The sequence below is a fragment of the Camellia sinensis genome, chromosome 4, assembly GCF_055761805.1.
Source record: "Camellia sinensis isolate YWXY chromosome 4, ASM5576180v1, whole genome shotgun sequence".
Taxonomy (NCBI): Eukaryota; Viridiplantae; Streptophyta; class Magnoliopsida; order Ericales; family Theaceae; genus Camellia; species Camellia sinensis.
The window spans coordinates 220117484-220261662 of record NC_138964.1 but is presented as its reverse complement, the minus strand read 5'-3'; the positions used below and the strand labels follow the sequence as shown (position 1 = coordinate 220261662).

Genomic DNA, 144179 nt, shown 5'->3' with positions numbered 1-144179 from the left:
TTTCCACACTAGGTGTTTTGTGCCTTACTATTGCACACAAACACCTAGTGTTTCACCTTCCTCTTGGAGCTGAGGTTCTAAAGAGTGTGTTTTGAAGTTTTTGTCTTGGATTCAAGCTCAAGGAGGCCATTGGAGCATCTTTGTTGAAGAAGGCATCAAGGGTGAGAAACTAGTCCTTTTTTCCCCCTTTTTTGCATTGATTTTCTACTAGTCTTAGAGCTGTTTTTGTGATTATTGTATAACATAAAAAAGTTCTATTTTTAAGTCCTCTTTATTGTTTATTAAGAGTGTTTTGTTGTTTGAGGGTTGTTGACCACCCTTAGGCCTCAAAAGGCCTCATTTTGAGCCATTTTGTGTTAGCTCCGGGATTTTGGTGTTGAGGTCTCTTCACCACTGAAATCTTGAGGGATTTCAGTGGTGAAGATGATGCTTTGAAGTCCCAAGAAGGAGAGGGCCACCCCCTCTCCTTGTTGTCCTTGAAAAGGACACATTTTGGCCTCCTAAGGAAGCCTATGCTTGAGTGTGTGTTGAGCATATTTGGTTTGTTTTTCATGCTTATATATCCATGATATAACATGATTTCAAGTTAGTTTTGGAACTTCATGCATGTTTAGCATAGTTGCCATGTAATGCCCTATTTGTGTCTTAATGTGCCTTAGGTTGTTAGCCTTAGTTGGAGCATGTTTTAGGCTTGTATTTGTGAAGTTTATGTGCTTATTTTGACATGTTTTAGCTCTGTCCATAGTCATTTGGGTTGATCTTTGCATGCATTATATAGCTCCTTTGTATTTGGGCTTGTTGGCCTTGAGTATGTGCATGTGTAGCATGCCATCTTTGCATTGTTTTGATGATTTGGAATCATCCTACATGCTATTTCAGTCCCATTTCCATGCTTGTTGGATTGCCTTGCATGTCTCTTTAATGCTTTGAAAACATGTGTTGCAATGCTCCATGTTTTGGCCATGGTGCATGCCTTTGTATTTGGGCCATTTAGATGCCATCTAAGTAGTCCTTTAGCTTTGTTTTAACATGCTAAACCTCTGATTTTGGTCCTTCTATGCATGCCATGTTTGGTCATGTTAAGTGTAGTTCAATGCCTTATTGATTTGCTTTGAACACTTGGACTATTCGTTGCATGTTTTGGCTTGATTTTGTTGCTTGGTTTGGCACCATCCTAACATGATTTCAATACTCATGTTGCATGCTAACTTGTCCATGTTTCCTTCTTTCAAGTGTGCTTGAATATTGCTCGTTTTGTGCTTAAGTGTTGGCCCTTATGTGTATGTGTGTGTGCGTGCCATTTAGCCTTCATTTTATAGCACTTTTGGCTACTGTTTTAGGCCTATTTTAAAGCTGCCTAATTCATGTTTAAGTCCATCTTTGCACTTATTTGTATTGCCATATGCATGCTTGTATGCTTGCATGAGTTAATTGCCATGCCATGTTGCATTCCTAGCTTGTATGCCTAGGTTGCATTGCATTTTGTATGCATGCCTTGTTCCTTGAATTGGTGATAGGAATTGAGCCTAATTTGTTTGATTGGTTTGCATGCATTTGAAACCAAAGTTGCATGCTTGGTTCCTTGGACCATCATGCATGGAAATGCGTGATTGGTGGTCCGAGAACCGAGGCACATGTCCCTTTGAGTCATTACAATGATAAGAGACATGGTTGGTGCATACATGCCTTGAATTGTGCTGCCATGCCTTGTTTTGCCCTCTGTTGCTGTGAGTTGCAGGTTCTGCAGGAATACTCTGCCGACCGGCAGTGTAATGTGCCGACCGGCACCATTTTCTCTGCCGACAGCTTCAACTTTGTGCCGATGGCCATACAACACTGCCGGTGGAAATTTCATCTAGCCGGTGGTGATCCCCTCTGTCCAAGGATGTAGTCCTGAGGTTTTGACAACCTCCAGAGGAGGAAAGGGAGGAAAACAGAGGCAGCTTGCGCATGGTGGCACGCTTCCCGAGGCGTTTTCCTGCTTTAATTAATTTATTTAATTTGTTAATTAAATTAGTTAATTTGTAATATTAATTAGCTTGCGTAGTTAATTAATTTGTAATATTTATTCGGTCCCTCCGAGCGAGGGTAAATTTGTAATAAGTGTGGGTGTGTGTGTGCATGTCTTCCAACCCCCACTTCTTTCTCCCTTTTATTTACCTGCTTATGATGGTAGATTAGGGCACGTTTAAATTAGCATACCTTATGCTATGCATGCGTGCATCCATACATTTGTACTGCATGCATTAGGCTCGGTGCATCACGCTAACTGCATTCGTACTTCAATTCAAAAATTGACTATGTGATAGTTGATCGCATTTCATATGCCATGTTTAGGATAGCCGAGCCTATTCTAGTAACATTTTGTATGCGATGCATTAGGCACTTCACATGGACTTGGATCATGCATGTTTGCTAACAAGTTCTTTGTTTTGGCATGGAGTACTATGTAAGTATTTCCGCTTTAGCATATCGCATGAGTGTGAATGTTGCCATGACAGCATGCTTAACATGTGGCTAGATGCTTATGTGTTAAACTGTTTTGAATGCCTGTGGGTGAAGGTTGGGTTGTTTGAGTTGGAAAAACTCGTTGAAATCCGTATTTTAGCCTACTTGCGAGTAGCAAATTCCAAAGCATTTTCAAACCAAACGGATATGCAATGTTTATTTCCAAATTAGGCAATCTAGTCTATACTTGTTTGCTGTGCGCATAACATAGTAATTCTAGGCTAATAAATGGAATAAGAACACGTAAAGTTTTCAAAAACGGATATCACGGTTAGTAGAGGCCGGTCTTCGGACCGGGCGAAAGGGGGTGCTCATAGCTGACCTTCCCCGATCGTACCCAAGCTCCCGAGCCGAGACAACTCCGGTGATGACGGACATGTGGCCTTCGGCACCGAGTCAGGGTTTCCTAAATTCTCCCATTTTAAAATATTTAGGTGGCGACTCTGTATCTGGCAAAGCAGTCCATGTTTGGCACTACTTTTTCAAAAATCTGTTTCTCAAAACGATTTGCCAGATTTGGACTCTTTGGTTCAGATTAAGAACCGTGACACAAATCGAGTCCGAACTGTAGCATCGAGGCCTCCCACGCGGGCGCTGTTACAGTTTCTGGCGACTCCGCTGGGGATATTTAGAGAGTTTGACTCGAACTCGTGATATCCTGTTTTGACTTCATTTATATGTTTCTTTGCATTGCATGTGCATTGGTGCGCCTAGGAACACAGTGTTTGCCATCTGCCATTCCTGAACGGTTTGCCGGAGGCTTGCCTTGTCAAGGCATGTCCATAAGGCTGACCGGCTATGGGCTCTGACAGTATGGGAACACAAACCCCGGTTTTACCAGGGCACCCCTTTTTGACCATTCGACCTAGTTCATATTCGGATCCATAGTGACCATTCCAAATTAGGACAGGCTGCTTACCCGATGTTAGGTTGTTTGAAACCGCTGTGTGCGTAGTGAAACCCTAGCTCCTGACAAAATAGGACAGGGAAACCCTACCCCAACATAGGGGTGTTTTGTTCTCTTTACTTGCTATGTGCTTTTAGAGTGTATCTCTACAGGAACGCATATACCAGTTTACGAGTTTGAGTATCGGGCCTGAAGGCGCCAGAATCAGTATTGTTGAGAATCAGTTATCAGGAATCAGTTATCCGCGGGTATCAGATTCAGTATTTTGGGAACAGAAATTTGGGAACAGTGATCAGCAGTAGGGTACAGTTGTGTGGCTACACCCGTGTTTGATCAGTTTGGGCTGAAATGCTGTCTGTTTTTCCTTTCAGTTCAGAGAATGGCAGAGTTGATACAGAACAACCAGTGTCTCCCCTTTGCTGAGGCAGGATTTATGGCGGCACAAAGTTCAGAAGAAATTGTGGTTATGGCAGCTGTATCGGAGCAGGGAACCACTCCGCAGAATGAGGCCAGCATCAGTATGTCATATCCGCCCAGGTTGCCCGTTGTGCACCCGGTCTGGGCTCCCCAGTTATACCAGGCTCGTGAGCCCACCACCTTCGAATTGATGGGGATGATAGGCGATCTCCAAAGGTCTGTGGCAGACCTCGCCTATGGAATGTCGGCTTCACCGCCAGCGGCGCCGTATGCCGGGAATTTTGTACCACAGGAGCCCCCGCTACTGGGGCGGATTGTGATAGAGCTCAGCCAGCCAGAAGTGGCTTCCGGCTATAGCCACGACACGCCAGTATCAACCCCGACCCTTGATCAGGCTGAGGCCAAAGGAAAAGACAAGGCGAAGGTAGACGCCGACCCTATTGAACAACTGCTGTGGGCAGTCGAGGCTCTGAAAGTCAGAGGGATGAACAAGCAACAAACGTCTGCAATAGTGACCAAAGCTGTGGATGATGCTTTCCCCACTCCGATCAAAGGCAATTCAAGCCAGACAGAAAACCGGGATGGGCCCCGTCATGCCCAGACAATTCCAGTAGTTCCCAACCCTGCACCGGGGAAGGTTCAAAAGGCCAAGGCAGCGCCAGCTGATCCTTTCGCCAGCGCGTCTGGCAAGAATCCTCAAAATACAAAGTACCTGCCCCGAGGGCGCAGGGTCTTTCACGACCTCCACATGCCTTTGTCTAGGGCATTGCTGATATTGGCAAAGAATGGGCATCTTAAGCCTTTGGAGTCCCGGCCACTCCCGAAGAATCTCCCCGCCACTCATGATGCTACCTTGTACTGCGCGTACCATCAACAGTCCGGTCACAGTACCGATGGATGTTCCCGCCTTCGTCATGAAGTGCAGGATTTGATTGACAACAAGGTTATCCTACCACCCACCTCAGGCAAGCCCGTCACCACTCAGTTGCTGGATTTCGAGGGCTTAGATACTGCGAGTATGTAAAGTGAACCGCCTGCGGGCAACATTTGGTACATTTTGGATAAAGCGTCTGGCACGCATTTTTGAGCATCGGTGAAACCGAGTTTTGTAAATCTTGGCTTAGATGTCGAGTCAGTCTTTTGTTTTGAGTCTGTCTCTTTGTCTTGAGTCAGTCTTTTTTTGCTTAAGGGTCTGTCTTGTTGTATCGAGTCAGTCCCCGTTGTATATAATACCAGGTGATTCTGGGGTTGTTGTCCCGAACACCGTCTTGTTTTGTAATTACTATCTGTTTTTGTCTTGAGTCTGTTTCTGCCGAGGGGCCAGTTGCACCAACAGAGCCGATTGAAACAACTGTTGCTATCTCAACCTTCATGCTTGCTTTCAGCATAAGGACTAGAGAATTTGAGTGGGTTGACAGTACATCTCGCCTGCTCTCCTGTGTGCCCAAACTCATTGCATTAACCTAAGTTTTTCAAAAAACAAACTTTTGAACACTGCGGTGATGAAAACAAAGAGGAAGGAATTCCTCGGGTTTTGCAAAATTTTGATTATTTCGAGAGAAAGAGAGGCGTGCTAAGCCTTTTTATGAATGAAATCATGCTTGTCGGCGTGAGTACTGAGAAGGACCCTGGCCTGATCCAGATTGGTTCCACACTGTCTTCGGCGCGAGCGATTCGTCGCCTTCTTAAAAACTTTCAAAAGCAAATGTTTTACGCGGCCCTGCGAAGACCTGTGTAGAATCGCTCTTGAGATTGCGCAGCCTAGGATCGCTCTCAGTCTCAAGATTTAACCTATTTGTTTTCCGAGTTTGAACCCGTTCAGAATGTTCAGAAAGTTCAACGGACAAACGCCATGGAGGCCCGTGTGGCCAGTTTCGAAACAGCCCTCGAGCAAGAGGCACCAAAAGCCAAATCAGAAGGAGTAGATCTCGTCGGAAGAAGCTCGTAGAGCAACCGGGATGGATTCTCCGTAAATCAGTGCAACAGCCGTACTCCTAGATACAGAGAGGCCTCAATTTCAAAAAAAACCATTTGGCATGGACTTGCTACACTTTTACCTTTTGAGAGGCTCGCTGGGCCGAAAACCCGGAAGGGCGACCCAGACAAAAGTTAGAGCAAGAGAAAAATACAAAAAAAAAGAAGAAAAGAAAAAAAAAAGAAAAGCAAAAAAAAAGAAAAAGGAACAAAGAAAGAGAAAAGAAGAAATAGAAAATGAAAAGAAGCTCGCAAGGTCGAAAACCCGCATTGGGCGCCTTGGCAAAAGTGAGAGCCTAAAAAAGTGAAGGTTAAAATACCCGAGTGGACCTTAACCGGAACTACGTAAGGCTTGATTCCCATGTTTGGGATACGTAGGCAACTTCATCATGAAGTCCAGCCCCCAACGCTTTCATAAGCGTCTCAGTCCATGCAATGGTTTCGATTTCATCTCAAAGTCCAGTGGCCAACACCCTTCAAGGTGATTGTGTCCATATATGTGTTGTGACCGTCTTCGTCATCTCTGTGTCTAAGAGCTCGACCACCGCCAATGAAGACTGTCTGCGGATTGCTGCGGCACCATCCCAAACAAGGGGCAACTTTCCGTTGCCACAAGCCGTCGTGAGACGCCATTCAAACTAGGGGCAACTTTCCGTTGCCTCCCACCCCCTTTAAACCAGGGGCAATTTTCCATTGCCTCCGATCCGAGGTTGCGCATCTCAAAGGGTAAGTTCTATGCTTGTTGAGCATCAGCTGTTTGAAAAGTAGTTTTTGAAAATTTTTACTGAGGTTGACTATTTTCTCGAAAACTGTTTTATTTTCCAAAAACCGGACCATTGTTTTGGACCCAAAAAAGGAAAATTTTTAGTGCTTGCTGCCTGACTTGCATGCTTTTCAAATCAAAAATTGAACAAGTACGTTAATCTGACTCTCATTTTGATCAAAACCGTTTTGGTAGAAAGCAAAAACGAAAGAATGGTTAAAATGATGAACTAGGGGCACAGTTGAGCCAGACGTTCTGTCTTTCCCCCGTCATCGACGTACTTGCCAGAAGAGCACGCTGCCCACCAGAAGAAATAGCTGTAAGCTAACGGCATCGGGCATGAACCCACACCTTTCTATTTATCCATCAATCACCCCGGGGAGGGATGAAAAATGAGAGATTGAAGAATAGAGAGGTGTAAGTTGAGAGAAAAGTGAGGAAAAGGGTTTTTGAGAAAAAAATCCGAGCTCGAGGGCCGAGTGATGTGAGAATCACAAATCAGAAAGGGTGGGAAATAATACCCAGAGAAACTGGCTCCTCGTGATCTGAGGTCCCCCATCTTCGTTTACGCGTCTGTATGTCGTGTCTTTGGTTTTGTTTACCTCAACCTTTGTCCTTGGTCTTTTCCGAGCGTGTCTCGTTGTGTTTAGGTCGTGTACCTCTTTGTTTGAGTCCTCCCCGCTGTGTTCAGTTGTAGGCTCGACATCCCGGTCTGAAAAACCCTTATTCGATTTCAAAAATCGCTTATGCTCAGAATGCTGTGCCATTCTCTACATTTGAACGTGTTTTAACTCCAACCGGTTCCATCTTTGAGGTTCGTCCTGTCAGATTGGGCCGTTTGTTCAGAATTTGCCGTGTGCAGAATGAATCGAATGCTGTGTTATGGGTTGTGTGCAGATTAATCCCCAGTAAAGCAAGGGCTGTGTGTCCAGAATCAGGCAGTGGGTTGCTTGGGTTATTTTGCTGTTGGCTGTTTAAGTTATCTGATTATTACAGTGCAAGTGTTCAATTTTCGGACAACCAATCAATTTCATTTACATTGAGGTGTAACATGATGAGATGCGATGCAATGCATGAAATGTGTAAATGTAAACACTTTTTCAGATAAAAAGTCCATTTCATTCCATTGTCTTTTCGAATGTACAAGTTTTGGAAACAAAAATCTGCCTGCGGCAGTACAAGGTAATCTATCTACCAACCAAAAAGAAAAGTACAAAGAAAGAAAGAAAAGATAGCAAAAATCTGCATCTGTGTCGATCACTCCAAGGGCCGTCAGTCCGTCCTGGTCCTCTTCCTGGACGAAGGTCCAGGGGCATCATCAGCGTCGTCGTCAGAGCCCGAGCTAGAATCGCCTCCGGTCTCCTCCTCCGATGACCCTGCCTCCGCCTCTGACTCCTCGTCGTCGTCATCGTCCGGGACTGGAGCTCGCGAGCTACTCCCAACGTGAGTACGCCCTCCCCTGGTACGGGGAAATATCCTACCCTCCTCATCTCTCCCCCGAGCAGGGACAGCAGGTCTAGCTGGAGCACCTCCCGCCATGGGAATCTGAAAAGGAGGCTGAAAAGTACACGAAAGGGAAATGCATCAGTATGCCGTGAGCAGTTTATCAGTGCAGAATGCAGTGTGTGAGTACAGTGTATGAATGCCGTGAGCTGTTTGTCAGTACAGAGTTTAGTGCAGAATGCAGTGTATGCAGTGTTCAGATACTGTGAGATCAGTGTATCGGGTGTTGTGCCGTGCATCAGATTATGTAAAGCAGTGAATGAATGGTTTGAGGCCAGTGTCAGAAGGACATACCGGTATGCTGTAGACGGCTAGAAGGTCAAATGTCCGCTGGAGCATCCCCATCATCGAGGCATTCATCGCCAACGACTGACGGGTGTACTCAGAAGAAGCCTGCAAAGGTATCAGATGCATTAGTATTCTGTGGAATATCAAGTAAACTGAAATGAAATAACTGTACGAAGTGCAGTGATACATACCGGCGGAAGGTCGGGGATGTCAATGAACTCATGCCCAGCCGGTGGAGGGGCGAAGGGGATCTGATAGGTCGACCCACCCTGCCCCTGGAAAGTCAGTACAGCAGGCAGGGCAGGCCAGCCAGCTCCTCGTCCTCCCCGCACTCCGCCCCTACCACGGACCCGGGCCCTCCTCGAAGACCCAGCCCCTGCTCCTGCTCCGGCCCCAGCCGCCGATGCCACAGGCCTGACCCCCTCTGCTCGACGGCCGCTCAAAGGTCGCATCAGGTACGTCCGCACGTACTCCTGATAGTCGCCGGTGCCTCGGAAGCCGGCCTCCTCCCAGCCGATGGAGTAATCATCCAGCTGCTCAGGGGTCAGCCCCTCGGTCTCCCTCATCTCTGCAGGAGGGTGAGCCGGGACTATCTGCTCAGGTAACCCGCGGGTCTGGCGTAGAAAACGCTCCCCCAGGTAGGGGTGTACACGGTCCGGATTGGTTCGGTTTTGAGAAAATCCAAGAACCGAACCGATCCTAACGGTTCTGTGATTTTGAGAACCAGACCAGACCGTTACACTTGTAAAACCGGACCAGAACCAAACCGAAAAAACGGTTCGGTTTCGGTTTGGTTTACGGTTCCAAAAATTTCTATTTACAAAAAATAAATTATTAATATTAACAAAATAATTACTCAAACTAATTACATTTAACTTATGATAAAAATTAATAATATTAAGGCATTACTTAATATTACATATCTATATCATCCTAATATCATTAAAATTATAAAAAACCAATTAATAAAAATAAAACACTTGATATTATATATATATTTATATATATGTTTTAAAATTCGGTTCGGTTCGGTTTGAACCGCGGTTTTTTCATAAAATCCATTAACCGAACCGTTTTTACGGTTCTCATATTTCTTAATCCGAAACCGAACCAATTCTTAATAGAACCGAACCAAACCGTATGATTCGGTCTGGTTCGGTCCGGATTACCGGATCGAGCGGATTTTTGAACAGCCCTACCCCCAGGTACCAAGCCCGACAGACCGGGCCCTCTAGCAAGATCCGGAAACGCGAGGTCTCCTCAGCACCAGGGAACCGACCCCGCATCGCCGACGGCAAGGAAGCCCATGGCCGCCATGTGATCTGAAAGTAACAGACAGTTTGTTATCTACTGTTATTGAAACATGCAGTGGGAAAGCGAAGCTAAACGAACTGAAAGTAAAGCATACCTCTGTGGGGGTGATGGTGTCGAAATATCGGCGGAAGAAGCCGAATGTCTCCCGTGGTCGCCGGGTGCATCTCCCGTCGAAGCGACTCGAGAACGGGACAGCCGGAGGAGGCTCCGCGACTGGTACGGGTGCAAGCCTAGGGAAGTAGGCGTAAACCCACAGCTGCAAAACAGATGTCAGTATGACCATCAGATAAAGCAGGATATACAGAATAAAGCAGAAATGGCAGAGCCGTGTGTTGTGCAGTGTATTGTGTACAGAGTGTACAGTGTGAGCAGTGTACAGTCAGTGTAAAGCAGAACGTATGTGTGTGCCGTGTGTACAGTATACAGTGAGTGTAAAGCAGACCGCAGTGTGCGCAGTGTACAGAGTACAGAGAATATCGGACAGAAATGAAAAGCGGAGAAGAAATGTACCTCCCAAGCCCGCCAGTAACCTCCGAGCAGCTGGCCGCTGCCGCGAGAAGCCGAGCTCATATAGCCGTACAGGGTGGCCAGAGCAGCGTCGCCCCAGTTGTAGTGCAAGATGTCTCGGACGTCCACCAGTGCGCTGAGAAGGCAGAGAGGCACGGTGTTCGCCCGGTCGGCGAAGATAGTAGTCCCGAACAGGAACATGAGGAAGCCGCGGGCATACCTCTCCACGTCCTCCTCGGTCATCTGAGTCTCCTCCCCCAATGCGGGCTGGACCCTGAACTGTGCCTCGAACCAGGAGTATCGGACGAAGCCTGGACGAGCTAGCGGTGGCGCCTCCCCCAGTAGATGGACCTGAGCGGCGGTCCACTCATCCATGTCAGTGTCGAAGGGGATCGGATCACCCCCTACCCCGATGCCTGTGAGCATCGAGAAGTCATAAGGGGTCATCGTCATATCCCCCGCAGCAGAAAAATGGAAAGAATCGGTGGTGTCCCACCATCTCTCCGCCAGAGCGGCAAGGAGAGGCCTGCATGTGGAGAGCCTAGAGAGCCCTCGGCAGAAGGTGCCGAAGCCCGCTCGGTCCACGATGCGCTGGACTGCATCAGGGAGCTCGTCATACCACTCCCGCGCACCAGTATTCCCATACCCGCGAATGGTATGGGAACCCTCCTGCAAACAGAAAATGACAATGGCAAGACAACATTCAAAATGCAGTTTTGAAAAGACAGATATGGCATGTATGCAAGTTTGTCAGATTCAGGCAAATACCGGGTGCCGGTGTGCTTACAGTAAAATACGTGTGCTGTGTCAGCGTGTTTGGGTGTTTCAGAACAGATGTAGCGTGTGTGCAAATCTAACGGATTCAGATAAATACTGGGTACCAGTGTGTGTGCAGTAGAATACAGTGTGTGCCGTGTGTTTGGGTGATTCAGGACTAGTGCAGTGTGTGTGCATGTGTCAGTCTCAAACAGATATCAGTTGTATGTATGTTTACAGTCAACTACGGTCTACGGCATATCAGATTTCAGCAATTAAAGAATACAGCTAACTATGGCAGTTTTGTATCCTACATTGCAGAAAGTAAAGCAGAAGATGAAGAGTTACCTCGGGAGTGCCGAATGAAAGGTGGGAGGTAGGCTCGCGTAGTAGTAGCTCAGGCGCCGCGTACCTCTCAAAGCTCCGGAACTGACGCAGGCCGTCTGGGGGCAGAACGTGGATCGCCGGCCGGTAGGTCGCCGGGTCGAACGGGCGCTCGCTCAGTGGTAGGAGCTCGACCCCGGAATCCATCTCGTGGTCCGGGGGAGTCCCGCCACGTGGAATGTCGTCCGCCATGTAGAGAGTGGTGTGAAAATGGCCGGAAAAGGGAAAACCGAGCCGGAATATGAAGAGTCAACTGAAAAGTCAACTCCCGAGAGGGTCAAAAATGGCCGGGAAGGTCGGAATGTGAAGAGGCACGGAAATGAAGAGGAAAGTGAGGGGAACAAACCCCGAGAAGGCGAGAACGCCGAACGAGGCACCGAAACGAGAATGTGATCGGTGGAAAATGTCCGAAACGCGAAGAGGATCGCGAATTCGACGACGAAACGGGCGTAGAACGCGAAGAAACGGGCGAAAAATGAGAGAGAAATACCCTAGAGAGAGAAAGGAAGGGATTTCGGCGGTGGAGAAGTGAAGGAATAGGGCTTGAAGCCCTATTTTATAACACCCAAGGTGAAAAGACAAAACTGCCCCGCACCAGCAACTGTTTGCCGGTCGGCACTTTTTTGTGCCGGTCGGCACTTTTTTGTGCCGATGGAATTGTTTTTGTGCCGACGGCCAGCCGGTGGCCTCATCTTTCGGCCGGTGGGGTTCCCACAGCCTTGTTTAGGCCATTTGAGAAGTTTGTGGTCTTCATAGCTCAAGAAAGTGCAAGAAAGTGCATCTCCAACGCTCAACCGACCTCCGTTTTGACCGCAGGCCGTGTCTCCAGTGCGTGGCACTCGAATTCATGCAAGGTGTATCCTTTTTGTATCCTTTTGAATTCAAAAGTTGCCCCATGTGTGTTGCACAAGTTCATCACACTACTTCGGTGCATTACATCGCACTGTTGTGCGCCGCACATTTGCATTGTTATGCACGTGTTACATGCGTTGCAACACGCACCCCTTTGCATTGTCGTGCACATTTCTCATGCATCATTGCATTTCCATTCCATGCATTGTCATGCATTCCGGAATACGTGCGTTGTTGCGCATTTAAGCCCATTTACACTCCGTGTGACATGCACGTCACACTTGGTATCGCACTGTTTTGTGCATTTCAAAATTGTTCGCGCTGTTTTGCGCATCGCACTGTTTTGTGCATTGTATTGTTCGCGCTGTTTTGCGCATCGCACTGTTTTGTGCATTGTATTGTTCGCGCTGTTCTGCGCATTGCACTGTTTTGTGCATTTCAAAATTGTTCGCGCTGTTCTGCGCATTGCACTGTTTTGTGCATTTCAAAATTGTTCGCGCTGTTTTGCGCATCTCATTGCATTTTGCATGCATTCCATCGCACTGTCCTGTGCACTCGCGCATAGCGCTGTCTTGCGCATCATACCATCGTGCAATACACGGTCTGGCGAGACCTTAAACACACACGGTCTAGGAGACCTTAAATCCTTTGGAGGTGCGAAACCTTCAGCGCATTGTCACGCGTCTTGTAAATACCCCCGTGGTCTGGCGAGACCTTAAACACGCATGGTCTGGCGAGACCTTAAACACGTACGGTCTAGGAGACCTTAAATCCTTGGAAGGTGTAAGACCTTTAGTGTTCGCATTGTCGTACACTTCGAAAGCCGCGTGTTGTCGCGCATCTCATGCAACATGCATTTCATACATCATTTGCATCTCAAAAACAAAAAAACAAACAAAAACATGCATTGTCATGCATACATTTTGCATTCCGGTCTAGGAGACCTTAAATCCTCTGAAGGTGCAATTCCTTCGGTGTTTGTCGTGCCCGAACGACTTTTCGGTGGTCTGGTAAAGCCACCAGTCTGTGCTTGCGATGAGTTCCTAGAAGACCAACTGGGACGGTGGAAACTAGAGTTCGAACGGCTTATGCCTAGAACGCAAAGGTTCGGGAGTTCCGAGACTAAAGTCTGGTTTAAATACCCAGAGGTTTACCCTCGGCTTGAAATCTGTATGGAAGCCCCATAGGTTGAGACGGCATGTCTACGCCTCAGTTCTGGATACTGAACCAACCTAGTATATCACCCTGTTGGTAAGATAGGGAAAGTTGCAATCATAGTCATTGCATCATAGTGCATTGTCATGCACTTGCATTGTAGTTTGCATGCATTCATTGCATCGCCTTCCATCTATGGCTTGCGCCTTTCCAGGTTGAGCTTGGTCTGGTATGTGTCCTTACTTTTCATGTTAAAACACAGTTCTGTATGTGTATCGCGCCGATTCCACGTTGATATGTTGGTTGAGGGTTGCGGCACCTTTTCTGTGTTACACATGGCTCGTACGTGTGCATGCCTTTCCTAGGAAAGATTTGGTTTGGCTTGCGTGCCATATCCATTGTATCCATATCCATTCCATTGCATATTTGTAGATATTGCATTGTAGATTGCATGCATTCATTGCATCACCTTCCGCCTATGGCTTGCGCCTTTCCAGGTTAAGCTTGGTCCGGTATGTGCCCTTACTTTTCATGTTAAAACACAGTTCTGTATGTGTATCGCGCCGATTCCACGTTGATATGTTGGTTGAGGGTTGCGGCACCTTTTCTGTGTTACACATGGCTTGTATGTATGCATGCCTTTCCTAGGCAAGATTTGGTTTGGCCTGCGTGCCATATCTATCCATTACATTGTAGTGTAATTTTTGCATCCGGCATTAGGATCGTAGTCCTTTCTCCAGCGGGATGTCTCCCCACTTATGTCAATTCCACCCAATACTTGTTCTTGCGTCTGTCTACAATGCTCACAGTTCAGTTGACCGTTCTGTGGTAGACAGACTTGTTACCTCCATCAATCTATTTGACATAGGTGTGGTTTCGAACCGCTCATGATTGGATCATGATTCAAATGCTTTGCATGTAGTTTGTATTATTTCAATTACATTGCATCTTCATTTGCATTGCTTATACATTGTTTTGTATATATTGCATTTCGTTTTGCATCCATTTGCATTGTCATGCGTGTTGCTAACCATATTGTACCTGTTAAGTTTGTTTTCTTTGCAGGCACGATATTGTATGTACGGTTCATTTGAAGCTAGTGTAACCAAACGAGCCGCACAGGTATTGTATCTCCCGAGTGAGACGTATTGAGAATTCCATAATTCTCTTACATCCTTTCTGCATTGTAGTGTAGTTTGGTATGCTAGCTTAAAATTGTCGCATGTTTGCTTCATTACAGCTTTCTTTGCATGATCATAAGTTATGCTCGGCTTCGTGCATTGTCTTGCATTTTGCCCCTGCCTTCGGGCGCATATCTTATTTGTCTTGTATGTTTGTCTAAGTCTTCGGCCTTGTCAAAAATGGGTCGTCTCTGGGCTTTGACATTCACTCCCGTCATTGTTATGACTTTCGAGTTCTGTCAAAGAGGGGCAACTGTAGACACCCCATTTTTGACCGTCCTCAAGACTTGGACGTCACTGTTTGAACACACGGTGATCTTCCATGTTTGTGTTCGTTTGGAGTTCCCGGAGGTCTCGGCTCACGCGCCTTGCCTCAGGATCCCCGAACTCGACCGTTTAGTGTCTGGTTTTGTGCCTTACTATTGCACACAAACACCTAGTGTTTCACCTTCCTCTTGGAGCTGAGGTTCTAAAGAGTGTGTTTTGAATTTTTTGTCTTGGATTCAAGCTCAAGGAGGCCATTGGAGCATCTTTGTTGAAGAAGGCATCAAGGGTGAGAAACTAGTCCTTTTTTCCCCCTTTTTTGCATTGATTTTCTACTAGTCTTAGAGCTGTTTTTGTGATTATTGTATAACATAAAAAAGTTCTATTTTTAAGCCCTCTTTATTGTTTATTAAGAGTGTTTTGTTATTTGAGGGTTGTTGACCACCCTTAGGCCTCAAAAGGCCTCATTTTGAGCCATTTTGTGTTAGCTCCGGGATTTTGGTGTTGAGGTCTCTTCACCACTGAAATCTTGAGGGATTTCAGTGGTGAAGATGATACTTTGAAGTCCCAAGAAGGAGAGAGCCACCCCCTCTCCTTGTTGTCCTTGAAAAGGACACATTTTGGCCTCCTAAGGAAGCCTATGCTTGAGTGTGTGTTGAGCATATTTGGTTTGTTTTTCATGCTTATATATCCATGATATAACATGATTTCAAGTTGGTTTTGGAACTTCATGCATGTTTAGCATAGTTGCCATGTAATGCCCTATTTGTGTCTTAATGTGCCTTAGGTTGTTAGCCTTAGTTGGAGCATGTTTTAGGCTTGTATTTGTGAAGTTTATGTGCTTATTTTGACATGTTTTAGCTCTGTCCATAGTCGTTTGGGTTGATCTTTGCATGCATTATATAGCTCCTTTGTATTTGGGCTTGTTGGCCTTGAGTATGTGCATGTGTAGCATGCCATCTTTGCATTGTTTTGATGATTTGGAATCATCCTACATGCTATTTCAGTCCCATTTCCATGCTTGTTGGATTGCCTTGCATGTCTCTTTAATGCTTTGAAAGCATGTGTTGCAATGCTCCATGTTTTGGCCATGGTGCATGCCTTTGTATTTGGGCCATTTAGATGCCATCTAAGTAGTCCTTTAGCTTTGTTTTAACATGCTAAACCTCTGATTTTGGTCCTTCTATGCATGCCATGTTTGGTCATGTTAAGTGTAGTTCAATGCCTTATTGATTTGCTTTGAACACTTGGACTATTCGTTGCATGTTTTGGCTTGATTTTGTTGCTTGGTTTGGCACCATCCTAACATGATTTCAATACTCATGTTGCATGCTAACTTGTCCATGTTTCCTTCTTTCAAGTGTGCTTGAATATTGCTCGTTTTGTGCTTAAGTGTTGGCCCTTATGTGTATGTGTGTGTGCGTGCCATTTAGCCTTCATTTTATAGCACTTTTGGCTACTGTTTTAGGCCTATTTTAGAGCTGCCTAATTCATGTTTAAGTCCATCTTTGCACTTATTTGTATTGCCATATGCATGCTTGTATGCTTGCATGAGTTAATTGCCATGCCATGTTGCATTCCTAGCTTGTATGCCTAGGTTGCATTGCATTTTGTATGCATGCCTTGTTCCTTGAATTGGTGATAGGAATTGAGCCTAATTTGTTTGATTGGTTTGCATGCATTTGAAACCAAAGTTGCATGCTTGGTTCCTTGGACCATCATGCATGGAAATGCGTGATTGGTGGTCCGAGAACCGAGGCACATGTCCCTTTGAGTCATTACAATGATAAGAGACATGGTTGGTGCATACATGCCTTGAATTGTGCTGCCATGCCTTGTTTTGCCCTCTGTTGCTGTGAGTTGCAGGTTCTGCAGGAATACTCTGCCGACCGGCAGTGTAATGTGCCGACCGGCACCATTTTCTCTGCCGACAGCTTCAACTTTGTGCCGATGGCCATACAACACTGCCGGTGGAAATTTCATCTAGCCGGTGGTGATCCCCTCTGTCCAAGGATGTAGTCCTGAGGTTTTGACAACCTCCAGAGGAGGAAAGGGAGGAAAACAGAGGCAGCTTGCGCATGGTGGCACGCTTCCCGAGGCGTTTTCCTGCTTTAATTAATTTATTTAATTTGTTAATTAAATTAGTTAATTTGTAATATTAATTAGCTTGCGTAGTTAATTAATTTGTAATATTTATTCGGTCCCTCCGAGCGAGGGTAAATTTGTAATAAGTGTGGGTGTGTGTGTGCATGTCTTCCAACCCCCACTTCTTTCTCCCTTTTATTTACCTGCTTATGATGGTAGATTAGGGCACGTTTAAATTAGCATACCTTATGCTATGCATGCGTGCATCCATACATTTGTACTGCATGCATTAGGCTCGGTGCATCACGCTAACTGCATTCGTACTTCAATTCAAAAATTGACTATGTGATAGTTGATCGCATTTCATATGCCATGTTTAGGATAGCCGAGCCTATTCTAGTAACATTTTGTATGCGATGCATTAGGCACTTCACATGGACTTGGATCATGCATGTTTGCTAACAAGTTCTTTGTTTTGGCATGGAGTACTATGTAAGTATTTCCGCTTTAGCATATCGCATGAGTGTGAATGTTGCCATGACAGCATGCTTAACATGTGGCTAGATGCTTATGTGTTAAACTGTTTTGAATGCCTGTGGGTGAAGGTTGGGTTGTTTGAGTTGGAAAAACTCGTTGAAATCCGTATTTTAGCCTACTTGCGAGTAGCAAATTCCAAAGCATTTTCAAACCAAACGGATATGCAATGTTTATTTCCAAATTAGGCAATCTAGTCTATACTTGTTTGCTGTGCGCATAACATAGTAATTCTAGGCTAATAAATGGAATAAGAACACGTAAAGTTTTCAAAAACGGATATCACGGTTAGTAGAGGCCGGTCTTCGGACCGGGCGAAAGGGGGTGCTCATAGCTGACCTTCCCCGATCGTACCCAAGCTCCCGAGCCGAGACAACTCCGGTGATGACGGACATGTGGCCTTCGGCACCGAGTCAGGGTTTCCTAAATTCTCCCATTTTAAAATATTTAGGTGGCGACTCTGTATCTGGCAAAGCAGTCCATGTTTGGCACTACTTTTTCAAAAATCTGTTTCTCAAAACGATTTGCCAGATTTGGACTCTTTGGTTCAGATTAAGAACCGTGACACAAATCGAGTCCGAACTGTAGCATCGAGGCCTCCCACGCGGGCGCTGTTACAGGTTGTTGATGATTCCAACAAAGGCAGTGCAAGGTGAGTATTATTCTCCTTTAAAACAGATTTTGCAACATTGGAGTTTCATGGACACTTGTACAAACATTCATGTATTTGATTGGTTGCAAAAATGATGAATGCAATGTGATAGATTATTGGTTTAATTTAAAATTTATGGAATGTTAAACAATGAAGAACCGAAGAAGAAACAATTGATTAGTGATTCCTTGCTATAAGGAAAAATGTAAAACCAGTCATGGCATCATTGGTTAATATTATGGGATTAGAATTTGACAAATTTTCCAAAACGTCCAACTTGCAGTTTGAAACTTGACCAAAAATCTGATCGAAAGTCCCAAGAAGGACAAAGAAGGCCACATCTTTTTAGGGTAAATGCTATAAGAAGCAAAACAGATCAATTACAAAATGTTTCATAGTGGTGTAAAATTGTTTGTGTCATTCTCTTGAACTTCCTTCCTTTGTTGCTAAAAGAATGTTGGGAAAATGAAGGATGAATCTTGAATTTAAATCTTTTCATTGTTTGGGGACCTGAGAAAGTATAAACCCTGCAAACCCTAGTGAGACTTTACTTGTATTTAACTTGGTTAATTATTTCTTGGAAGCCAAATATGCTGTCATGTGAGTTTCATAAAATATTGGATGTTTTGATAAGAGAATCATATAGACGACGCTTTGGAGGCCTTCAAACCCTCTCAGAAAAATATTTGTATAAATAGAAGGTAAGCTAGATGCTTGGTGTTGATATTTCATTTCCTTTTATGAATAGAATCTAATGTGGCAGATTTCAATCCAATCACTTTAAACTAAAAAAAATCATCAGGTTGGTTTGTAAAGTCCGAATTGCCAATGGCATATTATTTCAAATTGGAGTTCTATATATAAAAGTTCACTACAAGAAAAAGCAGATTTCGTGACTAAAAATGGATTTTTCGTCGTTGAAAGTAGCAGAATTGACGACTAAAATGAAATTAGTCGCCAAAAGTAAAACAGTTTAGTAGCCAAATGTAGGGGTTTTAGTGACTAAAAGTCAGTTTAGTCGCCGAATATAGGGGTTTTAGTGGTTAAAAAAATTTTAGTAGCCAAAAGAGAAGGTTTTTGGCGACTAAAAACATTTAGTAGCCAAAAGTATAGGTTTTGGCGACTAAAAAATAGCTTGGTCGCCGATTGTACGTGTTTTACCGACAAAAATCAATTTCGTAGCCAAAGTGAAGCTTTTTGGCTACTAAAAAAAATTTAGTAGCTAAAAGTCAAGAATTGCCTACTAAAATGCAGTTTAGTCGCCCAAAGTAGAGGTTTTGGCGACTAAATTTCAGTTTAGTCGCCAAAAGTGGAGGTTTTTCGGCAGGAATGAATTTTTTTAGCGACTAAAATATAATCAGTAGCCAAAACTATACAATTGGCGACTAAAAAATAGATTTAGTCACCAAAAGTGATCTAATTTTTTTTTAGTAAATAATTTATTTTTTACATAAATTATATTGAATAAAAATAATTATTTTTATATATATAGCTAGATATTAATACGGGTCAATATAGTATATAAATAATATATGTTGCATATATATTTATGTGGTGTTGTAATGGCATAGTGGAGAGAGTGTGTGGCTAAAGGTTTCGAATGTGGGAGAGGTTGGCAGTTCGAATCTCAGAAAAAGCAAAAAAGTTGGGTTTTTTTTTTCTTCACAGAAGCACCTTTGGCGACTAAAATTTAAGTTGCCAAAAGTGTTTATTTTGGGCGACTAAACGGTTTAGTCGGCGATTCATGGACTATTGGCGACTAAAAGATTAGTCACTAAATGTGTGATTTTAAAAAGTGTAAATCACTATTGGCGACTAAATCGTTGGTCGCTAAAGAGCTATTTTTTGCCGACTAAAAAAATTTTAGTCGCTAATACCTCCGGTAACCATATATACGCGACAAAACGGGCGACTAAAAAAATTAGTCGTTGAAAGAAAAAACTCGACTTTCGGCGACTAAAAATAGACTTTTTAAGGTGCTTTTTCTTGTAGTGGTTTCGTCTGTTCAGAGTTTTTTATTAACCTAGAATTTGTGTTTACAAAGTCTATACTATGAAATTTGTACAAATAACTTGTTTCTAATGGCAGGTATTTTGATTATCTCTTTTACATCGACTTTGAAGCTTCTATGGTAGAACCCCATGCTCAATACGCTCTGGGACATCTACAGGTTAGAAATAAGCTTAAAAAATTTAATTATTGGGAAGCAGGGTGAATGAATGCTTTCAAGAATTATGACTTCAATTTCTCTCCTCTCCTCTCACTTTCCTTTCTTCTGTACTTTCTCTTGAGCTTTGTTTTCCCTTGTCCTAATATTGCAGGATGTTTACATGTACTTCCGTGGCAGTGGCAAAGCAGCAGAGATGAAGCGTGAGGCTGCAAAACGGACAATGATGGCTGCGGTGCCATCATTCACAAAGATTCTTTGGTTTGATAATGCTGAGAAAAATCGAAACCATTCACTATTTTTTTGCACTTGTGCCTAGTCTAGTATTTATTTTGTTCATATAATTTTCTTAAAATATGTATGTAAAAGACAGATTCTGACAAACAAGTTTAAGTTAGGACAGGTCAGTTTTGACGTTGGATTAGACTTGGTTCGTATGGAATTTGTATTATATATAGAATTGGACGTTTATTTTTAATGTTTTGGATGGTTGGAACTAGAATGTGTGCACGTTGTTGAATGCTTGAATGGTTGATAATATATTTAGCGTTGATGGGTTATATTGGGTTATATGGGTTATATTGAATCCTGTATTATGTACGTACAGGTTGTATTAAACATGGATGTAGGTTGTTTAGAATTTTTTCGGAAAAAAAAAAAGAGAAAATATTTGGTAGCCAAATACGTAGTTGGTATTTTTTGGCGACCAATAATTTAGTAGCAAAAACAATTGGCGACTAAAACATTTGGTAGCAAAAAGTAATTAATAGCTGGTTAAAATTTCCATTTACAACTTTTAGTGACTAAAACATTAGTGGCCGAAATGTCACGATTGCCGATTAACTACGGATTCGTAGCCAAATGTTAAGTTTCGGTGACTAATTCTTTCGTAGCAAAAAGTCACACCTTCCCCGACCACACGAATGTTAGTAGCCAAAAGTCACATTCGGCGACTAATGGTTTTAGTGCCCGAAAGCTAACATTTGCCGACTAAAATAAATTTAGTAGGCAAATGTTACATTTTCGGCGACCAAATAAATTTTAGTCGCCAATACTATCGCCGACAGGGTATAGGCGACGAACGCAAAATTGTTTCACCGACCAAATTTTGGACTTTTGGCGACCAATATTTTGGTCGCCAAAAGTGACATTTCTTGTAGTGAGTTACTACACCACTGATTATATCCAATGCTTCTCCTCTTTCTCAAGAGAAGGAAAAATTGCAAAAAAATATGATAAGTAGATTAATTGTAAAAATTGTGGAGTATCAAAAATAATTAGAAATTTTAAAATTTTCATTTTTTGCTCTCACTTTTATCATATCTTTTATTTTCCTCTTATTCTTCCCTTCCCACCCTTCATTTGTCCATCCCTAATTTCCCACCTAGCCCTCCACCAACCCCTTTTGCCTTGCCCCATCTTCCCTCATCCATCGTGACACCTCAACCTCCCTTTTGGAACCTTAGATCATTAGTCTCTCTCTCATTGTGATCTCCCTCAAGTGGTGGTGATTGGATGAAAGGCTAGGGATAGCAAAGGGTTTTAGGAGAAAGTTAGGGGTGGTGACATGGAAATGGATTGGAGGTAGGCAAAGAGGGTCAGGAACGTAAGGGAGCGGTGGTTGATGACTGAAAAGGGTGAGAGAGGTGTAATTGGTGGCTGGAGAGGGTGGTGCAAAAGGAAGAGAGAGGAGAGGAAGAGAAAAGAAAGGTTCATAAGTGAGAAGGGCAAAAAAGTAATTTTGTCACTTTGTTATTGTTTTTAACTAATCATCTATATTGCAATTATTTATAATTCTCTCAAAATTTTGCATTTGTTTTAACTTTTTTCCATTTTTCTACAATTTTTTTTCAAAATTGAAATATAATAGAGCTAGAAAATATTGTTATAACCAAAATTTCATCAATTATTGAAGGGTAAATTGCAAATACATTCCCTGAAATTTGATTAAAATCCGAATCGTCCATGTGATTCTAGAAATTACATTCCACCTCCTAAGATTTCTAATTTCATAACAAATCGCCAATTTTATTAATAAATCATCAAATAAATTAACAGTTTTTAATGATGTTAAAAACATTTTTTAATTAATAATTTAAGTAATTTTATTTTGTATAAGAGAGCAGTTATGAATTTCATTTTTTTAAATAAAAAATTGTGACAATGGGACATTTACAAATTTTCAAATCACAGGGGACAATCTATACTTTAAGCAAATTTCAAGAGGTGTATTTGTAATTTATCCATTATTGAAAACAAAAGGATAGTAGGAAAAAAAGAGCAAAATATATAAGACAATTTTTTCAAAATTGAAATATAATAGAGACCTAGAAAATATTATTATAACCAAATTTTCATCAATTATTGGAAAACAGAAGGAAAGTATGAAAAAAAAAGAGCAAAATATATAACTCATCCAAAGCAATAGAAAGAAAAGATGGTAATGCTGTGTTTAAATTTTGAATTTTTAAATAAATTTGTAAAAAAATAAGATGAAAAATTTGTATAAAGAAAAGCTTTTGCTTCCCATTTTATTTTCCTTTCGTCAAATCTATAATCAAATACTAAGGAATTTATTGTCAAATTGATGAGTTATCAAAGTTTAAAGGCCATGTTGGACCCCATATGACTCTGCAAAATTGGCATTTTTACAAGGAGGATTTGACAATTGAGAGATGCATGTGGCTTGGAGTCCCATTGATTTAAGCCAAAAGGTGATGGAGCTTTCCACTTTCAATTCCTCCTCAAACATCATCACATATTACTATTACAAAACAACCAAACAAAATAAAGTCATGGGGCGGCTAAGGAGGAGAATGGATTTTAAATTTGTTGTGATTTGCTACTTTTTCCATTATATGTATGCATATACTTTAATAATACATGGTCACATATAGAAGAATACAAGAGTGTAAGCCCACTCCATGCGTGTGCTATGAATCTCTAGAAACATCTATTTTTTATTTTATAAAAAACTTCTTGTTTGGATATAATAACAATAATTGAAGCAGGTGAAGAATTAAAAATTGAAATGTAGTCAATAAAAAAATGAAGCATTTGAAAGATGTCGGAAATAAAAAACTCAAACTAGTTTCTTAACACCGTATTTGGATCATGAATTTAGATAGGAATTTAAAAATAGAATAGAGAAAAAATTTAACTTGTATTTCATATATATGAATTTCACTTTTTATCTTTTTCTTTCTAAATTTCTATCCAAATTCATGATTCAAACACAGTTTAAGAAAATTTTATAATTAGAAAATGATGAAATATGTGTTCAGTGTCACTTAAAAATTCAAATGAATGGTTCAAATCATAAGATAAATTTTTATAACAAATGATGTGTCATCACTTTGATTCACAATTTTACCTTTCCATTCACAGATAACCAAACTTTAATACTAAATGATGTATTATCACTGTATTGATGCAAAACATCCTTTCTTTCATGCATGAATGCATATAAACTTAATAAAAAAAATTAATCAAAATAATGATATATAAATAGAAAAATTATATACATGCTCTTCCTGCATTGATAATTTTAATCATTGTTACATTACGTTTATCAAAAAATTCTCTACAAAAAATATGTAAGAATATTTTCAATTCTTAATTCATAAAGTAAATGTTCAAGCTTTATAACTAGTATATTAGTGGAGATAGAGATAGTTGATAGATGATAAATGAACAAAATCAATTTCAAGTGGCCCTTTGAAGAACATTATTGATTTGTATTCCTCCTCCTAAATTAATATTGACAATGGTACGGATTTGTATCACCACGTAGACAGCTGACGTGGCCATCAATATTGTCCAATAACAGCTAACGTACGCCATTTGCAACCTTCTTCCACGTCAGCCTCATAGTTCCTGCAAGAATCTTCAATCCTCTTAACCGAAACACATCTTTGCCGCCTTAGAATTAAAATAATAATAAAGAAAGAACGAGATTTTAATGCCTATTATTTCACTAATAAGTTTGGAATATATAAAGGGATGTGATTGAGACCCCTCCAATCACCATCCCCACCACTCCACACACACGTGGCGGGTGGTGATTGAAGGAGAAGGAAAAAAAAAAAAAAAAAAAAAAACTAACTGACTAATCAGAAAGAGAGGAGGTCAAAGGAGGTGGAGGAGAAACGGGGTTCGGATCATTTTTCATATATAAAATCTACATGAACGATAAATATTTTTAAAGGTGGGTCCCATCAACATATTTTTAAAAATTTTTATTTATTTATGCCTATGTTATGTTCTTTTTTTTTATATTTAATTATTATATTCATAGCAAAAACTGTTATTTTAGACATACTCTTTATGTAATTCCAAAATTAAAAAAAAGATTTAGAGCGAGGCTATTGTAAGAGGCAATTCTATGAAGTCATGCTACTCAGTCGAGCTAATTGGGCAGTAGTTGAGCAGGACATGTAGCGTAATATCTAATTAGCTCAAATATCAAACATGCTTAGAGTTTACACTTATAATCTACTGATTTAACTTAAGTACGAAGTGTCCCCAGCTGAATATTTCAACCGACTGTCTATAATTGTTATTTCCAAAAAATGAGAGAGTTTGAGATGAGGCATTGATTTCATTCATCGTCACTACCACCTGTGTGCCACATTTTTTCCCATACAGCTAATAATTAAAAGACAATGTCCACTAGTTGCTAATCAAATGAAAGTTATGGAGCAAATAAATAACAGTTCTATAACAAAGATTCCATATATAAAATATATCAAAAATATTTTGGAATTCTAATTTGTGACCTCTAATAATTTTAATAGGGGTAGTAGGCCTTACTATGATATGATGTTTTGGCCTTAAATTTTTTTTTTTCCTGCCAGCTCAGTGAAACTCTATTTAGAACTCTACTTTTAGAGCTACCAATCACTACTGAAAATATATATATTTTTTTTCCTGCCAGCTCAGTGAAACTCTATTTAGAACTCTACTTTTAGAGCTACCAATCACTACTGAAAATATATATATATATATATATATATTCAGTGAGAAAAATATCTGGTACACCAAAAAGTGGGGGCCACGGTGGCCAATTCTGACCCTATAATGGTTATTTTATTTTATTTTAAGAAAGAAATTTATAATAATGAGATTCCCTTACAATTTATGAACCGTATAGATGTGTATTAGCTTAAAAAGTAAACAAATATCATTATAATTATCGTTGAAGAATAGAATTTTTGGACTCTAATTGAAAAACCAACCAATTACACCAATCTTAATCTGGGTTTTTTTCTTCGCACAATTCATTGTTTTTAGAACATCAAAACTGACGCCTTGAATTGATATCTTCCACTAAACATAACTCGAGAGGACACAAATGCCCATGTACCAGAAAAGCTTTAGTAAACAAACAATCCATACGAAAAGTGATACATTATCATCGCTATATTTTTTTAGCTATAATAAAACCATAACACACTATTTATTTTTATTTTTTTTTACCAGTAATACTAAGAATATACAATTACAACACAAATTGAGTCACCTCCATAACTGAATGTGGACCTTTCCATAACTAAATTTAATCTTAGGGTTGGTTTAGGAATAAGTTATTTTAATAATTTATTAATTTTAACTTAGGAATAAGTTATTTTAATAATTTATTAATTTTAACTAAAATATGAGGTGAAAAAAATTAATATGTTTAGAATAATTTTTTTAATTTTTTTTTAGGACAAAAGTGCAAAAAATAGAAAGTAAAAGTAATCTTTGATCTTTTTGTATAATTCTTTAGCTTTTTAGCAACTCTTTTACTACTATTTGATATTGCCAAACTCATCCTTAGTTTTCCATTGCATTTTTTGTGAATCATTCTGTGATTCATTCTATGTTCTAGCATTGTTGTTTTTGTGTGGTCATATTTTAAGCCTTATTAACTAGATATTGTTTTGAGTATTAAGGGTATGAAATGTTCTGTTCTCAAATCTCTTTATTGATCTGTCTTAAAACACTCACAATCATTAGATCATGTCTCAATATTCTCGCATTTCAAAATTCTCATATGATGATTGTAAGTGTTTTTAGATCGGAGAAAAAGAAAAAAAAAGAAAAAAGAAAAGGGAATTGGCCGGATCAGAGAGCTTATTCTAAATTTTAATCCAATTTTACAAAAGAGTTTATAAAAGTTAGTAATGCTAATTAACACAATTTTAGTGAAGATGATCATTTGTGTTTAGACACAAACATGTAGGCATAAGATAAAGTGGTAATTTACTAATTTTATAGTTGTTGGTCCAGCTTCTATGACGAGGACAGTTACGTTGAAATTTTACCATCTTATGAAGTAAACACAATGAAGATGAAATTCTGAAGCAAAATTTTCTATGACATAAAGGCCTCGTTTGACAAAATTTATTGGCACCTTAAAAATAAAAAAAAATCCCAAATCCACCTTCAAAAAAGTAACCCGTGAGTTGAAAAGGCAAATAAAGCTAGAACACCGAAAAGTATTATCAAAACAACACACATTTTCAAGAGAATGGCTTCTGTCCGGTCCTTAATCGGACTGGACGGGGCTGTTGGGTCCATGGAGGCCCACCACGGGTTTCGTTTTGATAATCTGAACCGTTCAATGTGTAGAACTCGTCGAGTACTATATTCCTGTAAAAAATCACGTTGATCGGATATCGATAGGTATGTGATCAAAACAGATTTTTGTCAACCGTTAATTTATTCACTGTCTATTTTTTTTTATACAAAACTGATTTGATCACATAGCTATCGATATCCGATTAACGTGATTTTTTATAGGCATATAGTACTCGACGAGTTCTACACATTGAACGATTCAGATTATCAAAACGGGACCCGTGATGAGCCCCCACGGGTTCAACAGCACAGTCTAGTCTGATTAAGGACTGAAAAATTTACCAATAAGTTTTACCATTACCTAACGAGGCCTTTGCATTCCCTTTCCAAAGTCGCATTAAGCACCTGTCAAGGTATGTTTCCCGGTGACAAAACAGCCAATAAAAAAAAAAGATTACACACTAAGCTAAGAAAATAATCATATGAAAGAATACACCCTAAGCTAAGATAATAATCACCAACAGTTTATGTAGCTCCTGACAAAATGTAAAAACTAAGGTAATGTTTGATTCTACGATGGTAAATAATGATTTCATTTGCAATGCATTTTTCATTGGTTTTTCAGTGAATCAAATGTGAGAACTGATATATGACAGAACGATGATTCAATTTCTTTTTCATTTTCATTTCGATGAACCAAACACTACCTAAGGACATTCTGTCTTTTTTTTTTTTGTCTCCGTCAGTTGGAAATATCTGTACTATTAGATGAGTAATTTTACTAAAGTTGGTAAATTAGCCAGTGAGGGCATGTGGATGTCATTCAGTAGGACCATTATAGATCTTGCCAACTCACCAAAACAACATCACACAAGTGGAAATTTGTCAGTTCCTGACTCTACTTTAGCCACATGCTTATCAACCCAACATTACACATATCTGAACTGCATTATTCATAATTTCGTAAGTAACATGTACACCTTACTTCAGCAGTTTGGAGAGAGAATTTTCAGAAGACAATCAAGCTGAGAAATGGCTACAGAGGCTGCTGATATTCCAGATCCCATATCTCTAACAGTAAGCAACACTTCCTCTTCATCTTGCATCATAAGTGTTAGTGTATAATTAGCTTTAGCATGATTATGTCTGTTAGTATATAGCTAGTGTATGATTATGTCTGTTAGTGTATAGCTTTAGCTTTATATTTTATAATGTACAATGCATCACACTTTCGGTGGGCATCCAATGCTCAAATTCTCTCTATAAAAGAGAATGCATTCCCCTTGTAAGAAATATTCAATGCAACATTCAATACATCAATATATACATAATATCTTACATGGTATCAGAGCTAAGTTAACAACCTAATCATTGTGCTTCACCGGCGGGCGGCAGCCTCGCCTTGGCCGCCCGCCGGACCTCTACACATACCTTCACTCCGCTGCCACAAATTATTCTTCTTGATCTTGATCTTCTTCTTGTTGCTACTGCTGCAGTAGTTTCTAACAAATTCCATCTTGGTCACCTCCACTCCACTCTTCTTCACCACCTCGCCGGAGCAAATCCAAAATCCCTCTGAATCTTCAAGGTGATTACCTGGCGATCACTGGAAATGTTGCGACCTCCATACATGTTATTGGAGAAAGAAATTTCAGAGCAAAGTTGGGAGAGAGAGTCTCTGGGCAATGGATTTTGGAGCACTGGCGTGAGTCAAATGAGAGGAATTCCAGCATTTATCCAAAAAAAAAAAAAAAAACAAAAAAAAAAAAAAAAAAAAAAGGCACACTATCTGCAAGCAAATTGCGACTTTCAACATCACGGGGCAAGACGGGTCGTACCTGACCGAATTCCTGCTGAAGAAAGGGTACGAGATCCACGGCCTGATCCGAAGGTCGTCGAACTTCAACACCCAGCGAATCAACCACATCTACATCGACCCACACAACTCCCACAAGGCCCTCATGAAGCTCCACTACGCCGACCTCTCCGACGCCTCCTCTCTCCGCCGCTGGCTCGACACCATCCTCCCCGACGAGGTCTACACCCTCGCCGCCCAGTCCCACGTCGCCGTCACCAGAGGGTGGTTTCAATTGTGGAAGCATTGCTGTTAGCCAGAGGAGAGTCATTCCCAGAAGACTAGAGATGGAGCCGAGAACGATGACCGGAAACCGACCCAAGTAAGAATCAGCGAGAAAAGCTCCGAAAATGGCCAAAGTGTTGGACATGGCTGACCACAGAGAGAGGAGGATTGAGGCAGTGGCTGCTTCCATGGAGTAGCTTTCCATCAAGTAGAATATCATGTTTGGCATTAGACCAAAGCTTGCCACTTTCTCAAATGATTCATTCACTAGGATGAAGGGTATGGTTCTGAGACCTCCCTTTCTTGGTCTTGGTGGGTGATTAAGGAACTTTTCTTGATCATCTGAGTATGAACCTATTTTACCTTCTTCCATTTCCTCTTTTTTGAGGCAGTGGCTACTTTTTTGTTTAAACAATATTTTTGCACCAACAAACCATGTGCTGGTTTTACCGAAACCCGTGGCCTCATTATCACTTTATTTTCTTTTATTTTATCTTCTTTTTTTTTTTTTCATTTAAAACAAAAAAAAAAAAAAAAAAAACACTCATCTCTTTTCTCTCTCGAGATTTCCTTATTTTACCACTCCATTGGTGAGCTTTTCCAGATTCCTATTCCCACTACCTTCTTTTATTTTATTTTCTTTTTTCTATTTTTTTTTTTTTCATCAATATTTCATTATTATCCATCTCAGTTGGTGAGCATCATCCCTTTTTCCTTTATTTTCTTATTATTATTATTTTTTCCACCAAAAAAAAAAAAAAAAAAAAAAAAAAAAAAACAAATACAAACATACAACAATATTTTGCTCCACTTTCTCAATCCCTTTGTTTCAACCTCAAATAGGTTTCTATCTTCACACCTATTTGAGTTTGAGGGGGGTTATACATATATCATTATGAGCATGGTTACACACCATGCGAACCACTCAAGCTGATGAGCATGGTTATACACCATGGGAACCACTCAAGCCACCCCATGGTGCACTCCCTAAGTCCTCCTTAGTGCACCACCACAAGCTTTTACAACGGTCCGGCATGACCCCGTAAACTGTCCCGACATTGATTCCGGTCAGCTTTTACATCGGTCCGACATGACCCCGTAAACTGTCCCGACATTTATTCCGGTTCGCTTCTACAACAACGGTCTGACACGACCACACAGTGTCTGCTACATCGGTCTGGCATGACCTCGTAAACTGTCCTGCTACAACGGTCCGACACGACCATACCGTGTCTTCAACAACGATTTGATACAACCATACTGTGTCTCCTATCCTATTTTATTTTATTTATCAGTTTACTTTCCTGTTTTGTTACTGTCTCCAAACTCAAGTTGGCTAGTACCTATCCTCCTTGAGTTTGAGGGGGGCTGTTAGTGTATAATTAGCTTTAGCATGATTATGTCTGTTAGTATATAGCTAGTGTATGATTATGTCTGTTAGTGTATAGCTTTAGCTTTATATTTTATAATGTACAATGCATCACACTTTCGGTGGGCATCCAATGCTCAAATTCTCTCTATAAAAGAGAATGCATTCCCCTTGTAAGAAATATTCAATGCAACATTCAATACATCAATATATACATAATATCTTACAATAAGGATCAATTTGAGTTTTTATCTAAAATTTGACATATATGCTATATTGTGATGATCTTGTTCTTGCATAGAATGAAAAGTTGGTTTTTGGAGTTAAAAACTTCACAGTTTGCGTTTATAAGAATTGTCTGACGTGATCGTGTGATTCCTGTGAGAAATATCCACAACCAACACCATAGATTTGCAGTATCAATTATCAAGAAGTCAGTACACCAAACTCTGCCTTGCATATAACCAAAATTCTTTGAAGTATAGTTCTAGAATCCATGAGGTTATCATACTTACAACAACAGTGCTAGAATAAAAACAGACTTTCAGCATAAAATTTCACTAATAATTCAAAATAGAATGATTTATGTTTGATTGTGTCACAATGTTGTTCTCTACCAGTAAACTCAGCTGACTAGAGCCTTAATTTGCACTCTGCTAAATCCAGACTAGGTGGCTTGTCTACATGAATTTATTTTTGTGATTTGATTCTATCTAGATGCACAAAAGCTTAACTAAACCACCCAAATGAATTTAAACATGATGGAAAATTCATGTTGATGAACTGAATATTAATAAAACAAGCCATTCAACAGTCTTAGTAATTACATAAGCCAACAGTGCCAGAAAGCAATTTATGTAAGAAATAAAAATATTGTACGTTATATGCATAGCATAAAAACATCACAGAAAGTGCATAATTTAAATCAATGTCTATGTCAACAGAAAATATTAAAATTGCAAATACCATATATACCTAGAAACCACAATAAGATTGTCATTCACCTTCATGCAGATAATCAGCAGTTTCCGGCCCTAATGGTATCATCTACCTTAAAAAATTAAAACAAAATAAAATAAAAATAAATTGTTGTATGTGAACTCAGTTTGTTTGAAGTAAAATCAAAATTGGAGCCAATAAATCACTCATTATTAGTTTTTTTTGTATTCTGCATTAGTAGTTGAAAACGAGAAAGGAAAGGTTGCTAATACTTTAATTTCATACTCGGATTAAAATCCAGAGGGACAAGTGTCCTCTCTTCCAATATCACTCTATATGTCAGATTCTAGTTTCCAAAAGCTTCCTCGAAACACTAATTCTTACTGTTCTGCCTCCTTACTTTTCGCTAACTGTTTTCTTGGACAACCCTCTTTACTCCATGAAATTCACTTTCTTTTTGTTTTTCAAACTGACAGCAGAAAAGAGATGGGGTGGAAGACAAAGAGTTGACAAGTGAACTTTCGTACACAATTGTCAATGAAGTTCCCATGGAAGAAGAAAAGAACAGCGTTGAATCCTCGGTTAACCAACCTCCTGAAACCATTGAAATCTTGGAAAAAACAGAACACATGCAAGTAGTCAATGGTAAGGAGGTTCCAAATGTGAATGTTGTTGATGAAGGCAATGTTGGAAACATTGAGGGTGAGATTTTTTTAAAATCATCCTCAGTTTCAGATGAAAAGCCGATGAGGAATACTGAAGAAAACCAATCAATTACCAAAGAAGAATTGAGTGACTTGCAGGATGAGAAAGGATGCATTACAGACAAAAACATCATAGTGGAGGGAAGCTATGCAAAGGCAGGACCAGATGTAGGCCATAATCTTGAAGAGAAAACCAGTATGGCATACGAGGACAGAAGCCAAGAAATTGTTGAATTAAGCGAGAAGATGAAAGATGTGACCACAATTGACGTTGAAGTTCAAAACAAGAACTTTGAATCTTCTTTTGTCGAAAAACTTGAAAATATAAGCTTCCTGAAAGTAGACAACCTTGAGACATCCAAAGAAGAATCCGCAGCTGGGATGAAGTATATTGTCAAGGAGAGCCCAGATGAAGCAGATGACCAAAATGAAATCCTTCGAAACATTGCTACAACTGATAGAAATCTAAGTACTACAGGTAAGGTTGATGAAAACCCAGAACCAAAAGCTGAGGAAAGTATGAGAGAAAGTGAGGACCTCACTCCACCAGAAGCTTTGACAATGGAATGCAAGCATGAAAGGCTTATGGTTCTAGCAAGTGAAGACAATGCTGAAGATAAAGAGAAGGAAAAAACTGAAACATCAAAGCATGAGGAACACTCAGTGCAGAGCTTTGTTCAAAAAAATGAACCAGCAAAGGCAAACCTGGGAAGCCCCTTGGATGTAACATCTGAGGAGATTGAAACACCTTCCCCCAGTGAGTATGCTGAAACGATGACCAACATTGAGGAGCAAAGACCTGTTGGAATCCCTCAAGAAATCCTTGGGGAAACAAGACAGGATGAAACAATAATTGCTGATGATATAAACAAGAATGAAAATCCTGAGGCGAAGGTTAGAATAATAGCAATTTTAAACTTTTGATTGTTCACAACTAGTTTCTTTTTATCAGTGAAGTGAACAGTTATCTTCCAGTAAAGATTTCAAGATTTTATCTGATATTGTATTCCTGATGCAGAATGTCTCAACAGTTGACTTGGATGAGAAGACTAGAAGTATGGAAGTTGAGATCTCAAGCAAGAATGGTAATGAATTATATGTCACCCATCCACCCATAGAAGAAACAGTCAAAGGGGAAGGTGAACAGCAGGATGAAGTTTCCATGTCAGAATCGGGGGGTAGACTTCATGAAGTATTTGAAATTCCCATGGAAGAAGCAAAGCGTGTTAATGAAACATTTGAAGCAAGCAAAAGTCCAGAGGGTATCATTTTAGAGCATACATCCACTGAAGGGGCACTAAACATGAAAGTGACCTTAGCAACAAGTGAGCTGAACATTAATCCTGAAAAGGGTTGTGAACTGAACTCTGAAAAGGAAATAAAGGAGATCAATGCTGAGGAGAACATCAAAGAAGAGACAGAACAGAAAGAAAAAGCTTTTGATACAGAGATTCAAATAGCAACAAAAAGTGAGCAGTTCCAAAACTTTTAACATATATTTCCCCACAGGATGCTACCACCTTTTAATTAGTATACAGTGATATATCTTTGTTCTTCATAGACTGTCAACAAAAACACTACAATAAACCATGCTTGTTGCTTTTTAAGAAGTCAAAAATCCGTTCACTGACCTGCTCTTCCTTCGGTAATAAAAGCAAAACCTGTCTAAGTCATATCATCTTTACAAGAAGGTTCACTGCCTCATCAGCACTTATGGCAGAATGGCCACAAAACACCAGAAAAAAGCTCACCCTATATCAATGTTTAAATATAAGACTGCAGACAGGTAACTTTGTTGCAAAAGATTTGCCATCTCTTCAGCGTTCACTACTTTCAGTGATGTTAATAGAGAAGTACAGGAAGATTTCTTGCCTTTACTTTTTTTCCTTTTTTTTTCTGCAATCAACTCTTATATTAGATGATTGTATCGTCATGTTTTCAAGTTCTTAAATCTCTAAGAATGGACGGACCCACAAACGAACCAAATTAGGGACTCGATACATGTATGTTCTTACAATTGGAGTTAACACTTCATAATAATCAGTGCCCAAGATTCATGCAGACATGCATGAAATGAAGTAATTGCACACTCAAGCACGTGTGCATGTGCGCGCGCACACACACACACAAGGGGAACTTTACAGACCTGTATTATCTGATGCAGGTGATGACAATGAGAAAAGTACAACAGAGGAAGTTGTTCCTGTCAAGAACACTACCTTGTGCACTGGAGAAGAAGAATATCATCATGATCAGCAGGATAAAAACGAGACACTCAGTTCTAAGGAAGCATCACCTAAATTGGATACTGGAGATCAGGGTTGCAGAACATCTAATGAGACAAAAAATATCAATGACCAAATCATAAATGAAGAGGTATCTTTGAAGTCATGAATAACTTTACCTGATGTCCTCGAGTTTTTTTTTTCTACTTCTAAATATGATCGCTTATTAAGATCCACTGTGATAGGCCATTCAGGTGTACGAGGATGTTAAGATAGCTGACAGGGGTGAAAACAAAGAAAAAGAGATGGAAAATGAAGAACACACTGTTATGGATCGCTCACCAGAATCCAATGGAAAACACACAACAAAGTGCTCTCAAGAAAATGAAATGGATGCAGAGAAGCAAAAAGCTAAGGTCAGCAAGATAGCCGATTCTACAATTTAATTTTGAGTAATGCTAGGGATCATGAAAAAAATATCAGGATGATGATCATGAAAGATTCTTCACCGTTAGATTACACATACAATAAAACATCACACACTAATTAAATGATGAAAAATCTTCATGAAGTATTTCTTGATATTTTTTTCATGATCCCTAATATTGTTCTTTAATTTTAGCCTGTCTCACAGATAAACAGAATGCTTTACTCACACTCTTTCATGTGTATATATATTCCTGTTACTGTTACTAAAATGCAGATATTAAGAAGAATTTTGTTAAGAAAAAAAGAAGTACAAAGTGAGGTGTATATCTCCTTAAAAGTAAAAATCAAACACGCTATCTAGGCAAATTATGTCATTTTCTAGCACTGGTATTGCTCTTGGCATAAAAATTGGCATCCAAATTGACAGTTTCAGGAAGTCAGAAGAAAGAATTATTGCTACCTAATTACATAAGTCAATCCCCCAGGATTTAGGAGACTATTAGAGATCAAATTCACAATGTTAGAGAAAATTTTCTCTTCATACTCTTTGATTTATTCATTTTTATCTCGTAAACAGATTGGAGAAGAACTTGAGACTACCAATAAAAGTGAGGTCATTGAAAAACAAATTCTAGCAGAGGAAAACAGAGTTCAGGATGGGTTAACAGTGTCCGCTGGAGAAGAATTTGGTACTGAGAGCTCTAAAGAAGATGACATGACAACAAAGATGTCCAAAGAAGAGGTAAACTAGACTATGGAACGTCTTTTCATTATATCATGGATTGTTAGTTAGACCTCCTTTTCTCAGATTTAAGTTTTCATTCTGCTATGTTAATCCAAGGGCCCATTCCTTCAATAGGTTCTTGAGACACTTCAAACAGCTGATGGAAGTGCAAAGATTGGAATACAAACCAAAAAGGAAGATGGTACGTCAAAGGACAAATTTGTAGCACGTGACGGAGAAGAAACTAAAAATGAATGCTCTTATGGCAACGATGAGGAAAAAGAGTCTGATATAGAGATTAGTTTGATGAATGAGGACTTGAATGCTCAGAGTATAACACGATCATCAGAAGAAGAAACAGCTCAAAAAGAAAGCAATTTGGATATTGTTGAAAACTCCTCTTCAGTGCCTGAGATATCCGAGAAAGGGATTAAAGAGGAGAAAGAAGACTCACAGATTACAATGGTAGCAGAGGAAACAAGCTTAACTGAAGTTGAAGAAAAATACAAGATGCCAGTAGATAGTTCTGACATGGTTTCTGTAGAGATGGGTCTGTTAACAACTGAAACAAGTGAGATGGAGTCAAATGACATAGATAACACTGAAAAACCTACAGAAACATTGAACTTGGATGAGAATGAGGCCATGGAGATCCTAACTGCAAGTAAACATGGAGCAGATGAAACAGCAGAAAAGACAGAGCCTGAAGGGAAGAATGAAAGCTGTGATGCAATATCAAAAACTCAGAATCAAAGAGAAATTGCCACTGCTGAGACATTCTTGGATGAGATATCAGATCAAAACCTTCAGGCATCTTCCACACTGACAGTAGAAGAACACAACATCATGACGCCTGTGAGTGAGGCAACAAGTGAGGCTCCAGAGAATGACAAAACCTTGTATGGAAAAGAAGAAACTCCCATAGTTGGAGAGACAACAGAGGAAGATAAAATGGAAGAGGATGAGTCAACAAATCCAAAAAATGACACCAAAATGGAGCCTATAGAAATAGAAAAGGAGAGTGCAAATGATGATGCTCAAAATGAGGATCCAGAGTTGTATACACCCCCTGAGGTGAACAATGAAAAAAGTATATCTGAATCAGATGTGGAACTTTTAAACAGGGTAAACACCAGCGAAGTAACCAAATGTGGTGAGATGGGAAAATTGGAGACTTCAGAAGATAAAATGCCATCAGATACAGGAATAGAAAAAGACAAATCTGAATATAAAACTGAAGTCAACGAAGCCACAAAGGGTGTTGAAGCGGATGGTGGATGTACAGATACTGACAAGGATATACTGGAACATGAGGATTCTGCTAAAGACTTTGAAGGCAGCTCAAAGAATAGCATTGAAATAGAGAAAGCACCAGATGAATTTGAAATTGAAGGTCATAGTCATGGAAGTGAGGCTTCTGAAACTAAAAGTATCAGCACTCTTACAGAAAAGGTAAGAACAACTAATGCATTTTCCTTTTTTTATTAAATCAGATGGTTGATATATTATTCTCTATCATCATGTGTTTATGCCAATGACGCTGTCTGTCCACTATGTTATGTATTCAAAAGCTATCTACGAGAGCATTCATAAGAAATCATTAAAAATCCATGGAGCATCTAAACTCCACCTAAAGTCTCTCTTTTCTATTTTAGAATTTAGATCACATTATGGCTTTACTAAAGACTATCCATCATTTTGGAACAGACTATCGAAACAGTTGAACATGGTGAAAATCACAGATCTGCCCCAGATTCAATGGTTGAAGATGAGAGTAACAGAAGAATGCCTGAAACCAATCAGGCCAACATTCCAGAAGAGAGCCATGATGATGAGAATCATACTACTGATTCCACTAAAGAACAAATTAGTGGCCAAGATATTGAAGAAGAAAGCACAAAGATGAATGAGGAGATCGAACCCAAATTAGAGAGCCAAAAAGAAATCAACAAAACTCAGGATACAATTTTGAATGAAAAGGTCAGTTCGGATACATCACGGACTTCTGCATAAAATTTTTCCCCATCATTTATTTCTGAGCTTCTATTTGCTATGTTGAACTCAAACCTGTCAAACAGGTGCCCAGTGAAATTCAGAGAGCAGTGGAAACTGAAATCATCGAAGAACAGACCATGCAGGAAGAAAGTTGCACTAAGGAACTTCATATGATACCTGAAGCAGATGAAACAGTAAATGAGGTCAGCTTAACATTAATACAAAGCAAATTATTTTGTACATTTCCAACAAGACGCTTTATTTTCTTCTTTTTTTTATGATAATTAATTTGCAACTTTATCTATCAAATAGGTGAGAGAACTGGATCTCACGTCCATTGGGAGTCTTGAGACAACATCTTCCAATAATAACACAGAAATGGTAAAATCAAAGGTTGAAGAAGATCTCAACCAGGAATCAAAAGCAATGAATGAAGATATTAATGAGCCAATTGAGAAGCCTGTGAATGTCTTAAGCTCGGTATCTGAAGTGTCGGCAGAAAAGATTGAGGAAGAGAACATAGAAGACACAGAAAATTGTGATGACAATGCTGATACGGCACCAACAGTGGTTACAGACGTAACAAGCTTGGGAGAATTTCAACTAAATGGTGAGCCTGTAGAGGCCATTGATACCAGTTCAGATGCTAAGAATCTAGAGGCAACCAAAACAGCTAATTCTAGCCAACATGATGCAGAAGTTGACAGCATGAAGATTGAAGGAACATCTAGCATCGAGCTACAACTTCCAGTACATGAACATGAAAAAGCAGACAATGAAAGTATAACTTTAGAGAAGTCGGATGCAAATGATGTTGAAGTTGAAGAAACCAAAATTCCTGACGAGTCTAAGGATCAGGATGTCAAAGAGATTCATGAGACAGGCACAAGCCTAACTGTGGAAGAGACTGATGCAAATGAAATTGAAAAACAAATCAGAGAAGTTCCCGAAGCATTACCTCAACCCATAAATCAAGCCATTGAAGCAGATATTGGTGCTGACATTATTTCACCAACAGTGGCAACAGAAGTAACAAACTTGGGGGAAGTTCAGCTAAATGATGAATCTGTAAAGGTCCTTGACACCAGTTCAGATGCTAAGAGTCTAGAGAGAACCAAAACAGCTGATGATAATCAACAGGATGCAGAAGTGGACAGCCTGAAGCTTCAAGAAACCTTTAGCATGGTGTATCAACTTCCAATGCAAGAACATGAGAAAGAAGACAATGTAAGTGTAACTGTAGAGAAATCAGATGCAAATGATGTTGAAGCTAAAGAAACCAAAATTCCTGAAACAGTACCTGAGTCTAAAGATCAGGGTATCAAAGAGACTCATGAGACAGGAACAAGCCTGATTGTGGGAGTAATTGATGCAAATGAAACTGAAAAACAAATTAGTGAAGTTCCTGAAGCATTATCTGAGCCCATAAATAAAGGTGTTGAAGCAGCTAGAGATGAGGAGATTACCCTTGGTCAGACTCTCCAAGCTGAGAAAATAGAAGAGCCACTTCAGGTGCCATCCTCTTCCTTGATTTCTGAGAAACAGGACAGTGAAACTACAACCACAATCGAAAAGTCTGAAGATGAGAGCACAAAGAAAGATGATACACAAGTTGACAACTTGAAGCATGAAGAAAACTCTGGCATGGTGTCTGAACTTCCAATAACCGAATGTGAGAGTGCAAACAATGAAACTGTAGAAAAGCTAGATGCAGATGAAGTTGAAGCCAAAGAAACTGAAACTCTGGAAGCAGTATCAGAGTCCAAAGATCAGGGATTTCAAGAGATTCATGAGACAAGAACAAGCCCAACTACAGAAAACACTGAGTCAGACAAAATTGAAGAAGGTTTTGATGCAGTTGCTGATGATGAGACCTCTGATCATCCTCATCCAGTTGGTAAATTAGAAGAGCAACTTCAGGTGTCATCATCTGCCTTGAATTGTGAAACTAGCACCACAAGCAAGATGGATGATGAGAGCACAAAGAAAGATGAAACAGAAGTTGACAAGATTGAGCCTGAAGAAGCCATTGGCATGTTGTCTAAATCTCCAACAATTGAATATGAGAATGCAGACGCAGATGAAGTTCAAGTTGAAACAAAAACTTACGAAGCAATATCTGAGTCCACAGGTGATGATGTTGAAGAAATTCATGAAAGAATACAACCAAGTACAGATACAGAGGATGAGGAAAATAAGGGGCTGGAAATGCCGTGTGATAGCACCAAAGATGATTATATGTCAAAAGATATTGCATGTCCAGATAATCAGAAAACAGACAAGGTAATAGAAACCAGTGAGGCTGCTGGGGATACGCTTGACAGCTCATTGTTCACTGCACCAATAGAGGATGAATGCTCTGAAAAGCCGGTACAAGATGTAAAAGGAAATCTTGACGAGAACTCCAGTATGGCATGCGAGGATGGAAGCCAAGAAACAGTAATTTTAAGTGAGAAGATGAAAGATGTGACATCGATTGAAGATGAAGTTCAAAACCAGAACTTAGAATCGTTTTTTGTCAAAGAAGTTGAAGATATATGCTTACAAAAAGCAGACAGCCCTGAGACATCCAAAGAAGAATCTGAAACTGGGATGAAGGATATTGTCAATGAGAGTCAAAATGAAGAAGACAACCGAAATGATATCCTTGAAAATATTGTTACACCTGATACCAATCTAAGTACAATAGGTAAGGATGATGAAAACCCTGAACCAAAACCTGATGCCTCATTTAGGGAGCCAAATGAAAGCATGAGAAGAGAAAGCGAAGACATCATTCCAACAGAAGAATTGACAATGGAATGCCAACAAGAAGGGTTTATGGTTGTAGCTGGTGAAGACAACATTGTGGCAGCACAGCAGGACCAACCTGAAACATCAAATCACGAGGAACATTCGGAGAAGAGCAGCTTCATGCAGGAAACTGAACCAGCAACGGCAAACCTGGGAAGTCCCTTGGATGTAGCTTCTGGGGAGATAGAAACAACTGCTCCCAATGAGTATGCTGAAACGATTACTAACATTGAGGCGCAAAGAATGGACGGAATCCCTCAAAAAATCCTTGGGAAAACAATAGAGGATGAAATAAAAAAAGATGAAAATCCTGAAGGAAAGGTTAGAATTATAGAAATTTTGAAATTTTGATAGTTCATTATTAGTTTTTTATAGCAGTGAAATGAGTAGTTTTTTTCCTGTAAGGATTTCAAGTTTTTGTTGACATTGTATTCTTGATGCAGAATCTTTCAACAGTTGACTTGGATGAGAAGACTAGAAGCACAGAAGTTGAGATTCCAAACAAGAATGATAATGAATTATATGTCACCCATCCAACCGTAGAAGAAACAGTCCAATTGGGAGTTGAAAAGCAGGATGAAGTTTCCATGTCAGAATCAGGGGATCAACTTCATGAAGCATTTGAAGTTCCCACGGAAGAAGAAAAGCATGTTAATGAGACATATAAAGCAAGCAAAAGTCCTCAGAGTACCATTTTAGACCATACATCCATTGGAGAGGCACTAAACATGGATGTGACCTTAACAACAAATGAACTGGATATTAATCTTGAACACGGTTCTGAACTGAACTCTGAAAAGGAAGTAAAGGAGATCAATGCAGAGGAGACCATAAAAGAAGAGATAGAACAGAAAGAAAAAGCTTCTGATACAGAGATTCAAATATCAACAAGAAGTGAGTAGTTTTAAAACTTCAACATATTTTTCTCCACAAGATACCATTCTTCAATTAGTACATATATATATCTTGATTCATCATAGAGTGCCAACTAAATCCATTACAATTAAACCATTCTTGTTGCTTTTAAGCAATCAAAAGTCTTTTCATAGACCCACTTTTTCCTTGGGCAATAAAACCGAATGCTATCTAAGGAATATCTTCTTTACAAGAAGGTCCACTGCCTCAACAGCACTAATGGCACAAATGCCCACAAAACAAAATAAAAAGATAACCCAAAATAATAAAAACTATTAGTAGACGTCAATTTTGAGTATAAAACTGCACACAGGCACTTTTGTGGCAAGAGATTTTCCATCTCTTCAACATTGAATAACTTTCAATGATGGTAATAAATAAGTACATGAAGATTTATTGTCTTTCCTTTCCTTTTCTTTAGTTTCTTCTTTTCCGTGATCAACTCCTGTATTAGATGAAGGTTTCAAATTCTTACATCTCTAAGATTGGACCCACAAACAACCCAAAGCAGGGACTCGATACCTGTAGGCTCCTACTATTGGGGTTTAACACTTCTTAATAACCAATGCCTAAGATTCAAGCAGACTTGCATGAAATGAAAGGAATTACACACTCACAGAGAGGGAATTTCACAGACCTGTAAAATCTGCTGCAGGTGATGACAACGAGAGAAGTACAATAGAGGAGGACGTTACAGTCAAGAACGACACTCCCTTATGCACTGGAGAAGAAGACTATCATCATGATCAAGAGGATGAAATTGGGCCAAACAGTTCGAAGGAAGCATCGATTGAGTTGGACAGCGGAGATCAAAGTTGCAGAACATCTAGTGAGACAAAAAACGTCAATGACCACATCATAAATGAAGAGGTCTCTTTGAACTACATGAATAACTTAATCTGATGTCCCTCTTAAGTTCTTTTTTTTTTTTTTTTTAACTTCTAATCTTGGTTTCTCACTAAGATGCACTGTTATAGACCATTCAGGAGTACGAGGAACCTAAGATAACTGACAGGGGTGAAGAGGCAGAAAAAGAGATGAAAATTGAAGACCACACTGAGGTTAGCAAGACAGCCAATTCTGTAGCTTACTTTTAGTCTCCCCCACAGAGATAAATGGAATGATTTACTCACACTCTTTCATGTGTACATATATTCTTGTTAATAAAATAAAAATGTTAAGGAGAATTTTGTTAGAAAGAAAAGAAATAAGTACAAAGAGAGGAGTAGATCTCCTTAAAAGGAAAAATAAAACACAAACTCATGTAGACAGAGTATCCAAAGAATCATTTTCTAGAAGTGGTATCGCTCTTGGCCAAGAAACTGACCTCTAAATTGGCAGTTCTAGGAATCAAACAGAAAGAAATATCACCCTCTCTAAGGAGACATACAATTTTCTAATCACATAAGTCAATATTCCAGGACCTAGGAGACTATTAGAGATCCAATTCACAAAGTTAGAGGAAGTTCTCTTTCATACTCTTCGGTTTATTCATTTTTATCTCGTAAACAGATGGGACAGAAACTTGAGACTACTAGTAAAAGTGAAGGCATTGAAAAACAAGTTCTAGCAGAGGAAAGCAGAGATCAGGACTGGCCAACAGTGTCTGCTGGAGAAGAATTGGGCACTGAGAGCCCTCAGGAAGATGAAATGAAGACAAAGACATCCAAAGAAGAGGTAAACTATACTACAGAACATCTTTTCATTATATCATGGATTCATGGGTGATTATTTCGACCTCATTTTCTCAGCTTTAAGTCTTTCATTCTACTTTGTTAATCCAAAAACCCATTCCTTAAATAGGTTCTTGAGATACTTCAAACAGCTGATGGAAGTGCAAACATTGGAATTCAAACCAAAGAGGAAGATGGTACATCAAAGGACAACTTTGTAGCATGTGAGGGAGAAGAAATTAAAAATGGATACTCTTGTGACAAAGAAAATGAAGACAAAGAGCCTGATACAGTGGTTAGTTTGAAGAATTTTATGAAATGATGTGATAACATGTTGTCAATACTTTTCTTCAAATTCTTTTCGGTCTTCCTTATGATAAAATCAAGATTGCCTTTGGTATTAAGTAAAAATATATAGGCAGATCATGGAAACATAATACAGAACTTCTGAAATCTAGTTATTTTAAACTGCAAGAAATCTTGAAACTTAATAGAAGAAAGTTTGACTCTTCAAATAAATAAAAATCACCTTCATTTTACTTTTAATCTGTTTCAACCCCTCTCCATGCCGTTACCACAACCTCTCATTATCTGAAAACTTACAGCAGCTTGTGATACAAAGGCTAAGAGAAAGCACAAGTATGACTGGAGAGTTATTTTCTCACCTATCACAGAATATCACTTCATCCCTTCAACTATAAAAAACCATACAAATGCACCCTTCTGAAGGGGGTGGAAAAAGTGATGTAATGTTCAGTGATGGTCCTAAAAAACAAGGTTGGAGGAAAAGAAAGATGGAAAAAAGAACATGTTAACAAGACCATTAAATACAATCAAAACGTAATAGAAAACCTTGTTACCCTCAAAATAACAAAGGTAAACTTAAAAATAGAACATATGGGGCATTAGCCTCATGGATCAAGGAGTGAATAGGCACACACACACCTTTTAAACTGAGCCCTTGCTTGTTAGGGGACTTTGGTATATACTAATTGAGACTATTACTTGACATTTAAAGCTGAAAATGCTCTGTAGTTGCCTTGCCCAGAGGCAGGTCTTCAGCGGGTGTCTCAATAAGAGCCCCAGAAACAGGTTTTGAAACCAAAGCAAACATCATTAATTCACTTCCTTTACTCCTGTTATTTCTCAACTGAACAATGGAGCCTAAGTGGATGTCAATATATATCAAAAGGTACTTGAGAAAAACCATGGAGGCCAGGACACTTCAGAGCAGATCGTAAAGAGCAGTGCCAGAAACCAGTCTGCAGAATCCTTTCTAGAAAAAACAGTTCGAGAGAGCTCCCAGGAGGATGAGGTTAAGTTGGATAAGAAAAGCATTAAAAACTAACTTGTCCTATTTTGTCCCTTTTTCTTCTTCTTCAGTTCTCTAGACTCAAGTTGAATCCGTTATATAGGCAAGTGAGGAGTATGAGACAGCTGGAGCAAGCACAACCACGGAGGAAAGTGCCATCACAGACCTCCATTCCTCATCTGTTGGGGAAGAAGAAGTTCAGGAAAACTTGAAAGAAGACAAGACAGAAACAATGAGATCAGAAAAAGAGGTATGCTCATGTATAAAAAGTTGAATGTCGACCCAAACATTCCACTTCTTATTCAGTTCTCTAGACTCATAGTTGAATTCGTTATTATAGGCAAGTGAGAAGTACAAGACTGCTAGAGCAAGCATGACCATGGAAGAAATTTCCATCACAGACCTCCCTTCCTCATCTGTTGGGGAGGAAGAAGTTGAGGAAAACTTGAAAGAAGACATAACAGAAACAATGAGATCAGAAAAAGAGGTATGCTCTGTTGAATTGGCTACAGATTCTGGAGGACACCCCATGTGAAAGGGGTGATTCTCATGTCAACAATGGAAGGCCACCAACCTCATGTCAACAATGGAAGGCCACCAACCATGTCAAAAGTCAAAGAATGAGGGCTCTCCCACCTACTCCTTTGTGTATAAATAGAGACGGGAGGGAGAGGATATAGATATCAGATGTGGAGCTGAGAGGTGTGAGTTGAGAGCAAAGAGAGAGAGAATTACAGAGAATGTTGTAATTCACCATTTTGTTCAATATAGTGAATCCGCTGCCCGTGGACGTAGGCGACTTGCCGAACCACGTTAAAACTTGTGTGTTATTGCTTGTTTGAGTTCCCTGGTGTGCCCCCGATCCTCAACAATTGGTATCAGAGCTCGGGTTGCGAAAACTCGAATTTTTCCCGAAAGTGCCCAGATTTCGAAGTGCTCAAAATCCACTTTTGACCATACCAGGAGGAAGAACTCCCCGAGAGGAGTCCAAAACAGCAAAAACAGAGCCCAGAAGCCTTCACACGCGCCCTCACGCGCTCTCTGAACAAAGCGCGTCAGCCCCAGTCGCACCACGCGCCACCACGCGCCGTTCAGGCAACCGGCGCGTGATCCCAGTCTCATCCACGCGCCACACGCGCGTCTCCAGGGAGAAGACGAGCCACGTGGCGCCACGTCAGTGCCGCGTCATCGCCACGTCATCGCCACGCGTCCGACAGTCAGGCCACGTGTCAGCCACGTGTCAGCCACGTGTCAGCCCTGTCAGCCTGAGCCGCTGACCAGCCGCGTTGACCAGCCGTCAAGCCGTTGACCGCGCCGCCGATCCTCCGTTGACCGCGCCGCCTGCGCCGTTGACCGAGCCGTTGACCAGCCGTTGACGGGAGAAATTATCCGGTGCATCTCAGCGCACCAGATTCCGCAGATCTGACCCGTCCAAAGTATTTTTGCCAGATCGGAGCCATTCGGAGTCCGTTTTTGACGATCCAATAGTGCTTCCCAACTATTTGGAGTATTCCGGACACATCTGTACGGTCAGTTTTTTGAATTGAAGTTTCTAAAAAATGGCAGAATCTAGAGCATCCGAGTCCGTAAGTAATCCAGCCAGTACAAGCACTTCTAGGCATTGGACCCCGGTGTCCCATGCCAAGTTCGAGGTAGAGAAGTTCGATGGAAGCAGCAACTTCGGCATGTGGAGATGCGAAGTTAAGGATATGCTTGTCCAAATGAACCTGCACTTCACTCTGGGAGACAAACCAGATGACATGGACGAGATAGAATGGGAGAGGGTGAATCTCCTGGCCTGTAGTTCCATCCGACTTTGCCTTGCAAAAGAGGAGAAGTATGCCTTTACAGAATATGATATTGCGAAGAAGCTTTGGAAGGCGCTGGAAGATAAGTTCATGACAAAGAGCATTGAGAACCGGCTCTACTTGAGGAAGAGGTTGTTTCGTTTCGACTACGTTAAAGGTATTTCGATGAACGAACACCTAAATAACTTCAACAAAATTATTACGGATTTGAAGAATTTGGATGATCATGTTGGTGATGAAGATAAAGCACTGTTATTGTTAAATTCCTTGCCTGACTCGTATGATCATCTCACTACTACTTTACTGTACGGTAAAGAGAAGATCAAGTATATTGATGTTGCAAACGCCTTGGTGAACAATGAGTTCAGAAGGAAAGATAAGTCTGCAAACAGGGACTCAACATCCGAGGCATTAACAGTCAGAGGCAGAACAAATAACAGAAGAAATACAGGGCGAGGAAAGTCTCGCTCAAAATCCAGGGGGAAACCTTCAGACAAAAGACGTCTTGCAAAAGACGAGTGTGCAGCTTGTCGCCAGAAGGGGCATTGGGCAAAAGATTGTCCAAATAAAGACAAGACAGAAGAGAAGGTGAATATTGCACGAGATGGAGATAATGATGAAGGAGGAGCCTTCACAGTTTCATCATATGGCCAGTCGGATGAATGGATAATAGATTCCGGATGTTCATTCCATATGTGTCCTAACAAGCAGTGGTTCTCGAGCTTACGAGAGTTCGGTGGAGGAGTTGTGCTGATGGGCAACGACCAAGCTTGCCAGACAAAGGGGATTGGAACAATTAAACTGAAGAGCCATGATGGAACAATCAGAATTCTTGAAGATGTACGGTATGTACCAGATCTAACCAAGAATCTCATCTCAGTGGGAGTTTTAGACTCCAAAGGTTACAGAATAACCATGGAAGGTGGAGTCCTTAAAGTTGTTCGAGGAGCATTGGTTGTAATGAAGGGTACTCGACAGGGAAATTTATATTTCCTAGATGGCTCTACAGTCACAGGGAGAGTGGCTGTCTCCACCAGTTCCAGCTCAGAAGATGATGCATCAGACACTTCCAAACTTTGGCACATGCGCCTAGGGCATGTCGGTGAGAAGGCTTTACAAGGATTGGTAAAGCAAGGCCTGTTGAAAGGCGCCAAGACGGGGAAGCTTGAGTTCTGCAAGCATTGTGTATTGGGCAAGCAAACAAGAATCAAGTTTGGTACTGCAATTCACCGTACCAAAGGGATTCTAGACTACGTCCACACCGACGTATGGGGTCCTTCCAAGACTGCTTCGTTGGGAGGTAAACACTACTTTGTGTCGTTCATTGATGATTTCTCTAGAAGAGTTTGGATTTATACAATGAAACACAAAGATGAAGTCTTAAACATCTTTCTTACGTGGAAGAAGATGATTGAGACCCAGACAGGCAGACGGATCAAGAAGCTCAGATCTGACAATGGTGGAGAATATACATCAGATCCCTTCTTTGAGGTTTGCCAGAATGCAGGGATAGTGAGACATTTCACAGTTCCTGGAACACCGCAGCAGAATGGAGTTGCAGAACGCATGAACCGCACTTTGGTGGAGAAAGTCCGGTGTATGCTGTCACAGTCTGGATTGAGCAAGGCATTTTGGGGCGAGGCATTGAACTATGCTCGTCATCTTGTCAACAGACTACCTACTGCAGTATTAGATGGGAAGACTCCCATGGAGGTATGGTCAGGAGTCCCAGTTACTGATTATGATCAGTTACGTATCTTTGGATGTCCAGCATATTTTCATGTTACAGAATCTAAGTTGGATCCAAGAGCCAAGAAAGCCATCTTATTGGGCTTCGGTGACGGTGTCAAGGGATACAGACTGTGGTGCCCTGAATCAAAGAAAGTTCTCATCAGAAGAGACGTTACCTTTGATGAGTCTGTAATGCTGAAGCAATCAGATCCTCAACAGAATGAGGAAGCATTGAAGAAGTCAGTGCAGGTGGAGTTTGAGACTCCAACAAAGACTAGTCAGCCAATCAACCATCCTGAAGAAGTCTCAGAGGATAGCTCTGAAGAGAGTTCAGATGAAAATGAAGATCCAGAGGCTCCGCATCAATCAGAACCCATTGCAATCAGGAAAGGGAAAAGGGTGACTAAGAAACCCAGTTGGATGACCGATATGGTAGCCTATGCACTTCCAATCATTGAAGACAATATTCCTTGCACTTTCAAAGAAGCCGTGCATAATGTAGAAAGTGTCAAATGGAAGGAGGCTATGGATGAAGAGATCGGGTCACTTCACAAGAACCAGACTTGGGAGTTGGTGCAACTTCCAAAAGGCAAGAAAGCAATTGGGTGTAAGTGGGTTTACACCAAGAAGGAAGGCATTCCAGGCAGAGACAACATCAGATTCAAAGCTAGATTGGTAGCTAAAGGCTATGCTCAGAAGGAAGGAATAGACTACAATGAGGTATTCTCACCTGTTGTGAAGCACACGTCTATTCGCATCTTGTTAGCTTTGGTTGCACAGTTTGATCTCGAGCTCGCCCAACTCGACGTCAAAACTGCCTTCTTACATGGAGATCTTGAAGAGGAGATATACATGTCCCAGCCAGATGGTTTCAAAATTGCTGGAAAAGAGAATTGGGCCTGTAAGCTGAACAAATCGTTGTACGGATTGAAGCAATCCCCGAGACAGTGGTACAAGCGATTTGATCGGTTCATGATGGAGACAGAATACACAAGAAGTCAATTTGATCATTGTGTATATTTCCGTAAGCCTCCCGACGGTTCCTTCATCTATTTGCTCTTATATGTAGATGATATGCTGATTGCATCTACGAGCAAGGTGGAGATTGACAAACTCAAGGCACAGTTAGCAAGGGAGTTTGAAATGAAGGATTTGGGAGAAGCAAAGAAAGTTCTTGGCATGGAGATCAAGAGAGACAGGAAGAAGGGCACGGTTTGTCTGACACAAACCCAGTATCTGAAAAAGGTGTTAGACAGATTTGGCATCAATGGGAAAACCAAAGCTGTAAGTACACCATTGGCCTCTCATTTCAAGCTTAGTGCCTCGTTGTCTCCACGCACAGAAGAAGAACGGAAGCATATGGCACAGGTTCCATATGCAAATGCAGTTGGTGCATTAATGTATGCTATGGTTTGTACACGGCCTGACATCTCGCATGCTGTGAGTATGGTAAGCAGGTATATGCATGATCCAGGAACAGATCACTGGCAGGCAGTGAAATGGATCCTAAGGTACATACATGGCACGGTCAATCTGGGATTGAAGTTCGAGAGAGATAACCGACTCGGGCAGAATTTGGAAGGATATGTGGACTCAGATTATGCTGGTGACTTAGACAAACGCCGGTCAACAACAGGGTATTTATTTACGCTTGCTAAAGGGCCGGTAAGTTGGAGGTCAACGCTTCAGTCAACGGTGGCTTTGTCTACTACAGAGGCAGAGTACATGGCAGTAACGGAAGCCTTTAAGGAAGCTATTTGGCTACATGGGTTGATTAAAGACTTGGGAATTGTTCAGAAGCACGTTGAGGTGTTTTGTGACAGTCAGAGTGCCATTTGTTTGGCAAAGAACCAGGTTCATCATGCCCGCACCAAGCACATTGATGTCCGTTTCCATTTCATCCGAGAAATTGTGAATGAAGGGGATATTCTGCTTCAAAAGATTGGTACTGCAGATAATCCGGCCGATATGCTCACAAAGGTAGTTTCTGGGATCAAGTTCCAACATTGTTTGGACTTGGTCAACATCTCTCGGAACTGAGCACCTTCGGGTGCATGGCAGTGTTGATCGATCACTATGTTGGATAAGAGAATCCTCGCCAAGGTGGAGATTTGTTGAATTGGCTACAGATTCTGGAGGACACCCCATGTGAAAGGGGTGATCCTCATGTCAACAATGGAAGGCCACCAACCTCATGTCAACAATGGAAGGCCACCAACCATGTCAAAAGTCAAAGAATGAGGGCTCTCCCACCTACTCCTTTGTGTATAAATAGAGACGGGAGGGAGAGGATATAGATATCAGATGTGGAGCTGAGAGGTGTGAGTTGAGAGCAAAGAGAGAGAGAATTACAGAGAATGTTGTAATTCACCATTTTGTTCAATATAGTGAATCCGCTGCCCGTGGACGTAGGCGACTTGCCGAACCACGTTAAAACTTGTGTGTTATTGCTTGTTTGAGTTCCCTGGTGTGCCCCCGATCCTTAACATGCTCATGTATAAAAAGTTGAATGTGGATTGTTAAAATCCACCTACTCTCCACCTACTTTACCCACTTAAACCTACTCCACTAAACCTAACCCACTACACCACTACCACCTCACCTACTCCACTAAACCTAACCCACTACACCACTACCACCTCACCTACTCCACTAAACCTAATCCACTACACCACTACCACCTCCACTTCACCTACTCCTTACCTACTACACACTCACCCTCTTCTATATATAGGAATCATGAATCATTGTAATAGATATCAATATAAATCAATCAATAATACAATTCTCTATTTTTCTCTTTATACATTAAATTATCTACATGGTATCAGAACAAGGTTAAGCACTTAGTATTTTTCGCTTCACTGGCGGGCGGCAACCTCGCCTTGGCCGCCCGCCGGACCTCAACCTAATCTGCTAGAATTTTCTACACATACCTTGAAATTTCTTCGAGTCCACCACCACTGCCTCTCCTCTCACTGTTGTCCTCCCATACACCACCGTCTCGATCGTCTTCATCTACAATGTTGCAGTGAAGGATCTCAAGCGTGGTTTTGTTGCATCCAACTCGAAGGATGATCCAGCCAAAGAAGCTGCAAATTTCACCTCCCAGGTTATTATTATGAATCACCCGGGTCAGATTGGTAATGGGTATGCTCCAGTTCTTGACTGCCACACCTCCCACATTGCTGTCAAGTTTGCTGAGATTGATCGTCGATCTGGCAAGGAGATTGAGAAGGAGCCCAAGTTCTTCCGTGAACATGCTCTCCTTCCTTTTACTCTTGGAGTGAGGCAGATGATTTGCTGCTGTAACAAGATGGATGCTACCACTCCTAAGTACTCAAAAGCAAGGTATGATGAAATTGTGCAGGAAGTCTCTTCCTATCTGAAGAAGGTTGGTTACAACCCTGACAAAATTCCTTTTGTCCCCATCTCTGGTTTTGAGGGTGACAACATGATTGAGAGATCCACCAACCTCGATATGATTACACAGCCCAAGAGGCCATCAGACAAGCCTCCTCTTCTCCACATTCTTGATAACACCAACAGCAACAGTTTGACGCATTTATTAGAGAAAAGGTCCAAAGGCAGCTCCTGTCAAAGCTGATGCTCAGCAGGCTGTACCACCTATTGAAGTGCCAGCACTATCCTTGCACATGGGGGGCACCCACTCATTTCTTTATTGTTTTCTTTTACTCACCCATGTGACCCACAATGCAACCTATACTTTTTCTTTTCTTTACACTCTTGTTCCCCACTTTCTTTATTATATATATATATATATATATATATCTCTTTTTATTATATTATATTAAAAAAAAAATAAAAAAAAATCTTTATCTCTCCTCCGTTTGATTTCCAACTCCATTATTTTTATTTTTATTTATTTTCTCCAAACCACTTACCTTATTTCCTCCATCTTTCATTTTTTGATTTCAAATATATTTTTATTATTTTTTCTTTATTTTTCTTTCACATTCTTTTTAATCTTTTTTCAATTCCCTTCATACCATTATAGCTTTGCACACCAAATCATATTTTATTCATCTCAGGGATCAACCCCGATCACAATTTTACACAAAAAAAAAAAAAAAAAAAAAAAAAAAAAAAACCAACAAACAAACAAACCACCACAACACACCCGCACCCACAGTGGGATTTTTCTTCTCTACTCTGCTGCAGGTCTCTTCTTCTTGCTTTTCTCTTGGGTGTCCCTTACCGGCGCTGCCTCCATACTACCCACTCCACTGGGCACGATCACTACTCCCTGCTCCTCCACTGCAGCATATGGCGGCCCTCCAAATCGGAACATCACAGTGGCCTTCCGCTTCAGCTCCTTGTTTTCTGTTTTTAGCACACTTATCTCTGCTCGCGCATCCTTATACATGCGTTGGAGCAGAGCCAGCTGGGAGTTTAACTGTTGCACCTCATTTGTCCTGCTCTGCAGCCGGTGCGACAAGTTTGTGACCGCAGTCATGGTTTCCACACATGACTTTAGAGTATACTGATTGGCCTCAATATCAGTTTGCACCGCCATTTTTTGCTCCACCGACCGCATCGGAAAATTCAACGGAGCAAAACCAGAGGTGTTTGGTTGAGGTTCACTGGTCACCGCACCAGTTATTTCTCTTGTGGACTCGTTCAGTTCTGGAAAGAGCGTGAGCAGACCACGGGAAGAGGAGGCCATGTTCTGGGTAGCTGGACGGGAAGAAGAGGCCATGTTGCTGAGTGTTTCAGAGACGGGTGTTTCAGAGACGGGTTGGTTACAGAGTATTACAGAGTTTCTCTCTCAGCAAAGGAAGAGTTTTTTTTTTTTTTTTTCAGAGGATTTTCAGAAGTTTTTTGTCTGCCTCAGCCTCAGCTTCGTCTTGGTTAAATAGCCGAGGCAGCCACGCGCATCGCGCGCCTCTTGACGCCAGCCGACCAACGGGCGCGCAAGCCAAGGCGCCCACGTGCCTCGCCATCATGTCCGGCACACCTTTTTATGGATTGGGCACGCCTTTTGATGGCACACCTTTTTATGGATTGGGCACGCCTTTTGATGGCACGCCTTTTTATGGATTGGGCACGCCTTTTGATGGCACGCCTTTTGAAAGATTGGGCACACCTTTTGAGGGTGCGACTTTTTAAGGGTCCGACAAGACTCTGTAAACTGTCCCGACATTGATTCCGATTAGCTCCTTTATGGGTCCGACAAGACTCTGTAAACTGTCCCGACATAGATTCCGGTTAGTTTTTACAAGGGTCCGACAAGACTCTGTAAACTGTCCCGACATTGATTCCGGTTAGTTTCTACAAGGGTCCAGCAAGACTCCGTAAACTGTCACAACAACTGTCACCACATTGTCTGCTACAACGGTCCGACATGACCCCATAAACTGTCTTCTACAATGGTCCGACATGACCCCATAAACTGTCTTCTACATCGGTCTGACACCGCCATCCAGTGTCCTCTACACCGTTATGACACCACCATACAGTGTCCTCTACATGGTTATGACACCCCCATACAGTGTCCTCTACAACGTTATGACACCACCATCCAGTGTCGTCACCAATGGTCTGACACGACCATACAGTGTCTCTTATCCTCTTTTATTTTTATGTATTTTCTTATTTTGTTACTGTCTCCAAACTCAAGTTGGTTAGTTCCTATCCCCCTTGAGTTTGCGGGGCTGTTAAAATCCACCTACTCTCCACCTACTTTACCCACTTAAACCTACTCCACTAAACCTAACCCACTACACCACACCACTACCACCTCCACTTCACCTACTCCTTACCTACTACACACTCACCCTCTTCTATATATAGGAATCATGAATCATTGTAATAGATATCAATATAAATCAATCAATAATACAATTCTCTATTTTTCTCTTTATACATTAAATTTTCTACATGGATCCAAGCTTTACTCTTCTTATTCAGTTCTCTAGACTCATTGTTGAATCTGTTATATAGGCAAGTGAGGAGTATGAGACTGCTGGAGTAAGCATGACCATGGAAGAAAGCGCCATCACAGACCTTCCTTCCTCATCTGTTGAGGAGGAAAAAGTTCAGGAAAACTTGAAAGAAGACGAAACAGAAGCAATGAGATCAGAAAAAGAGGTATGCTTCTGTACAAAAATTTAAATGTGGATCCAAACTTTCCTCTTCTTATTCAGCTCTCTAGACTCATAGTTGAATCCATTATATAGGCATGTGAGGAGCATGAGACTGTGGAAGCAAGCACAACCATGGAGAAAAGTGCCATCATAGACCTCCCTTCCTCATTTGTTGGGGAGGAAAAAGTTGAGGAAAACTTGAAAGAAAACAAAACAGAAGCAATGAGATCAGAAAAAGAGGTATGCTTCTGTACAAAACGTTGAATGTGGATCCAAGCTTTACTCTTGTTATTCAGTTCTCTAGACTCATAGTTGAATCTGTCATATAGGCAAGTGAGTACGAGACTGTTGGAGCAAGCACGACCATAGAGGTAAGTGCCATCACAGACCTCCCTTCCTCATCTGTTGGGGAGGAAAAAGTTCAAGAAAACTTGAAAGAAGACAAAGCAGAAGAAATGAGATCAGAAAAAGAGGTACGCTAATGTACAAAAAGTTGAATGTGGATCCAAACTTTCCACTTCTTGTTCACTTCTCTAGACTCATAGTTGAATCCGATACATAGGCAATTGAGGAATATGAGACTGTGGGAGCAAGCATAACTATGGAGGAAAGTGCCATCACAGACCTCCCTTCCTCATCCGTTGGGGAGGAAAAAGTTCAACAAAACTTGAAAGAAGACGAAACAGAAGCAATGCGATCAGAAAAAGAGGTATGCTAATGTACAAAAAGTTGAATGTAGATCCAAACTTTCCACTTCTTGTTCGCTTCACTAGACTCATAGTTGAATCTGTTACATAGGCAAGTGAGGAGTATGAGACTGTTGGAGCAAGCACAACTATGGAGGAAAGTGCCATCACAGACCTCCCTTCCTTATCTACTGTTGGGGAGGAAAAATTTCAGGAATACTTGAAAGAAGGCAAAACAGAAACAATGAGATCAGAACAGGAGGTATGCTTGTGTAGAAAAAGTTGAATGCGGATCCAAGCTTTCCTCTGCTTATTTAGTTATCCAGACTCACTATTGAATCCATTATATAGGCAAGTGAGGAGTATGAAACTGCTGGAGGAAGCACGACTATGGAGGAAAGTACCATCACAGACCTCCCTTCCTCAACCGTTGGGGAGGAAAAAGTTCAGGAAAACTTGAAAGAAGACGAAACAGAAGCAATGAGATCAGAAAAAGAGGTATGCTTGTGTACAAAAAGTAGAAAGTGGATCCAAGCTTCCCTCTTCTAATTTAGTTATCTAGACTCACTGTTGAATCCATTATATAGGCAAGTGAGGAGTATGAAACTGCTGGAGGAAGCATGACTATGGAGGAAAGTACCATCACAGACCTCCCTTCCTCAACCGTTGGGGAGGGAAAAGTTCAGGAAAACTTGAAAGAAGACGAAACAGAAGCAATGAGATCAGAAAAAGAGGTATGCTTATGTACAAAAATTTGAATGTAAATCCAAGCTTTTCCCTACTCACTCTCCTCTCTTAGTTGTCAACTTAAAAACTCTTGGTTTAACAGGTCAGGAACTCTAACATAGAATGCATCGAGCGGGATTTTGTCACCACTCTTTCCACAAAGGAAAGAGAAGCCAATACCCTACAGGATGAGGCAGAGACAAATGATGGCTTCAATTATGAGAGTTTTACAAGATCGTCAGAAGAAGAAACAGCTAAAAAAGAAAGCAATTTAGATCTTGTTGAAAACTACTCTTCAGTGCCTGACATATCCGAGAAAGAGATTAAAGAGGAGATTTTAGAGAAAGCAGACTCAGAGGCTACAGTGGTGATAGAGGAAACAAGCTTAACGGAAGCTGAAGTAGAACACAAGATGCAGGTAGATAGTTCTAACATGGTTTCTGAAGAGAAGGGTCTATTAACAACTGAAACAAGTGAGATGGAGTCAAATGGCATAGATACCATTGCTAAAACTATAGAAACATCTAACTTGGGTGAGAATAAGGACATGGAGATCCCAACAGCAAGAAAGCATGGGGCAGATGAAGCAGCAGAAAAGATAGAGCCTGAAGGGAAGAATGAAACCTGTGATGCAATATCAAATACTGAAGATCAAAGAGAAATCGCCACTGTTGAGACATCCTTGGATGACATATCAGAACAGAACCTTCAGGCATCTTCCACGACATCATTGGAAGAACACAACTTCTTGACACCTGATGTGAGTGAGACAAGAGTTGAGGCTCCAGAGAAAGACAAAACCTTGTATGGCAACGCAGAAACTCCCATAGTTGCAGAGACAACAGAAGAAAATACAATGGAAAAGGAGGATGAGTCAACAAATCAAATAAACAATACCAATGTGGAGCCTATAGAAATTGAAAAGGAGAGTGCAAATGATGATGCTCAAAATGAGGATCAAGAGTCGTATACTTCTCCTGAGATGAACAATGAAAAAAGTACATCTGAATCAGATATCAAAATTTTGAAGAGCGTAAGCACCAGTCAAATACCTGATTGCAGTGAGATTGGCAAATTGGAGACTGTAGAAGATGAAAAGTTGTCAGATACAGGATTAGAAAAGGATCAATCTGACTATGAAATGGCAGTCAGTGCAGACTCTAAGGGTGTTGAAGCGGATGGTGGATGCATAGAGACTGAAAAGGCTATCCAGGAAAAAGAGGATTCTGCTATGAACTTTGAAGAAAACTCAAAGGAAAGTGTTGAAATAAAGAAGCCCCAAGTTGAATTTGAGGCAGGAGGTCATAGTCATGGAACTGAGGATTCTGAAACCAAAAGTATCAGCACTCTTACAGAAAAGGTAAGAACAACTAACTCATTTCCCTCTTTTCTAAGACCTTTCACTTGTGCAATTAAATCGGATTGTTTACTTTTCCACAACCTTGTATGATTTGGAGAAGCAATGTGAATTCATTCACTGATGACACAAATGGATGGGCCACGGAAATTCAATTATCCAACTGAATCTAGCATTTGAACTGAGTTTCAAAGTACTTACATAGGATGTTACTCGCTTTCCTTACATTTTTTCACATTAAGCTTTTGTTAGATTTTGAAGAAGCAAAATAGTTGACGCACTATTTACAATCATCGTGTATTTATGCCAATATTTGCCCACCAACTTATCTATTCAGAAGCTATCTAGAAGAGCATTGATAAGAAATAGTTACATATTCAAGAACAAATCGGTGGACAAGATATTCAAGTAGGAAAAAACAAGATAAATATAGAGGTAGACCCCCAAAAAAATCTACAAAACCTAAGAGCAATTTTTATTGAAAAAGGCAATAGGTACATCATGAACTTCTGCATAATTTTTTCCCCATTATTTATTTCTATGGTTCTATTTACTCTATTGAACATATATCTGTCAAACAGGTGCCCAGGGAAATTGAGAGAGCTACTGAAAGTGAAATCATTGAAGAACAGACTACTGAAGAAGAAAGTTGCACTAAGGAACCTCAGATGATAGCTGTAGCAGATGAAACAATAAATGAGGTGAGCTTAACATTAATACAAAACAAATTATTTTATACATTTCCAACAAGCTGGCTGCATTCTTTTCTTCTTTTTATGATAATTAATCTGCAGTTTTTTCTGTCAAATAGATGAGAGACCTGGATCTAACACCCAGTCAGAGTCTTGAAACGACAGCTTCCAATGACAACACAGAAATGGTGAAATCAAAGCTTGCAGAAGATCTCAACCAGGAATCAGAAGCATCATCGATGAAAATAACAATGAAAGACGAAATCAAGAAGCCAATTGAGAAGCCTGTGAATGTCTCAAGCTTGGTATCTGAAGTGTCAGAAGAAAAATTTGAAGAAGAGAACATAGAAGACACAGAAAATTGTGATGACGACACTAATATTGCACCAACAGTGCTAACAGATGTAACAAACGTGGGAGAAGTTCAGCTAAATGACAAGCCTGTAAAAGCTCTTGATACTAGTTCAGATGCTAAGAGTCTAGAGCCAGCCACAATAGCTGACACTAGCCAACATGATGCAGAAGTTGACAGCATGAAGCTTGAGTCAGATGCAAATGATGTTGAAGCTGAAGGAACCAAAATTCCTGACTCAGTATCTGAGTCTAAAGATCAGGGTGTCAAAGAGATTTATGAGACAGATACAATCTTAACAGTGGGAGAGACTGAGACAAATGAAATTGACAAACAAATCAAAGAAGTTCCTGAAGCATTATCCGAACCCCTAAACCAAGGTGTTGAAACAGCTAGCAATGATGAGATTATTGCACCAACAGTGGCAATAGAAGTAACAAGTGTGGGGAAAGTTCAGGTAAATGACGAGCCTGTGAACGCCCTTGATACTAGTTCAGATGCTAAGAGTCTAGAGACAACCAAAGCGGCTGATATTATTCAACAGGATGAAGAAGTAGACAGCATGAGGCCTAAAGAGGCCTCTACCATGGTTTGCCAGCTTCCAATACACGAGCATGAGAAAGCAGGCAATGAAATAAGTGTAGAGAAGTCGGATGCAAATGATGATGAAGTTGAAGAACTCAAAATTTCTGATGCAGTACCTGATTCTAAAGATCAGTGTGTAAAAGAGTTTAACAAGACAGGGACAAGCCTAATTATGGGAGAGACTGATGCAAATGAAATTGAAAAACAAATCAGAGAAGTTCCTGAAGGATTATCTGAGCCCATAAATCAAGGTGTTGAAGCCGATAGAGATGATGAGATTACCCCTGGTCAGACTCTCCAAGCTGAGAAAATTGATGAGCAACTTCAGGAAGAGCAACTTCAGGTGTCATCCTCTTCCTTGATTTCCAAGGAACAGGACAGTGAAACTACAACCACAATTGAAAAGTCTGAAGATGGGAGCACAAAGAAAGATGATACACAAGTTGACAACTTGAAGCCTGTAGAAAGCTCTGGTATGGTGTCTGAACTTCCAATAACCAACTGTGAGAGTGCAAACAATGAAACTGTAGAGAAGTTAGATGCAGATGAAGTTGAAGTTGAAGAAACCAAAACTTTGGATGCAGTATCTGAGTCCAAAGATCAGGGTTTTGAAGAAATTCATGAGACTGGGACAAGCCAAACTACAGAAAATGCACTGACAGACAAAATAGAACAAGAAATTCAAGAAGCAAATGAAAAAATATCTGATCCCATATATCAAGGTGTTGACTCAGTTGTTGATGGTGAGACCTCTGATCATCCTCTACCACTTGGTAAGTTAGAAGATGAGAGCACAAAGGAAGATGAAACAGAAATTGACAACATCGAGCTTGTAGAAGCCACTGGCATGTTGTCGAAACTTCCAGCAATTGAACACAAGAATGCAGACATGAGTGCAACTATAGAAAAGTCAGATGCAAATGAAGTTCAAGTTGAAGAATCCAAAACTTCAGAAGCAATATCTGAGTCCAAAGTTCATGGTGTTGAAGAAATTCATGAGATTGGGCCAAGCCTGACTGTAGGAAACACTCATACAGACAAAGTGGAAGAAATCAAAGAAGCTCCTGATACAATATATAAACCCGCCTATCAATGTGTCGAAGCAGTCATTGATAGGGATATCACCATTAATAAAACTCTCCCAACTCAGAGAAATGAGCAACTTCAGGAACCATCCTCTGCCTTGCCCAAGGAACAGAACGATGAAACTCCTACCAATGTTGAGTTGATAAAAGATGAGAGCACAAAGAAAGATGAAACTCAACCGAATGAGAATGTAGCTTATTCCTTTCCAACAAGTATAACAGAAAAACCATGCCTGCAAGATGAAGGACCGAGGGAGCTTGATGTTTCGAATTTGGAGCTGAAAGCACAGGAGAGTCAAATTAAAGCACCGGAGGAAGAAAGCATAGCTCTAGAAGAAACTTCAACAGTAGAGCCTCAAGAATGCATCCCTGAGATCAAATGTGCTGACTGTCCAATGGAATATGAGATTATACCTATACAGTGTAGTTCACAGGGGACTTTAAAAGACGAGGACATTATCAATTCAGGGGACTCAAACAAGGAATCTGATAATTTACCTCCTCCTTATGCAGCAGTCAAAAATCTTTTACAAGGAGAGGTGGGTGAAATGTGTGAGGAAGCCTCTAATCTCAAGTTTGAGAAGACTGCAAAGGTTCTTGAATCTGTGTCTGAAATTTACAGTCCTGAAGTACCCCCCACATCAGAAGGGATAGAAATCATAGAAGAGCAGCTCAAGGGAGTCATAACTGAAACGAGGGATGGCAAGAATCATAGTAAGGAAACAACTGAAGCAGATGAAGCCATAAAGAAAGATAATTCAAACGGAAAGGTAAGAGAAAATAAGAGTGCAGTCTTAAATTTTTTTGCTTCGGCCTAGCTGTTTTCTCCTATTTTTGTGCTCTGTTTTTGTCTATTTGAAGGCAATTGATGAAGAACACAAACAGATCACTGAGGAAAATCCAGTTGCCAGAAACTCTCACTCAGTGTCTCCTCATGAGGAAACAGTCACAAAGAGCAACCAAGAAGATGAATTAAGGGCAGAAGATTATCCAGGAAAAAGGACAAATATAACATTTGAGATCATAGAGAATGAAATTCAACATGAAGAGGTCAGAATACTAGAATTACACTTAAATTATGTCTTCCTTTTTGATTTCCTCTCTTTGTAACATTGAAGCTTTGTTTGTTATACAGTTGTTTGAAGAATCTGAAGAAGCCGGTGAAAACAAATACATTAAAGAAACGACCACAACTGAAGATAAAACTTTCAAAGATGGCAAAGTTTCAGTTGGGGATGGGACAGCTAATGTCAGCCCTCCAGAAGAAGCAGAGGATGGAAAGAATATTGAGAAAGTACCAAATAGATTAGACCATGAAAATCAGGGTGATGAAACAAACTTTGAAGATGCAGCAACAGAAGCAACAGCACCAAATAAAGAGGTTAGATAAAATTACCCTTCTTCCCTTCCATAGGAAAATTTTCCAACAAAAGTTTGAATTATCAGAAATCACATATATTCAAGACTTTCTCAGTGAGGTATCCACCAGAAATATCAATCTTATGCAGAGATATATCACTTCCTTGGAACAAAAAAGAAACTTAGTGAAACATTAAGTTTTACAATCTGCAAAAGGCAAAGAACTTTATAGATCAAAGTGAAGCAATTAATGTAAGTAATAGAAGAGATTGAAATATGAAATAGAAGCTATATGTTCTATTCTCGTATATGTATAATTGCATTGGTTCAGTGGTTAAAATTCAGCCCAATAACCTTCAGGTTGTGGGTTGGAATCTCGGGGCAGCCACTTGGCATTAAATGATGTGTTTGCATCCAGTCCACCCTCCCCCCAATTCCCATTATTAGAGACTAAACTAAGAATACTTTTCCACATATCACATTTGGTTAAAACAGAATCAAAATTACCAGCCAAATGTCTAGAACAGAAATCAATATTATCTAACTTACTATGCAGAACGAACTTATCTTCAAGTGATCTATTTCACCATAAACACTACAACTAGGTTTACGATAACTAATTTCCACTTTTTCCAGTGGATTCTCCTGCATAAGTCGTCAGAAATAGGGTAATGGAGCAAAAACCACCAAAAACAAAAGCTTACAGTTCATATGCACCACACTTCATCGTCTCATCAACAATACGACTCCCCTCTCATCACTCCCCCACCCCCCACAGAGGAGAGAAGAAACACCTTCATTGGCTTAGTTTGCAATTGTTTGGAATTACAGTAATTTCTGACTATTGTATACAAAAATTACTGGATTTTTAAATTCCCTTTCAGAATTTATGTCCTCCAGATTGAATGCCCTACTATATTTCTGGTAAAGTATGAACAATCATATATTGTCATAATAGGGGCCATATTCTTAAATGTCACATCCAAATTTCTTACGATAAATCCACGATTTCCTTCTCGTATAGTTTAAGCCCTCTGAGGTAATGTTGGTAAGCCATGAGGAGGACAGAACATGTGACGATGATGAGGAAACTGTGATGAGAAATGATGAACATCTACAAAACACAGACCTAGTTGTTCCGCCAGTTATTGATGCAGCAGCTGAAGAAGCACCAGATGAAAAAGTACGTGAAAATTTTGAGGAAGTCTCTGAACCTGCTCCTAAAGGCCCAACTCACAGAACCATTGAAACATATGAAGAGAACAAAGAAATTGCTAGTGCTGACACCAATAATTCAGAGAATCTCATGGACAATGACAAGCTGGAGAGCAGATTTCTTCAACCAGCATGTGAAGAAAGTGGTGTTAGAGAAGACAAGAATCTGAAAGAGCAAGAGGTTTCCTCAAATATACCAAGCATTTCATCTTGTGCAGCAACTTCACATGAAAAAATAGCAGATAAAGAGAGTGAGAAAACTGCAGATAAGAAAGATGGCTTTGTGTCTGACAAGCAAACAACAGAAGCAGTAGGCATACTAGAACAAGAAAAGAGCATTCAATTTGAGGAGCACACAAAGGATGAGGTAAGCATAACTTCTCTAGAAATAATAAAGTCGCAAAATGAGGCCCCATAGACAGAATTTGACATTTTGTCATTTTTGCAGGAGCCAGTAAAGCTGTCAACCATGGGAAATGAGAGGAAGCTTGATGAAACCAAGATTCACAGTAAAACCACTACAAATGGAGATGAAGAAACTCAATACCAAAATGAGAAACCTAATGTTTTGTCTCATATCAAGGATTCAAGCAGAGAGGTATCACATGAAAAGGGAATAATGGATCTTGACAAAGTCAATCAAATCACTGAAGGAACACAAGATCTTGAGAAAACCTCTATTGCCATATCCCACGAGCAGATTGCAAGAAGAGCAAATACAACTGAGAGTGCAGAAACTACAAATTCAACTGCCAGCAAAGATATTCCACAAATGCATGATGACCCAACAACAAAAATCTTCCAGAATCCTGAGATCGAAGATTTAAAAGCTGGATATGCTTCAGGGTTTGAACCAGAAGCAACAGGAGTGGAATGTGGAGAAGAGAAAAGAATGGGTGAAGAATCTGAAGAAACAACAGAAAAGTCTGTAATGATAGAGTCAGCTGAGTTTTCATTATCTGACTTCATGCATGGATCCAGAAAACAAACCTTGCCAGTGGTTGAACACTTGACGGAAGAGAGAGAATTGCCGGGCAACAAGGAGGAACCACAAACTGAGTCAGCAGAAAGAGTTCAAGTTGAAGAAACAAAAACAGAAGAAGGGAAAGATGAATATGAGGAAGGAGATGAACACAAAAGAGCAGACTCTGGCTCTGATGCTCCAGTCATGGTAGAAGCCTCGACAGATACGGATGTCAAAATTGTACATAAGAAACATCACAATATACTTTCAGGTGTTGGGTCAAAGGTTAAACATTCACTTGCCAAGATGAAGAAAGCTATAACTGGCAAGTCTTCTCACCCAAAAACACCATCAGCAGTAAAATAACAAACTAGCTGGTCTGCGCTAGTTAAAAATCACATGAAGGCTGGTTCTTCACAACACAATTAATGTAGAAAGGGCTTGTTTCTATTTTCACTTTGTAACATATGAGTGTGGTGTGCATTTGTCCAGCTTGAGTAAGTTCAGAATTAGCACTTGTATAAAGTAAGTTACACAGTTATCCGATTGCAATATATCGTCTTTTTTCATAATGCAGGGTCTATTATATACCCAGTCACTTACAAGATATATAGAAAACCAAAGGCCTATATACCTTTGTCAATAATTATAGGTCATAAGGGAAAATGTCAATAGAAATCTTAAAATGTAAGAAAAATGGCCAAAGTTGTAACGAATTGCAGATTCTGGAATCCTAACAAAAATATGAAAGAAGCATGAGCAATGGACAAGTAGAAAAAACTAGAAAAGAATAAAATGATTCAAGGCTTCTGGGCTGGAAAAAATGGGGAGGCATTTATAAGCACAACAGTATCAGCAAATGTATATATACTCAGGATACTGAAGCCAAGTTTGGCAGCAATGCAAGATTCACTTATAGACATCAAGTGGTGATTGTTGTTGGACTGTGTCCTACATCGCCTAGAATTGCCCCATCTGGTGCTGGTTATAAGGCTCCAGTTTCCCTCTCCTTAATACCTAGGTTTTAAGGGGAAGTGTGGGCTGGGTTTTTTAATTTGGTATCAAAGCTTGGTTGGGCCTGTGATTTGTGTGCCGTTTATTCAGCTACTGTATGTTGTGGTCCAGTAGGGTGTGTTGGAATGTATCCCGCATCGCCTGGAATTGCCCTATCTATACTGCTTATAACGTTCTAGTTTCTCTCTCTCCTTAATACCTTATACATAAGCAGATTACAAGGGCAATAAAACCAAACAAAAATTCTCTAAATTAAAAAAATTCAACGGTACACCAGTTTCTCTGCTCCAAAATTTGAAAAAATCCAAATGGTACAGTAATGTAAAGTTCAACATACTACACAGTTGAAGTTTTAAGCATTAAATACATGAAAGATATCCATTTGTGTAAAATTATATATACCAACTTCATCAGTGTCAAATGTTTTCTCTCCAGGATAATTCTCATTATATATTATCTTACAAATATGTCTAATCCACAGATTTTGAGGGACAATCAGGAAGAAAGAGAAAAGTCATATTCCAAGAACTTTGCAAAAAAGAACCATCATACTATCTCTCTAACTCAGTAAAATAGCATGCTGTCTTCTCTTCTCTAGTACTTCTAACAGACTATAATATCAAGTACACCACATCAAACCGACTACAAATACGCTCACAACATCAATTTGCTAATCTCCGTGATGATCATATTTAGTAGAAATTCCATGAAGTATGCTCATGTAATCTCAAACCTATCACCCTTCTTAGCCTACTAAAGATGCCAAACATAATACAACATTCAAGTGCTACATTCAATAAGCAAGTTCAAATCCATCATAGTCACTTTACTGCAGCAATAGATGTCATTGACAATTTGGCATACAAAACACAACTTATATACACTAACAATAGCAAATTCCTATAAAATGTTAAAACCTATCACCTACTTCACCCACTAAACCTAACCCACTACACCACTACCACCTCACCTACTCCACTAAACCTAACCCACTACACCACTACCACCTCCACTTTACCTACTCCATCTACCACCTACTACCACCTACACTTCTATATATAGGAATCATTGTAACATTCAATACATATATCAATATAAATCAATCAATAATACATACAATTTATTCTCTCTGTATTTCTCTCTCTATCAATTTATCTTACATGTATCAGAGCAAGGTTAACAACCTAGTCATTCTGCTTCACCGGCGGGCGGCAGTCTCGCCTTGGCTGCCCGCCGGACCTCAACACATACCTCCTCTCCTTTCACCTTGGTCTCACCTTTCCGATGCTCTAGTCTATACCATTGAGGTGCCAAAGGGCTATCTGGTGGAACCCTTGTAGGCACTTCATTCATGTCGAAAGTCACTTTCGCTATAATATCATCACCACCTTCATCGGCGTCATCCAAGTCGGCAACGGCAGCTTCGAAAGCGTCCTCCTCACAATCATCCCTCTCTACTACCCTTTACTGGGTACACTCTGGGCACAGTACCATGCCTGACCGGTTCAGGCCCTTGACCAAGGAAGCCCCAAGCCCACTTGTTAGGTGGCCTTGGTTCATAGCTCTTGCTTTCCTTTTGTATGCCTGGAGAACAGTCTTGTGGGAGTTGTCCAACTGGAAAAAGGTTTTATCAAGTATTACCCAGTTCGTGGGATACCTCTTAAAACTTGCACTGGCCCTTATTTTCCATTTCATTGGTGATCCAGTAACTTCTCTGATCAGAGGAATAGAAACTACACTTTACACCATTCGAGCTTTCTACTCAGCAGTGATAGCATATACTCCTATTCCAGAGCTGACTCTGATCATCGTGCTGGTGTCTTCCGTAATTGCCATTGCTGAAGCTTCTGTTCCAGACTCTGTAGACAGCCAACCATACCTTCTTACAGTAGCTGGCTTAATCGGTTTTGCAGCCGTGAGAGACTTCTTCTCCGAGCTGTCCTTCTGGACGCTCCTATTGGGATTGTTTGGTTTTGCTCGGTTTGTTAAGAAGAGGGATTATGTTTCTCCTGTGACAGCTACTCCGAATCCAGATGTTCTCATCTGTACACTGATGTTTTCCATCGCTGAAACAAAGTTTTGGACGTAGATTTTGCTGTACCACTTGGCATATACCACTCCACTTCCTTTTCCTCTCATCTTCTCCGATGCTCAGATTCTCCAACCCATATTTTTTCTTTTTTCTTTCCACACACTCCTGTTCCCCACTCAACTTTCTTTTTCTTTTTTTTATTATTTTACTCCATCTTTTGAAAAGAAAACGAAACACAAATTGATTCTTTTTCTTATATATATATATATATATATTTCTTTTTCTTCTTTCCACCGCCCAACTTTTCCTTGAACCTCAACTTTTTATCTTTTCTTTAAAAAAAAAATATATATATATATATATATATTCATTCCCTCTCATTTTTTCTGCTGAGTCTTGTAGCTTCTAGCCATTCGGATTTGCACAATACACCCATATTTTATTCATCTCAGGGATCAATCCCGATCACAATTTTACACACACACACAAAAAAAAAAAAAAACAAAAAACAAAAAAAAAAACAAAAAAAAAACAAAAAAAAAACAAAACAAACAAACAAACAAACACCCACCCACAGTGGGATTTTTCTTCTCTACTCTGCCGCCGGTCTTTTCTTCTTGCCTCCGTCCTGGGCGGCCCTTGCCGGTGTTGCCTCTGTGTTTCCCGCACCCACTCCACTGGGCACGATCACTACTCCCTGCTCCTCCACTGCAGCATATGGCGGACCTCCAAATCGGAACATAACGGTGGCCTTCCGCTTCAGTTCCTTATTTTCCGCCTTTAGCACACTTATCTCTGCTCGCGCATCCTTATACATGCGTTGGAGCAGAGCCAGTTGGGCGTTTAACTGCTGCACCTCATTTGTCCTACTCTGCAGCCGGTGCGACAAGTTTGTGACCGCAGTCATGGTTTCCACACATGACTTCAAAGTATACTGATTCGCCTCAATATCTGATTGCGCTGCCATTCTTTGCTCCACAGACCGCATAGGAAAGGTCAACGGAGCAAACTCAGGGGCGTTTGGTTGAGGTTCAAGGGCAACCGCACCGATTATCTCTCTTGTGGACTCGTTGAGGTCGGGAAAGAGAGTAAGCAGACCACGGGAAGAAGAGGCCATGTTCTGGGTAGCTGGACGGGAAGAAGAGGCCATGTTTTTGGGTTGCTAAGTGTTTCAGAGAAGCAGCGATTACCGATTGGTACTGTCAGACAGGGTTGGTTACAGAGTGTTTCAAGATTTGCAGCTCTTCGAGACAAGCTCTCTGAGAATGCAGAGGTTTCAACTGGTTTGTTATGCTTCCAAGCCTCAACCTCCGCTTCGGTTTATAAAGACCCTGACGAAGAGGCCGACACGCGTTCTGTCGGTCACGTGCATCGCCGCGTGTCTGGCGCGCCTTTTGATGGCTCGCCGCTCGATGATTTCTGTCGGGCACATCTTTTGATAAAGTGGGCGCGCCTTTTGAGGGCGCAACTTTTGCGGGCTCGATATATATATCTACATGTATATCTTTTGGGCAGCCTATATACACACTCATACAGTGTCTTCTACACCGGTCCGACATGACCCCATAAACTGTCTTCTACATTGGTCCGACATGACCCCGTAAACAGTCTTCTACAGCGGTCCGACATGACCCCATAAACTGTCTTCTACATGGGTCCAACAAGACTCTGTAAACTGTCCCGACATTGATTCCGGTTAGCTCCTTCATGGGTCCGACAAGACTCTATAAACTGTCCCGACATTGATTCCGGTTAGCTCCTTCATGGGTCCGACAAGACTCTGTAAACTGTCCCGACATTGATTCCGGTTAGCTCCTTTATGGGTCCGACAAGACTCTATAAACTGTCCCGACATTGATTCCGGTTAGTTTCTACAAGGGTCCAGCAAGACTCCGTAAACTGTCACAACAACTGTCACAACATTGTCTGCTACAACGGTCTGACATGACCCCATAAACTGTCTTCTACATCGGTCTGACACCGCCATCCAGTGTCCTCTACACCGTTATGACACCACCATACAGTGTCCTCTACAACGTTATGACACCCCCATACAGTGTCCTCTACAACGTTATGACACCACCATCCAGTGTCTTCACCAATGGTCTGACACGACCATACAGTGTCTCCTATCCTCTTTTATTTTTATGTATTTTTCTTGTTTTGTTACTCTCTCCAAACTCAAGTTGGTTAGTTCCTATCCCCCTTGAGTTTGCGGGGGGCTGTTAAAACCTATCACCTACTTCACCCACTAAACCTAACCCACTACACCACTACCACCTCACCTACTCCACTAAACCTAACCCACTACACCACTACCACCTCCACTTTACCTACTTCATCTACCACCTACTACCACCTACACTTCTATATATAGGAATCATTGTAACATTCAATACATATATCAATATAAATCAATCAATAATACATACAATTTATTCTCTCTGTATTTCTCTCTCTATCAATTTATCTTACATAAAATATTTGGTATCTGTTGATATTTGTACAAAATAATCTACTGAATTTTAAAAAGCACCAACTATCTAGAAATGATTATAATCATATACAGTATCCCTTTCATAGTACATGCCATTTAATCCAGTTTTATAGTCTAATGCCACTAGTGTCGCTTAAACTACTAAGGCTCGAATGATACGATCCCTCTGTCACCCCACCCTAGAATGAAAGGGGTGATCTCGTAGTTCTTAGAAGGCCATAAAACACAAATCAAATCCACTTGATTTCAAACAAAACAACAAAAAGGCCACATTTTGACGTTATTGTAATACAATATGGCCAATACAAACTCCCAATAATTGGTTATCATATTCTTCGAAGTGAGTTGTGTATTATACCTTGATTTTAAAAGAAAAAATAGTTAATTATTTGTGTATTAATAGCCATTATGATCATTCTGAAGCTCATCATTCATAGTAACGACTTAAAATTTCAAGGGCAAATTATCAACACCCTAGAGGTTTGACAAAAATACGGATTGCTGAGGTTTGAAAAATTACAAATTAAATTTGTTATGCAAATATAAATCTCAGGGAGCAATTTGTTATGCAAATATAAACTTCAAGGGGCGGATGTAATTTCTCCAACCTCAGGGAATACGTAAGTGTTCGTAATTTGCCCAAATTTCAAACTAAAACAATTGGAGCAATGGTGTGCACCAACAAATACAGAAATAAGTTCGATTTTCTTCACAGAAACTATCAACCTATGTTACATGGACTCTTCAAAATAGATCAAATACCCGTGTCGAACACCCGACACTCGGACAAGGGTATGGGATATGTGTCAGATACTTTTCAACGGATACTTCTTATATAATTGTATATAACATAATTATTATATGTGCATATTATTGTATAATTACTATAAATGTCATTTTGACACTATAAGTTACATATAGTACCATTTTATTTCACATATTAGATTAAAAATATAAAAATATAATATTTTTTTTCCGAGTCCACGTACCCTTAAATTTAAGATTTAATAAGTCCGACCTGTACATACATACCCGCACCCGACACCCATACCTTAGTCTATGTAACATGGGGCTTTTCCCATATTAAGCCTATTTTGCATTTTAATTCCCAAACTAGGTCTAGTTTGGACGGAATTCCAAAACTAAGCTAAAACGCTATTACAAATCGCGCTTTTACTGTTTGGAGCTCAAAATGTGATAAATAGTGAAAGCGCTATTTCAAATCGCGCTTTTAATTAATAAAACGCTATTTAAAATCGCGATTTTAACATAAATTTTTTTTCCTGAAGAAAACGCTATTTGAAATAGCGTTTTCACTGTGCATTCGTTTTTGTGAATAAAACGCTATTTGAAATAGCGATTTTCTTAAGAAAATGTTTAAAATATATTAAAATGTGAGCAAAATAAAACTTAAGTGCTTTGTAGCACAAATGGTAATGCAATTGCTTTGCCATCACATTGGCGTGGGTTCAATCCGCGGGAGGGGTGCACCTTTTAATTAAGTTCAATTCTTTTCTTTTCTTTTTTTTTTTTTTTTCACTCACACTATACTTTATATATTTATTATGTAATTTTTTTATCAAAAAAAGTAAAATGTTTGTTTGGTTAACTAAATTTTTTTTCTATAAAATAAATTTTTTTTCAAAATGTCAACATGATTGTTTAAAAAGTATTAAGTGTATTTGGTTTGAATTTTTTGGATTTGGTTATTTGAAAATTGAGTTTTTTTATATTTTCGTTTTTTTTTTTTTTGTTTTTAGTAAATATTTTTAAAATTTTAAACATTTTTTTTTCTTTTTTAGATGCACCTTAGTTAGATGTATCTAAAAAGTAAAAAAATTGTGAAAAAATATTAAAAAAAATTAATAAATACATAAAAATACAAAAAATATACTGAAAAAATATTTTTGTATTTTTAGTATCTTTTCAGCAAATTATCATTTTTTTTCAGCAAAATGTACTCAAAAAAATATGCACAGTGAAAGCGTACTCAAAAAATATTTTTTCAGCAAAATGTACGCTTTTAAAATGTACTAAAATATTTTAAAAGCGTACATTTTTTTTATTTTTTCATAAATATATAAAGTATAGAGTGAGTGAAAAAATACAAAAATACAAAAAATATACTTAAAAAATTAATACAAAATATTAATTTTTTCAGCAAAATGTACTCAAAAAATGTACGTAAAATATTTTAAAAGCGTACATTTTTTTATTTTTTCATAAATATATAAAGTATAGAGTGAGTGAAAAAATACAAAAATACAAAAAATATACTGAAAAAATTAATACAAAATATTAATTTTAAATATTAATACATTTTTTGAGTACATTTTGCTGAAAAAATTAATATTTTGTATTAATTTTTTCAGTATATTTTTTGTATTTTTGTATTTTTTCACACACTCTATACTTTATATATTTATGAAAAAATAAAAAAATGTACGCTTTTAAAATATTTTAGTACATTTTAAAAGCGTACATTTTGCTGAAAAAATATTTTTTGAGTACGCTTTCACTGTGCATATTTTTTTGAGTACATTTTGCTGAAAAAAAATGATAATTTGCTGAAAAGATACTAAAAATACAAAAATATTTTTTCAGTATATTTTTTATATTTTTATGTATTTATTAATTTTTTTTAATATTTTTTCACAATTTTTTTACTTTTTAGATACATCTAACTAAGGTGCATCTAAAAAAGAAAAAAAATGTTTAAAATTTTAAGAATATTTACTAAAAACAAAAAAAAAATACGAAAATATAAAAAAACTCAATTTTCAAATAACCAAATCCAAAAAATTCAAACCAAATACACTTAATACTTTTTAAACAATCATGTTGACATTTTGAAAAAAATTGTATTTTATAGAAAAAAAATTTAGTTAACCAAACAAACATTTTACTTTTTTTGATAAAAAAATTACATAATAAATATATAAAGTATAGTGTGAGTGAAAAAAAAAAAAAAAAAAAAAGAAAAGAATTGAACTTAATTAAATGGTGCACCCCTCCCGCGGATTGAACCCACGCCAATGTGATGGCAAAGCAATTGCATTACCATTTGTGCTACAAAGCACTTAAGTTTTATTTTGCTCACATTTTAATATATTTTAAACATTTTCTTAAGAAAATCGCTATTTCAAATAGCGTTTTATTCACAAAAACGAATGCACAGTGAAAACGCTATTTCAAATAGCGTTTTCTTCAGGAAAAAAAATTTATGTTAAAATCGCGATTTTAAATAGCGTTTTATTAATTAAAAGCGCGATTTGAAATAGCGCTTTCACTATTTATCACATTTTGAGCTCCAAACAGTAAAAGCGCGATTTGTAATAGCGTTTTAGCTTAGTTTTGGAATTCCGTCCAAACTAGACCTAGTTTGGGAATTAAAATGCAAAATAGGCTTAATATGGGAAAAGCCCCTATGTAACATAGCTATCAACTCAAGTAGGCAACATTAATATTCGAAACGATTAAAACAAAAACAGCAAAAACTGAAAACAATGAAGCAAATCGGCTAATTAAAATTGATAAATTGCAAATCACAAGGAAATTAGCATATAAGAACAGAAAATGAATATATAAAAAAAATGCTTAATTTACTCTTTTGAGTACATACATGTAGAGAGAGACGCATTGGATTCTTGATATAAGAAAATTTCGAGCATTCATGGTAACGAATAGGCGTAATTCAACAACTGTGCAAGTCTGTGTTAGAATTTGAAAGTGAAAAGCTAGACAGCAGCACAAGGTCGAATGCACAGTGACGATCGCAATTCGCGCTACAAAGCGCTAAAAGAGTGGAATTCTCTTATTCATCTCTCTTCTTTAACTCCCTACTTGCTAAGCCATTGGACCCACTTTTGGATTCGATTTGGATGATTAGAATTGTTCATATTTTAAGATTTCTTGAGTATATCTATAAAAAAAATCAAATTGATCAAATATTAAAAACTACAATTGAACTACAAATCATTTTTTAAAAAAAATTAATAAACAGTTTTTCGTATGATATACTAACAAATCTTAAAATGTCAACGTTCAATGGGCTCAATGGCTTAGAAGAAGGAAGTTAAGGAGAGAGATGAAAGAGAGAATCTTGATTCAAAAGAGTGGTGCGGTGTTCCCGTATTATTAGCAGTGTGTTTGGCAGCCGAGAAAAAAAAAAAAGAAAGGAGGCTGAAGCTGGTGGCTTCCGGCAGTCCTTTTAAGTTTGCTAAACATCTTTTTTTTTAAAAAAATTATCTCCCAAATTTAAGATATTTCTATGAATATCAAAGTAATTTTTATTTGTATTTAAAAAAAAAATATCATTTCAAAATTAATTTATTGTAAAATTCAGTAAAATTATATATTTAAATACACATTTTTTTTTATAAATAAGGTGGATATTTTGAAAAAAATACCTGAATTTGAAAATTAATTGTACTAAAAAAAAGTTTGATAAATACAAAATTGCTGTTTTATGTACAAAAATATATTTTTAAGTGTAGTATTATTAAAATTATGCCATTCCCTTCTCTCTCTCAAGCACTTTTGTTGCCTTTAAATATTACTATTTTTCAAGATTGTACGTTTTGTCCACTGATTATTGTCATGTTGTGTTGATTATATTTGAGTATTATAAAGGGTTATTTTTCAAGATTGTAAGTTTTGTCCACTGATTATTGTCATGTTGTGTTGATTATATTTGAGTATTATAAAGGGTTGTTTGGGATGATCTAAACAAGTATATGAGTTGGGTTTGAAGTGATGTGTTAGAGATGTAATATGACTTCAATAAAATGATGTGACTTAAATAGAATAATGACTTTTTGACTTTTTTCAAATATGCCAAACTTGGCCCAAAAAATATGTTATTAAAAACCACATTTTAAGTTTTCTAATTTAAGGCATAATTATATGTAGAAAGAAATTTGTTAATATTTAAGAAATAAAAATAACTATAAAAATATTATAACTAGTCAATCTATTTGTTGAAAGGCACCGTTAGCAATCACATTTCAAAAATGAATCACAAAACACCCCTCCAGTTTTAAAAAGCCTCATGAAAGAACCTTGGAATGAGATTTTTATTCCACCTATATTCTTATCATACAAACAGAACCTACACCCCATGCCACCTGGCATGCATAGTAAACTAGAAACCTAGAATGAGAAATATTAAATAGGTTTATCTGAAAAAATAAAGTACAGGAACCATAACAAATTAACATCAGGAATTCAAATACTTGGTACATCTCCCATTTTTTATCTTTATTTTTATTTTTTTGAACTGTTGGTACATCTCCCATGAACAACACAAACATGCATATATCGGGAAAAAACTGTAGAGGAAGCATGGAAGACAATAAAGGCCGCTTTATCTGAAAAATTACCGATTCAAACAGCAAAATTTTTTAGCCAATTACAAATCTCAATTGGCAGTGTTCCAGTTGATTTACAGTACAGCAAGAATAAGTAAAAGAACAAATAAGCAACACTTTCAACTTTCAACCAGATATCATGTGTTGTAAAGATTAGCAACAATACTCAGGTCATCGAGGTATCTGCATAGCTTCAAATTTACTCCGATTTCTTCGGTTCAATTCTTTTTTTCCTTTCCTTGAGAAGACCAACACGAGCACGCTTCGCCTCTTGGCCTATCTGTAGAGCAGAAAATGATGTTCAATAGCCACACCAGACATAAAAGTCCAACGTTTATTTTTCAATGATAATGCAGGTGTACATTCATATATTTCAAGGGTAATGACACTCCACAACTAAATAAAATTCCTCAATCATGAAGCAAAACACCACTGCCGAGCCCGATAAAGCTCATTACTCATGGTCCAAAAATTCAATCATTAGAAGCTCAATATCATTAGCAGTTTAAAAATTTTGTATAGGGTATACAAGGAACCAAAAGCTATATAAAAGTAGTGGGCGTTAAGTGGCAAAAATTACAAATGCATTCCCCACTTGCCCCTGCCCACCTCAAGAATGTTACAAATAGAAGCCAAATATTAAGAGTAGAGATACAATCACACCCACGCCCAAACACACACCCACAGTGTTGTGTGTGTGTGTGTGTGGGGTTGCGGGGCGGGGGTGCACAGTACAAAACCTTACAACTTTTTGGCCAAGTTGATAAGTCGGGCTTTGGCATTTTAAAAGAAATTCAGAGGTAGTAGATACCAGTTATAGTCTTTCAAACAGCAAAAAATTCAGGTGTGTTTGGTAACGTTTACGTTTTCAATTTATATTTACAAAAATTTTATAAACTGATTTTTGTTTATTTTTAGAAAAACATAAACAACAAACGCGTTTGGTAATTGACAAAATGTTTAAAAAAATTTAAAAATATAAAAAAGTGTGAGAAATGGCAAGTGGCGGAGGAAGACGGTGTTGGAAAGTGGTGACGGTGGGTGGGTGGGTAGCTAGTGGTGGTGGGTGGGTGGTTGTGGCGGGTGGGTAGGTGACGGTGGCGGGTGGTGGGTGGTAGCGAGTGGGTGGTGGTGGTGGTGGTGGTGTTGGCGTTGGCGGTGGTGGGTGGTAGTGGCACTTGGGTGGCGGATGGCGGGTGGTGGCGGCTAGGTGGCAGGTGGTGATGGTGGGTGGGTGGGTGATAGTGGCGGGTGGTAGCGAGTGGGTAGTGGTGGTGGGTGGTGGTGGCAGGTGGGTGGTGGGTGGTGGGTGGTGGTAGCGGGTGGGCGGGTGACGGTGGTGGGTGGTAGCGAGTGGGTGGTGGTGGTGGGTGATGGGTGGTGGTGGCAGGTGGGTAGCGGATGGTTGGTGGTGGTGGGTAGGTGGCGAGCGGTGGTGGTGGGTGGGTGGTGGCGGGTGGTAGCGAGTGGGTGGTGGCGGGTGGGTGGTGGGTGATAGTGGTGGTGGTGGGTGGTGGTGGCGGGTGGGTTGCGGGTGGGTGGTGGTGGTGGTGGTGGCAGGTGGGTGGTGAATGATGGTGGCAAGTAGGTGGCGGGTGGTGGTGGCAAGCGGTAGATGGTATTGGCGGGTGGTGGGTGGTGGCGGGTGGGTGGTGGTGGTGGCAAGTGGGTGGCAGGTGGGTGGTGGTGGCAGGTGGTGGGTGGTGATGATAGGTGGGTGGCGAGTGGTGGTGGCAGGTGGTGGTGGGGGGTGGGGGGTGGTGGGGGGGAGTGGGGGGTGGTGGCGGAAGACAGTGGTGGAAAACGGTGGCGGGTGGTGGCTAGTGTTGGGTGGTAAAAAAAAAAAAAACTCAAAACTCAAAACGGAAACATATTTTTTATGTTTTCATTTTTTGGCTAAATTTATAAACTGAGACCATTGATTTACAAATCAAAAATTTTACCAAACAAGTTTTTATTTAAATTTTTAAAATTTTTATAAGTATAAATAGAAAACTAAAAACGTAAGTGTTACCAAACGGCACCAAACTATTTCTGTTTTTTTTTGTGGATAAGTCAGGTGGAAACTTTTTACCATCAATGTTTTGAAGTATGACTTGTGTACCCAATCCTTATGTTGGCCTTCTACCTACCACAACCACAACCACAACCACAACCACAACCACAACCAAAACCACAACCCTCCTCTTTTCTCTAGGCTTGACAAGAAAAGAAATTTAACTATCATGGTAACCTAAGAAGCATGGACACGGACACGGACACGGACACGTAACACGATACGGACACACGAACACGTAAATTTTTAAAAAAATGCAGGACACGACACTCGGGGACACATACAAAAAAAAAATTATATATTTTATTATATGTCATTTGTAAATATTTAATATGTATTTTATTATATCAAATATTTAACTTTATCAAATTTATCAACTTTAGGTATGTCATTTTAGTAAAAAAATAGTTCTCAGTGTATCCTTAACGCATCCTTAGTGTGTCCCCAATGTGTCCCTAGCGTGTCCCTACGAGTCCACAGCGTGTCCGTAACGTGTCCTAGGTATCCAAGCGTGTCCGACACTTGTACGTGACCTTCGGAGAGGTGACCATGCTTCACAGATGGTAACCATTAGACACATTAACTAAGACAGCCAAACGCTTCAGAATTGGAAAGAAGAAACAACAAAAACAATTCCAATTTAATAATTAACCACAAAATTATATGCAATTTGTTGTTATGATAAAAAGAAATACAAGCAAATACCGCATGCCATGAGGAATCGCAACAAAGGCAGCATAATATAATCAATAACTTTACCTTCATGGCTTCAAGAAGTCCCCTCTTTTTACGTGACATCACAACCTTCTCAATATTGGCATGATCCTTCTCAACTTGTTGCAAATCAGATAGAGATTTTTCCCCAGCCTCCATGTCCTCGGCAGAGTTTTGCTTATTCGCATTTGAGACAGAAGAGTACTGGACACCTTGAAGTTCCATCTTTAATTCATCATGATACTGCTTCTCAAGAATTGACATCTGCATCCATCCCAAAAATTTGAGTGTCAAAACAATAGGTGAAAAATGATTAACTTCTGTGGAAGAACTAAAACAGCAAAATATTTAGCCTCCGTTTGGGAAGTGGGTTGGCTTTTTGGCTTTTTGGGCTATTTTAGCTTGGGCTTAAAAGCTTGGTTTGGGAAGGACTTTTTGACTTTTTGGCTTTTTTGAGTTTTTTTGTGAGAGAAGAATGTAATGATTATGGGTTGGATGTGATGTTTTGTTTGTTATGGCTAAAATAGCCTATTTTGTTTTTTGTGGCTAAAATAGCCTATTTTGTTTTTTGTGGCTAAAATAGCCAAAAAAACCTGCAAACCCACTTGCCAAACACAGGCTTAATTATTTTAATACTGGAAATACTCAAGTGATTGTACAGAACATTCATTTTTTATCAAGGAAGAATTTGTTCTATCCTCCTCAAGATCTAGTTAAAATATTTTGCATTATTATATCAAAACAATCAGGTTTTTAATAATATTTCTGACATATAATTGGTGTCCAGTTGGGCTGGCACATAACCACCAAATCCACCCATGAACATGTTTTCAATTAATGGGTAGAGTTGCAGATAACAGTATGATCTATTTGGCCTTCACGCTTAACATTCCAGTTAGGTAACATCCGCAAGAAGATTGTACCTTCCGTTTTCTTTCGGCGGCTTCAATAGCTTCTGTTCGGCTGATAATACCTTCAGCCAGTAAATTTTGGGGATCGTCTAAGTCTTCTTTCCCAAGACCTGGCATTGGAAGGACTTCTTTTCTTGCAGCAGCCTGCAACCTTCTGATGGTCTCTGCATACTCAGGAACATAACCTTCTGCCTCATTGTCAACAAACGGTGATAAATGTGGTGGAGGAACCCTGTTGACACACCCCACAAAAAATTGATTACTAGAACTTCAAAAGTTGGATTCTGGTGTGTCAATTGACATCTGACATGTGTCGATGATAACAGTGAACTTGCCCATGCATCATTCGATGTTTCCCTTTATTTTATTGGATCATTCAATGTTTTCCTCAGTTTTCATAATTATGGATACACAATCTATTAAGACAAGCATCGGAAGAGCAAATTACGGTTTACCATTCTACTTTAGTTAAGGATAAGAGTGATCAGATGTAGGAACATTTGTACAAGCAAAAAATAGAATCAGATTGTACATCTCCGAAAATTTACCTTCCCCACAAATAGTCCTCAACTGGCAATATGATCCGTGCATTTACACAATCGTAGACCCACTGCGGCTGAACATATTCTCTGGAAAGGAACCTATGTCCCTGTGTTGGCCTGTCAACAATCTGCACAAATTAAAATGACCATTCAACAATGTATCTCTGTTCAGAATAAAAATTCAACAAATGGATCATCTCTACATTCTATCACTTCAAGCAGCAAATTACAGCAGCATGAATCATAGGGTTCTGACAATGTCAAAAAACTTATACAGGACAAGAAACTACCAATAACAATCATGCACAAGTGGAACTGAACTAAGGTGTCAAAGATGACAATCCCACACGTGGAACTGACCAAATGTATCCAAGATCGAAAGATGAAATTTACAACTCGTAACACATTGCTGACATAACAATCATGGGTTGGAAACACAATGGACAGATAGTCTAGGACGTGCTTCTTTATTCTTCTAATAAGGAAATGAGCAGTACTTTCAAAGAAAAACATAGAACAAGGTTTTTCAATATTTCATCCAAACATAGCATTACCAGAAATATAAGTTTCACTTTTTAGTTATTTATTTATATTTTTTGAACAAGTAAAAGATATAACTAAAGAATGCCAAACGGCATGCACACATATACATGCAAAGTACATATTCCCGAAATGTCTATTAAGGAGAGAATAGAAGTGAAAATAAGTAAGGATTCTACTCAACATAAGAGAAGCAAGGTAAGCAAGAGCGAGGGGTTTTAGAAATCAATCAATTTTTGAGCCATACAATATTTAAGAAACTTGGTAATACCAATTACAATTAGTGACATGAAGGGCATTTCAATATACTATGCAGAAGAAGAGGAAATGGATAAAATGAAATCATGATAAAGGTATGGTCCCCAAAATATGAAGTTTTGCATCATTGGAAATTCCTTTACATCACAAGATTATGTTTAGCCACTCCAAAATAAAGAAGCTCGGCACAGATAAGTGAGTAGAATTAGGCATTAAATTTTACTTCCTAAGAATGATCCTGGTCACATGCAATCAACGAGGTTTAAATATATTATCAGCATCTGTGAAAATGATTCACTAATGCCATGTTCATCTGGCTTCAGATGGGTCAGCACATCCACAGGCAAGCAGTATGACTGGCAAGTCAAAAGACAGCCTTCCCTGCACCTATTGGATAATAGTGCCATGACGGTGTAACAGCAAGCTTAGTTTCCATTTGAAACTGGAATTCGTATAAATATATGCATTCCCATAAGTGTGTGCAAAGTGAAAGACCTGATGAGTAATGCTCTGGTCAGATTCGTTAAATGGAGACACTTCCCCCTCCCAAGAAACCACACCACCAAAAGCAGGAATGGCAAAAAGCAAGGACTCTCTGGGAACCTGAACAGAGAAACAATATTCTGTTAACAATAAGAAGAAATAAGTGAAACCATATTACTGCCATGATTTGAAGAAAAAAGGACGTATGCTGCTCTTCAACCCAGTCAAGTGTTGAACATGATAAGCAACTCCTTGTCCAACAAATAGAGCAAAGTCCCTCCCAAATATTATTCCCAAATAGTACAATTTTAGATTTATTCAGATGGAAAGGTCATATCCTGTTCAAAAGGCTCCCCCACTTACAGCAGGGCCTAGCAGAGGTAAAATAGGTAAGCAACCTTCCCACACTTGAGCCACAATGTTGAAAGGCTGATTCCCGTGAGTCTGTGGCTCGAATTTGAGCCACAATGTTGAGGGTAGAAAGCAGTTGTCATCACGCTAGGTCACAACCGCTAAGGCTCTATTCAGGTGCAGACAACAAAAATACGAGCATATTGTAAATAATTAACCTCACCTCTCGACTCAAGAAGAATTTCATATTCTTAAAGAGAGTTTTACACTCCTTTGTTTCTTCATCATCTTCATCTTCGTCAGGAGCATCTTCGACCAGGTGCATTAATGCACCAGGTTCATTAGAAGGAAGTTGATGTTGAAGCTGGGCGAGCCTAAGTTCAGACTCTTCAAGCTCTGTCCCATTTTCCTGGGCCTCAGCTTGCTCAGATCCAGATGAACTGGCAGCTTGAGATTCTAGTGCTGGTGCTTTAGAATTAGCATCTAAGTATCTTGATAATGCATAAAGATCTGCGAAACACCAAAAGTGTCAAATACTATCCTTATCATTAATTCCACACATACTACCCTAAAACATACAATTCCAATCTACTCAACAAAACCTAGGTCCAACTACAAGAAACTGTAGGCGTATCATGAAAAAAAAAAATTGAGTTAGACATACATGTTCAAGTTGCTAAACAACTATGAGTCTAACTCAAGAAGTTGTTCAGTAGAAGCACAGGAAAAGAGAAATACCATACCTGCTGCTAAAGCTTCCAGCTGAGGATCAAGAATGGGTGGATACTTCACATTTATTGAATGATAAAGTTTGAAGTTCACAAAAGCAAGAAGAGTCTGCATCCAACGAAGAAACATAGCAATGTCCACATCAACAATTAATTCCATTGTGCTGGTTGGTAATTCTTTTACAAAAAGAGTACAAAAATATTGATAGAAGTTCAAGCCTGGAAAAGGCTAATTAGCCAATGTCATTATTCTATCTGTGCTTTCTCTTTGATTGGTGCCTAGCTCTGGCATCCATTTTACAAGGGTGCCAAACCACTTCTTTTAACAAAATAACCACTCGGAATAAAATGTATAGTCTCTCATTTTATTAAAGGGAACTAAGCAAGTAATGGCCAGCAAAAAGCCTAATTTCCGCTTTAACACGAAATTCAAAACAATAGCAAAGAGGAAAATATAAAAGTTAAAACATAGAGAATACTAACCTCATAAAATTCCAAAAAAGTAAGCATGATATTGTAATCAACAACGTCGGGCAAGACTTGCTGCAATGCATGAGGAGTTAACCAAGTGATCTTTTGCCCCTCAACCTCAGCCTATAAACATTAATGACAAAAACATGGTAAGGCAGATAAAATTTCCATGTTTTATCATAATACTTAACAACAGAAATTCATATCACATAGCCATAATACCTGGTAATATATGCCTTTTACAGATATGAATGTTTTCCGTAATTTATGAGTGCGAGATACATAGGCCTGCCATTCATGGCTCAACCTAATCCAGAGCAGGAAACAAAATCAATAAGACAAATATGCGAATTCAACTAGTCACATATGCCAGAATCAAGAGATAGGAATTACATATTCAAAAACCATGTCAACTTAAAAAAAATACGCCAACACACTAGTTTACAAACAAATGTAAAGTGTCAACCTTCGACAATTATGGATACGCTTCACATCAATCTTATCCCTCTCAATAGCAGGTAATGCAGCGAAAAGATGTACCATGGTGAGACAGTCATCCAAATCCCTTAATGCATCAATGAAACTAGGGTACCTAAAGCGCCAAGCATAATAAAAATTGTCAATCAAATACTCCCTATATACAAGTGCTCAGAAAGCTGCATCATCAAAAAAGACACAATAGAATAGCCATACCTCTCTCTAATAAGCATGTCAAGGGTGTAAGTAGGTTTGCGAGTCAGTAGACGTTCAGCAAGATCCCTGTTCTTCTTTGACAAAGCTTTCTTTACTTTCTTTTCATATGCCCTCATATCTCTAAACTTCTCAAGTAATGGCTCATGCTTAAGAAACATAACATCTTTCATGTGATAATAAGTGTGGTGATTTCCTTTCACCTTCTTCTTCGGTTCCCGGGGAAAGATACCTTTGAGAATGCATAATCTCCTACAAATTTTGAATCAACAATAGAAAAATAAGTGCACAGTGTCCAACGCCTTTTTCTTTCCTTTTTGGCAATCCAAATTCCAAAATTTTCAAATAAAATCAGAAACGTACATATATGCATAGAAACACCTCTTTTTTTTCAATAAGTAACAAGAAGCAGTCACACTAGTATCTCGAAACAAAAATGGTTCCGAAATTAACCAGCTGGAGCAAAAGTTCATCCCCACGTGAGCTGAGGGAAAACTGTACAAAATGTAAATAAACATATTCTATGTGACTGCAAATGGTTAAGTTCCAGCACTAGTCAATATTTTCTTTTTTGGGTCATGCTAACCACCGCCGACTAGGTGTGCTTTCGTGAAGAACCAAGTAATGCAAAAAAGTAGGAATTTCAATACATAATTCACATATTCTCATACACTTCTATGTATTGTATATAGTTTTTTTGCATATTTCAATATACTTTTTACCCATATTCCAATATGAACCAATGTGAGGTGGTTACATTTCCCTTATTTTTTAAATGGATACAATTCTACTAGTCTTATGGATCTTTCTGGAAAGATAAGAAAATGGTTTCAATTTCATCAATTTTCATTTGGGCAAATTACAAACACCCCTCGAGGTTTGGTGAAAATACAGATTCCCTGAGGTTTGAGAAATTACATCCCGCCCCATGAGGTTTATATTTTCATAACAAATTGCCCCCTGAGGTTTTTATTTTCATACAGATTCCCCCTTAATTTTTCCTAATTTGTTATGAAAATTTGACCCTGTGGAGGCAATTTGTAATTTCTCAAACCTCAGGCGAATCTGTATTTTTACCAAACCTCGAGGGGGTGTTTGTAATTTGCCCTTTTCATTTTTATTCTCTTTTCAGCAGGTTTCTCAGCAGCCAATCACAGCATACTTTAGCACAAAGCACAGAGAACCAAAACAAATGCATACAGAGATAGAGAGAGAGAGATTGACCTGAAAACGGGCAGACTAACTTGGAGGTGCTTAACTGCTTGTGATCTGGTGATGTATCTTGCAGCGTTTCCTTCTTTTTTCTTTCCCTGTAGATCAAAACAACGAAATTGATTAATGTAAAGCGTGAAAACTTGAGATCTTTACTGGGGATTATTAAGAAGAAGACATAGTCGTCAGTTTAAACTTACTGGAGGTCGGTAATGCTTCGGCATGGCTAATTTACAGAGAGTTTTCGAAGGTCAGAGATGAGAGAGCAGCGAGCGAGCTAGGGTTTTTGTTAGGGTTGAGTTGCTGAAACAAGAATGAAAAACCCTAGATATTTCATAATGTGATGGGTCGGGTCGGTTAATACAAGTGTTTAACTTTTCTACAAAGCAATGCAAAGTTGTCCCAAACATTTTTAGCCCAAATATTATGTAATTGGGTTGGAGCAGGTAACATCCCATCCTCCATCCGTCTAAAATTAGACAGATTAAAAAAAATCAATTCACATCCATCCACCGGTTTGGTGGATGCGGATTGAGTAAACTGTGCGAGTTGGCGGATAAATACAATCGATTTGGCAATTTAAATTTTACAAATTTTGAACATTTTTTAAAATCATAATTCGTAAAAATATATGTAAACAGTCCCCCCAAAGAAAAGACTTATATGTACTTTTTTATTTTCAATTAATTGATAAAAAGGATCGTATCAATTTTATAGTATGATTTTTTTATATAAATTCTTAAAGATATTTATTATAAAATATAGAAATAATTACACCAAATCTCCTTAACTACTAGCAAAAATCATTTTATTTCCCTTATTTATGAATTCGTACATTTTAAAACATTACTTTCACCACTCCAAAAGTGACATATGTACGGTTTATTATTATTGTGTGGATCAAAATATGGATTTATAGATAAAGAAAGTAAAATAGTATTAGTTATTAGTTAAGATAATTTTGATTTAATCAACTCTAGAATATATACATTGTGCATACCTTATCTCCCACCCCCTCTAATGACCCCAAAATGCATATCATGATTATATTAATTTAATTATGTGTTTAATTTTAATTGTGATATGTGACATGTGTGATTTGAATTGTGTTACTGTTAACAGATGTGTATAGTATATGAATTGAACCTGTCTGAATCAGTAATTTATACAAGATTAAAAGTAAATATTTGGAAAGGTACTTAAAGCCTAATTCACATTAGTATGATTAAGTTTAGTTTAAGTTAAATTAGATTTTTGATGATTTAATTGAGAACATCATGTGATTTAAATTTAATTTATATTAATTATTAAATCTAATTAAGTATAATATTAAATTAGTGATTAAATACATTTCTACTCATCAATGCAAATAAAGAAAAGAGAAGCTAAGTGAGAGGAGTAGCTTTTGTTAGAAGACATAACCTAGAGAAAGGATTTCAAGAATGAGAGAAGAGTTTTAGGAAGACTTTGGAGACCAAACTACAAGTTTCAAAAATTATCAATTCAAGGTAGAAGTTGTTGGGAAAAATGATTTTTGGAGACTTTAATTTAATATTAAAGTGTGGTGACTTTAATTAAATATTAAAGTGGGTCCTAACCATTTTTTGTGTTAGGTCCAAGTGAGCCAAAAACCATTGGGTTTTGAATAAGAAATTGCCAAGAAATTGCTTCATGATGTTAGATTCATAAATAGGATTTTAAAGAGTATTTAAATCTTTTTTCTTGGCTAAAGGGTGTGAATTCTTTGGGCATCCATACTTTTCATTTTGTGGAAAGGGGCTATGGATGCTTGGTGTTTTAATGACTAGCCTTAAAGGCTGGAGGCTTTTCCTCTCTCCCCTATACATGTATAAATTGAGACCCTCCTGTCAAGTTTCAATATAGAAATTTTTGCTTCCATTTTATAAGTCAGTTTGCTTGATAGTTCCTATTGTGAGAGAGTGCTGCCATTGTTTTGTTCGCTTAGCTAGACAGATAGTGCTTCTGCCGTAGCTGGTTTTGACCGTCGTATCCTGGGAGACAGACGCCGGGTTTTCTCAAGCACTCGACCCGTGAGGCGGCGAAATCTGTTTTAAGGAAACTGCTTCCGTGCAGGCTTCGGTTTTGTCTCTTTACCCTTTATTGTTTTTTGTGTATTTCTGTTGAAATTTAGTTGTAATTATCAGCATATGTTCTTGGTATATAATTTGTTTTCTTCATAAATCTATTTATTTAATTTCACAATTTTGAACAACAAGCTTAAAACAGATTTTATATATCTTTTCTATGAAATTGATCGAATAGATTTATATAGACTATTAGGTTAGCTTTGTAGAATGTTACTAGGAATTGTTGCGGAATTGCTCACTATTTCAATAATTGTAAATTATGCAATGGTACTCTCTAATTACTTAGTTTAATTAGAATGCTCTATTATAATTTGCATACTTAATTGTATTAGTATGATCTTGTTTTATGCGTATGGTTTATCATTTCCCTACCATCATTTGCATGAATTTTAAGGTTATAAAATATAATTTATGGATGTTGCAATTTTGACATGCTAATTCTGTTCTAGTCTCAATTTGTTACATGCTTATTATTTTCTAGGCTAGATTACATAATTTAATGTATTTGGAGTTATAGAGTTTTATGAATTGTGTACATGATTAATCTAAATTATCTAATTGTGTGCATTAATATGAATTATTTAATTGGGTGCATTAATCTAAATTATCTAATTGGGTGCATTAATCTGAGTTATTTAATTAGGTGCATTGATCTAAATTATTTATTTGGGTGCATTAATCTAAATTATTTAATTAGGTGCATTAACTTTGAATTTGACTTATTTATTTGGAGTTATTAGTTTAAATGTTTATTATGAATTAATTTCATTCATGACTCATGAGTATCGAACTTTATTTTAGAGTTGTAATTTAATTTTGAAGTTACAAATTGTATTTTGTTTTGGTACCTTATATTAGTTGGTTACTTATATAATTAATAGTTGGCTAGATGGTTTCAATTATTTATTATAATTAAATTTTTTTAGATTATTTGTTTGTATTTTGTTGTGGTTTGCTACTAACTTTCTTTGTAGGGATACCAATGCGAAAAACAAATATAAAACCAAATGAATAGAATTTGGGATGTAAAAACAAAAATATTTGGACTACTAACGTTTGTGTTGAATAGGAATACCTAAGCGTGGAAAAGCTTTTGGACTACATAGAATCCTTATGGATTGGCTATTTTATCAAAATGTTTGAAGCATGTTTGCTTGAGATGTAATTGATTTGTTTACCAATTTGTAGTAGCAAGTTTTATTTGCTTATATTGTTGTAGCAATGGTTTTACATTGCTTGTAAAAGTTTTGGACCCTGGTTTGCTTTAACCTAGTTCATCCCTAAGAAAATTTAATTCTTAATTTGTTTATCACGGACTAGGAGTCAACATGCTCTTAAAAGTTTTGTCAAAAGGTTAACTGGGTTTTAAGTGGGACCGATGTGACCCCTCCAGTCTTCCTGGAAACTTTCTTGACCATGTTCGATTCTAGGTTTTGTGGTGAGACTAATTTTTTATTAATTTTTCTTCTAAGGGATTTTCTAAGGGTTAAGTTTAATTTCTGGAAACACAGAAGTGATATTCTGGTGTAATTTTCAGAAATGGAAACTATCACTGATGCTGCTGCTACCGCTAATGTTAGTGGAGATTTGAACCCCGGGGTAACTGGATTGCCAACCCCTACTGCTGTGACCTCTGTGGTCAACCCTGGTGTTACTCCGGCTATTCCGGGAGGACCGCTTAGTCACCATGAGCGCCCAGAAAAATTTGCTGGGGAAAACTTTAAGAGATGGCAGCAAAAGATGCTGTTTTACTTGACCACGCTAAACCTTGCCAAGGTTCTGAGTGAGGATCCTCCAGCCGCGGCAGAGAATGAGCCTGACAGGCAGAAAGTCATGGCTCTTGACACATGGAAGCAGACAGACTATCTTTGCCGGAACTATGTGTTCAACAGCTTGGCAGACTCACTCTATAGTGTGCTTTGTTCCAAGAGCTCAGCAAAAGAATTATGGGAATCTCTGGACAAAAAGTACAGGACTGAGGATGTCGAGGCAAAGAAATTTGTGGTTAGCCGTTTCCTTGATTTCAAAATGGTAGATTCTAAAATTGTGATAAGCCAAGTCCAGGAGTTCCAAGTGATCTTGCATGAAATTCATGCTGAGGGGATGCCTTTGAACGAGTCATTCCAAGTTGCTGTGATCATTGAAAAACTTCCCAATGGTTGGAAGAATTTCAAGAATTACTTGAAGCACAAGCGTAAGGAAATGTCTGTTGAAGAGCTGGTTGTCCGACTCCGGATTGAAGATGATGATAGAAAGAAAGGAGGAAGTACCTTCTCAGTAAAGGCCAATGTCGTTGAGCATGGCAAATCTTCTGGGATAAGGAAGAAGCCCCCTGTGAACAAGAGCTCTAAGCTGGGACCAAGGGGTGGTGTTGCAAAGAAGTCGGTTTACAAGCCGCAGGAACCTGGTTATCGGTTCTTTGGGAAGTGTTATAACTGTGGTAACGAGGGGCATCGGGCTAGTGACTGCCGCAAGCAGAAGAAGCCATACAAGACCAAACCTCGTGCTCATATGGCAGACTTACAAGAGCACTCCCATGAGGAGGATGATATGCACTTGTCTGCCGTTGTCTCTGAGGTGAATCTGGTGGGTTCAAACCCAAGAGAATGGTGGATTGATACTGGGGCTACACGCCACATCTGCTCCGAGCAGAAACTGTTTACAACTTTCGAACCGGTTATAAACGGTGAGAAGTTGTTTATGGAAAACTCTGCTACCTCGATTGTTGAGGGGAAAGGAAAGGTGGTCTTGAAGTTGACGTCAGGAAAGGAGCTGACCTTGAACGAAGTCCTGTATGTTCCGGACATTCGTAAAAATCTTGTCTCAGGGTCTCTTCTTAGTAAACATGTTTTTCGCATGGTTTTTTGAGTCCGACAAGGTTGTTCTGACGAAACACAAGTGTGAAACTTGTGTTGAAGCGATGTGGACAAGATCCAGTATGAGTTATGGAAAGGCGTTAAGCCTTCTTATAAATTATTACGAATGTGGGGTTGTCTTGTAATAGTGGCGATTCCTACACCCTAACGGGTTAGGGTAGGCCTGAAATCTGTGGATTGTGTATTCATTGGTTATGCACATAATAGTAGTGCATATCGGTTTCTTGTTCATAAGTCTGAAATTCCAGACATACACAGGAATACCATCATGGAGTCAAGGAATGCATGTTTCTTTGAAGACATTTTTCCTTGCCAAACCCATACAGGGGTTTCAAGGTCTTTAGAGCAATTTGATGAGCTTGCTAGTGAGGATGATCATGATGATGATCCAGATGATGATCAAATTGAGGTTTTAGATGAGCCCAGATGGAGTAAAAGGGCTAGGACATCCAAATCTTTTGGTCCAGACTTCTTAACTTATATGGTTGAGAACGAACCTCAAACTTTCCACGAAGCTGTGACTTCTCCTGAGAGTCCTTTATGGAAAGAAGCGAACAAAAGTGAGATTGACTCCATCTTACAGAACCGAACCTGGGAGTAGGTAGATTTACCTCCAAGTTGTAAGCCTTTAGGCTGCAAATGGATTTTTAAAAGAAAGATGAAGGCCGATGGGTCTATTAACAAGTATAAGGCGAAGCTCGTTATCAAAGGGTACAGGCAACGAGAAGGCCTGGATTACTTTGATACGTACTCACTTGTAACTAGGATAACATCCATTCGCATAGTGATTGCGATAGCAGCTTTGCGCAATCTTGAGATATACCAGATGGATGTAAAGATAGCTTTCTTAAATGGGGATTTGAATGAAGAAATCTACATGGAGCAACCTGAAGGGTTTTCAGCTCCAGGACAAAGCAAGAAAGTCTGTAAACTTGTCAAATCTTTGTATGGTTTGAAGCAAGCGCCTAAACAATGGCATGAGAAGTTTGACAATGTAATGTTGTCAAATGGGTTTCGAATCAACGAATGTGACAAATGTATTTATGTCAAAGACACTGACAGAGGTTATGTCATTTTGTGTCTATATGTTGATGATATGCTCATTATAGGTAGTAACGATGAAATGATCAAAACTACCAAGAAGTTGTTAAACTCTAAATTTGACATGAAGGATATGGACATTGCAGATGTTATTCTGGGAATTAAGATTACCAGAATCTCTGGCGGAATTGTACTTTCTCAGTCTCATTATGTTGATAAGATACTTGAGAAGTTTAGTGGATTAGATACAAGTGTGTCATTGACACCTGTAGACTTAAGTCTACACTTTACCAAGAATAATAAAAAGAGTGTCTCTCAGTTAGAATATTCTCGGGTAATTGGAAGTTTAATGTATCTGATGAGTTGTACTAGGTCAGATATAGCTTACTCGGTTAGCAGGCTTAGTAGATACACAAGTAATCTTGATGCTTCTCATTGGAAGGGCATTGTGCGGGTGTTAAGGTATTTACGCTACACTCGGGATTATGGCTGCATTATACTCGATATCCAGCGGTGCTTGAAGGATATAGTAACGCGAATTGGATATCAGATATAAAGGACTCAAAGTCCACTAGTGGATATGTGTTCACTCTTGGTGGGGGCAGCCGTGTCTTGGAAATCTTCCAAGCAAACGTGTATATCTAGATCAACGATGGAATCAGAGTTTATTGCTTTGGATAAAGCAACTGAAAAAGCAGAATGGCTTCTCCATTTCATTGAAGATATTCCACGTTGGTCTAAACCTGTGCCAGCTATTTGTATTCATTGTGATTGTCAATCTGCAATTAGTAGGGCACAGGGTAATATGTATAATGGAAAGTCTAGACATATCCGTCGTAGACATAATTCCATACGACAACCACTCTCGAATGGAGTTGTCTCTTTAGACTATGTAAAGTCTAAGGACAACATTGCGGATCCGCTAACCAAAGGGTTAAGTCGAGTGTTAGTCGAAACGTCGTCAAAAGGAATGGGGTTAAGGCCTTTGGAAGTTACCGGAATGGAAACCTAACCTAGTTGACTGGAGATCCCAAGATCTAGGTTCAATGGGACAACCTAATTGCGTGTAACGGTGGTATGTCACTGAGGAGGTTAAACCTCCAGCCATTCCTTCTATTAGTGATACCTGCAAGTGTAGAGGATAAGCTGAGCTTTTAATGACTCTTATGTGTTAAGCTGTTGAGCTAAGTATTGCAGGATACTTTAGTAGAGTCACCTATGTGAGTTTGAAGTGGGGCCGCTTCTAGAAGAATTGGGCAGGCCAAGATTCTTTGAAACCACTCGCTGAACCAGGCTAGTGTCTAGGGCCACACAGGGCACACCGGTGAGAACATAATGGTGGTAGGAGTAATTCCCGTGTGAGATCTATTGTCTCAGTTTACATAAACGGTAGAGCAGTTCAAGATGTTTTATTCACTGATCTGCTAGTAGACTCGATAGGTTTTCACTAGGAGAGGTTCAAAGCCAAAAGCTACCTTCTCTGATGTCGGGGTTAGTCCGTTGTACTCTCTCTCAAAGTCTTTATTGTTGAACGATGTCTGTTTGTTGAGTCATTCGGTCAATTTTATTCATGTGGGGGATTGTTGGAAAAAATGATTTTTGGGGACTTTAATTTAATATTAAAGTGTAGTGACTTTAATTAAATATTAAAGTGGGTCCTAACCATTTTTTGTGTTGGGTCCAAGTGAGCCAAAAACCATTGGGTTTTGAATAAGAAATTGCCAAGAAATTGCTTCATGATGTTAGATTCATAAGTAGGATTTTAAAGAGTATTTAAATCTTTTTTCTTGGCTAAAGGGTGTAAATCCTTTGGGCATCCATACTTTTCATTTTGTGGAAAGGGGCTATGGATGCTTGGTGTTTTAATGACTAGCCTTAAAGGCTGGAGGCTTTTCCTCTCTCCCCTATACATGTATAAATTGAGACCCTCCTGTCAAGTTTCAATATAGAAATTTTTGCTTCCATTTTACAAGTCAGTTTGCTTGATAGTTCCTATTGTGAGAGAGTGCTGCCATTGTTTTGTTCGCTTAGCTAGACAGATAGTGCTTCTGCCGTAGCTGATTTTGACCGTCGTATCCTGGGAGACAGACGCCGGGTTTCCTCAAGCACTCGACCCGTGAGGCGACGAAATCTGTTTTAAGGAAACTGCTTCCGTGCAGGTTTCGGTTTTGTCTCTTTACCCTTTATTGTTTTTTGTGTATTTCTGTTGAAATTTAGTTGTAATTATCAGCATATGTTCTTGGTATATAATTTGTTTTCTTCATAAATCTATTTATTTAATTTCACAATTTTTAACAACAGGAGTTTCATCCTAATTTCTTGAAATTGAGACATTTATACTTATAATCTTCTAAGATGTAAGCTTAATTATGATGAATTCATAGTTGATTGAGAGTTTTGTGGTGAAATTGGTGTTGAGAATCCATATGAATATGAATGAACAAGATAAGGAATAAATTGTAAGAATTGAGCTCATATCATAACATGCATGGTTAGATTTGAAGAATTTAGCTCAAGATTTTGACATGCATGATTTCATTTCATGGAATTCTTATTCACACATCTGATTTCTTGCATGATTCTCTAAATTTGAGGAGAAACTCCATGGATTTTGAAATTAAAACTCAAAGTATGCATGTTTTGTAATTTTCCAATTTATTGAAGTTTTAATCTTTCAATTGACAAATTGAGTTTTGTTGGGAATTTATGTCCATATTTTTATGAATTCTTGCATGGTTCATGAAAAGTGAAGAGGAGGATACTTCAAAGATTTTGAATTAGAACTCATGTATGCATATTTTGGTGATCTTATACTTCAATTCAAGAATTTGAAGTTTTGCATAACAATTGAGTTTTGATTTGAAGTTATGATTTTTATTTAAAGTCAGATTGCTAAATTCAAGATGTTTTTGAAGAGTTTTGGGCCTTGAATTGCATGAAATTGAAGTTTAAATTACAAACATTGAGTTCCAAAAATTGAGCTAAAACTCAGATTCTTTGAAAACCTAGACCGCACGTGCGCCCTGAGGCCCCGCATATACGGCCAGCCTCGCTTGTTCTAGGGTGCATTCTATTTTTGTTACACATGTGAAGCGCACGTATGGTGAAGGTTCCGCACATGTGACTAGGCCCTCCGTACGTGCGGTTTTCAGGTGGATCCCCGTTTCATTTTCTCTTCGCTTTTTCAACTTTCGGGCCTCCATTTGCATGGTTTCACGTGTATTTCAAATTCATATGCATATCATGAACACAAAAAAAATTAAAGAACGAATAGAAATAACCAAACGAACAAGTAATGAATAAATGAAATAGGTTTAAGAACCGACTGAATGAATTGAACGTATTTTGAGATGTTGTGCTTGAATGTGTTTGTGTAGGTCAGATGTCGCATTCTAATCACGTGATTCAGGGAGTCAACTGTGAGTAACAACCTTGCAAAGCTATGTTTGAATTATAAGTATTTTCTGAATTATAAAATGCCCTGTTTCTGAAATGATGCTTTTTGACTGATTGAATGTTTGTCTTATTTATGAAATTTATTCGTGGCATCTATAGCATCTGTTACTGTTACTGTTACTGCTACTATTATGGATATCTTTGTCAGTTTCAATTTTTGGAACTACTGTTTACTGAATTGATAGCCAGCATAGATGACTGTTTCGCTCTTCTAAGACCTATTGTACTATTCTACTAATTGATGTACCATGTATGACTGCTACGATTTCAATATGATGTGACATGTTATGAGATACTAATTTGAGAAATTAATTTACTAATGAAATTGACTGTTTTAAATTACTGAAAGGACATCATTCATTACCCACTACAAGAATTTACACAATTGCCGACCACTTTTGCCGACCAAAAAAATTTTGGTCTAAAAAAAATGACATTTGGCGACCAAATATTAATTAGTCGCGAATGATCATTATTTTTGGCGACCAAATATTATTGGTCGCAAAAGGTTATATTTTGGCGACCAAAAAATGAGTTGGTCGCAGAAAGTGGTATGCTTTTGCCGACCAACTATAAATTTGGTCGCGGAAGGTCACATATTTTTGGGCGACCAAAAATTTGGTCGCCAAAAACTTATTTTCAACAACCAAAAAAAATTGGTCGCCAAATTAGTACATTTAGCGACTAATATTTTAGTCGCCATTAATTGAGAATTGGCGACTAAAAAAATTTGTCGGCGAAGGTACCTTTTCTGCGACTAATATGATATTTGGTCGCCAAAAGTTTGGAAAGGAAATTTGAAACGTGGAGGTGGGAATTAGAGCTGGGCATAGGGTCATTCGACCCGCACAACCCACCCTACCCGACCCTACCCGTACGCGTATGGGCGGTTTCACAAATATAATAGGGTAGGGTGCGGTTTGAAATATTTCTAATTTTCGGGTTACGGACAGATTGCGGGTTTGAACCGCACCCGACCAACCCACCTGCATAATTTTTTTTTTTTCTCAGAAGATCTGGACCGTTCACTTCACTTCATCTATACCCAAACAAAACAAAGAAAGGAAAAAAACCCTAAACTCAAAAACACATTACGCAGCTCTCATCTCACACTCTCTCTCGTTTTTCAGTCTCTCACTCTCATCTGATCAGTCTCTCATACTCACTCTCTCACTCTCATCTCATCACTCATCTCGGCCGATCAACCTCGCAAGAGATCGACTCTCACTCATCGCAAGATTGACCGATCGACCTCATACTCTCATCGCACCGATCGACCTCCCAGGTACGGATCTCTATGTCGCTGTTTGTCTCTCTTTCCTCTCCAATCTCTGATTTTTTTGTGTTATTGAGATCTGTGTCACTCTGTGTGACTAAGATTGTTTGTCAATGGTGATTTTTTGTTCATTTCTGTGTCAATGGTGATTTTTTTTTTTTTAGATCTGTGACTCTTAGTTTATTTGTTCATTTCTGATTGTGTGTTATGTGTCAATGGTGAGGACTTTGATAGTGTAGTCGATGATATTCATACTCCAAGACAGTGTATAGTATGGAATATGAATAAGAATACTCATATTTACCCAGAATATGTTGTTAGCTTCAAGGTCTCTTCTGATCTGAATCTGTTAGTGATTTTGGAATCTGAATCTGTATAAATTAAATCTGAATCTGTAATTTTGTTTGATCTGAATCTGTTAGTAATTAAATCTGAATCTGTTGCAATTATTTTTTGATTTAATTTGATTCAATTTGTTAACTTTTGATTGCAGTGTTGTAAGATATATACGATTCTATTCAATTTCTTATATAGTCATGTGAGCACATAAAGGTGAAAGATGTAGGTATAGATATAGATATAACTGGTTTCATTTGACTTTGAAGATGATTCATGCATTTACTAGTTTATATTTTTTTTATTTTTTATTTTATTTTAATTCTAATTTCCAAATTCCAAGTTGGGAAATTGTGATGGCAGGTTTTGGTGGTTAGACAAGACCTGAAGATGGGAGTATGAAAGATTGCGTCCCAATGTGCTCGTAAGATATATTTCACTCTTAACAATGTTTAAGGTTTTGCCTTTGATTGCACTTTGTATCACTCTACGATCTCTGTGCATTGTTCGTTTCACATTTATTTGACTAATTATTTATTTTTAAACCTGCAGATGCTGCTACTGGGATGTATTCAGAACTGATGCAAAGTTATGACAATGCTAAACACAGGATTACTTCATTTATTCAAGCCCTGAAATTTACTTTGATTCTAATAGTTTCTTTCCCCTCTCATTCTCTTTAATGATTAACATCCTTAATGGCAAAAACAATCTTTTGAGGAGGAACCAAACTTTGTTGCTTGCTGTAGTTGTTCAAAATAAAGATTGACAAAATGGGAAAGAAAAAAAAAAGGTTCAAAAATCTAAGTGGCATAATGAAATGGCATAATGAAATAATCTAAGTGGCACTGCACTGCACGAAACAATCTAAGTGGCATAATGAAATATGTTTCCTTTCATAATATCTCTAACTAATCAAGTTTGTTCAACACTTTGTTGCTGAATTTGTGAGTATTATTTATTTTTATTCACAGTTAAACGTTCAAGGAATTCAAGTCACTGAATAATTTCTTGGAATTATCTGCTTAATTAAGAGTAACTTTAAATTTAGTATGTTGGCTTAAAAAGACTCGAGAATTGATAAGAGTTACAGTGATTGTTTATTTAATGAGACTGCTTGTTCTGTAGATTGTCATTTCTAATCTGTCAGAACTATAGGCTGAGTTTTGTGGGATCTTAGGAAGGCAGGAATGCCTTTGGCTTACCTAATGGACCACATTTAGGTATGGGTTCAAGGGAAATACACGAAATAAGGGTTATGTTTTTACCATTTAGTTGATTGTTATACTATGAGCTAAGATTTTCACTGTGTTCCTATCTATGTCTAGTCTTTTTTCCTCATTCTCTATGGCTAATTTCATAACTAATGAAACTTATTTATAATTATAAGGTGCAGTGAATTTTGAAAATTTAACTACCATCAAGCTGTAGTTTGTTTTATGGTGGGCTGAATTGTTCTTATGGTCAGTAGATGTCGCCAACGATGAAATAATCCTCCCCATCAAGTATTAGTTTTGCATGTCGCATCACTATACTTTTCATATAATAGACATATTTTTATAAGTCAAATAGTGAAATTAATATTACTAACTTCAAAATTAAAGTTCTAACTTTAAAAACTGTTAGCTAAAATAATGTTGTAATTATTAATGTTTAGGTTATTCTGGTACAAGCAGTAAATTATCTAAGGACAATAAAATTTGATACAGAATGACTATTAGAGTAAAGCTTAGTAATTATTAGTTTTGTTGAATGTTGACTATTTTGCATTTGGAATGATATGTGGCTTTTATGGCTTTGAGAATTCTTCTACAATTTACCTGTGTTCTTTCATTTTACTTTTGTTCAAGTTTGAATTATTAGTTTATCTATTTCTTACCAAAAAGGTGCGCCTCACCTTGCGCCTACGCCTGAATCTGGCGCCTTGGTGTGCCTTGAGCATTTAAAATCACTGGACAGCCACTATGGATAATGACTGCATGAATGTAACTTTTTCTTCTCTAAAAGGTTAACTTAGTTTAAGTCAAAGTAAGACGATTTCCAAAAATCAGATGTTTCTTGGGTTTATTTCTGTGTGTTGTATATTTCAGTACTCCCTAGTCTAATTACATCGTGTGGTTTAAATCTATTTTCTATGAATTACTTGGTAATTACAATGTATGTTGTTTATTTTGTGTGGTACAATTTCATATATTTTTGGATCTTCAAAAGTAAGATCTGTATCTACCACTGAAGTTGCATTTCCTCAAAAGTGAACTGTTTGTGTTCTCTGTATTTTCTTTAATAATTGAGAGTTGTCTGGTTTTCAGCCTGAAAATTGATTGGTTCTTTTCAAAAAATTCATTATATCATACTATTTCATATGCCTATCCTGGTTAATGAATGGAAAAAAAAGTACTTTTGCATGTATTCCTTAGTTTTTGACAATTCCATGTGAAATAATGAATACCTGTGCAACTTGACTTCAACATTTGTAAATTGAATATTATGTCTGTTGATTTAGTTATTTGGCTTCATTCATCTACTTGAAATTTCCCCTGGTTTCTATGGTCAGGTTGTTGCTAGTTTATCGAAAATTTATCCAAAGGTTATGGAAGCTCCTGCTGGTGGAGTCGATGACATGACTAAGCTATCATATTTGCATGAGCCTGGAGTTTTGCAGAATTTGGCACTGAGATATCAGACCAATGAAATTTATGTAAGACTGTCTTCACCTTTAGTTTATGATATTAGTTAATTAATGTTCACCCTGGTGAGAGAAATCAATGAATTCATGCAGCTATGGATGGCTCAGTCATAATATTCTATCGTATTCTGAAATTATGACAGATTGATGATCTAACTCTAGTTTTATGCTTGTTAATGTTTAAATGGTCAGCGGTGCTTGTCCTGTCAAGGATCATGTAAATGTCTTGGGACTTATTTTTTGAGGTTCAAACTCTGCTACATGGTCTGTGTATTGATGTCTATCATGGACAGTGGCAGATCCAGAAGTTCAACATAGAGGGGCACATATTAATCACAACTTTGAAATTGTTTTCCCCATAAAAAGCAACAACGAGATGTTATTAAACTTATACAAATTTTTCTTCTTCTTTTTGGTATATCTGTGAGATACAATATTACAATTATCATGAGAATTACACCAACATGGCTTATAAATCCACAATCAACAACCCAATTGTATTAACCCAACAATAAGGAGAAATAACCAACACAATTAACAAGTCCTCCTATCAACTGAACAAAGAGCTTCACAATGGGAAGAAACAACCAACTAAACAAATCCCATAATGAGAAAGAAATGATCAATTGATTCAATTCTTGCCGTTGACCTCCCAGTTAAGAGTGTGCAAGAATGGCCAAAAGAATAAAATAGGACACTTTTAAAATGAAAAAACACACAAAGGAATTTTACATGATTTAAGGAGGGGCACTATTGCAATTTTATGGGGGATAAACAAGATATAATCTTTATGTATAGGGGTATTAGTGTAAATATCAAAAGTTGAAGCCTGATTTAAATGTGAGGGAGAAGATATTAATTTTGATAGATACATGGCAAGAAGCATTGGGAGGACCTCGGGAAAGGCATCCACAGTATTATGCAGCATTTAATGAACTGAAGGTGATTATGGGTTTGTGATTTTGAGTCTAAAACCTTTTAAATACCTTATGTTATTTGATGATGTTACAAAATTGTCCTCTAAAAGTATTACTTGGATTCTGTGAAATCAGTTTAAATTTTGTGCTAACTGCATGTCAAATTTGAATTCATAATTGGCCAAATTTGGTGGAAACTCGGATCTCACTTTGATCCATCAATGGCATTAAGCTAAAGGTAGAAATGGAAGGATTTTGTCACAAGAGAACTGCAGGATGTCAATGTGTCAACCCTCTATTACTTACGCAGGATGTCAATGCGTGGTATTTTAATCATCAAGATTTTTACAATCACTGACTTTTTATTGGTCAAGACATGTGTGGTATTTTAATCATCAAGATTTTTACAATCACTGACTTTTTATTGGTCAAAACCTTGATCCTTCCAGGATGCTATTTCATGTTTGAAATTTATGGTTTTAGTTCTTCTGTGCAATTGATTAAATTCAATCAGTTGGCTATTATGTTGTAATTCTCAGGCTGCTGGAGTAGAATTTCCTCCCAGAGAGGAAAACAGTGTACCATTATTCACACCTCCACAAAACCAGCCAGTAAGTCACCCTGCTTCAGCATACGAGGAAGTTGCTATTCAGGCCTCTCTTCAGTCTGATGCTTCTGAACTCAGGTATTACTTGAAGTTGAATTCCATATCCCATTGTATTTGTTTCCTGTGCTGCAAGATATACTATTGTACTTTGGTCGTGGATTTCTTTGGCTTCCATTTTTGTTTCCCTTTACAAATCCCATTATAGGATGCATGCACGGTCTTAAAAAGATAATAATTTTATTTTAAAATTATATTAATGAAAAAATGGGGTGACCATTGGTTGAATGGTTAAGACTTGGCCTAATAACCTTGAGGTTATGGGTTGAAGTCTTGGGACCACCACTTTGTGTATTATGCCAAAGGTTAGGTGTGGACTCAATCTTTACCCTCCCAAACACACATTAATGTGTACTAAGTGGGCGTTGTTTTTTTTATATTATCAAAAGTTGAAGTGGGGCATATGACTCCTCGTTGGTATAAGTGATGCTCATGATTATCTTGCCACTAGGAGAGCTATGGATATTGTTGGAATCAGTCAGAAAGATCAAGTATAGCCTTTGTATCCGAAAATGTGTTTGCCATATTTCCACATTTTTTTTAATAGAGTAAAATTGAAAAAACTTCTTTGTTTCTGTCAGGATGCAATTTTCAGAGTTGTGGCTGCAATTCTTCATCTTGGTAATGTTGAATTTACTAAGGGGAAAGAAATTGATTCTTCTGTTTTAAAAGATGACAAATCCAAATTCCATCTTCAAACGGCAACAGACCTTCTCATGTGAGACTAGCCTTGATATTTTTGTTTTTATGGTTGATATCTATATAAGTTAATTTAATCCTTATTTCAGGTGTGATCTTGGTGCATTGGAAGATGCACTGCTAAAGCGTGAAATGATCACCCCAGAAGAAGTTATCAAGAGAAGTCTTGATCCTATTCAAGCAACAGTTAGCAGGGATGGTTTAGCTAAGACAATATATTACCGTTTGTGTGACTGGTAAGATATGGGAGTTTGCATCATTGTTTTCACTTTCATGATTATGTCTCTGGATTTTGTTTTAACTAAGCGTGTGATGCTAAAGCTGACTGATTTTTGTGATATACAGGTTAGTTGATACAATTAATGTTTCAATTGGACAAGATCCTAACTCGAATGATATACAGTTAGCAGGGATGTTTCAATTTTAGTTGATACTGATTTTTGTATTAATTTCACAAATGAGAAGCTGTAGCAACATTTCAACCAGGTATAATGCTCATCATATTTAATAACATCTTGTAATTCACATCCTTGACTTACAGTCAAAGCATTGTTGTATCATTCAGCATGTGTTCAAGATGGAGCAAGAAGAGTACACAAAAGAGGAGATCAACTGGAGCTATATAATTTGTTGACAATCAAGATGTCCTGGATCTTATTGAAAAGGTTCACCTCTTTAATCTAGTATTTTTTTTTTGTCATTTAATGATTGCATGTACTTGTGTTTTTTTGGCTATATTTATTCTTTGGTAATCTTGCATACTTTGGGCCTAGCTTATAAGCAAGGAACTTTAGCTAGCTGGGGTATTTACTTCCTGCTAAAGTGAAAGTACTTAGTGAGGTTTCCATCCAGTTCTAGATTGAATGAATTAAAATTATAAGTTTATTATGGAAGTACTTAGTGAACTTAGTGAAAGTACTTAGTGAACTTAGTGAAAGTACTTCCTGCTTTAAAATTATAAGTTTATTATGGATTGAATGAATTATTAGGAATTACAGGTGTATTGTTTTCCTGCTTTGGCGACCAATTTATTAGTCGCGACAAATAAATAATTTTTTTCGCAAAAAATGACAATTGCCGACCAAGAGTTTTGGTCGCAAAAAATACATCTATTGCCGACCAAAAGTTTTGGTCGCGAAAAGTAACAAATGGCGACCAAAACTTTTTTTGGTCGTGAAATGTCACAATTGGCGACCAAACTTTTTGGTCCCGGAATGTCACGATTGGCGACGAAAATTTTTTTGGTCGCAGAATGTCACGATTGGCGACTAAAATTTTTGGTCGCGGAATGTCACAATTGGCGACCAAACTTTTTGGTCGTTGAATGTGATAATTGGCGACCAAACTTTTTGGTCGGGAAAATATCACTTTTCGCGACCAAAGTGTTTTAGCGACTAAATGAATTAGTCGCGGTAATGACATATTTCGCGACCAAAAATTTAGTCGGCAAATTCGACTTTTCCCGACCAACCAAAATTTTGGTCGCGAATTACTTTTGCCGACCCTCAATTGGCGACCAAAGTAGCGACCAAAAAAATTAGTCGCGGATAACTTTTGCCAACCAAAAATGGGCTTTTAGCGACCAATTTTTTGGTCGGCAAAAGTGTTAATTCTTATAGTGACCTCTTTACATTGTTGTTATTCACTAGGCTCTAACTTACCGTTTTATATATGTACGTAGGTGATCAAGTGCAAGACCAGACTTAGTGGCGTTGACCTGAACTCTTCTTTTTATCAAGCTAACTTCTGTGCCTCACTGCGAGGTTCCAACCAGGTCAAGCTTCAAGACTTCATGGATGGTTTAGAATTCACCCTTTTGTCTTTATAATTAAGTGTTTTGAAATGTTATTAAGATTTGTTCTGAATGTTATTATGACCGCTTCAATTTGTTATTGGGATTTAATCCCTAGATTATATTCTATGTTGTACATAAGCTTGATCTTGGACTTATGTGTACATAGATATGTATATCAAAATTTGTCTTGTTCCATTGAAGTCTGCATAGTTCATTGGACGTTATATTTTATTATTTATGGACTTTCGCCAACCCTTATTATTGTATTACCGTTAAGTAAGCCTTTGGTAATATCAGATTACTAACTGGTCATTTCTCTAATTCCTTTGGGTGGGGGTTGGGTCGTGACCCCCCCACTCCCTCCCCCCTCCCAAAACACACACACACAAAAAAAAAAAAAAAACTTTATATATTGATATACATTCATATGTATAATCAACCAATGATGCCTCTCTAATCATTAGGACCACACACTTCATTTGGCTTAAATTGTTCTTCTTTTATGTTATTCTCCTACTCTTCAAATAAGACCCCATCACAATCTTGCCCATGCATTATAATAAAGGGTGCAAAGAATCCCCACAAGCATGCAATTAAGTATTAAAAAGCTATCCCCACCTCATTACATTAGTTTTGTATGCCTTTTTGGACTGCCGACATCTTAATTTAATACAACATAAGACTATATACTAAAAAAAATATTTAAAAATTTAAATGTGGGAGTATACTATAACACATTGTATCTCCAATCATGAACACTAACGCATGAATTTTTTATACACTCATCTTTATCATTTACTAGTTTATAACTAATGTAGTTTAATGGAGGAGATCTTTAAATGCTCACACAAATTCGGCCTAATTGATTTCAGGCTCATACAAGAACTAATAATTCAACCTACTCAAAAAATATGTTTAGAATTTAAAATATATACTTCCGTAACATTAGATTTAAATTTACACTATATAGGATAATTTAAATTTCCCAAAGTTTTGCCCACATATTTACTTTTCTTTTATTTATTTATTTATTTTTTTGGTAGCAAAATATAAGAACTTTCGTAACATCATAAAAGAAGTAAAAGAGGATATGTTCTTCATTATTACATTCATACACTAAGTTGTTATATTTAACTTTGTGTATGTACCCAACTTTCCTATTTTTATTCCATTTAGCTCCACAAATTCAAGATCTCAAGCTCCATGGAGGCACCACTATATTCTACCAATGTCGCTCCAATAAAATACCATACAAAATTTTATACCAAATTGATGTAGCAATGGTAATATTGAAAATCACGTTAACGGGCTTTCATTCTCAATGTGATAAAACCGAACATATCATTCTAATTCAAAATTTTGTATATATATATATTATTTGTATAGCACCACCCATGTAATCAGTGGCGGAGTCAGAAAATTAAATCAGGAGAGACATTTATTAATTACAGCTTAATATTTTTTTTTTCATAACCAACAATAAGAAGATAATAATAATTTTTGAATTAATACTAAATACAAAAAATTAAGGGCAAATTACACAAATAGTCCCTATAGTTTGGGGTTTGGGTCACTTTGTCCCTTGACTTTTTAATTGTCACACATTTGACCCTGAATTTTGAATTTTGTTCCAAATAAAGACAATTAAAGATATCATTGTTTAATTTCAAGGGCAAAATCATCAATTTAATAAAATATAAACTAATTTGACCAAAAAAAATGTCAAAAAAATATTTTAAATATTTTAAAAACTATTTTTATCCACCAATGATAAAATTATGTAAAATTGATAAAAATTAATAAAAATTACATGATTAATTTTTTAATATTAATTTTACATGATCATCATCCAAACACATAATAAAAATTCATTTGGTAAAAAAAAAAAATGTTTAAAAGATTTATTAATTTTTCATAATTTTATTTTTAGTGGGTAGAAATAATTTTTAAAAATTCAAAAATATTTGTTTGACATTCATTTTTGTCAAATTAATTTATATTTTATCAAATTGACAATTTTATCCTTGAAAAATCTAATAATATTTTCAATTGTCCTTATTTGAAACAGGATTCAAAATTCAGGGTCAAATGTGTCATAATTGAAAAGTCAGGGACCAAAATGACACAAGCCCCAAACTATAGGGACTATTAGTGTAATTCACCCAAAAATTAAATAAATTGTTACAAAAGTATTTCACATAAAATTTTGCAATTAACTTCAAGTAAAATCGAAAGGAAAGTATTGCATACAACTAGTGTATCATGGACAATGTAAAAAAGTCATATATTTAAGTCGTAAAATAAATTATATAATAGTAAGATAAATCAAATTTTTACAAAATTTGAGTAAAAATTTCATATAATAGTGATATCATGTCATTATTGATATATGATATCACAAACCAATAGTAAAGTAGCATATGTAGGTTGAACTCCACATGCAAATATAACTAACACTCTAGTAATTTTTACATATATATAGTGAGATTAATTATATTTACATATTAATAATGATGGATATTACCTTTATATTGAGATTTTTTTACAAAATTTGCATAGGTAAAAATATAATTTGTTGTAGTCACTTCATTTTCAATAAAACAATCACTATTATTTTTATAAATTTAAAAATGCCATTTATATTTTATTCTAAATATTATTTTTGTTTAAAATTTTATTTATATACATATATTAAAAAAAAATTAAAAAATCCAATGGGGGCACGCTACCCCCTAGTCCCCACGTGGCTCTTCCACGGCATGTTATAGTTATACACTAGCAATTGACGCATGCAATGCAAGTGTTAATTTAAAAAATATATATCTTTGATGGTACGATGTGTGTTATAAAAGAATATTTTTAATTTTAATTTAAAATTAAAATTAAAGTATGATTTTAATTATTTATTTTGATAATATTGGCGCTATCGTTCTATAAAACTGTTTCTTGAATATTTATATATATTAATTTTAGTTAAATTATTTGTGTATTTGATAATTTTAGTTCTATCAAATTATACAAGTGTAATTATCATATAATAATTTTATATGATATATATTAAATTATAAAATAATAAAATAAATGCTCATTTTGATATTAAAAATAATAGTTAAATTAGAAGAAGTATTAGTAAGATAAAATTAAAAGTAATTCTAACTATTTAATTTTCTTTTATATTCATTTGGAAAATAAAAATATGTAGAAATAGAAATTATATAAAATTATTAAAAAAATTAAATATAAATATGTTATAATTGGATTATTATATAATGATTTTATATGATATATATATATATATATATATTAAATTATAAGATTGTAAAATAAATACTATTAATTAAATTAAAATATTAACTATATAATATAAATTCAACAACGACTAACCAAAAAAGAATCACATAACAACATGAAAACCAAACATTTTTTTAAAAAAAAACATCAAAACAATAGATATATCTCAGTGTGTGAGGTGATTAATTATCTATAATATAATGCCAAAATATAAAAGAATTTACCGTTTAACAATTAAAAAAGTAACTCAAGCAGTAAATCCAAACTTAGAGGTTTCTTGAGAGTATCATTGTTGTGCAGATTTTTTCTCCTGTGAGTTGTGATTATTAAAATAAAGTAAGAAATAAAATATAATTTCATATATAGAATTACTATAAAATTTAAACGATAAATCCATAATATAGAATTGATATTATATATAGAATAATGTACGGAAAAAAAGAAGAAGGCAATTTAGCATTGAAAAAGTCTTAATACCTTTGAAAAAATTAAGAAGAAAAACGTGAAATACAAAATTGGTATTGGGTTTGTAAATTATCTCAATTTACTATAAAAATATATGTAAAAGAAATATTTATCAAATAGAGTCTATATAAAATATGTAAAGTTAATTTAATTTAAATTAGGTTTTGGTTTGTATAAAACTCTTTATGTAATTAAGAAAATACATACTGATACGGCACTCTTAAAAAAAATAAACCCTCATAATATGCCACCTAAATATGAAAAAAATATTACTTTTAATAATATATATGATAGATCTGTTTTAAATATAATTTTTCTTTTTTTTTTTTTTGGCGGGGGCGGCAGGTGTGATCAAAATTTTGGTGCAAGGATAGATTCATCTTTGAGCTCTACCAATGTGATTTTAGAAATTCCAGGTCTGACAGCTACTTATTACTATCCAAGTTGTCAGACATGTCGGCGAGGAACAAGAGAAAAAATTAAAGAGCAGTGAAGTGGGGTTAAAAATGATAGAGATAGAGACCCCCCACAACTATTTATTTATTATCTCTCTGTCCTTCAATTTCTCAGCTTAGAATTGTTCTTTAACAGCATTGACAATGATTCTCACAACAGAGACATCTATATACTGTGTATGTAGTTATTGAAGGCCAAGTCCAATAATGGAACCACACAGTAAAAGGCTTCCATAGTGCAACTCAATAATAGATGCTAACAGAGATGATAAAATTCACAGGCTGATTGTGTATGTATGCATACAATAGTGATATACATGTGTCATGTAAGAAATAATCATATGAGTTGAGTTGGGCATGATCTCATCATTCATCTCTCATGTCCCATAAAAAAAGGGATCATGGACTAGTTATAGTTTATATGGTGTTCTTGTGTATGTGATAAGAAATTTTGGTTGACTCTACGAATTGTTGAGAATATATATATATATATATATAAATATATTTGGTTAATGCCACCAAAGAAAGTTGTCTAAAATTTGAAAGTGGTGGAAATTCAATTAGTGTTTTGCGAAGTCCATGCACAAAATGAATTTAGACTATACATTGATGTTTCTCAATAAAATGTTGAGTAAAAATTTTGAGTATGTAGTATTATTGAATGTAAATAATAAAATTGTATATGAGAACAAGCCAAAAAGGGGGAAATTTATTTGGTAAGCCTTGATGCCTATGAAGCACAAGTGTGGGTACGAGTATAATACGGGTACATCGATACGAAAAACCCTAAAAAAATAGGATAAGTATACGGCTGGGATACGTCAATAATTTTTTTTTATTTTTTATTTTTTATAATTTATAGTTTGATATTTAATTTACAAATCAAAGTTCAATATGAAAACTAAAATGAGAACTTACAAAACCGAAAGAGAAATCATAATTCAACAATACTAATATCAAAGTAAAGTCTATAAACTATTTTAATGTCACTAAATAGGAGAAATTACAAAATAAAGTTTTATTCCAAAAACAGTTTAGCAAAATTTAAAATTTTGAAATTTTAGTTTTCACTTCCATCAATTTTAGCATTGAATAATATATCTTTCATCTCTGGAATATCAAATAAATGATTTGCAATATTTTCAAGTAAATAAGAATTCTCTAATAAATTAAACGAATCCCTACTAATGTTCCATAACTTGATATACTCCCGATGTATCCATAAAATATTCACGAAGTACGCAACTGCTAAAGAATGTATAATAAATACTCGATACGTATTTTGAGTACCCAGTATGCATGTAGCCCTATCAATACGAATATCAATACCCAATAAATACTCGATACAAATACGATAATATTTTCAAACTACTCATATTTCATAGCTTGATGCAGCTCTCAAACTACACTATCCCAAGAAAGTTATATGATAATGATCAAAGGTGGCCATGATGACATCAACATTACTTGGAGCATGTTTTGAAAGCGCATTTCAATTTATAATTCAACAATAATATTTTTCATGACATTGCAATAAAGAAATCTTCACAAAGCCATTCGGAAGGGAAAAAAATAAATAAAAAAGAATAAGAATTGCAATTGGCAAAATTGTATAATCTCAAGATCATGTGTCTGAAATAGGTGGCAATATTTCTATTGAATCCCTTTAAAAGGACCTGAATTCTATCTGAAATGCTATGTTTAAACCGAATTACAAGTGCTTCAATTATTGATTCTCGTAGACAATACTATGCCATAGCAAGGTTATTTTCAACAACACTATATATTTAAAAAAAAAAAAAAATAGAAATTATCTAGATATTTTGATTGATTTATCAATGTGTTGACTACCACAAATGTGCAAATATATATACTTGTACATCTTCATTGTATTATTGTATATCAATCCAATCACTGTTATCAAATACTGTCAAACTATCTCCACCAAAAAAAATTTTTTTTTTGGGTAAAAAATTTGAATGATCAAACTAGAATGTAGATGGTAGGTCTTGGTCATTTTCTTAAGAATAAGTTACAAGTATTATAAAGTCAGTGTCATAGTCAACTTTTTTCAAAAAAAAATAAATAATAATAAATAAAAAAAAAATTGCCCTATTTATTGTAGTTTGTGTCCTTTTGCTTTCCATTCCCTCTCCATTCACCTAAATGCTCTTTGCCTCCCTTTTCCCTCATCTTCCTTACCTTTTTGACACTGTTTCTGCACCTTATTTTTCTGTCTTCTTCATCTAGGGTTTCTTTTCTCAACTCAACCCAACAATAAAGAGTTCAAAAGATTCTCATCTTTCAATGGCTGCAATGTTTTTCTCCGTTGGCGGACAATCAAACGATAGTGATTGAAAGAAGTTACTCTAGGGAGACAAGGTACTTTTTTTAATTATTTTTTTTTTAACCTTCATCAAAAAAAAAAAAAAAAAAAAATTCTAGCTTATAAAGAAAGAGTAAGTGAAATTTGTTTTTGTATTTTGCTAATTTTGTTATGTCTGTTTGTAGGTTAAAATAATGAAAGTTGCATTATTTTAGGTTGCACTTGCAGACTTTGAATCAGGCTTTGGTAAGTAGTCAACATGTTCCTTCATATAGATAACAATAAATAAAGATCGTTGCAACTATATTGAGGTCATGATATCTACTATAGCAGGAAAATGAGTGATCTTTTAGGATGCTTGGTAGGTGTCTTAGCTACTGCAACTTAAATGCTGTGTGTGTGTGTGTGTGTGTGTGAGAGAGAGAGAGAGAGAGAGAGAGAGAGAGAGAAATGAATATAGTGAAAATCCTTACACAGGAGATTAGTACTATTTCTATCTTTCAGCTGTGATACTTTCTTCTTATTGTTTTCGTTTTTTCCTAAATTTTAAATTGTAGGGTTTGAGTTGCAGTATGGAAACCAATATGAGGAAAAGACTTTTGTATCTTTGATAGTGTTTGTAGTATTTTTGTACCAATTTTTTGGGTTTTTGGCAGATGTGAGTTGAAAGGAATTCTAGATTTTGTAACTTTGTGCATTTTATGTGTTTTTAACTTTCAATTGTAGTCGCCAAATGTTTAACATGAGAATTTGCTTTGGAAAGAGACAAAACAAATTTAAAAGAAGATAAAAAAAAGGAAGATGGAATCTAGTAGTATTACTCTTCTAAACAACTACTACTACTAGAAGAACCACATGGTACTTGCTAACAAAATGTGAGTCATAGTAGTCGGCTTGTGAAGGGCTTTGTTCCTTTCAGTCTATTTAGTGTAGCATTACTGACTTATGAATGAATTTATTACTCTCTTTTTTAATTATTATTATTATTTTAAATTTTGAAGGCTAGTCTTTATGTTTCGTAATGTGTTTTTCGCTATGATATTTCAGTTCAAGTTCTTAGTCATTCCTTTTGTTTTTGATGTCTTCACTCTCTAGATTAGTTTTAAACATAGCCAATCCATCTTAACTTGTTCTATGTATCTAGTCTTATCCCAATTTTATATAATTTTTATACTCTAAGGACTTATTCAATTAGACTTTCTGTATGCATTCACTTGGTCATTTGCATTCTGTTCTGCTCATTATGAAAGGAGATCTTCTGGCAGTAACCCATTCCTCACAAATGAGCAGTTTTTCAAGATATATAAATGTGACTTGTCTTGTTTTAATTCCACCACAAAAACTCCAACACTTCAAGGCAGCGTTTGGATATTGAGTTTGTGAATGAATTTATAAAAGAAGAAAATATCCAAACACAACCTAAGAAAAATGCCAGAAATTGTATGAATTTACATGGGTAATGAATTGCAGTGAAGATGGCTTCTTCCAGCTACTCCAATTCTCCCTGTGCAGCCTGCAAATTCCTAAGGAGAAAATGCTTGCCAGGTTGCATCTTCGCCCCATATTTTCCGCCCGAGGAGCCACACAAATTTTCCAATGTCCACAAAATATTTGGAGCAAGCAATGTTAGCAAACTCCTCAATGAAATTGCGCCCCATCAAAGAGAAGATGCAGTCAACTCTCTCGCATATGAAGCTGAGGCACGGATGAAAGATCCGGTGTATGGTTGTGTTGGAGCAATCTCAGTCCTCCAACGACAAGTTCTTCGACTTCAGAAAGAATTGGATGCCACTAATGCTGATTTGATGCGGTTCACCAGCAATGAACAGCCTACCACGATGCCTGCCTTTGATTTTGAGTATGGTAGAAGGATGGATCAAGGAGGGGGTGCATTTGATCAGAGTTATGGTGGTTTTTCTTATCCTTATAACTCTCCATGGAATAATAACCCTTCAGGAGATAGCCCTGAGGGAGGAGGAGATGGTAGTGTGTAGCATGTGATATTATATATAATGGCAGTTCAGTGCACGAGACTCCTATTACTGTAGATTCTGGGCACGATCAGATGTACGTAACTTTCTTTCCGCTTGCGAAGAAATTATTTTTGTGATTTGAACGCATGACATCTTGGTTGCAAAGCAACTTTATCGCTTCACCAAGACCTGCCTCGTAGCATGTGATATTATATATGTGCATTGTTTTAGGTAGTGACCCATGAGGGAGGTGTGTTATGTGTAAAACCGTATGTGCATATTAGATGGGGTTTCTTCACCACATTTGTAAGGGACTTGGTTTTATGGAATATATAGTCTTGTATGGTATTTTGTGAAGAGGGTTTTTAATAAGATTAAGTTAATTAAATGCTTATGGGCTTCTCACAAGTAGAAGATGATGTATGAACTTTAATAATCAATAAGTGGATGTAGTAAGTATCATTGTCTTGTTTATAAACTGTTTATTGTCACTCTGTTGTCAGTGTGAAGTTATAGGAAAATGGGCAAGCCATTGCTTTCGTTAGCCTTTTTCATGATTATAAATTTACAAAAATGTTATGTGATGATATCAAAAAATGGATGGTCTACAATTCCGGAGAGATGATGATGAAGTAGGGCTTCCTGGTAATGGGCTGGTCTTCCTTGGCAAAGCCTACAAAACAAACCCCTTGAAGTTCACTAGTGGATGTCCTTCTCAAAGGTCCTCTAACGATCAAATTAGATAAACTTGAAGAAGATATATACTGGAAATTTAGAATTTATGAATGGATAACTTACCTTCTACAATACTGATACATTAGATAATAAAAAAAGATGCTAAAAGTATATAGTTATTATAACATTGGGTAAATTATGCAAATGGTTCATGTAGTTTACATGATGTGTCAATTTGGTTCATGTTGTTTCAATTTACTCAATTTTATCCCTTAATTTAACAAACTATGTCATTTTAGTCCAATAAATAACGGTTGTTAAGTTTGGTGGACGGAAAGTCTACACAATGTGTCAATTTGGTCCTTGTTGTTTTAATTTCTTCGATTTTCATGGACCAAATTGACACATTGTGTAAACTACAAGGACCAAATTAACATATAGTTTGATTTTCTGTCCACCAAACTTAACAACCGTTATTTATTGGATTAAAAATACACAATTCGTTAAATTAAAGGCCAAAATCGAGCAAATTGAAATGACAGAGATTAAATTAACACATCATGTAAATTATATAGACTATTTATATAATTTACCCTATAACATTAGTCTAAGTAGCATTTCCCTAATATCTTAGGATAATTTTAAAGCTTATATTCATTTTTTTTTTCTTTTCAATTTTGAGACCTAGAATTAGTTTATATAGAAAACAAACTGAGCTCATTGGTCCATGGCAAAAGCACAAGCCACCCATGCCTAATTTATAATTGAAATTGGCAGTGAGGTGGGTGGTTAGTTTAACTTATGGTGTGATCTAATTAATCTATATTCTAGCAAAACATACCTTTTAGTTTCAATTTTTGGGTGAGCTATAACTTTTTAATCATTTTCTCATAATCAAATTGACACACATGATCCAACCTTTCTCAATAAATAAATAAATATATATATATACATGTAAGGCCCGAGTGTGAACAAAAGAAAAATGGTTTTGAGCGTCCTTGAAACTTTAAGCATTACTTTCTTTCCAATTTCCAAGTCTTTGTTCTTCAAGTCAAGGATTGATAAAAGTACTATAACACTGTTGTTTTTTTTTATTGTTTTTGTTTTTGTTTTGTTTTATTTATTTATTTATTTTTGGTGGGGAGAAGAGGGGCCTAAGGAGGAGTATGTGAGGTTTTGCTTCGACTAATTCTCAAACATATACAATCTCTCATCACACGTATATCAAGTAATTACATGACACAAACTCTAAGATAAGATCAAAGAGATCAAGTGTTGAACAGTATATTTATCTGTGAGGCTATGAGTTACACCTAAAGATACTTTTCTTGGTGCATAATTTACCCTGCATTCGGTAAAGTTTGTTGACGGATTAGAAGCAAATTTGTCCCCTTGATACCAAAAAAAATTTTCTTTGATAAAGAACTACAACTAGCAAATTAGAAAGATTTTCACCAAAAAAACTTGTATAGATACAAAAGTGTCTTTTCCCAAAAGATAAAACCCCTCTGTAATAGGGATACATTAAAAACACCCATTTAACATCTTTTAAATTAAAAAATTAAGAACAAATCGAAGAAAAACAGGCACCTTATGCAATAAGATAAGGGTTACAGAGTTAGAGCCTAATTTGGGCCAACTCTAAACCAACATGAGTCTTATAAAACCTAATCAAGTATAAAAAAATAAGTTTTCATATATAAACAACAAAAGCAAAGTACATAAATAATATAGGACAAAATCAAAAGTTATACAATCAAATAAGAGCTTATCTCAATGTCAATTGTTTCAAAGCTTAAGACGTTTATAACAACTTCACTTACCACTCAACTCATCATAGAAAATTATTCACTTTGTTTGGTTTTCGTTTTTAAAATTCATTTTTCAGAAAATTTTACATTTTCGTTTTTCATTTTTTTTTATTTTCACTAAATTTTTTTAATATTTTAAGCAATTTTAAAGTTGTTAGACACACCTAACATAAATTCATTTAAAAAATATAATATTTGTAAAAAAAATATTTAAAAAATTCACTAAATGCTAAAAATATAAAAATTCAATATATTTTATATATTTTTTGTGTATTTATTAATTTTTTAAAATATTTTTTCATAAATATTTTAGGGTAAATTACAAATACACCCCCTAAAGTTTTATTAAAATACGAATCGCCCCTTGTGATTTTGAAAATTACATTCCATTCTCTGAGGTTTTTAATTTCATAACAAATTACCCATTTTATTAATAAATCATTAAGTCAATTAACAGTTTTTAATGATGTTAAAAATATGTTTCAATTAATAATTTAGGTAATTTTATTATTATATAGGAGAGTAATTAGGAATTTTATTTTTTCAATTAATTCTGTTAAATAAAAAATTCTAATAAGGGGGTATTTGTAATTTTTCAAACCACATGAGCTAATCTATATTTTAAGCAAATTTCAGGGAGTGTATTTCTAATTTATCCAATATTTTACTATTTAGATACATCTAAGTAAGAGCATCTAAAAAAGTAAAAAAATATTTAAAATTTTAAAAATATTTATTAAAAACAAAAAAAAAATATTAAAAAAAAACTCAATTTTCAAAAAATTAAAACCAAACACTGATTAGTGTCTGAAATACTTTATGCTATTGCTTACGTACAAAAAAGAAATATTTTACATCAAGCGGGAATTTAGAAGCAAAGAGCATCAGGGCCAAACACGACTTTTCCCAACTACATCATTTGTCAGGAACACTTGAAGAATAATGTCATGTTGCTTGTGATTCCCAGGACCTCACCACAGTATCCAAACAGGTCATTGTCTAAAACAGTGAAATTGTACAGTAGTCTAATCTTATAGGATCCAGAAAAGAGATTGTTTTGCCATGTGAGGGTTTCGTGAACCTACAGAATTATTAGTTGCAAGCTCTCTTATCATTGTTGGATTTATCACCTTGGCTTCCTCTATTCTCCCACTGTTCTTTAGGGTCCATTTTATAGTACAAAATTAAATGTTTTTTAATGTGTTAAAAAAGTCAAAGTTAAAAAATTTTCAATTCATATATAAAAAAAAAAGTGAAAAATTACTTCATACTCACTCTATTTCATATAATTTTTTTTTTGTAAAAAATCAAAAAAATTATTCATAAACTTATTAATTTTTTTCATCTCATATTTAATCAAAAAAATTACTAAAAAAGTCACTTTTCAAATGGATTCTAAGTGTTTAATTATATGCAACAATTTCACCTTGCAATAATCTTGCAATAGTAATTTAGAGACTCGAAACACAATTTGTGTCTAAATTAGCATTGTAAGATTTGTGTTTTGCATCTCTAAACCATTATTATATGATTGCAAGTTGGGATTACATACCGACTATACTCAACAAATTAGTATGTTCATATGAATGGTAAAAAATGTCACTTTTAATAGTAAGTAGATGGTTTTATAATTAGTTTCAGCAATAAGTAAAATCACAAAAACCACTTCTAATTATATCCTTAAATTTTGATCTGCATCATTTAGCTATCGCTAAAATTTGAAGACTCCTTTATTTAATGTGACTGACTCTTTCTCATGATGAAACTCACTTATAATATTTATAATTTGTCGTTTTGTAACAAAAATAAAATAAATAACATTTACACAGTTAGAACAATATTACTAAAATATAATATTTTAATACTATTAATTAATAAATAATAATAATAATAAATAAATATTTAGGTATTGAACCAACAGAGATAACTCTTATATTGTGTGGGTGGGGAGCACCCTCTTATAACAAAGCACTGCTCTGTTTCTTAGTGGATGGAATGGAACTTAACTAAGAACCCTTTAGTCCTAGAGAGGATATTTGCGAAATAAAATTTTATACTTTTTATTTTTATTTTTAAATTGGATGTTCGGATTAGTTTGCAAGCATCTTGATTAATCACGGGATTTTTAAATTAATGACCGAACAAACTTTTAATTACCTTTTGAAGTAATTTGAATTCGAAACTTTCAATCTTATTCTTAAATTTTTATCACTCTTTGGACTAGTAATACTAAACTAATAAATTTTCAATTAATAAAAACATCACATGGATTTGTATCAAGACCATACTACAATTTTTCATAATGATAACTGGTATTTTTTTCTTTCTGACTGAACATTTGAAAAGAGGAAAAGTGAAAAGTGTGCAAAATCGAGTGAGAGATTTGAGAATTACAGACCAAAAACATAGTATCGAAACACCTTTTGCCAAAAATGGGCGGAGGTGCTAGGTGGGGCATGTGACTAGATAGACATTATAGAGTGATTGTGAAAAAAAAAAAAAAAAATAGCCTCAAAAGCTTATTGAAGTCCTCTGAAAGTTGACATGAAATGAAGAAAGAAAATGGTGATCACTACACTCAATGAACATTGGTTAATATTAATACGAAAAATATTTAAGACCCACAAAATATTTTTATAATTGTATTTATAATGATGTGGAATTATATATATTAATTTTTAATTTGTTACACACCCAATTTATATAGGGTCTCACTCTTTTGTCACATCATTATGGATGATTTTATAGGTCTGAAAATGTGAATATCTTGCATTACTCTATTAATATATAAGAATAAAAAATATATTTAATATGTAAAATTTTTATAAAAATATGACACAATAAAAACACAAGACAATAGATATCATTTTAATATGAGTAATGCTGGTAAAACTTTCTAACTATGATTTGAGAATATGAGTTGTATTTTGAGTTTGTGTGTTTTAAAATTATGATTTGAGTATAAAAAATTTGTTTGATTATGATTTTTAAATAGAGTGTTGAATTGAGTGTGGAATTGAGTTTTGAAAGTTTGATTTGACATGTAAAGTAAAAAAATTTATTTGGTTATGAGTTTTAGAAAGAGTTTTCAAAACTTAATTCAAATTGTTATAACTCATAACAAAACACAGCACTTTCACACTATTGAAAATTCTGATCAACACTCATAACCAAACTCTTTGTAAAATTCAATTAAAAAAATTTATTATTAACAGAAAATAACATTAATCAATTTTTTAATTGAAAATACTACAAAGGAAATATTTTTTTTTTCAAAATAAATATTCAAAAAATTTAAATCAGAAATATTTAAATAATCTAAAAAATTTAATAAGTAAAAAATTAAAATAAATATTCAAAAAGTTTAAATCGTAAAAATTTAAATAATTTAAATATTCAAAAAAATTAAATAATTTAAAATTTTAATATTTTAAATTTAAAAACAACTCTATACTCAAATCGTAACTAAACACATAAAACAAAACTCAATTAAGAAATTATTTTTAAAACTCATAACCAAACACATAACTCGAAACTCCATACTACTTTCACAACTCTACACTCAAATCGTAACCAAATACATAACAAAAAAATTAAAATATTTAAAAATATTTTTATAAAATAGAGGTTGAATTTATTTTTATAAAATATTTTAAAATTTTAAAAATTAAAATCGAATATTTAAAAATTAAAATATTCAAAAAATATTCAAAAAATTAAAAAATTAAAAAAATCGTAACATATTTAAATATTAAAATATTTAAAATCTTAACAAAATTAAAATATTTTTAAAATATTTAAATATTTAAAAAATTAAAATATTGATTTGAATTGAGTTTTGAAAAGGGTTTTGAATTATGAGTTTAGTTATGAGTTTTGAAAGTAATAATTATGTTTTGAATTGAGTTTTGAGAAATGAGTGTATAATTATGATTTGAAAGTTCAAAACAAATACCACACTCAAATCAATAGGTGGAACTATAATTTGAGAGACTTACTATAGCGATTCCGGTATTCCCTTTACTGTTCAGTTGCATTCCGGATATCGGTTCCGTGGAGTTGGTAGTTGTGTTTACCTTGTTGTCGTCCTTTAATTCCATTTGATTAAGTTTTAGGATGTGTTGGGCATGTTTCGAGCAGGTGGGTTGAGTCTTGGTCTAATTTCTTGTTGTCAAGTTTTTTGTCGTTCCGCTCGAGCGGGTCATCTAGAGCTCGAGCAGAGATTGCACATTCCCAGTACTTTCGTGCTCTGTAAAACTTCTCCAGGTGTGATTTCTACGCTCGAGCGGGTCGTGCTCGAGCGGGCTTGTTGGCGCTCGAGCGGGTAGTACTTTTTTGGTGTAAGTTTTGGGAGGGGAAAATCTACGTTCGAGCGGATTGACTTTATTCTTGTGTCTTGGAGCTCGAGCAGGACTTCTTGCGCTTGAACGAACTCAGTACTTTGTTTTTGACGCTCGAGCGTTGTGTTTTCCGCTCGAGTGGACCTGTCGTATATCAAAAGACTGTTGGGCATTTTCAAGTCACTTTTTACATCCTCACACTCTCTCTTACTTTTCAAAAACGCCATTTGAGAGTTTCTCTCTCTAAAACCTCCACTTCTCTCTAAGTATTGATCTAGTAGGAGTTGTTTCCTCACCTTTGGCATTTACAAAAAGGTTGTTGATCGTCGAGGGCTATCTTTTGATCCGAGAAATTTGTGATTTGGAGCATCTTCATTTTCGTCATCTCCTTCGTTGGGTTTCATCTTTTGAGGTAAGGATTCCTACTCACTCTTATAGGTTTTGACCTAGATTTTTTGGCACATTGTTAAATGATTTGGTTTTGAGATCTAAGGTTACAAAATGTATAAATGAGAGTTTGTTATTTTGATTCTAAAATGTGTATTTTGGGGTTTCAAAATAGTGATATTGTTGTTGGTCGTTGATATTTGGACTCTTGGGTCTATATTGGGAAATGGGGTAGAAAACCCTAATCTGTTGCATAAATTAATTGGTATAATTAATTTGAAAAAATTGTTGTTATTTGGAATTGAGTTGGAAATAATGAAATTGGCTCATTATATTGTAGAATGGTAGAGTTGGATTTATTAATCACTCACTCTTGAAAACACTGATATTTTATCTGTTAGAGCTTCTATTATCTGTTTAGAAATAATTGCTTTGGGCTACCGGTAGAGGGTAGTTTTGATTGTTGTAAACAATGCACGATGATTAGGCAAACTAAAATTAATCAAGTGGATGTGTCATAGAGTATGACGGTTGATAGAATACATTAACGTTATGTATTGATTGATTGTGTATATGAACTTTGTGTATATACGTTCTGTGTATGGGAGGAGATAGGGGATGTACTCTACGGTTTAGGGGAAGATAGGGGATGGATCTCTAAATCGGATGTTGTTTGGGAGGAGATAGGGGATGGACTCCACTGATACAGCTCATATGCTTGTTAGTTAGTGTGTTGATAAAACTCATATGCTTATCTATGGAAGTGTTGATATAGCTCATACGCTTATCTATGGAAGTGTTGATATAGCTCATATGATTATCTGTGGAGGTATTGATACAGCTTATATATTGCGAACTGGGAAACGTTTAATATGAATTATTATTTCGTTTATAGTGTGTGGCCAGGTTCTGAGCCATGGGTATGAATTTGGAAATTGGATAAGAAATGAAAAATGAAATGAAACATAGACATAGTGGTCATGTAATGGAAATGGTTTTTTTTTTTTTATGAATTGATTTATGGGAGTTAAACATTTATCAATTGCTAATGTTTTAGTTACTGCTCATATTGTGTTTAGCATATCTCTACTAGGCTTTGGCTCACCCTATATGAGACATTATTTTTCAGGTACAAGTAGCATGCCACCTCCAAGGACATAACTTGGATAGTTATGGGAATTGAAGATTCTTTTTGATTAATTTTGTTTGTGTTACACGTATGTCAAGTCAAGGGCTTATTTTGTATAGAGTTAGTACTCTTCTTTTGTGTAACCAAGTGTTGACTTGGAAAGCTGTAAGCCCGTAGGGCACTTGCTTTTGTTGATAACATGTAATACTGTTGTAAGAACTATTCTGATGAATGGAAATGCGTTGATTTTCTTATATTACTGTATGTTTGAATGTTGGGTATTACGTTTTTTTTTTTAGGGCGTTACACTTACCAAACGGAGCCAAATTTTTTTTATCAAATACCTTACAGGTGTGAGATCCACATGGGGACCCACATGGTGTGGGCATATGGATCTCACACCTATGTAACACATTTATTAAAAATTTTAATAAAATTTTTAGTATTTTTCTCAAATTTAGAAGAAAATTGACCATTGAAACTATAAAGAAGAGAGAATTCTCAATATCACTGATACAAAGATGTTCTTGTCCTAAAACTTATATGGGTATTTATAAAGTCTTGGACATCAAGCAATATAAAAAAAATAAGAAACAACTTAAATCAGGCAATCTAAAATTAGGAAATAATTTACATCATGCTAATCAAGAAAAAACAATAAAGGAAAATATTTATTCTATTAATCAAGTTTTATCTGTTAGAAAGACAAATAGCTTTATTAATTATATTCTCAATATTTTTTTAGAATCAATTCATATAGAGTTTTATTTGGATTCTAATTGGGTTTTGTTTCTAATTGGACCTCGCTAATGAATGTAGGATATGATTGATTCTCAAATTAACCAATTTATTGAATTAGGTCCGGAGTTATACCAAAAAAAAATAAAAAATAAAAAATAAAGAGGTCTTTACATACAAGTTTTAATTTATGAACTTATATCATTAAGTTCTAACTAAGATTTTTTGAACCTTCAAATCTCATTAAATTTTTAATAGTCAAAATTGACCATCAAACAATGATTGTTCATCATTTATGATTATCTATACGGTAAACTACCAGTAGTTTATAATAATTGGACTTATAAACTACCAGTAGTTTATAATAATTGGACCTAATTCCCATTAAATTCTATTGAAAATAAGTTCTAATAAAATCGTCACAAAAAATATTTTTTTGTAATATTTTTGTATGTCGCTAAAAATTCATAATTATTAACTTTTTTTTTGTCACCGTTTTTTTAAATTGTCGCTAAAACTTGTAACGAATTTTTCAAACTGTTGTTGAAAGTTGAAAATTAATAATTTTTTTCTGACAAATTTTTCAAACTGTCATTGGAAGTTGAAAATTAATGATTTTTCTTTGTGACAAATTTTTCAAACTGTCATTGAAAGTTGAAAATTAGTATTTTTTTGTGACGATTTTTTTAAATTGTCGCTAACACTTATAATTAGTGACTTTTTGTGACAAAAATTTTAAACTGTCATAAAAAATTAACAATTAATGACTTTTTTAATAGTGTTTGATGAAAAAATATTTTTAATTATCATAGTACATATTGGACAATAGGTTTATTTATTAGGACCTACACGTAAGTCCCATTTATTTATGAAGGCACATGATGATTTGACATTTATTATGATTTTTAAAACTTTAAAATATCAACTTTCAAATTAAAAAAACTAAAAAAAAATTATGTGAAAAAAAAACTAAATTTTTTAAAAAAAACTAAGGTTGTGTTTGGTTTGCCTTTGGAATTATGATTTCAAAGGCAAAATTTTCAAATCACTTTTCAAAATTCATAACTAAACACACAACTTAAAATTATTCAAAACTCAATTTAAAAATTAATTTCAAAACTCATAATCAAACATACAACTCAAAATTTAATTCAAAACTCTTTTGATGATATAGTGTTGAAGACGGTTAGTGATGAGATTGTTAAATTATTTTTATAAAAAATCTTTAAAAAATAATTTCTATATTTAAAAAATATCTAAAACAAATATATTTATATTTTCCCTTTCAAATAACATGTTGTAATTGCAAAATAAAAAAATAAAAAAATTTGTACTGTTCTACTCAATTGATCGGACGTCTGGGAGGATGTTCAGGTAGACACAATCCGCTCTTTTCAAAATTTAAAATTCAAAAATTCAATTCAAAACACTTTTCAAAACTTATAATCAAACAAATTTTTTTTTTCAAAACTCAATTTACAATTTCACACTCAAATCACAACTCTAAAAAGAGAATCACGATTCCAAAATTAAACCACACGCAACTTAAATTTTTTTGTACAAAATTAAAATTTTGTGTCTATAAATGAGCATGATAATGGAACATTGATGTGCAAAACTGAAAAAAAGAAAAAAGATTTAAAAATGAAAAAATTGATAATATTCTCAGTTTATAATTAAAAAAAATTGATAATTTTCTCAATTTTATTAGATAGTTGAATAAAATCAATAAGTAAAAGGACAAAAATATTTAATCTCATGCTCTGATTTTTTTTATCAATTAATGAGATAATTATTTAAAATATTACTATATAAAATTAATAATGTTTTCAATTTTACTAAATATAATTTATTAATTCAAAAGATCTTAAATATAATCCAAACTATCATAATATTTATAAATAAGATTTTTCAATAATTAACTCAAAAATAAATAGTAGGACCCAAAGGCAGGAAAAAAATATATGCTATTTGTCTCTCATTCTTCATGCAAAAGTGACCTACAAGTGAGAAACGCACGCGCACGGGCACGTCAAAGTAGGCTCAAAAAAAGCAAAAAAAGCGTTAAAAACAGGAAAAGGCATACAATCGCATATTTGATTCGTGAAAATTGGGTTAAATCCGAGGCTGCCAATTCGAGAATGGGTCACATCTATCTATCGAATCGCTCTGCTACTCAAACGGCCCACCACAAACCGCCCAAAGTGTCCACATCCAAGTCACCCCGGTCCCATTGGTCCTTAACTTTCTGACTACTGATTGGACTGGCCTTGGGGTCTGGGCTTGTGCTTTGAACTTAAAAAAAAATTAGGGCAAATTACCTACCCCTCCCCTAATGTTTAACGAAATTAGAAATTCTTTTTGAAATTTTAAAAATTACATTTTATCCATCACAATTTATGCCATTAATGGATATTATAAATTTATTAAAATATTCTTTTAACAAATAAGAACAAATTACTTACACCCTCTTGAGTTTTAACTAAATTACAGGTTTTTCTAAGATTTAGCTAAATTACAGATTTCTTGAGATTTAGCTAAATTACAGATTTTCCTAAAGTTTAGTTAAATTATCATTTTAAAATAAGTTATGAAATATAAAATTAAAATGGAAAAATGCTTATCACACTACAAAAAATTAAGGGTATGTTTGGTTTGCATTTGGGAGATGAGTTTTAGAAAAAAAAATTTAAAAAATTATTTGGTTTGAGTTTTTCTCAAAAAAATTTCAAAATCACTTTCTCTCTCTTACACATCAATCAATCACTTTTTCTCTCTCCTCTCTCATTCTCAATCACTTTTTCTCTCACACACATTTACTCAAATTCTCCAAAAATATCAAATCATCCCAAACTCTAAAAAAAACAACTCTCCCGAAATATACAACCAAACAAATCAAAAAAATTTCTAAACTCTCTCTCCAAATTTTTTTTCAAAAACAACTCTTCTAAAAACAAACCAAACAAGCCCTAAGATTTTAGAGACCAAAATTTAGGGACAAAATTATTTTTAGGGGATCAAATATTTTTGTTACTAAAAGTGTCGTTATTATATTTTTAGCAACGGAAATTGAATATTAGTAATCAATTATTATCTTTTTGGTACCAAATTTTTTGTCTCAAAAAATAAACTATTTTGAGAATAAATTATTTTGTCCCTAAAAGTCTATTTATTATTGATATTTTCAAAATTTTATCGTTGAAAGCCTTAGTTTTGACTTTTCAGGGCAATCTTTTAGCGACCATTCTCATGACGATAAAAATTAGTCCCTAAATGTCTTTTGCAACAAAATTTTTACTTTTAGAGATAAAAAAAATTGATCTCTAAAACTCTTATATGTTGTAGTGTTAAATGGTGAAAATATTATAAAATTAACAAATAATTAAATAAGTTAAAAACATAAGAAATGACTTGTCAAAAAAATTTTAGGATATGTTTGGTTTGATTTTTAGAATTTTTTTAAATTTTTTTTTTAAAAAAATTAAAATTTAATTTGGTTAATAAATAAAAATTAAAAATTAAAAATTATTTTTTATATAATTTCATCTTTTGAGTGGTTAGAAATAATTTTTATAAATTAAATATATTTTTTCATATTTATTTTTTTAAATTAGTTTTTATTTTTATTTTTAAATTCTGAAATTTTTTCTAAACAAAATCAAACATGGTTCCAAAAACTTAATTTTTTTTCCCATCTAATGTAATTTTTTTTTGTAAATTTTGTTGATTTATCAAAAGGAGTTTTTTATTGTCCATCAATTTATATTTTGGTAATGTCAACTAACCATTCTTAACTTTTAGTTAACGGTAGGAGTTAAAGTGTTATGCGAATATAAACCTCGGAGGTGGGATGTAATTTCTGAAACCTCAGGAAAAATATGTAATTTAGCTAAAGCTCAAGGGAGGTGTAGGTAATTTGTCCAAAAAATTATCGAGGAATATTATAAAGTTAAAAAAAATTATTCAAAAATTATATAAAAATATTAATATGTGTTTCAAATTCATTCTGCATATGAATCTTATAATACATAATTTCAATTTCCATCACACATCTCATTCTTAACCCAAATTTGAGGCTCAAACTTATTGAAAATTATTTGATAATTTTAGAACAAATTTATTGATTAAAATAGTGAGATCCAATATTTTTTATTAAAATTTTGAAGATAATTTAATAAGTATCAAATAATAAATAGCGTGCTATCAAATAACCACTCTAAGGTTGGGGGGAGAAGTTATGGTGTGCTCTTGGAACAAATTTTTAAATGGTGCTCAGCAAGACACTAGTTGTGATATAAAAGCAATGTTCTAAGATTACAAAAAAAAATAAAAATAAAAGGTTTTTTAATAAAAACTTATAAGTAGGGGACCTCATTAGCACCTTGATTTCGAGAACTATGTTTGGATGAGGTTCGATAATTGCAAAAACTGTTGACTGCGAGAATGGGTATGCTTAGTGCATAAAGTAAGAGTCGGCCGTATCATTATTTTAACTTTTAGATAATTAATTTTTTTTAAAAAATATTTAATTTTTTTAAAAAAACAATATTTAAGACTATTGTTATTGTTGAAAAATGTTTAAACAGTATATTGAAATGTAGATAAAGTCACTTTAAAAAATTAAAATTTTAGAGACTAAAATTTAAGGACAAAATTATTTTTTAGAGACCAAATAATTTTGTTGCGAAAAGTGTCGTCATTATATTTTTAGCAATAAAAATTGGACATTAGCGATGAATTATTATCTTTTTGGGATCAAATTTTGTCTCAAAAAATAAACTATTAAGACCAAATTATTTTGTTCTTAAAAGTCAATTTATTAGTGACATTTTTAAAATTTCGTTGCTAAATGCCTTGTTTTTGACTTTTCGAGACAATCTTTTAACGACTATCCTCATGACGATGAAAATTGGTCTCTAAATGTCTTTTGTAACAAAATTTTCAGTTTTAGAGACCAAAACATTTGATTTCTAAAACTCTTATATGTTGTAGTGTATTAAAATTAAAATATTTTGACATTTATGTCTCCAATAAACAATTCTTAGGACCGTCATTAATAAGTCCTAAATAATTTTTTTTACAAATAATTCATATAATTACACCAAATAATCCCAGTGTCACGTATACATTTTTATCCTTAATTGTCTTTTTTAAAAAATGTGATATATTTATACTATTGTCAATGTCATATCAGTGTCACCAAAAAGCACCGAATAACTACTAATAATTTACAAGACTAGGTTAATTGTTTTGGTTTCTACGTTTTACCTTTTTTGTTTTGTTTCTTTCTAGCAAAATTAAAATTTGAAACTTTCTAAAGTTATTGTACTTGTTGAACATGCCACATCAATGGGGCTCTTCCCCTTTCACAACTAATTCGTATTCGCATACTAACAAATCATAACTATCTCTTCGGAGCACATTTCAAATACTATTATTATTATCGTAAATGCAGTAGGTCCCACATAAATTTCATTATTATTCAATTATTATGATTAAAAATATCGATGGTATATATCAAAAATATCATTTTTCTTTAAAGAATTAGCATATTAAAAATGATAGATGGATATAGGCCTGTAAATGGATCGGATTCGGATCAGATCTGTCAAAATCCGAATCCGATCCGATTAAGACAACGACATATCTTAAGTTTATGGATGGTCCACGTATTTTTTATTGTATATTACTTTGTATACAAAAATGTGATGGACCAAGATTTCTTGTTCCATATTTTTTCTGAGTAAAGTGTTTTTTAAGTATATATTGAATTGTAGTGTAGGTCCAAGTATGACATAAATTTGAGCCACAGTTTGATATTTCTAGATAAAATTCAAGATTATATATATATATATATATAAGCTGCAAAAATTCGAATTCATGAGTGATGGTGTGGTCTAAACGTGAAGCGAAGCTTTGACATCTCGCGAATGAATGATTGAGACTACAAGCCCACTTTTAATAATGAATTATTGGCATGATTCTGTTGGGCTTTTTATCTGGGCTTTAATAGTCAGAGAGCCCATTCTTGAACCATGAATATATTAGTACAAACCAATAGGTGATCCATGCGATCACAAGAATTTATTTTTAAAATAAAAAATTGATTTTAAGTCTTAATATTTTATGTGTAAAAATTTTTAATAATTGAAAGCCAAATATAAATAAATTTGCTAATGACTGATGTAAAATTTTGTTCACTATGTGTGATCATAGGCTTATAAAAATAATTTCTTTCAAAGTAAAAAAAAAAAGGCATATTCTTAACTTGAATCAAATCCTCATCTGTCTTAATCAAATTTATCAAAAATCATAAATTCCACTTGTATCAAAATATTTTTTTCTGAAATAAATAAAAACAATGGAAAATTCTATAATATACAAATTATGATTTTTTTTTTGGGTAAATAATTATGACTTGGTTATAACTCATGGTGTATTATTTTGGTTATTAATAAAAAAATATCTTTGTTAATTTCTTATGTTTTTGGTTATGCCTAAAGTGGTATATCAGGTCTTTTATTATATTTCAAGTGGTGTTTGATTATGATCTATTATAATATTTTTATATAATAATATTTAAGTATTTTATTACACAAAAAAAGTGCTTAAGGTGAGTTGACTCAAAGGTAGGATTTATAATTATATCAGTGAGATCGTAAAAGTTATTCACATTGATACATAAAAAATTACAAATTCAAATTATAAACAGTATCCTCAAAGGGAATTAGACACAAAATCTCTATAACCTTAATAATTTCAGTTATCAAAGGAGTTCTTATTAATTATGTGACACATCATAATAACTGCAAAATTTTTATTCCAACCAAATTATTTTTGCATTTCTTTTCATGCAGAGTTCATGAAGGTGCGTTATCAATAATACTATAAATTCAAAATTTTTATTTAAAAAGTATTCAAGAAACATCAATAGGTGCCTTAAATATACACAATCATTTTCGATGAATCATTCTTCTTTAAAATAACACTCCACATTATTTATCATTTGACATTTGTCAATTAATATTCTAAAAACTTAACAAAAAAAGTATTTAGTTTCATTATTTTAATCAATCAATATCAAATTGAATGCTACACATACATGTAAATCGGTTCTAAAAATATAATGTCTAACATAAAATCACAGTGGAGTTAACTTTAATAATTGTAATGATATTTTACCAAACTTGATTAGAAAGTTTTATGCAATGAAAGAGGTTTGTGAATTGATGTCTTGAAAGCCAAGTACTTGCAACACAATATTGTTAACAATTAGCCTATGAAAGGAAAGCCTCTCACGTTTGGAGAGGAATGCTGAATACTAGAAATGTGTTGAGTAAATGGATGAAATGGACTATCAGAGATGGTACTAAAGTGAGGATTTGAAATGATTAGTGATGTGGGGATAAGTCCTTTGAGGAGGTTATTCCCAACCATGTATTATCCAATTCAGCCACTATTAATTCACTTTTGAATGAAGTTAAAGAGTGAGATATGAATCTAATTAATGTCCGAATTCCGGGGGAAGTAATTCAAGTAATTCTTGACATTTTGTGCATTCATCCCCTGAGGTTTGCGAATCTCATTGACAAACCTTGTTGGAAGGGATTCCAAGATAGGGTTTCTCTTCCGCTAGAGCTTATGATATTATTGTGGAAAATGATAAACACGAGTGTGACTGGAAGTAGATGTGGAAATTAAGAATTCCACAAAAACTTAAGGGCTTCCTTTGGGTGGTGCTTAATGGAAAACTTCTTACAAATTGTATGCGTATGAAGAGGGCCGTCACGAATGATTTGAGTTGCATTAGTTACAACAATATGGAAGACATAAACCATGTATTGAGAACTTATCCTAAAGCGGGGGAGTTGTGGTCCCCTATTTTTAGTACACAGTGGTATTTGAGAATGCTACATATGTCTTTGATGGATTGGATTAGAACAAATGTTACGAATAAAGTCACTTTAACAGTTTTACTTCGAAAATGATTGTTTTTCTTGTCACTCTTCGGCGAATCTGGACCAATAGAAACAAATTTTTTTTTGAAAACAAGAACTGCAATACGTTTGAAAGTGTGAAATTTATTTTTGAGTTTTCTTTTGAAACATATCAGGCTTTTAGTAGATCTATTGTTGCACTTAAACAATTCTTTGTACTAATTTGGTGGATTCCTCCTGTTGCAGGTTCAATTAAATTGAAGTCAGACGGATGCTTGCGAGAGAGATCAAGAGTTGGCGACTTCAGAGGACTTTTTCGAGATGAAAAAGGAGCATGGATTGGTGGCTATAATGACAGACTCGAAATCTGCACCAGTATCGAAGCAGAATTGTGGGCTGTTTACAAGGGACTTACTATACTACTTTAGAGAGGATTCACCAAAGTTATTGTTTAGACGGATGCAGAGTAAGTAGTCCAATTGCTGAGGGAAGGCCCATGCGACAAATTCCCATTTCGGGGATCCGTGGAGGATACAAGAATCATTCGAAGAGGATGCGAGTGTGAAGTTAAACATGTCATGCAAAAAGGAAATATGTGTACGCTGATACGTTGGCGAAGCTTGGGGCAGAACAAGCGTGGAGATTTACTAGTAGTTAATGAGCCTCTGGCTAAGATTTGCAACCTCTTGGTTGTCGATATGCTAGGTGTTGAAAGGGAGAGGGCTTAGCCCTGCTTTTCTCGTTTTTATTTCTGTTGCATCAAGAAAAAAAAAATGAGAGTGCTCGTACTTCCTATCTTAAAGAATTAGTGAAAAAAAGCTTACGTCAAAAAAAGATAAAAAGATCTTACCATATAACATAGCAACTAATAAAATTTAAATTCGGCCTTCACACTTAGGGTTGGTTTGGGATGTTCTAAAAAAGTGTACTTTTTGACTTATTGGCTTATATGGGTTGGGTTTGGGTTGGATTTGATGTGATGTGTTAGAGAGGTGATGTAATTTAAATAAGATGATATGACTTAAATAGGATAGTGACTTTTTGTATTATTTAGTTTATGCCAAACCAACCCTTAATAAAAAAAAAAATATCTTAGAGCATTTTCAATGGTTTGCCATTGGAGCTGCCAAAGTTATAATATAGCAGTTGGAGTTGAAAAGTGGTGCTGTAATAGTCGAATATGGCAACTGCCAATTGTGCCAACTCAGCCAAAACCAATTGTTTCCCTTCCTTTCTCTCTCCCAGCAAAACAAATTTGACACAAACTTGTTTCACTATTTTTTTAACAGAATTCACCAAAAAATATTTACAATTTTTTTTTAATTTACCCAAATTCAGTGAAGTTTTTTTTTAAAATTTTTATTATTATTATTTTTTTACAGAATCAGTCAACAACAATCAATAAATCTCAACAAAATCTCAAACAATTTCAACAAATCTCATATTCAGCAAAACAATTTCAACAATTTCAATAAACCTCAACAAGTAATTTCATAAAAAGTTGAAATAATTTTAACAAATCGCAAGGAATCATAACTAAATCTCACAGAATATGAACAAAACTTCAAATAATAAATACTTGGATTTACCATTTTTTTTGTTCACATTCCAACAGATTTCAACAATCATCTTCTTCGCTTTCGTTTTCTTTGTGACCATATTCATTTTCTCCATCAGAGAGCTGATTTGGAGGGGTGATTCGAAGGGTTTGGGGTTAGGGTTTTAGCTGTGGAGTGTTTGGGATTTTGGTGGAGAAGAGGGTAAGGGCTTTTCAGGGCTTTATGATCTGTGAGTGAGAGAAATGTTTAGGTTAAGGAGAGAGATATAGAAAGAGAGAGTGAGAGGGAGACAACTGATGATGAGGGTAAGAGAGAGTGAGAGAAAGGTTTAGGGGAGATGGTTTAAGGGATGGGGCTTCTAGATTCAAGATAACGACCGATGGGGAGAGAGAGAGAGAGAGAGAGAGAGAGAGAGAGAGAGAGAAACGATTGGTGAGAGAAAAGTGACGAAAAGAGAAATACAAAAACAAAGAGAGGGAAAGAGAGAGACAGAGAGAAAGAGAGAAAGAAAGAATTCTGATGGAGATTACAGAAAGAGAGAGTTAGGATAATTCTAGAGGGTTGATCTCAGTCGTTGTGTCACGACCCAAACCTGGTACCCAAAGGCTTGGAGTCGCAACAAGATAAAAATAAAATAATTCTAAAAATTCTGTAGTAGTAGTGCAACGGATAAATTAAATAAATTAAAATAAAATAATTGGGTACCAAAAGTTTCTTTTTGAATTTTTAGTTATGTCTTTTGGCCTTACTAATTCTCCTGCGACATTTAGTAATTTAATGAATGATGTTTTTAACGATTATGTCGATCGGTTTGTAGTTGTTTACTTGGGTGACATTGTAATTTATAGTGAAACATTACAAGACCATTTGACCTATCTTAGAAAGGTGTTCTCCCGACTGCGGGAAAATAAACTCTATGTAAAGAAGGAGAAATATGAATTTGCTCAAAAAGAAATTAAGTTTTTTGGGCATATTATTTGCAAAGGTCATGTCAAAATGGATGGAAAGAAGGTGCAGGCTATTGTGGAATGGTCTCCACCCACCAATGTTGCGGAGTTGCGATCTTTCTTAGGTTTGGCAAATTACTATCAGAAGTTTATTGAGGGATATTCAAAGAAGGTTGCTCCCCTCACTGATTTACTGAAGAAAGATCATAAATGGCATTGGTCCATTAATTGTCAAGAGGCCTTTGACAAATTGAAAGGTACAGTGGCAAATGAACCGATTTTGCGACTGCCTAATTTTGAGTTGCCTTTCGAAGTACACACAAATGCCTTAGACAAAGCGCTTAGAGGGGTATTGGTACAAGAAGGACACCCTGTGGCCTTTGAAAGCAAAAAACTGAATGCTCCTGAGAAGAATTATTCAGCCTATGAGAAGGAGATGATGGCGGTAGTACATTGCCTTCTCACCTGGAGGGTTTATCTATTGGGATCCAAGTTTTTGGTTCTTACTGATAATGTAGCTAATAAATTCTTCAAAACTTAGAAAAATTTGTCTCCAAGGCAGGCCCAGTGGCAAGAACTCCTTGAAGAATATGACTTTAAGTGGCGACATAAGCCTGGACGACATAATCTAGTCGCTAATGCCTTAAGCCAGAAGGAAATAGTTGAATACATGGCTGCTATTTTCAACATCGAATCACAATTGCTGGAAAGGATTAGGGATAATGCTAAAATTGACTTAGAGTATCAACGGTTGGTGCAGCAAGTAAATGATGGAATTGCTCGTCGGTATTGGCTTGAAGATGGTCTTCTCCATGGCAAAAGAGATAGGCCATATGTCCCTAGTGTTGGGGGACTGCGAATGGAACTTCTTAGAGAAACGGATGATCCGCAGTGACAACAACGCATGATGGTACTTCTATCGCGTTCATTTGTTTGGCCAAAAATGGAAGAGGACGTAGAGGCATATGTCAAAACTTGCATGGTGTACCAATTGGACAAGACCGAAAGAAAGAAGGCGGCTGGGTTATTGTAACCATTGCCGGTCCCTGAGAAACCTTTGGTTTCAATATCCATGGACTTCATCTCTAGATTTCCTAAAATTAATGGGATGCGTTCCATCATGGTAATTGTTGACCGTTTTCTAAGTATGATGTCTTTATCCCTGCTCCTCATGCTTGTCCTACTGATATTGCTACTGATTTATTTTACAAGTATGTTGTAAAATACTTTGGCTTACCTGAGGACATAATCAGCGACAGGGATACCCAGTTTATGGGAAGGTTCTGGACTGTGCTCTTTAATTTGTTGGGTTCAAAATTAAAGTTCTCTACAGCAAATCACCCTCAGACGGATGGCCAGACCGAGAGGATGAATGGATCGCTAGAGGAATATCTCTGACATTATGTGATCGCAAGTCAAAAGAACTAGGTCGAATTGTTAGATAGCGTACAGTTTTGCTACAATTTGCATAAATCATCTACAACCAGGATGAGTCCGTTTGAATTGGCCACAGGGTAGCATCCCTTAACTCCTCACGAAGTGGCTAAAACCGGCTCTAGTGGTAGATATCTAGCATCATACCACTTTGCAAGGACCAAACAAGAGTTGTTGAAGGAAGCACAAGACAATTTGGCTAAAGAAAGCAAAAGAATGAAAAAGTATGCTAACAAAGGGAGGACACCCTTAGAGTTCAAAGTGGGAGACAAAGTGCAATTGAAGATTACTCCTCAAATTTTGAAGAAGATAAGCAGTAAGACAGTGCACCGAGGCTTAATTCTAAAATATGATGGCCCCTTTGAAATCTTAAAACATGTGGGCAATGTTGAATACGGGCTAGTGTTGCCTGATCGATTGAAAATCCACCCAACTTTCCATTTTAGTTTTTTGAAACCTTTTCACATGGATCAAACAAACTTGACAAGGAAACAAGCTCGAAGGGCACCTCTGGTGATCATAAAACAGTTTAACAAGGAGGTAAAACAGATTCTTGATCACAAGACCAAGGGTTAAAGCAAAAAGAATCAAAGGACCCATTACTTAGTGAAGTGGAAGGGTTCCCCAGAATTTGATGCAAGTTGGAAAAAAGATGTAACATTGTGGCAGTTCAAAAAACAAGTCGAAGAGTACTTAAAGACCCTACCAACGAGGACGTTGGCTTCTTCTGGTGGGGGTGGTTTGTTAGCACCTTCTACTTGAAGGCTGCATGGTTGGCATTGGTAACACCTTACACCAATGTCCAACCAAGGCCATGGCATGATGGTGGCATACCAAGACAATAAGGTGAAAAGTTGACAAAGTGCTGAGGCAGTAGCACACAACCCTTAGCCAAAGTATGGGCAGTAGTTACACAGATTCAAGGCATTAACATGACCTGAATGTGGGCTGCAACATACTTGGGGGTTCAAAGCAATCAGTATACAAGACTTGGTCTGGTGGCCAAGACAACCAAATTCGTGGCTGACTTGATGAGGCAAACAACATGGCAGTTATCAGCAGTTATGTAGGTCTGTTGGCAGCAGTTATCTATGTTGGGCAAAGATAAGGCAAGCCTGGAAATCAGGAACCAAGGCTGGAAAACAGCAGCAGTTATTAGCAGTTAGTCCCAGAATTGTTCCTAAGTCCCTAGGTAGTTGGGGGTGTCAACTGCCATGTCACTTGACATGCTTTCCCTGTAATGTTGGTTGTATGTTTGTAACTGATTGTAAGCCTATATAAGGCATAGCCATGGAACTCGAAAATGATCAAGTGTTTGTAAGAGTTACCATAGGCACTCCTTTGTATTGTTGGTGCAGTTAATAAAGGTTGGGAATTTCCTGTAATCTCTTGTTGCTTACTCTCTTACTTGTTCTAACACTTTGTGTCGGTATGTATTGATAATTGGCTGAGACTGAGTGCTGTAACTTAGTTCCATTACATGTTGAAATTTTAAAATAGAAATTGAACCTGTAACAATTGGTATCAGAGCAAGGTTATGCTCTAATGGTTTCTGGCATGGATGCCTTGAAAGAAAGAGTAATGCGGTTGAAAAATCTCATGGGTGAACCTGCTGATGAGAACCGTTCGCTGACGAATTGATTGGATGCTGTGGCCTCAGGGTTTTTTTCCCTTGAGACCTCAACAGCAGATCGGTTCAAGGAGGTGTTGACAGATATGCTTGTCTTGTCTTTGCCCAACATAGGTAACTGCTGCCAACAGATATGCATAACTGCTGATAACTGCTATGTTGTTTACCTCATCAAGTCAGCCACGAATTTGGTTGTCTTGGCCACCAGACCAAGTCTTGCATATTGATTGCTTTCAACCCCTATGTATGCTGCAGCTCACATTTGGGTCATGTTAATGCCTTGCATCTGTGCAACTGCTACCCATACTTTGGCCAAGGGTTGTGTGCTGCTGCCTCAACATTTTGTCAACTTTTCACCTTGTTGTCTTGGCATACCACCATCATGCCATGGCCTTGGTTGGACATTGGTGCAAGGTGTTGCCAATGCCAACTATGAAGCCTTCAAGTAGAAGGTGCTAGCAAACTTCCGATAGTGAGGGGAGCAGCCTTCTTTGAATATCCCCAAAAATAGTCATTTGGGTTTTTATTTTATTACAAGAGTCCAACCAAAAATACAGATAATACAAAAAAGAAAACACTGTGATTTATCCCCCAGCTTGATCCCGCTAAATCACGTTATTTGAAAGGGGTAATAGCTATAAACACATAGCAGAGTGAGAAATATCATACCGCGAGTATAAGGGCACAAAATAGCCATGGATAGTTATTTAAGTTAAAACATTAACATAATTTAAGTTGAATAAACAAATCATTTAAGTGACAGAAACTGAAATACAGAAATTATGTAAATAACTATAGCCATGGTACAGAACAGGAGTCATCGGAGTGATAATCTGAGCAGGGGTCAATGGATCTATGACAAACAAAGGACCACAAAGTGGCTAAACAGGGGCCAATCGTTATTTAAGTCCCCCAAGGCATAGGACTCCTATAGTGGTACTTACAGAAAATAATTGTTTACAAGATCTTTGTCACATACTTCTAAAATTTAAACAAACATATCCATGGGTTTGCATTTAAGCAAATAGAGGTCAGAAAATAATCCATATAATTTAAACATTAATATAACTACAAAACATAAATTATATAAAATAAATTGGGGTAACTCAAAACATTTGTGCAATATATTATGGTAACTCAAGACATATTGAAAATATATTATGGTAACTCCCTTAAGATTGATTCTTAACTTTGAGTTTTTTACTACAACTCCCAGCTATACTCTCTCGCTTCTCGAAGCTCATTGGTACCTCACTACGAATGGGTTCTAATTTCTCGTCCTTACTTTTTCGAAGCTTACTGCACTGATACTTCACTATTTATAGGCCCATTCTTTTGCTTGCTACGCAAGTCCTAAGCTCTATGATTGCCACGTTGCTCCATTTCTCGACCACGTTTCTATTCTGTTGGTTAGGAGAAGTGATGCCACCTGTATTATTACCCGATGAATTTGTCCAAGAGCCATTAACCCCTTGTCCTTTTTACCAGCCACTAAATCCTTGCCCTTTTTACCATTCTAAGAGTTATTACTCTTCGGTAAAGTTGTGTTTTTTTATTTTTTTATTTTTTTATGATTATTAACTAGGTTCATGTCCAAAAATCTCCCCACCAAACTACACAACATCACTTACCGCTTACTCGAATATTTTATTTTATTTTTTATTTTTATTGTTTTTAAACCACAAGCTTCCACTAATTCACTTTTTTTTTTTGTTGATATAATAAGGAATTTTATTTATTAATTACTCATTATTTATTTATTAATTTTTTTTTTCTTTTTGTTTATATATATATATATATTGCCTACTTATGAGTGATTGATATCATCACGGTATTGAATTAAATTAAAAATTTGGGTGTCACATTTCTCCCCTCCTTAAAAGAAGTTTGTCCTCAAACTTGACATACCTTGCTCTTTAAAGAGGTGTGGGTACTTGGCTTGCATTTGGCTCTCAATTTCCCATGACACTTTTTCGACATGATGGTTTCTCCATAAGACTTTCACAAAGGTTATAGTCTTATTTCGGAGGAATTGATCACAACGATCGAGAATCTGCACAGGCTGTTCTTCATAAGAGTGGTCTTCTTGAACCTCCAAGTTCTCATAATCGACAACATGCCCTGGATCTCGAAGGTACTGCCAAAGCATCAAAATGTGAAACACATTGTGGACATTGGACAAGTCGAGTGGAAGCGCAAGGCGATATGCCATATGACCAATCCTTTCTAGTATCTCGAATGACCTGCTGTAACGTGGGTTTAACTTTCCTCATTTTCCAAATTGGATAACCCCTCTTGTGGGTGAGATCTTTAAGAACACATAATCTCTTATTTGAAATTCTAAGTCCCGTCTTCGTGTATCTGCATTGCTTTTCTGGGCAGTGCGAATTCATTGTTGGATGAGTTGAATTTTGTCGCTCGTTATTTACACAATCTCGGGAACTAACAGTTTCCTGTCTTTGACTTCCGTCCAACACAGAGGTGATCGACATTTTCTTCCGTATAGTGCCTTGTATGGTGCCATTCCAATACTTGCATGGTAGCTATTATTATAGGTAAACTCCACCAAAGATAGGTGATCATCTCAATTTCCTTTGAGGTCTAGCACACACACAAACACACACACACACACACACACACACACACACACACACACGTAACATATCTTCCAAAGTCTGGATTGTTCTTTCAGATTGCCCATTAGTTTGCAGGTGATAAGCCGTGCTAAACTTTAGAGTGGTTCCCAAAGCTTCTTGCAATTTGTTCCAAAAGTGACACACGAAGCGGGGGTCTCTATCGAATATGATTGAAACTGGGGTGCCGTGCAAACGAATGATTTTTTTAATGTATAGAGTGGTGAACTTAGAAAGAGAGTACATGATTCTGATTGGTAGAAAATGTGCCGACTTCGTCAATCGATCTACGATAACCCATATTGCATCATTCTTCACTGATTGCGATAGCTCGACCACGAAGTCCATAGTAATGTGCTCTCATTTCCATTCGGGAATAGGGAGTGATTGTAACATTCCTGCAAGCCTTTGATGTTCTGCTTTAACTTGTTGACAACGCAGGCAGTTGGAGACATGGCTTGCTATGCCTTTCTTCATTCCTGTCCACCAGAAGTGTTCCTTCAGATCGTGATACATCTTCGTATTGCCAGGGTGGATCGCAAACCTTGAGCTATAAGTTTGTACCAATATCTTTTTCTTAAGTTCTGGAAGGTCGGGCACGCATATTTGATTATGAAATTTTAGTATCCCATTGCTTATCGTGAAGTCAGGATCGAGCGTGCTTCCTTGCTCCTCGTACTTTTTCTTCAAAAGTTTATCTTCACATTGGCGGATTCTAATTTCTTTAATCAACTTGGGTTCCATGATTATTTTGGTGAGCAGTCCATTGATCTTGCGGGAAACGAGGGTACATGCCAAACTTTTGGTTGCCTTTCGACTTAATGCGTCTGCTACTATGTTAGCTTTACTGGGATGATGAATCTCTATATCGTAGTGCTTCGTAAATTCTAGTCATCGTCGTTGCCTCATATTCAGTTCCTTTTGTGAAAACAAATATTCAAGACTCTTGTGATCAGTGTAAATCTCGCAGGTTGTACCGTAGAGATAATAATGCCAAATCTTGAGGGCGAAAATCACCGCAACCAATTCTAGATCATGAGTTGGGTAGTTCCTTTCGTGAATCTTTAGTTGGTGGAAGGCATATGCAATGGCTTTCCCATTTTGCATAAGAACGCAACCCAAATCATTGTATGAGGCATCACTATAAATTACGAACCCTTCTGTTTCCATGGGGAGTGCTAGTGTCATGACCCGATCCCGCCCCTAAGGATTAAGGTCATAATCGGCCAATAATCATAAGATTATCTACAGCCTCAAACAATTTCAGAAATATTAAAGGGGCCAAAACGGAAGCAGATTCGAAAACTCCGTCCAATGAGCTGTGCTTACATGGTATAGCAAAATCATTCCAAAATAGAGTTTTCGAATCTGCTTCCGTTCTGGCCCCTTTAATATTTCTGAAATTGTTTGAGGCCGTAGATGATCTTATGATTATTGGCCGGTTATGACCTTAATCTTTAGGGGCGGGATCAGGTCATGACAGAGTGGTATCAGAGCACAAGTTAATAACTCACACATTTGTCCAAATGAGCAATACGCATCTAGAAAAGATCTAGGATGCATTCGTGTGATAATTATGAACTTGAAGACATCGAAAATATACTTAGACGTTTCGAAACAAATAAATGATTATGTGCTATATACTTTGTGATAATGATTATGTGATATGTACTTTGTGATTTGCTCGCATTACAACTTACTTGAATATATATGCTCTATTGTGTATGCATACTTGTGAATATTTTGTGTAAAGAATAATGCAAGTTTAATCAGATAATGGTGAGAACAAGAGGTGATGAGTTAGAGGAGTCCTCTATTGCCAGAATGGATAGGGTGGAAAGATTAATAGAGGAAATGGCAGAAACATTGAGACAGCAACAACAGTGGCAGCAACAATGGCAACAGCCACACCCTCCGCCTTCATCTCCACCTCCACCTCCACCTCCACCTCCACCTCCACCTCTAGCGCCGCCTATACAAGATCTACAGACTGATGATGGAACAATTGCCTTTACCAAAGAGTTTAAGAAGATGAAACCGCCATAGTTTCATGGGGGATTGGATTCGTTGAAAGTTGAAGCATGAGTCCTTAGCATAGAAAAGTTATTTGAAGTGTTTTCTTGTCTAGAAACACAGAAAGTAATGCTAACCACCTTCATATTAGAAGATGAAGCACGGAGGTGGTGGATGTTGATCCGTGAGAGTAATAAAGATATTGGCTGGACACGATTCTTGGAAATTTTCTATGACAAATATTTCCCACAATGTGTTCGGGACAGGAAAGTGTCAGAGTTTATGGAACTCAAGCAAAACAACATGTCGATAGCAGAGTACGAGGCCAAGTTTACTGAATTGGCCAGATTTACACCACACATGGTCGATACTGACTATAAGAAAGTGAGACATTTTGAGGAAGGCCTTTGAGATGATATCTTAGATAAGATGAATGTACTAAAGCTAGAAACTTACATTGATGTATTGGATCGGGCCATAATATCAGAAGCTAATCTAGCTAGGCAAAGCAAATCACCGTCTGATTGGAAAAGTAAAATGAAAGGCTTTTTCTCAAAGAAAAGGGTTTCAAAGAAACAAAATACGGGCTCCTCAAGCACTTCAAATTCTTCCTGAGATATATCACCAATGTGTAGCCAATGTGGTAAAAGGCACCGTGGGGTTTGTTACCGTCTTTCGGGGGCCTGCTTCAAGTGTGGTAAAACAGGGCACATGGCCAGGGATTGTAATCAAAACAGCGGGAAATTAGCTGCTAGCTCAACAACATTGATCCCAAAATCGGGAAACACTACGAGGCCTACTGCCATCGGGGACACCGTAAGGCAATGGAGAGTTTTTGAGCTTGTTCTGGGCAATACGCGGAACGCAGAAGCCATTGTCTTAAGTACTATCTTTATATGTAATCAGGATGCTTTTGTGTTAAGTGACTCCAGATCAATACATTCCTTTGTGACTTATGCATTTGCATCTAGATTGAGTAGACCTCTAGAATCATTACCATATTTGTTATGTGTATCTGCTTCATCCGGGGAATCTTTGTTGTGTGCATCTGTGTGTCGATTTTGTGATATGCGTATTGGGGATGCTACCTTGTATGTAGATTTGTTACCCTTGGACTTTAGACATTTTGATGTAATACTAGGCATGGATTGGCTATCTAAATACTGTGCTACAATTGATTGTGTGACGAAACGGATCGTATTTAGACCACGGGGATAGGAAGAAAACGTGTTTGTGGGTAATGGGATAGTGCCACCACCTTATCTGATATCTATCATGAAAGCATGTAAATTGATCAGGAAAGGGTGTCAGGGTTATTTATGTTGTGTATTGTCTGAACAGTTTGTGAATGTTGAATTGAATAGTATTCCTGTTGTTAGAGAATTTTCAAATGTGTTCCTAGATGAATTGTCAGGGGAATTGGTTGATAGGGAAATAGAGTTTACTATTGATGTTGTGCCAAGCACTCAGCCTATTTCAAAAACCCCTTACAGAATGGCTACTGCTGAAATGAAAGAACTAAAAGAACAATTGCAAGACCTACTGGACAAAGGACTTATTTGGCTGAGCACTTCGCCGTGGGGTGTACCGGTGTTATTTGTAAAAAAAAAAAGATGGAACCTTACGCCTGTGTATTGATTATCGAGAACTGAACAAGGTGACAATAAAGAATAAATATCCCTTACCTCGTATTGATGACTTGTTTAACCAGTTGTATGGATCACAAGCGTTTTCCAAAATTGATTTGAGATCCGGGTACCACCAGTTGAAGGTAAAAGCAGAGGATGTTGAGAAAACTGCGTTTCAGGCAAGGTATGACCATTATGAATTTCTTGTTATGCCATTTGGGGTGACTAATGCTTCTGCAGCATTTATGGACCTAATGAACTGAATTTTTAAGACTTTCTTTGATGATTTTTTTGTGGTTTTTATTGATGATATCTTGATATATTCAAAGAGTAGACTTGAACATGAATACCACTTGAGAACTGTCTTGCAAACACTTAGAGAAAAGAAATTATTTGCCAAACTAAAGAAATGTGAATTTTGGTTGGATGAAATTATTTTCTTAGGGCATGTTATCAACAAGGAGGGGATTTCAGTAGACCCACAAAAGATAGAGGCAATTGTGAATTGGCCTACTCCAACGAATGTAACAAAAGTCCGCAGTTTCATAAGCCTGGCCGGGTATTACAAACAGTTTGTAAAGAATTTTTCGAAAATAGCAGTACCACTTACCCAACTCTTACGCAAAGGACAACCCATTGAGTGAACTGATGAAAGAGAGTCTGCTTTTAAGAAATTGAAGACAAGACTAACCACTGCACCAGTTTTGACGTTGCACTCAGGTATGAAGAATTTTGTGATATATAGTGATGCTTCTTATAAAGGTTTGAGCTGTGTACTAATGCAGAATGGAAAGGTGATCGCCTATGCCTCTTGATAACTGAGACTCATGAAAAGAACTACCTAACACATGATTTTGAGTTAGCTGCAATTGTGTTTGCTTTGAAAATCTGGCGGCATTACTTGTATGGGGCAAAATGTGCAGTCTACACGGATCACAAAAGTTTAAAATTATCTATCCCATATATGTCTTCACAGCTCAATGGACTATGTATATTTTATATGTTTGCTTCCGCAGCCCCTAATTATATGTTATTCTGTTAAGAGGCCTTTGGTAATCCATGGATTACTGGCCGGTTGCGACGCTAAACCTATAGGGGCGAGTTTGGGTCGTGACAGCTAGTATAGGAGCCGTCACAAGTCTATTCTTCAATTCTTAGAAGCAATCTTCCTGCTTGTCCGTCCATTCAAAGGGTGTGTTTTTTTGAGTTAGCTAGGTCAAGGGTGATGCTATCTTCGAGAAATCTTGCACGAAGCGCCGGTAATAGCTAGCTAGACCCAAGAAGCTTTGAATTTCGGACACGTTAGTAGGTCGTGGCCAATCCACGATTGCTGTAACCTTTTGGGGGTCAATTGAGATGCCATCTTTCTTAATGACATGACCGAGGAAGTATACACTAGTGATCCAGAAGTCACATTTCTTCAACTTGGCATAAAGCTTGTGATCACATAGTGTCTCTAGAACTCTTTGCAAGTGGCGCTCATGATTTTCTGGCGATTTGGAGTATATGAGAATGTCGTCAATGAAGACAATGACGTAACTCGTCAAGATAATGTTTGAACACTCGATTCATGAGGTCCATGAAGGCCGCTGGAGCATTTGTGACGCCAAATGGCATGATAAGAAACTCGTAGTGCTCGTAATAGGTTCTGAAGATAGTCTTTTCGATGCTTTTTGTTCTGAATTTTAGTTGATGGTAGCCAGAACACAAGTCAATTTTCGAGAATACTTGGGCACCTTGCAGTTAATCGAACAAGTCATTAATTCGTGGTAGAGGGTACCGATTTTTTATGGTGACTTTATTTAGTTCATAGTAATCGATGCATAACCTCATCGTGCCATCCTTTTTCTTTACGAATAGTACTGGAGCTCCCCATGGTGAGGTACTTGGTCGAATGAAACCTTTGTCCAATAGTTCCTGGAGTTGAGTCTTTAGCTCTTTTAATTCTATCATGGACATGCGGTGATGGGCTTTTGAGATTGGTTGTGTACCAGGTTGGGTTTCAATGGTGAATTCGATTTCTTGATCAATCGAAGTACCAGGTAGGTCTTCAGGACATACATCCGAGAATTCTCGTTCAACAGGGATTTCATCAAGTATGGAGGCCTCTTATTGAGTATTGATCACATAACAGATACAACTACAACAACCCTTTCTTAGAAGTCGTTGGGCAGTCATGAAGGATATAACACATGGAGAGGGAGAGACTCCAGTTCCATCAAAGACAAGCTCGAGTTGGTTTGGTGATCGGAGGAAGACCTTTTTTGGCTTCACAATCAATAGAGGCATGGTTGACAGTTAACCAATCCATTCCAAAGATCACATCAAAGGTACTGATGCAAAAGGGAATCAAGTCTACGTGTAAGGTTTCCTTTTTTAAGGATACAATACAAGATTTGTACACATCAGTACTAAGGGCCGAGTTACCAAAAAGAAAATACACAGATAGTATATATCCTAAGGGTTCAGGTGTTGATGCCAACTTGGTAGTAAAGTGTGGTGTAACAAAAGAATGAGTTGAACCAGAGTCAAAGAGAACATGAGCTAAGTGACCACAAATAGAAAGTGTACCTGGCACAACATTCTCAGTAACTTTTGGGTTTCCAGGTACCAGGGCAAAAAATCTTCCTTGGCGTTTTTGGTCCTTCCTTATTTATCGCGGGTTTTCGGGCTAGTTCAGAGGGGCCGGTCGTAGGATTGGCAAGCTTTGGACAATGTCTCAGCAAGTGGCTAACTTGGTCACATCTAAAGCATGCTCCCGTGTCTCGATGGTATTGTCCCCAATGAGTCCTTCCATAGGTAGAGCAAGTTGGAATGATGCCACATCTAGGATTTGTAGGACCTTGATTGCTTAAATTGGTTATGCATGTATTTACCCTCTTGGAAGGCGCGACACTGGGTCTTCTATTATCTTTTTCCCAAACTCACTTCCTTTGGCTTGGTTCCCTAGAACGCAAGGCTTTAATCTCTTTTTTCGCAATGTATGCTCGATCCACCACCTCCACATATGTTGGTAGTTTCAAAACCTCCAGCCTGTCCTTGATTTCAACATCCAATCCTGCTTCGAATTTCCTGGCTTTTCGAGTTTTAGTGGGGACGACGTATGTCGCAAATCGAGCTAGTTGCATGAACTTGCTCTCGTATTCGGCTACCGTCATAGTTCTTTGCCTTAGATGTATGAATTTTACCGCCTTTTGTTTCTGCAGCGAATCTGGAAAGTATTTTTTATAGAATACCTCCAAGAATCTTGCCCAAGTCACAATATCTTATTTCTCCAAGGTAAGAAGCCACCATTCTTGTGTATCGTCTTTGAAGGTGAATGTGGCGAAAGTCACATTCTGCCTTTCTGTGCAATGTAGCGTGCGGAAAATTTTCTCCATATCTCTGACCCAAGCTTTTGTCACTAGTGGGTTTGTATTGCCAGTGAATATGATAGGTTTCAAGTCCTGGAACTGTTTTATAGTAGTTAGCTCTTCTCGTCGTTTAGGCAATCTGCTATTAATGTTGGTTTGTAGGGCTTGTAGAAAACTAGTAACTGCTCTTTCCATGATTTGCTCCATTGGATCAGTACCACTGACCGATGATCTGGTTCCATTTCCATCATTAGCCATTACTACAAGGTGAAAACGGTTAGTGAACTCCTTAATTTTTTCTTTTTTTTTGAATCACTTACGCTATGTTTGGTTGGAGGATTTGAGGAGGGATTTGGAAAGGAAAAAGGAAAAGTTAGGTGAATTGTGAATAAAATATACCTACATTTCACTTAGTTTCACACATTTTTTCCCTTTCCCTTTCCAAATCCCGCCCCAAATCCCTCAACCAAACACAGCATTAGTATACATTTAATTATCTATGATTCACAAGATACTATAACAGTATATATCACGATATCATATCTATGATTCATAACAGTACATATATCATTTTTACTTATGCAAAAGAAAACATATTAGTACAACGTACTTAAAATACAGTCAAGAGTTAATGTCTAATCCTATTAATACAAAAACAGAAAGATTAAACTAATCACGGTCAAGTCTAAAAAAAAAAAAAAGGATCTCCTGGTCAAATGTCTAGAAGGGACCGTTAGGCCACCATGAGAATTGGCTCTGGAAAACTAGCCCATGAAATAACCCCGCAAACTCACTCTGCATGAGGGGCTCAAACTCTCACCCATTGAGCTCTAATTCAAAACAACGCCATACTACCCAGACCATGTAGACAGGAATACCGTGATCATAATCCCAAAACTCCCGTCCGGTAATTCGCACTGGTATCTTCAAGTATGATACACTGTCAGTGAAGTCCACAGCTAGGGTCTGGACAATGTGCTGTGGAGGAGGTATCGTAGTGTGAATGTGGCTGCTAGGGTATACGTGTCCCCTCCTCTCTGCGAAGCCTAAGGGTAAAGGTGTGACTTAGAAAATGCGGCTGTCCTAGGTCCGAAGCAAGACTAACAACGTGGGTTGGCCCTATGTACGTCTCACGAGTGATGCCTTGGCTAAGCCTCCAAAATAAGAAATCCTCATTGAGTCGGTCAAGTGTCGGGTGGGCTTACTTGACAAGGCTCTCCGAATCACCCCAGCCTTTTAATAGGTTCGGGATAAGATGAGCTCCTGGGGGCTCGAACCAAAATAACTCCATTAGGTTTGCCATTTCCTACACCACAGGAAAACTTAGCCCAAAAATATTTATAACACGGTTTACTTGTGTTAGACAATTTTTTTTTTGTTTTTTTGGAAAACATAAAACATAATAATAATATAAGGTTAAATTTATTATTATTATTATTTTTGTGCCCAAAACCATTGCTCTGATACCACTTTTGTCACGACCCAAACCTGGTATCCAAAGGCTTGGCGTCGCAACAAGATAAAAATAAAATAATTCTAAAATTTCTGTAGTAGTAGCGCAACGGATAAATTAAATACATTAAAATAAAATAATTGGGTACCAAAAGTTTATTAAAAAGAAACAAAAATAGTCATTTGGGCTTTTATTTTATTACAAGAGTCCAACAAAAAATACAGATAGTACAAAAAAGAAAACACTGTGATTTATCCCCCATCTTGATCCCGCTAAATCTCGTCACCTGAAAGGGGTAACAGCTATAAGCACATAACAGAGTGAGAAATCTCATACTGTGAGTATAGGGGCATAAAATAGCCATGGATAGTTATTTAAGCTAAAACATTAACATAATTTAAGTTGAAGAAACAAATCATTTAAGTGGCAGAAACTGAAATACAAAAATTACATAAATAACTATAGTTACGGTACAGAACAGAACAGAACAGGGGTCACTGGAGTGACAATCAAAACATGGGTCAATGGATCCATGACAAACAGAGGACCACAAAGTGGCCAAATAGGGTTCTATGGTTATTTAAGTCCCCCAAGGCATGAGACTCCTATTGTGGTACTTACAGAAAATAATTGTTTACAAGATCTTTGTCAAATACTTTCTAAAATTTAAACAAATATATCCATCAGTTTCCATTTAAGCAAATAGAGGTCAGAAAATAATTCACATAATTGAAACATTAATATAACTACAAAACATAAATTATATAAAATAAATTGTGATAATTCAAAAAATTCGTAAAATATATTATGGTAACTCAAGACATACTGAAAATATATTATGGTAACTTAAGGTATAATATAACTCACCTTAAGATTGATCCTTAACTTTGAGTTTTCTACTACAACTCCTAGCTATACTCTCTCACTTCTCGAAGCTCACTGGTACCTCACTACGAATGGGTTCTAATTTCTCGTCCTTACTTTTTCGAAGCTTACTGCACTGATACTTCACTATTTATAGGCCCATTCTCTTACTTGCTACGCAAGTCCTAAGCTCTATGATTGCCACGTTGCTCCTTTTCTAGACCACGTTTCTACTCTGTTGGTTAGGAGAAGTGATGCCACCTATATTATTATCCCATGAATTTGTCCAAAAGCCACTAACCCCTTGTCCTTTTTACCAGCCACTAAATCCTTAACCTTTTTACCATTCTAACAGTTATTACTCTTCGGTAAAGTTGTGTTTTTTTATATTATTTTTTTAATTATTTTTTGTATGATTATTAACTAGGTTTACGTTCAAAAATCTCACCACCAAACTACACAACATCACTTACCACTTACTCAAATATTTTATTTTATTATTTTATTATTATTTTATTATTTTTTAAACCACAAGCTTCCACTAATGCACTCTATTTCTTTTTTTTTTTGTTGATATAATAAAGAATTGTATTTATTAATTACTCGTCACTTATTTATTTATTTTTTGTTTATATATATATATATATATTGCCTACTTATGAGTGATTGATATCATCATGGTATCGAATTAAATTAAAAATTCGGGTGTCACACGTTGGATTATGTAAAGATCCAACAGTGAGATGTGTCTTAGAATGCTAAACTTGAGTCCAACAACTCTATTTCAATATGGAAAAAAGGGGTTATTTTTCCAAA

General features: G+C 36.8%; 7 protein-coding genes and 2 long non-coding RNA genes across 21 annotated transcripts; 5 read left to right on the top strand and 4 right to left on the bottom strand.

Annotated features, from left to right (window-relative positions):
* Positions 1-7650: 7650 nt before the first annotated feature.
* LOC145823568 (uncharacterized) lies at positions 7651-8672 on the bottom strand. Its single transcript, XM_082923047.1, has 3 exons — positions 8552-8672; positions 8367-8465; positions 7651-8126 (listed from the first exon to the last, which is right to left on the bottom strand). Exons 2-3 carry the CDS (start codon positions 8430-8432, stop codon positions 7842-7844), a joined length of 351 nt encoding a protein of 116 aa, XP_082779173.1. The 5' UTR covers positions 8433-8465; positions 8552-8672; the 3' UTR covers positions 7651-7841.
* Positions 8673-26542: 17870 nt separating this feature from the next.
* On the bottom strand, positions 26543-71984 carry LOC145823216 (uncharacterized). Its single transcript, XR_014365484.1, has 3 exons — positions 71766-71984; positions 27761-27874; positions 26543-27180 (listed from the first exon to the last, which is right to left on the bottom strand). It is a non-coding gene; the product is annotated as an uncharacterized LOC145823216 (long non-coding RNA).
* Positions 27292-63172, top strand: LOC114312960 (A-kinase anchor-like protein). Of its 11 annotated transcripts, none has more exons than XM_082922754.1 (32): positions 27292-27852; positions 31640-32761; positions 32886-33336; positions 34032-34243; positions 34338-34508; positions 35099-35263; positions 35381-36697; positions 36953-37225; positions 37324-37443; positions 37553-40354; positions 40477-40927; positions 41604-41818; positions 41926-42009; positions 42461-42625; positions 42752-42916; positions 43814-43936; positions 44037-44183; positions 44274-44420; positions 53437-53583; positions 53673-53819; positions 53909-54052; positions 54142-54288; positions 54378-54527; positions 54617-54763; positions 54853-54999; positions 55095-56351; positions 56930-57049; positions 57160-59832; positions 59948-60112; positions 60198-60443; positions 61446-62003; positions 62085-63172. In XM_082922754.1, the coding sequence occupies exons 1-32, from the start codon at positions 27808-27810 to the stop codon at positions 62964-62966; spliced, it is 15105 nt and encodes a 5034-aa protein (XP_082778880.1). In that variant the 5' UTR covers positions 27292-27807; the 3' UTR covers positions 62967-63172. The 11 variants fall into 11 exon arrangements, with proteins under 11 accessions (XP_082778880.1, XP_082778878.1, XP_082778881.1 ...); XM_082922752.1 differs by having other exon boundaries at positions 59924-60112; XM_082922753.1 differs by having other exon boundaries at positions 27388-27852; positions 31643-32761; positions 59924-60112.
* LOC114321106 (protein NRT1/ PTR FAMILY 1.2-like) lies at positions 28022-29631 on the bottom strand. Its single transcript, XM_082922765.1, has 2 exons — positions 28614-29631; positions 28022-28453 (listed from the first exon to the last, which is right to left on the bottom strand). The coding sequence occupies exons 1-2, from the start codon at positions 29226-29228 to the stop codon at positions 28427-28429; spliced, it is 642 nt and encodes a 213-aa protein (XP_082778891.1). The 5' UTR covers positions 29229-29631; the 3' UTR covers positions 28022-28426.
* LOC145823215 (uncharacterized) lies at positions 64838-66147 on the top strand. The gene has a single exon (XM_082922764.1). It carries the CDS (start codon positions 64966-64968, stop codon positions 65701-65703), a length of 738 nt encoding a protein of 245 aa, XP_082778890.1. The 5' UTR covers positions 64838-64965; the 3' UTR covers positions 65704-66147.
* Positions 71985-73486: 1502 nt separating the features above from the next.
* On the bottom strand, positions 73487-82823 carry LOC114316276 (pescadillo-like protein). Its single transcript, XM_082922751.1, has 13 exons — positions 82669-82823; positions 82481-82566; positions 81260-81508; positions 81033-81158; positions 80789-80873; positions 80579-80689; positions 80111-80204; positions 79591-79877; positions 79029-79136; positions 77742-77863; positions 77206-77425; positions 76328-76546; positions 73487-73792 (listed from the first exon to the last, which is right to left on the bottom strand). Exons 1-13 carry the CDS (start codon positions 82690-82692, stop codon positions 73712-73714), a joined length of 1812 nt encoding a protein of 603 aa, XP_082778877.1. The 5' UTR covers positions 82693-82823; the 3' UTR covers positions 73487-73711.
* A 10178-nt stretch (positions 82824-93001) lies between these two features.
* On the top strand, positions 93002-94309 carry LOC114316237 (uncharacterized). The gene is made up of 3 exons (XR_003648134.2): positions 93002-93234; positions 93925-93985; positions 94114-94309. It is a non-coding gene; the product is annotated as an uncharacterized LOC114316237 (long non-coding RNA).
* Positions 94310-98224: 3915 nt separating this feature from the next.
* LOC145789159 (myosin-9-like) lies at positions 98225-99378 on the top strand. 2 transcript variants are annotated; one of them, XM_082923046.1, is made up of 5 exons: positions 98245-98319; positions 98410-98546; positions 98617-98763; positions 98873-99013; positions 99093-99378. In XM_082923046.1, exons 1-4 carry the CDS (start codon positions 98287-98289, stop codon positions 98952-98954), a joined length of 399 nt encoding a protein of 132 aa, XP_082779172.1. In that variant the 5' UTR covers positions 98245-98286; the 3' UTR covers positions 98955-99013; positions 99093-99378. The 2 variants fall into 2 exon arrangements, with proteins under 2 accessions (XP_082779171.1, XP_082779172.1); XM_082923045.1 differs by having other exon boundaries at positions 98225-98546.
* Positions 99379-106677: 7299 nt separating this feature from the next.
* On the top strand, positions 106678-109220 carry LOC114316238 (LOB domain-containing protein 25). Of its 2 annotated transcripts, XM_028262899.2 has the most exons (3): positions 106678-106915; positions 107045-107105; positions 108330-109220. In XM_028262899.2, exon 3 carries the CDS (start codon positions 108335-108337, stop codon positions 108851-108853), a length of 519 nt encoding a protein of 172 aa, XP_028118700.1. In that variant the 5' UTR covers positions 106678-106915; positions 107045-107105; positions 108330-108334; the 3' UTR covers positions 108854-109220. The 2 variants fall into 2 exon arrangements, with proteins under 2 accessions (XP_028118700.1, XP_028118701.1); XM_028262900.2 differs by lacking the exon at positions 107045-107105 and having other exon boundaries at positions 106780-106915.
* The last annotated feature ends 34959 nt before the right edge of the window (positions 109221-144179 follow it).

Excerpts from the sequence above, each read along its gene's own strand:
- LOC145823568 (XM_082923047.1), bottom strand. The coding sequence starts at position 8,432 with ATGAATGCCTCGATGATGGGGATGCTCCAGCGGACATTTGACCTTCTA. Across the intron at positions 8,127-8,366 it reads TAGCCGTCTACAGCATACCG|CCTCCTTTTCAGATTCCCAT; the intron begins GTATGTCCTTCT and ends TGTACTTTTCAG.
- LOC114312960 (XM_082922752.1), top strand. The coding sequence starts at position 27,808 with ATGGCTACAGAGGCTGCTGATATTCCAGATCCCATATCTCTAACA. Across the intron at positions 35,264-35,380 it reads CAAAGATGTCCAAAGAAGAG|GTTCTTGAGACACTTCAAAC; the intron begins GTAAACTAGACT and ends TTCCTTCAATAG. Across the intron at positions 42,917-43,813 it reads ACAAAGAGCCTGATACAGTG|GTACTTGAGAAAAACCATGG; the intron begins GTTAGTTTGAAG and ends ATATATCAAAAG.
- LOC114321106 (XM_082922765.1), bottom strand. The coding sequence starts at position 29,228 with ATGGAAGAAGGTAAAATAGGTTCATACTCAGATGATCAAGAAAAGTTC. Across the intron at positions 28,454-28,613 it reads TTCAGCAGGAATTCGGTCAG|AGACTCTCTCTCCCAACTTT; the intron begins GTACGACCCGTC and ends TCCATTGCCCAG.
- LOC145823215 (XM_082922764.1), top strand. The coding sequence starts at position 64,966 with ATGTCGAAAGTCACTTTCGCTATAATATCATCACCACCTTCATCGGCG.
- LOC114316276 (XM_082922751.1), bottom strand. The coding sequence starts at position 82,692 with ATGCCGAAGCATTACCGACCTCCA. Across the intron at positions 79,878-80,110 it reads GCTGGAAGCTTTAGCAGCAG|ATCTTTATGCATTATCAAGA; the intron begins GTATGGTATTTC and ends GGTGTTTCGCAG. Across the intron at positions 79,137-79,590 it reads AATTCTTCTTGAGTCGAGAG|GTTCCCAGAGAGTCCTTGCT; the intron begins GTGAGGTTAATT and ends TTCTCTGTTCAG.
- LOC145789159 (XM_082923045.1), top strand. The coding sequence starts at position 98,341 with ATGTGTTTGCCATATTTCCACATTTTTTTTAATAGAGTAAAATTGAAA. Across the intron at positions 98,547-98,616 it reads ACGGCAACAGACCTTCTCAT|GTGTGATCTTGGTGCATTGG; the intron begins GTGAGACTAGCC and ends TCCTTATTTCAG. Across the intron at positions 98,764-98,872 it reads TATTACCGTTTGTGTGACTG|GTTAGTTGATACAATTAATG; the intron begins GTAAGATATGGG and ends TGTGATATACAG.
- LOC114316238 (XM_028262899.2), top strand. The coding sequence starts at position 108,335 with ATGGCTTCTTCCAGCTACTCCAATTCTCCCTGTGCAGCCTGCAAATTC.